The following is a 140,378-nucleotide window of genomic DNA, read 5'->3' as shown; positions in this document are numbered from 1 at the left end:
GGGGGAGGCAACCTAGTGACAGATGATGTGGAAAAAGCTAATGTACTCAATGCTTTTCTTGCCTCTGTCTTCACAGACTAGGGATATGTTTACACTACGAAATTAGGTCGAATTTATAGAAGTCGTTTTTTTAGAAATCGTTTTTATATATTCTAGTGTGTGTGTGTCCCCACAGAAAATGCTCTAAGTGCGTTAACTCGGCGGAGTGCTTCCACCGTACCGAGGCAAGCGTCGACTTCCGGAGTGTTGCACTGTGGGTAGCTATCCCACAGTTCCCGCAGCCTCCACTGCCCATTGGAATTCTGGTTGAGATCCCAATGCCTGATGGGGCTAAAACATTGTCGCGGGTGGTTCTGGGTACATATTGTAAGGCCCCCGTTCCCTCCCTCCCTCCGTGAAAGCAGCAGCCTTTTTGCGCCTTTGCGTTTTGCGCCTTTTTTCTTGAGTTATCCATGCAGATGCCATACCACGGCAAGCATGGAGCCCGCTCAGCTAACCGTCACCGTATGTCTCCTGGGTGCTGGCAGACGTGGTACTGCATTGCTACACAGCAGCAGCAACCCCTTGCCTTATGGCAGCAGACGGTACAGTAGGACTGGTAGCCGTCATCGTCATGTCCGAGGTGCTCCTGGCCACGTCGGCCACGAGCGCCTGGGCAGACATGGGCGCAGGGACTAAATTTGGAGTGACTTGACCAGGTCATTCTCTTTAGTCCTGCAGTCAGTCCTATTGAACCGTCTTATGGTGAGCAGGCAGGTGATATGATTGCTAGCAGTCCTATTGTACCATCTTCTGCCTGGCAGGCAAGAGATGTGGATGGCTAGCAGTCCTTCTGCACCGTCTGCTGCCAGCCAAAGATGTAAAAGATAGATGGAGGATCAAAACAAGAAATAGGCCAGATTTGTTTTGTACTCATTTGCTTCCCCCCCATCTAGAGGACTCATTCCTCTAGGTCACACTGCAGTCACTCACAGAGAAGGTGCAGCAAAGTAAATCTAGCCATGTATCAATCAGAGGCCAGACCAACCTGCTTGTTCCAATAAGAACAATTACTTAGGTGCACCATTTCTTATTGGAACCCTCCATGAAGTCCTGCCTGAAATACTCCTTGATATAAAGCCACCCCCTTTGTTGATTTTAATTCCCTGTAAGCCAGCCCTGTAAGCCATGTCATCAGTCGCCCCTCCCTCCGTCAGAGCAACGGCAGACAATCGTTCCGCGCCTTTTTTCTGTGCAGACGCCATACCAAGGCAAGCACGGAGGCTGCTCAGCTCACTTTGGCAATTAGGAGCACATTCAACACCACACGCATTATCCAGCAGTATATGCAGCACCAGAACCTGGCAAAGCGATACCGGGCGAGGAGGCGACGTCAGCACGGTCCCGTGAGTGATCAGGACATGGACACAGCATGGGCCCTGCCAATGCATGCATCATGGTGCTAATGGGGCAGGTTCATGCTGTGGAACGCCGATTCTGGGCTCGGGAAACAAGCACAGACTGGTGGGACCACATAGTGTTGCAGGTCTGGGACAATTCCCAGTGGCTGCGAAACTTTCGCATGCGTAAGGGCACTTTCATGGAACTTTGTGACTTGCTTTCCCCTGCCCTGAAGCGCATGAATACCAAGATGAGAGCAGCCCTCACAGTTGAGAAGCGAGTGGTGATAGCCCTGTGGAAGCTTGCAACGCCAGACAGCTACCGGTCAGTTGGGAATCAATTTGGAGTGGGCAAATCTACTGTGGGGGCTGCTGTGATGCAAGTAGCTCACGCAATCAAAGATCTGCTGATATCAAGGGTCGTGACCCTGGGAAATGTGCAGGTCATAGTGGATGGCTTTGCTGCAATGGGATTCCCTAACTGTGGTGGGGCCATAGACGGAACCCATATCCCTATCTTGGCACCAGAGCACCAAGCCGGCGAGTACATAAACCGCAAGGGGTACTTTTCGATAGTGCTGCAAGCTCTGGTGGATCACAAGGGACGTTTCACCAACATCAACGTGGGATGGCCGGGAAAGGTGCATGACACTCGCATCTTCAGGAACTCTGGTCTGTTTCAAAAGCTGCAGGAAGGGACTTTCTTCCCAGACCAGAAAATAACTGTTGTGGATGTTGAAATGCCTGTATGTATCCTTGGGGACCCAGCCTACCCCTTAATGCCATGGCTCATGAAGCCGTACACAGGCAGCCTGGACAGTGGTCAGGAGCTGTTCAACTACAGGCTGAGCAAGTGCAGAATGGTGGTAGAATGTGCATTTGGACGTTTAAAGGCGCGCTGGCGCAGTTTACTGACTCGGTTAGACCTCAGCGAAACCAATATTACCACTGTTATTACTGCTTGCTGTGTACTCCACAATATCTGTGAGAGTAAGGGGGAGACATTTATGGTGGGGTGGGAGGTTGAGGCAAATCGCCTGGCTGCTGGTTACACGCAGCAAGACACCAGGGCGGTTAGAAGAGCACAGGAGGGCGTGGTGCGCATCAGAGAAGCTTTGAAAACCAGTTTCATGACTGGCCAGGCTACGGTGTGAAAGTTCTGTTTGTTTCTCCTTGATGAAACCCCCCACCCCTTGGTTTACTCTACTTTCCTGTAAGCCAACCTCCCTCCCCTCCCCCCTTCGATCACCGCTTGCAGAGGTAATAAAGTCATTCTTGCTTCACATTCATGCATTCTTTATTCATTCATCCACAAATAGGGGGATGACTACCAAGGTAGCCCAGGAGGGGTGGTGGAGGAGGGAAGGAAAATGCCACACAGCACTTTAAAAGTTTACAACTTTAAAATTTATTGAATGCCAGCCTTCTGTTTTTTGGGCAATCCTCTGTGGTGGAGTGGCTGGTTGGCCGGAGGCCCGCCCACCACGTTCTTGGGCGTCTGGGTGAGGAGGCTATGGAACTTGGGGAGGAGGGTGGTTGGTCACACAGGGGTTGTAGTGGTGGTCTGTGCTCCAGCTGCCTTTGCTGCAGCTCAACCATACGCTGGAGCATATTGGTTTGATCCTCCAGCAGCCTAAGCATTGAATCCTGCCTCCTCTCATCACACTGCCGCCACATTTGAGCTTCAGCCCTGTCTTCAGCCCGCCACTTACTCTCTTCAGCCCGCCACCTCTCCTCCTGGTCATTTTGTGCTTTCCTGCACTCTGACATTATTTGCCTCCACGCATTCGTCTGTGCTCTGTCAGTGGGGGAGGACAGCATGAGCTCAGAGAACATTTCATCACGAGTGCGTTTTTTTTTTCTTTCTAATCTTCACTAGCCTCTGGGAAGGAGAAGATCCTCTGATCATTGAAACACATGCAGCTGGTGGAGAAAAAAAAAAGGACAGCGGTATTTAAAAAGACACATTTTATAGAACAATGGGTACACTCTTTCACAGTAAACCTTGCTGTTAACATTACATACATAGCATATGTGCTTTCGTTACAAGGTCGCATTTTGCCTCCCCCCCCACCGCGTGGCTACCCCCTCAACTCTCCCCCCTCCCCGTGGCTAACAGCGGGGAACATTTCTGTTCAGCCACAGGCAAACAGCCCAGCAGGAATGGGCACCTCTGAGTGTCCCCTGAAGAAAAGCACCCTATTTCAACCAGGTGACCATGAATGATATCTCACTCTCCTGAGGATAACACAGAGAGATAAAGAACGGATGTTGTTTGAACGCCAGCAAACATACACTGCAATGCTTTGTTCTACAATGATTCCCGAGTACGTGCTACTGGCCTGGAGTGGTAAAGTGTCCTACCATGGAGGACGCAATAAGGCTGCCCTCCCCAGAAACCTTTTGCAAAGGCTTTGGGAGGACATCCAGGAGAGCCGCGAATGCCAGGGCAAATGAATCCTTTCACATGCTTGCTTTTAAACCATGTATAGTATTTTAAAAGGTACACTCACCGCCTGCTGGGTCCAGGAGGGTGGGTTCGGGGGGTACTGGCTCCAGGTCTAGGGTGAGAAACAGTTCCTGGCTGTCGGGAAAACCAGTTTCTCCGCTTGCTTGCTGTGAGCTATCTACAACCTCATCATCATCATCATCATCATCTTCTTCGTCCCCAACACCTGCTTCTGTGTTGCCTCCATCTCCATTGAAGGAGTCAAACAACACGGCTGGGGTAGTGGCGGCTGAAACCCCTAAAACGGCGTGCAGCTTATCATAGAAGCGGCATGTTTGGGGCTCTGACCCAGAGCGACCATTCGCCTCTCTGGTTTTCTGGTAGCCTTGCCTCAGCTCCTTAAGTTTCACGCGGCACTGCTTTGGGTCCCTGTTATGGCCTCTGTCCTTCATGCGCTGGGAGATTTTGACAAATGTTTTGACATTTCGAAAACGGGTACGGAGTTCTGATAGCATGGATTCCTCTCCCCAAACAGTGATCAGATCCCGTACCTCCTGTTCGGTCCATGCTGGAGCTCTTTTGCGATTCTGGGACTCCATCATGGTCACCTCTGCTGATGAGCTCTGCATGGTCACCTGCAGCTTGCCACGCTGGCCAAACAGGAAATGAGATTCAAAAGTTTGCGGTTCTTTTCCTGTCTACCTGGCCAGTGCATTTGAGTTGAGAGTGCTGTCCAGAGCAGTCACAGTGGAGCACTCTGGGATAGCTCCCGGAGGCCAATACCATCGAATTGTGACCACAGTACCCCAAATTTGACCCAGTAAGGCCAATTTAAGCGCTAATCCACTTGTCAGGGGTGGAGTAAGGAAATCGATTTTAAGATCCCTTTAAGTCGAAAAAAAGGGCTTCATCATGTGGACGGGTGCAGGTTTACATCGATTTAATGCTGCTAAATTCGACCTAAAGTCCTAGTGTAGACCAGGGCTAGGTCAGCTCCCAGACTGCTGCACTGGGCAGCACAGCATGGGGAGGAGGTGAGCAGCCCTCAGTGGTGAAAGAACAGGTTAAGGACTATTTAGAAAAGCTGGACATGCACAAGTCCATGGGTCCAGATCTAATGCATCCGAGGGGGCTGAGGGAGTTGGCTGATGTGATTGCAGGGCCATTGGTTATTATCTTTGAAAATTCGTGGTGATTGGGAGAGGTCCCGGACAATTGGAAAAAGGCAAATATAGTGCCCGTATTTCAAAGAGGGAAGAAAGAGAACCCAGGGAACAACAGACCGGTCAGCCTAACCTCAGTCCACAGCAAAATCATGGAGCAGGTCCTCAAAGAATCCATTTTGAAGCACTTGGAGGAGAGGAAGGTGATCAGGAACAGTCAGCATGGATTCACCAAGGGCAAGTCATGCCTTACTAATCTAATTGCCTTCTATGACGAGATAACCAGCTCTGTGGATATGGGGAAAGTGGTGGACGTGATATATCTTGACTTTAGCAAAGCTTTTGGTAGGGTCTCCCACAGTATTCTTGCCAGCAAGTTAAAAAAGTATGGATTGGATGAATGGACTGTAAGGTGGAAAGAAAGCTGGCTTGATTGTCAGGCTCAATGGGTAGTGATCAATGGCTCGATATCTAGTTGGCAGCTGGTATCAAGTGGAGTGCTCCAGGGGTTGGTCCTGGGGCCGGTTTTGTTCAACGTCTTTATTAATGATCTGGATGATGGGATGGATTGCACCCTCAGCAAGTTTGCAGATGACACTAAGCTGGGGGGAGAGGTAGATATGCTGGAGGGTAGGGATAGGGTCTAGAGTGTCCTAGACAAATTGGAGGATTGGGCCAAAAGAAATCTGATGAGGTTCCACAAGGACAAGTGCAGAGTCCTGCACTTAGGATGGAAAAATCCCATGCACTGCTACAGGCTGGGGACTGACTGGCTAAGCAGCAGTTCTGTAGAAAAGGACCTAGGGGTGACAGTGGACAAGAAGCTGGATATGAGTCAGCAGTGTGCCCTTGTTGCCAGGAAGGCTAATGGGATATTGGGCTGTATTAGTAGGAGCATTGCCAGCAGATCGAGGGAAGTGATTATTCCCCTCTATTCGAGACTGGTGAGGCACATGTGGAGTATTGTGTCCAGTTTTGGGGCCCCCACTACAGAAGGGATGTGGACAAATTGGAGAGAATCCAGCGGAGGGCAATGAAAATGATTAGGGGGCTGGAGCACATGACTTTCGAGGAGAGGCTGAGGGAACTGGGGTTATTTAGTCTGCAGAAGAGAAGAATGAGGGGGGATTTGATTCATAGATATTTATTTAGGTCAGGAGGGACCATTATGATCATCTAGTCTCACCTCCTGCACAACGCAGGCCACAGAATTTCACCCACCACTCCTGCAAAAAATCTCACACCTATATCTGTGCTATTGAAGTCCTCAAATCGTAGTTTAAAGACTTCAAGGAGAAGAGAATCCTCCAGCAAGTGACCCGTGCCCCATGCTACAGAGGAAGGAGAAAAACCTCCAGGGCCTCTTCCAATCTGCCCTGAAGGAAAATTCCTTCCCGACCCCAAATATGGCAATCAGCTAAACCCTGAGCATATGGGCAAGATTCATCAGCCAAATACTACAGAAAATTCTTTCCTGGGTAACTCAGATCCCACTCCATCTAATATCCCATCACAGGCCATTGGGCCTATTTACCATGAATAGGTCAGCTCCCAGACTGCTGCGCTGGGCATCACAAAATGCGGAAGAGATGGCCAGCCCTCTGTGGAGATAGAGGCGGTTAGGGACTATTTAGAAAAGCTGGACGTGCACAAGTCCATGGGGCCGGACGAGTTGCATCCGAGAGTGCTGAAGGAATTGGTGGCTGTGATTGCAGAGCCATTGGCCATTATCTTTGAAAACTCGTGGCGAACCGGGGAAGTCCCGGATGACTGGAAAAAGGCTAATGTAGTGCCAATCTTTAAAAAAGGGAAGAAGGAAGATCCTGGGAACTACAGGCCAGTCAGCCTCACCTCAGTCCCTGGAAAAATCATGGAGCAGGTCCTCAAAGAATCAATCCTGAAGCACTTGCATGAGAGGAAAGTGATCAGGAACAGCCAGCATGGATTCACCAAGGGAAGGTCATGCCTGACTAATCTAATCGCCTTTTATGATGAGATTACTGGTTCTGTGGATGAAGGGAAAGCAGTGGATGTATTGTTTCTTGACTTTAGCAAAGCTTTTGACACGGTCTCCCATAGTATTCTTGTCAGCAAGTTAAGGAAGTATGGGCTGGATGAATGCACTATAAGGTGGGTAGAAAGCTGGCTAAATTGTCGGGCTCAACGGGTAGTGATCAATGGCTCCATGTCTAGTTGGCAGCCGGTATCCAGTGGAGTGCCCCAAGGGTCGGTCCTGGGGCTGGTTTTGTTCAATATCTTCATAAATGATCTGGAGGATGGTGTGGATTGCACTCTCAGCAAATTTGCGGATGATACTAAACTGGGAGGAGTGGTAGATACGCTGGAGGGGAGGGATAGGATACAGAAGGACCTAGACCAATTGGAAGATTGGGCCAAAAGGAATCTGATGAGGTTCAATAAGGATAAGTGCAGGGTCCTGCACTTAGGACGGAAGAACCCAATGCACAGCTACAGACTAGGGACCGAATGGCTAGGCAGCAGTTCTGCAGAAAAGGACCTAGGGGTGACAGTGGACGAGAAGCTGGATATGAGTCAGCAGTGTGCCCTTGTTGCCAAGAAGGCCAATGGCATTTTGGGATGTATAAGTAGGGGCATAGCGAGCAGATCGAGGGACGTGATCGTCCCCCTCTATTCGACATTGGTGAGGCCTCATCTGGAGCACTGTGTCCAGTTTTGGGCCCCAAACTTCAAGAAGGATGTGGATAAATTGGAGAGAGTCCAGCGAAGGGCAACAAAAATGATTAGGGGACTGGAACACATGAGTTATGAGGAGAGGCTGAGGGAGCTGGGATTGTTTAGCCTGCAGAAGAGAAGAATGAGGGGGGATTTGATAGCTGCTTTCAACTACCTGAAAGGGGGTTCCAAAGAGGATGGCTCTAGACTGTTCTCAATGGTAGCAGATGACAGAACGAGGAGTAATGGTCTCAAGTTGCAGTGGGGGAGGTTTAGATTGGATATTAGGAAAAACTTTTTCACTAAGAGGGTGGTGAAACACTGGAATGCGTTACCTAGGGAGGTGGTAGAATCTCCTTCCTTAGAGGTTTTTAAGGTCAGGCTTGACAAAGCCCTGGCTGGGATGATTTAACTGGGAATTGGTCCTGCTTTGAGCAGGGGGTTGGACTAGATGACCTTCTGGGGTCCCTTCCAACCCTGATATTCTATGATTCTATGATTCTATGATTCTAATATTTAATTACCAAAACCATGTTATCCCATCATACCATCTCCTCCATAGCAGACTTCAACTACCTGAAGGGGGTTCCAAAGAGGATGGAGCTCGGCTGTTCTCAGTGGTGGCAGATGACAGAACAAGGAGCAATGGTCTCAAGTTGCAGTGGGGAAGGTCTAGGTTGGATATTAGGAAACACTATTTCACTAGGAGGGTGGTGAAACAGTGGAATGCATTACCTAGGGAGGTGGTGGAATCTCCATCGCTGGAGGTTTTTAAGGCCTGGCTTGACAAAACCCTGGCTGGGATGATTTAGTTGGGGATTGGTCCTGCTTTGAGCAGGGCGTTGGACGAGATGACCTCCTGAGGTCTCTTCCAACCCTAATCTTCCATGATTCTATGATTACACGTTGACACCTATTATTGGACCAGCTGCTGTTGGTAAGAGAGACAGGCTTTCAAGCCACACAGCGCTCTTCTTCAGGTCTAGAAAAAAGTGTTTCCAGCCTCACAGCTAAATGGAAGGTGGAGCAGATTGTTTAGCATAAGTAGTTAGCACGTGTGGTAAGGGACCATTCGAGGTAGTGGCCCATTAACACCTCTGCAATCATAGGACAAAAAGAGGGGGCTAGGGGTTACAGATTGTTATAATAAGCCATAAATCCAGTGCTGAATGTCAGATTGTTATTGGTGAGGATGAAATGGAGAAGTTTGGCGATGTAAAAGGAAGCAAAACTTAACAGCGACATCTACTTCCTGAGCAAATGCAAGAAACAAAACATCCTGCTCAGAGGTTTCACCATCTGTAACTCTCTGACCACTACCTACAACTCCAGATATGCCGAACAGCTTGGCAGACGGACTTCAGAGAAACTGAGGAACCACTCACTGCACCTCACACCCTCCCAAAGGGACCACCTCAAACAAGAAATTATCTCATGCTTCCACACACTGGAGGAAAAAAACCAGGAAAGTTACCTGGAAATCATACAAGAAATCCCAAAGAACTATCAAAAAAAAAAAAAAGAAAAAAAAAATGATGACAGCCATACAACAACAATAAAAAAAGTGGAACCCACGACAACTACTCCACAACCCACAGAACATCACCTCTGGGAGAAACCATGGCGCCACACGGACACTACATGACGCCCGAACATCATCAGTTTATCAAGATTACCCCTCATGGGAGCTGAATTATTTGTACTCTCCCAGGGACTGACCTTCTGCGCCATCACAGAACCTGATGCCATACTAAAATGTGGGGAACTAGAAGAATTCTTCCTCTGTGTCTCAGCCGCAAAGAATCCTTTCACAACAATGGTGACACCACCCACAACTACCACACCCCTGCTGGCAATCGTAAGAAAAAAGAACCCTCTGACTGGAGACCACAGAGTGCACAAAATTATACTTTTGATCATCACCTTGACTGCAAAATCCTTAACAAACATCACATCCTCCGTAATCTCTCCCCCGCCGAGAGGACAGCCATACAGTCCCTGAAATCTAAGGACCAGATAGTGATCAAAGCAGCAGACAAAGGGGGCACCACAGTAGCCCTCAAGCAAGATGACTTTGTTAACAAGGCCAATCCACAACTCTCCAACACCATCTACTATAAAAAACTCAGAGAAGACCCCACACCACAATTTACCCAGGAACTTAAGGCTATCACTAACTCCTTCCCCAAACAACTGCAAGAGAAACTCTACAAGCTCATCCCCCAGGAACACACACCAGAGACCTTCGACATGCTTCCCAAGATACGCACAGGGGAACCCAGGCAGACCCATCGTATCTGGCCCCAGGAATCTGACTGACGGAGTATTGGGACTCATAGAAACCAACCTCAAACCACTTGCCACACAAAGACAGAACTGACTTCCTCTATAAACACCATGAACAACTTCCCTCAGAACAACACCCTCGCCACCATGGATGTCAGCTCCCTATACACCAACATCCTTCATAATGGCGGCATAGCTGCCTGCCTCAAATATTTACCAGACACTGGAGAACCCTCACACGTCACTCCAGACACATCACCAAACTCATCCATTTCATCCCAGCTCATAACCACTTTACATTAAACAGCAAACACTGTGACCAAACCACGGGAGCATCCAGGGGTACTAGGATGGCTCCCCAACAGGAAGAAGAATTTCTGGACAAATGCACCATGAAACCAATGATATACCTGAGAGAAATCAATGATATATCCGTCCTCTGGACAGATAGCTTAAACTCCCTCATAGATTTCCACCACCACATCAACAACCAACACCCATCAGGTGAACTCTCTTTTGGACACTCCCACACTAGCATCAATGTCTTGGACACCATGATCAGCTTCAACAATGGAACTCTACGGACAACTATGTACAAGAAACCCCCAGACCCCCAAACACACCAAAAAATCTGTTATCTACAGCCAGGCACTCATACCACAGCATATGGTCCAAGAAGAAAGTCCAGGATATACACTTTCACATGATCAAAACTGCCTTCACCAAACAAGGACACTCCCCCAGAGAAGTAGATCACCGTCACGGGGTCCCCGGGCCATGCTCTGCAACTGCTCCCTACAAAGCCAGGCAGGACTCTGGGGGAGCCTCCTCTCTCTGACCAGACTGTCTCCAGGGCAAGAAGCTCACACGGCTTCCACCTTCCTGGATCTGACCTTGGAGCATTCAGCATCCTCTGCCCCTCCGTGCGCTTCCCACAGCGAGTCCACCCAGGCGGGGCTCCTGGGGAAGCCAGAGGGTCCTGCCCCCCAACTCCGCACTCAGACGTGACTCTCAGCCAGCCAGTAAAACAGAGGTTTATTCATAGAAGCATAGAATCATAGAATATCGGGGTTGGAAGGGACCTCAGGAGGTCATCTAGTCCAACCCCCTGCTCAAAGCAGGACCGATCCCCAATTAAATCATCGCAGCCAGGGCTTTGTCAAGCCTGACCTTAAAAACTTCTAAGGAAGGAGATTCCACCACCTCCCTAGGTAACGCATTCCAGTGTTTCACCACACTCCTAGTGAAAAAGTTTTTCCTAATATCCAACCTAAATCTCCCCCACTGCAACTTGAGACCATTACTCCTTGTTCTGTCATCTGCTACCACTGAGAACAGTCTACATCCATCCTCTTTGGAACCCCCTTTCAGGGAGTTGAAAGCAGCTATCAAATCCCCCCTCATTCTTCTCTTCCGTAGACTAAACATCCCCAGTTCCCTCAGCCTCTCTTCATAACTCATGTGTTCCAGTCCCCTAATCATTTTTCTTGCCCTCAGCTGGACTCTTTCCAATTTTTCCACATCCTTCTTGTAGTGTGGGGCCCAAAGCTGGACACAGTACTCCAGATGAGGTCTCACCAGTGTCGAATAGAGGGGAACGATCATGTCCCTCGATCTGCTGGCAATGCCCCTACTTATACATCCCAAAATGCCATTGGCTTCTTGGCAACAAGGGCACACTGCTGACTCATATCCAGCTTCTCGTCCACTGTAACCCCTAGGTCCTTTTCTGCAGAACTGCTGCCGACCCATTCGGTCCCTAGTCTGTAGCGGGGCATTGGATTCTTCCGTCCTAAGTGCAGGACTCTGCACTTGTCCTTGTTGAACCTCATCAGATTTCTTTTGGCCCAATCCTCCAATTTGTCTAGGTCCCGCTGTGACCTATCCCTCCCCTCCAGCGTATCTACCACTCCTCCCAGTTTAGTGTCATCTGCAAACTTGCTGAGGGTGCAATCCACACCATCCTCCAGATCATTTATGAAGATATTGAACAAAACCGGCCCCAGGACCGACCCTTGGGGCACTCCACTTGATACCGACTGCCAACTAGACATGGAGCCATTGATCACTACCCGTTGAGCCCGACAATCTAGCCAACTTTCTACCCACCTTATAGTGCATTCATCCAGCCCATACTTCTTTAACTTGCTGACAAGAATACTGTGGGAGACCGTGTCCAAAGCTTTGTTAAAGTCAAGGAACAACACGTCCACTGCTTTCCCCTCATCCACAGAACCAGTTATCTCATCATAGAAGGCAATTAGATTAGTCAGGCATGACTTGCCCTTGGTGAATCCATGCTGACTGTTCCTGATCACTTTCCTCTCCTCTAAGTGCTTCAGAATTGATTCCTTGAGGACCTGCTCCATGATTTTTCCAGGGGCTGAGGTGAGGCTGACTGGCCTGTAGTCAGGATCTTTCTTCTTCCCTTTTTTAAAGATGGGCACTACATTATCCTTTTTCCAGTCTTCCGGGACCTCCCCTGATCACCATGAGTTTTCAAAGATAATGGCCAATGGCTCTGCAATCACATCCACCAACAACTTGAGCACCCTCGGATGCAACGCATCCGGCCCCATGGACTTGTGCATGTCCAGCTTTTCTAAATAGTCCCGAACCACTTCTTTCTCCACAGAGGGCTGGTCACCTCCTCCCCATGCTGTGCTGCCCAGTGCAGTAGTTTGGGAGCTGACCTTGTTCGTGAAGACAGAGGCAAAAAAAGCATTGAGTACATTAGCTTTTTCCACATCCTCTGTCACTAGGTTGCCTCCCTCGTTCAGTAAGGGGCCCACACTTTCCTTGACTTTCTTCTTGTTGCTAACATACCTGAAGAAACCCTTCTTGTTACTCTTAACATCTCTTGCTAGCTGCAACTCCAGGTGTGATTTGGCCTTCCTAATTTCACTCCTGCATCCCCGAGCAATATTTTTATACTCTTCCCTGGTCATTTGTCCAATCTTCCACTTCTTGTAAGCTGCTTTTTTGTATTTAAGATCAGCAAAGATTTCACTGTTAAGCCAAGCTGGTCGCCTGCCATATTTACTATTCTTTCTACACATCGGGATGGTTTGTCCCTGTAACCTCAATAAGGATTCTTTAAAATACAGCCAGCTCTCCTGGACTCCTTTCTCCGTCATGTTATTCTCCCAGGGGATCCTGCCCATCAGTTCCCTGAGGGAGTCAAAGTCTGCTTTTCTGAAGTCCAGGGTCCGTATTCTGCTGCTCTCCTTTCTTCCTTGTGTCAGGATCCTGAACTCGACCATCTCATGGTCACTGCCTCCCAGGTTCCCATCCACTTTTGCTTCCCCTACTAATTCTTCCTGGTTTGTGAGCAGCAGGTCAAGAAGAGCTCTGCCCCTAGTTGGTTCCTCCAGCACTTGCACCAGGAAATTGTCCCCTACATTTTCCAAAAACTTCCTGGATTGTCTGTGCACCGCTGTATTGCTCTCCCAGCAGATATCAGGGTGATTGAAGTCTCCCATGAGAACCAGGGCTTGTGATCTAGTAACTTCTGTGAGTTGCCGGAAGAAAGCCTCATCCACCTCATCCCCCTGGTCCGGTGGTCTATAGCAGACTCCCACCACAACATCACCCTTGTTGCTCACACTTCTAAACTTAATCCAGAGACTCTCAGGTTTTTCTGCAGTTTCATACCAGAGCTCTGAGCAGTCATACTGCTCTCTTACATACAGTGCAACTCCCCCACTTTTTCTGCCCTGCCTGTCCTTCCTGAACAACTTATATCCATCCATGACAGTACTCCAGTCCTGTGAGTTATCCCACCAAGTCTCTGTTATTCCAATCACATCATAATTCCTTGACTTTGCCAGGACTTCCAGTTCTCCCTGCTTGTTTCCCAGGCTTCGTGCATTTGTATATAGGCACTTGAGGTAACCTGCTGATCGCCCCTCTTTCTCAGTATGAGGCAGGAGCCCTCCCCTCTCACACGCTCCTGCTCGTGCTTCCTTCCAGTATCCCACTTCCCCACTTACCTGAGGGCTTTGATCTCCTTCCCCCGGTGAACCTAGTTTAAAGCCCTTCTCACTAGGTTAGCCAGCCTGCTTGTGAAGATGCTCTTCCTTCTCTTTGTTAGGTGGAGCCCGTCTCTGCTTAGCACTCCTCCTTCTTGGAACACCATCCCATGGTCAAAGAATCCAAAGCCTTCTCTCCGACACCACCTGCATAGCAATTCGTTGACTTCCACGATTTGACGGTCCCTACCCAGGCCATTTCCTTCCACGGGGAGGATGGACGAGAAGACCACTTGCGCCTCAAACTCCTTTATCCTTCTTCCCAGAGCCACGTAGTCCGCAGTGATCCGCTCAAGGTCATTCTTGGCAGTATCATTGGTGCCCACGTGGAGAAGCAGGAAGGGGTAGCGATCCGAGGGCTTGATGAGTCTCGGCAGTCTCTCCGTCACATCGCGAATCCTAGCTCCTGGCAAGCAGCAGACTTCTCAGTTTTCCCGGTCAGGGCGGTAGATAGATGACTCAGTCCCTCTGAAGAGAGAGTCCCCAACCACCACCACCCGCCTCCTTCTCTTGGGAGCGGTGGTCGTGGACCCCCATCCCTGGGACAGTGCATCTCATGCCTTCCAATCGGCGGAGTCTCCTTCTGCTCCCTTCCCTCAGATGTATCATCTGGTCCACTCTCCGCATTAGTACCTGTGGAGAGAACATGAAAACGGTTACTTACCTGTATCTGCCCTGCTGGTACATGGACACTCCCCTTTCTTCTTCTGGAGGTCACATGCTGCCAAATTTCTTCACCATCCTCCTGTCTGCGCAGTGCGGCCTGCTCTGAATCTTCAGAAACTTGTGCCCGTAGAAGCCTATCCTGACATCCGTCCAGGAAATCTTCAGTTTCTCTTATTGTTAGCCGACGGCCAAGGATGTTTGGTGAGGTGCCAGCTATGCCCGTTTATACCATCCGTGACTTTAACCGCTAGGACGCACTGTCCCTTCGCGGCGGGCAGCCCGGGCTAGGCTGACGGATGCCCCAAGGTCCTAACCACCCGTGACTTTAACTGCTAGAGCTCAGAGCTCCTTCGCAGCGGGCAGTCAATACTGACTGACAGGTGCCCCAATGGCAGCACTAAGAGCCTCTCCACACCCGTGACTTTAACTGCTAGAGCTCAGAGCTCCTTCGCAGCGGGCAGCCAGGATTGACTGACAGGTGCCCCAAGAGTTTGCCCCGTGGAGGCGGCACAACTCAACGCTAGGCTCTTAGTACTCTCACCTAATGGCCAGGCTTTAGAGCCAAAACGGCTGAGGTTCTTTAATTGTGTTGGCTGCTTTACAGTAAACCAGAGAAAACAAGTCAGGCTTATGCATAAATGGTTACCAAAATTTATTAAGCTAGATTCTAATCATGTGGTTACAAAATTGCTAGTGCCTACTTATTTAAATGTAGAGATGTTACACACACAAACAAGTTACAAAACTGAAGCCACAATCCCAAAGAAAGAAAACAAAGTATAGAGCTCTATTTCAAAATATGTGTACACTAAAGATAGGAGATCAGGTGTGGGTGCTTCTTACCCTCCTTGCATCTCTCGATTCCAGCGGTGCCAAGCCAGGATCGGTCACTCAATTCCGCGGAAAGACGAATAAGGGACAAGGCGTAGGGACCCTCTTAGCTGCAGAAGCCTTGGGAGGCTGTCACTTATCTGACCAGCAGATAGATAGTGAAAAGCACTCAAAAATCATGGTGCTGTAGGTCCCCTACTTATACCTCTGTACTCCTTTATTCTCTTTCTCCTTTCTTATGCCAAATTGAGGCTGGTCTGTCGGGGTGACGCCAGCTTTCGCAAGAGTAGTTTACACTTGCAAAGGAGAGAAACAATAAGTGTCGACTACTGGACATTTCTTTTATCAGGGTAAATATTTTCCCAACTAGGATGTTGGTGTGTGTGCATCACGCTATTTAGTTGGGGCTAAGAGCCATGTCTGTCACAGGGCCTCTGCCTGCTGTGAGCTTAATCCTTGTATCTGTTCCCAGAGGCACATTGTAGCAGCACACCTGTGCTTTCACAGCTTCAAAGGCTGTGCTGGAATATATGTTAAGTGCCCTGTTCCTGCTTCCTCCTGTGTTTCCAGCAATGCTGGTCTGAGGGGGGGGGGGGGGCTGACTGTCTGGCTACATTCCACCCCCTGATGCACCACACTACATCCCAGATTGCAAGGTGGCGGTGATGCCAGCACCTCTTGCCTTCCTTGGGGAAATCTAGAAATACCCAACAACCAAATTAGAGGATGAGGGTTCGCGGAATTGGGTAGGATCCCTTTTTAGCTCTAGGTATCTGATTTGTGTGGAGGAAAGAGCAGTTTGAATCAAACGCTTCATAATACATAAAGTTACACAAAAAACAATTACAATAATTAAAATGGTTAAAACAGTATTCACAACCGAATGTAAAAACGGGGAGAGGGAGAATCCCAAGTGTTGAGCTAACCATTGCATCCATGAGGTTTGTCCATTCTCAGCCACTGCATGTAAAATTTTAACTGCACCTTTAATAGCAACCACATCTTGCTCTATTTGCCCTGAATGATTTACATAAAAACAACAAGATTGGTTGATGACAGCACACACTCCTCCTTGCTGGGCCAGGGTAGCGTCTAGTGCTATTCTGTTCTGCAGAGCATATCGGGCCACAGACTGAAGTTGTTCATTTAAAAGCCCTAATGCATCAGCAGTATGATTCAGAGCAATTTCCAATTGTCCAGAAACGTTTGCTATTGCCATCTCGAGCTCAGTTATACCTAACCAAGGTATAAGTGCACGTGTAAATCGGTGAAAACCAGAGGGCCGTTCAATCAGGGGGTTGTAGGTGAACTTTCATTTGGACCGGTGTATAAAACTTCCCAGATTTGTTATTCTGGGGGCATTAACATGAGGGTGTACTGTTAGTCCCTCGGGTACTGCATGTCCCAGTGAACACCTTCCAGTCCAACCTACAGGTAGATATTTATATGCCTTGTCCCCACAAATAAAGAACAAGCCAGGTTCTTTACTAAGAATAGGTGAATACGGTCCTCTGTGCCACCTGCCCCCCTCAGGTTTAGGTATGGGTTGGTGATATGGAACACAATATCCCATCTTAATGTTAGTACAGAGCAAAACTATTAACAAATCTTCTAAAATTTGATCTGAGCGAAAAAGTCCATTTTCATTACACTGATCTAATAAGGAGTTAATAGATTTGATTAGCAAGGGGTTATAAATGTGTCCGGAACTGGGAATAAAGAACAGTGATTGGTCATACCAATCTCTGCTTTCAGGGTATCTACTCATATTCAGGGGAACAATTGTGGCATTATATATGCTAAAAAGGGGTCTATGTTCAAGTGTGCCATTGATGGGACCTTTCCAACATTTTAAAGTCCTTTTGTCGCTCATGGGTGGGTAGGTAGTCCAACCCCCACTTTTCTGATCAAATACAATTGTATGGGCACATTGCTGCTTATCTAGACTACCCATTTGTATGTCACCCTGAGTTTCAAAACAAATAGGGTATACTTCTTTAGATGATCCCGTTACATATTCCACAGGCTGTCCCCAAACAGTGCGATGCCATTGTCCCACCTCCCCCGAGTCATTGCGAGGGTCGTTGGTGTACCATGCTGGTCCCCACGGAAAGATGTCGCTTTTGTTCCACCAATCATTTAGGCTGAGTGGTACAAATTCAATTCCCAGTCCATTGGTTGAATCCAGCAAGGTGCACATCCAGCAATTTGTAGCACCAGCAGCTGAGGCGATGGTTTGGATTGCTCCCCGAAGAGGATGTTCTGGTATTGCCAAGGTGACTGGAGCCAACAGAAGGATCATGAGGGCTTGCAGGAACATATCTCTGGTGGGTCGTGTTCTAGCTAAAAAACTTATTTTAAAACCAAAAGCAAAAATTACACCTGCTATTATAAGTAATGGCAAATATATCAACAGTCCATAGTATTCTCTAGTGATCAAACAGGTCTGCTGCATGATCCATTTTGCTGACAGGTTAGCTGGCAGGTTGCTCGGAACCATGGGACCATTCCTGCAATAAATCACATGGTCAGCCGGTCTTGGATGCGATCCAAGCCTCTGTAATGGTTATTAGCCTTTTATTAGCATTTAAGGCACTCCATACACCTTTCTCTTTATAGGCGTGCAAAACGCAGGTAAAGGTTCCCAGGGCTGGGTGTTTAATCACAACAGTATCTCCGGGGGCATACTTGGAACTGTGCAGTGGTGTTCTGGCAGGGGAGATAGCTTTCCCTGTAGGGAAGAATCCCCTGCTGATTGGACTTCCTGTAGGAGTCTGTCTGTTGTTTAATCTCTGCACCACTTCGTCCAGTCTGTCTCCCCATGTGCCATCAGTAGGCTTCAAGTGATTCTTTAGCAACCCATTCCAGCGCTCGACCATGCCATTAGATTGAGGTCGATATGGAAGGTGGAAGGTCCATTGGACTCCATGGTTAAGGGTCCATTCCCTTACAAGTTTATTCTTAAAATGCGAACCATTATCTGATTGGATTTCTTGAGGCATTGGGACAATTGCTGTTAAGCGGTTTAGTCCCATAACTGTGGACAACCCTGTTGCCAATCGGGTTGGATATGCAAAACCAATCCCTGAAACAATTTCTACTCCAGTCAAGATGTATTTCCACCTCTGCCTTGTAGTGGGCAGTGGTCCGACATAGTCGACCTGCCAGGTTGCCCATAGTGTTTTTCCATCTCTTAGCCTGGCAAACCTTTGTCCTTCTGCTATATGTTTTCTAGTCTCAGCACAAATAGTGCAGGCTTGCACCAGGTCTCTAGCCTGTCTGTGTGTGATAGGCCACGCCCTGATATGTGCTTGCCGCACTAACTCATCACTTCCTGTGTGTCCTAAATTATCATGTAACCATGAATATAAGCGTTCCCATTCTACTTGTGTGGTAAAGAGCTGGGCAGCTGCATCGGCTAAATTGTTTAACTGTGCAGCTGGGGTATTATTCCTCTGATGAGCTGAGACATGTCCTATAGACAGGGGTTGTTGCAGGCCATGCTGATATAACCACTTCCAGTATTCCAGTCCCCAGACTGGTTTACCTCCTATTTCCCAGTGGTTATTTTTCCAGTTAGTGATCCACTGAGTGGCACCTGCCCATACCGCATAGGAGTCCGTATATACTGCGGTGGCTCCTGCTTCACAGGCCAGTTTAATTGCAGCCAATTCTGCAAGTTGTGCTGACCCATCAATTTCAGCAGTTAGGGCTGCTGCAGAGGTGTCTGCAGGCACTGCTGCAGCTTTTCCCTTCCATTTTCCTTTTACCAGCCTGGCACTGCCATCAGTGAACCATACTCCCTCAGGCTTAGAAGGATCAAATGGGGCAGCATCCTTAATGGGAGACTGCTGTGGAGGTAGGCGGTATTCATCAGGCATTCCTACTTTCCATAGGGATTCCTGAATCATAGTGGGGTTTTGTGCAGTGTCTGCACTCCCTACCCTGTGGTGTATGTAAAGTGCCCATCTTTGGATAGTCATCTTTTGTGCTACACCAGGTGGTAACTCTTTCCCTTCCAATATAGGTTTAATGATTGGAAGAGGAGTGTGAATTGTGATGTCCTTATCCTGAGTTAATTCCTCAGTTTCTCTCAAGGCTGTGTAAGCTGCCAAAAGCACCTTCTCATAAGGCGTGTAGTTAGCCTGTGACCCTTGCCATGACTTGGAACCAAACTGAATTGGTCGTCTGGGAGCAGTGTCACTGTCTTGCCAGAGAGCATAAGACATTCCAGTGGCTCCCACAGTTAGGTACAAATGGAATGGGGCTTCAGGATGTATGGGACCCAGAGCCTGATAGGTGTGTATCTCCCCTATCAGTTGCCTGAGGGCTTCCTCATGGGCAGGAGCCCATTCCCAGGCAGCACTTTTCTTTAACAAATTGTACAATGGTCTGGCTATAATGGCAAAGCCAGGTACATGTTTTCTCCAAAACCCCAGGGTTCCCAAAATCTGTCTCAATTGATCTTTACTTTCAGGGGAGGGTGCCTGATTTAGCTCTTGCACAGTGTCATTAGGCACAGACCTCCTACCTCCCATCCATACAGTACCTAAGAATTTTATCTCTTGGGAGGGACCTTGGCATTTCTCAGCTGGTAACTCTAAATTAAGGGCTTCTAGTGCTCCTTTGATTTGATTCATAGCCTCCTGTACCTCTTCTGAGGTTTTCCCACCTATTAAGATGTCATCAATGTATTGCACAGTTTGTACATTGGGTGGCAGGATAAGGTCATCTAGCACCTTTGCCAGTGCCCCATGGCAAATAGTGGGTGAGTGTTTAAACCCTTGTGGCATTCGGGTAAAAGTGTATTGTACACCTTTCCAAGTAAAAGCAAATCTTTCCTGGTCAGCTGGTTGCAAAGGGACCATGAAGAACATGTCCTTTACATCTAATACTGCTAGCCAGGGTTTATCCCAGGTTTGTATGGTGTTTACAATATCTGTTATGCTAGGGACTGCTGCAGTTAATGGTCCAGTGTTACTGTTTAGCTTCCTATAGTCTATAGTGAGTCTCCATTTGCCATTTGGTTTCTTGATGGGCCACACAGGAGAATTAAAGCGAGAGTGGGTACGAATTAAAATTCCTCGCTGTTCCAAATCTTTGATCAGGTCAGTAACAGGGCTTATGGCCTCAGCTGGGACATTATACTGCTTTGTGTTTGTTACTGTTGCGGGCGGGAGAGCAGGCGCGCTGCTAAGTAAGTTTACAGAATAGTGGGGAGGGCTTTCCTCTTCCAGGTGGGTGGCATGAGGAACAGAACTGACTCCAAAAGCCCATCTTTCCCCATTAATCCTTCCCTTCTTTCCTCTTAAAACGTCCATGCCCAGTATGTTGGCATTGCCCAAAATCACCTCATATTTTCAGGGCTGATGGTGGGGTTGCAAGGGGATATCCAGTTTTATCTTAACTAATGGGTAAGTTATGGTACTGCCATTTACCCCTGTAACAAGTACCTGCTTTCCGCCAGTAGGTGGCGAGCCCTGAAAACTTTCTCGCTTAATCATGGACCTTTGAGCCCCTGTGTCCATTAAGAAAGGAATAATGTGTTTGTCATTTACAGTTACATGTATCCGGGGGTCTTTTGCTGTTGTTTTCTCCTCTTTGGATTTAAGCTGGTTTATTAGGAGAGGAGATTGACCCCCGCAAGCTAGTTTCCCTGCTCTGGTAACTCTTGCAGTTGCTGCAGCAATGGAGTATACCGGGTGTCTGCAGGTGGGGAAAGAGGAGAGAGCTGCAGAGGTGCACTGGGAGTAGCATGAGTTGTCTCCCAGTCAGCTCTTTTAAAGGTGGTGAATAATTTTAGCCGCTCTGTGGGCAGTCCATTTATCACATCTCTGGGATAACCTAAAGCCAGACATTGTCTCCACAACTTGGCTCTAAGCTCCTTTTCCTCCTGGGTTGGCTCTCGCTTGTTTTTATGTCCTTTAGATGGTGCCCCCTTGTTTCCCTGAAGGGAACGCATCTTAGCTTTGCCTGTCAGTGCTCTGATGTCTCCGAATTCTCTAAAGTATGACACCAGAAGGTTTAGCACTGCCCGAAAGGTACTGTTATGTGCTGCAGCTTCTGATCTAAGGGACAGTGCCATAGCCCTGTGGTTACTCGGAACTCCCTTAAGCAGGGGTCTGAGATCATCTACATCTACCTGACCCTCCCATGGGCTTTCATAGGCTAACTCTTGAGGGTTTTGACCAAGCATGCTAATGACAGCCACAGTTAATAGATTTCAGAGGAACAGCCGTGTTAGTCTGTATTCGCAAAAAGAAAAGGAGTACTTGTGGCACCTTAGAGACTAACCAATTTATTTGAGCATGAGCTTTCGTGAGCTACAGCTGTTTTTACCTCATCTATGTTGGTCCAGTGCATTACTGTGGGTTCATCTCGGTCTGCTGGGTAAATTCCTCTTGCCCATCGACAAGCCAGAGACCAAAGTGTTTTAGGGGTGTTCCCCTCTGAGTGTTCCAGGAATATTCCTGCATCTAAGTTAAGGCGCTCAGTTTCTTGGGCTGTCAGGCGTATATATCCACCCCCAGTGTCCCAGAGGCGGACCAGCCACTCTATTATACCTTCCTCAGGCTTTTTAGCAAAATCTCCCTGGATTGTTTTTAACTCCATGGGAGTATATTGGCGGGTGGTAATTTTGGTAAAGTGTGTTGGAGCTTTACTCCCTTTTCCCTTTTTACCTCCCTTCTTTGTTTTTGAAGAGGTGGATGGATAATTGTCATCCCCTTCTTCATCCAGCTCTGCCCCACTCAAATTTTCCTCATGTTCTTCTGATTTGTGATGTGTGATAGCTGGTCTTAATTTTACAGAGGGACCTTCCTCCTCAGAGGAGGGGGACTCATTTGCTGAATCCCAAATGTCTCCATCCCATTCCTCAGGGTCTAGCCAGAGAGCAGTCTCAACTTTAGCCCGGTTGATACTGCGTGTTTTAGTCTCCAGTTTTTCCCTTCGTTCTATCCCTTCTTTCTCAATTAAGGGAAGTAATCTTTTCTGAAGATGTTTCATATCCCTATTCAGTGTTCTTACTCTGGTATCTAAATTCTGGCATTCCTGGCGCAGTGTGTCCCTTTCCTGTTGCAGCCTATTAAATTCTATTGCCAGACCATGATAATCCTTACAGGCAGCTTGCCAAACATTAGTAAGCAGCCATATACAAGCACCTTTTCCTTTCCCTTTCTTCATCTTGCAGGCAGTTCTCCAGTTACAGAAATGCTGCCAGATCTCTGCTGGTTTTCCCCAATATTTCTCCAGCAGTTCTTTGCTACACAGAGGATTTCCCCATCCCTCTTGGGTCAAACTTTTCTCTAGCTCAGGGAATTCTGTGGTGTTTATCATGACTGGTTTCATTGTGTTACTGTAGTGCAGCCTATATCACAATCCTGTTCGTGACGCCAATTTCTGTTAGCCGACGGCCAAGGATGTTTGGTGAGGTGCCAGCTATGCCCGTTTATACCATCCGTGACTTTAACCGCTAGGACGCACTGTCCCTTCGCGGCGGGCAGCCCGGGCTAGGCTGACGGATGCCCCAAGGTCCTAACCACCTGTGACTTTAACTGCTAGAGCTCAGAGCTCCTTCGCAGTGGGCAGTCAATACTGACTGACAGGTGCCCCAATGGCAGCACTAAGAGCCTCTCCACACCCGTGACTTTAACTGCTAGAGCTCAGAGCTCCTTCGCAGCGGGCAGCCAGGATTGACTGACAGGTGCCCCAAGAGTTTGCCCCGTGGAGGCGGCACAACTCAACGCTAGGCTCTTAGTACTCTCACCTAATGGCCAGGCTTTAGAGCCAAAACGGCTGAGGTTCTTTAATTGTGTTGGCTGCTTTACAGTAAACCAGAGAAAACAAGTCAGGCTTATGCATAAATGGTTACCAAAATTTATTAAGCTAGATTCTAATCATGTGGTTACAAAATTGCTAGTGCCTACTTATTTAAATGTAGAGATGTTACACACACAAACAAGTTACAAAACTGAAGCCACAATCCCAAAGAAAGAAAACAAAGTATAGAGCTCTATTTCAAAATATGTGTACACTAAAGATAGGAGATCAGGTGTGGGTGCTTCTTACCCTCCTTGCATCTCTCGATTCCAGCGGTGCCAAGCCAGGATCGGTCACTCAATTCCGCGGAAAGACGAATAAGGGACAAGGCGTAGGGACCCTCTTAGCTGCAGAAGCCTTGGGAGGCTGTCACTTATCTGACCAGCAGATAGATAGTGAAAAGCACTCAAAAATCATGGTGCTGTAGGTCCCCTACTTATACCTCTGTACTCCTTTATTCTCTTTCTCCTTTCTTATGCCAAATTGAGGCTGGTCTGTCGGGGTGACGCCAGCTTTCGCAAGAGTAGTTTACACTTGCAAAGGAGAGAAACAATAAGTGTCGACTACTGGACATTTCTTTTATCAGGGTAAATATTTTCCCACCTAGGATGTTGGTGTGTGTGCATCACGCTATTTAGTTGGGGCTAAGAGCCATGTCTGTCACAGGGCCTCTGCCTGCTGTGAGCTTAATCCTTGTATCTGTTCCCAGAGGCACATTGTAGCAGCACACCTGTGCTTTCACAGCTTCAAAGGCTGTGCTGGAATATATGTTAAGTGCCCTGTTCCTGCTTCCTCCTGTGTTTCCAGCAATGCTGGTCTGAGGGGGGGGGGGGGGGGGCTGACTGTCTGGCTACACTTATGCAACGCACGGTCGATATCTGTTGTTCCAGACCTTGAACCTTCTCTTCCAGTATGGAGACCAGCTTGCACTTTGTACAGACAAAGTCGCACCTGTCCTGTGGAAGAAAGACAAACATGGCACATCCAGTGCAGGTCACAACAGCTGAACACCCCCCGTCCATATTACCTTCCTTCTACGAGCTTCCTCTGGAGTTGTAGTAACTACTGAGAGAAGCCGGCAAGATGTAAGCCTCAGTGGGCTCTCCCCAGGCGAACTCCCAGGCAAACTCCTTCTGTTCACTGCTCAGCTGTTCGCAGCTGACTGGCTTTTTATACAGTCAGGCCCACTCAAGGCTCACCTGGAACAAAGCGCTCCTAGTTCCCGCCCTTTTCAAACAACCCATCAAGCACACAGGACGACAGGAATGTGGTCTAAAACAGAGTTTGTAGGTACAGAGAACAGGACCCCTCAGTCAGGTCCATCTTGGGGGTAGGTAGCCCAGACCTCAGTTCTGGGTCTCCCTCCATTTCCCCAGCCAGCTCTAAACTGAAACTCTCCAGCCCCTCCTCTGGCCTTTGTCTCTTTCCCAGGCCAGGAGGTCACCTGATCTCTTTGTTCTCCAACACCTTCAGTTGGCACCTTTGCAGGGGAGGGGCCCAGGCCATCAGTTGCCAGGAGACAGGGTGTTGGCCATTCTCCGTGCAGACATCATCACACTGACCCTCTAAGGCTCTGCAATAATCACACACCCTTATCCCCCCACCTAGATACTTAAGAACTGCGTAGGGGAAACTGAGGCACCCCCACAATATTCAGAGGAAACAGTCCTCTGAACAGTCCCACTTCATCACATCTCTCCCCCCTTCGAGACCGAACTGAACGGGGTCACTTTAGCCAGTGACCTGGGGAAGTTCAAAGCCACCAACATTAGCGTGGATGACCCAGCATCTCTCCCATTCCTTGGTGGGAGTTACACCAGGCCCTTCCAGTTTTACGTCCTTCCAGTTTCATGCCCTCCCTTAGGTCGGCGGTGCTCGATGGCACTTGCAGGCCGCATGTGGGAAGGTTTATGCGGTCCGTGCCCTTTTGCCACCCCAAAACCCCCAGGGGTCAAACTGGGATCTGGTCTTCTCCCAGCGCTCTAGTCTGGAGGGCTGCAATTTGGGCTGTCTTGGTTAAGAGCCCCCATCTTGACCTGGGCCACCCTCTGGCCAGGTGTCTCTATCACCCGCCGCTCGGCATCAGCCCCTTTCATTGGATGCAACCACGTCGGGGCAGAAGGGTCAGGTATACCGCAAAGCGCTGCCCCATAGATCCGGCTGCAGCTTCTTAAGGGCCTGCCCCACGGCCAGGCATTTCTTCTCTATGGCCGCATAGTTCTGCTCCCGGGGCAGCAGCTTCTTGCTCACCTACCCAAAGGGGTATCTCCCCCCCTTAGCATCAGGTTGCATTAGCACCGTGCCCAGCTCTGCGTCTGAGGGCTCGGTGAACACAATGAAAAGGGCTTGGCACCGTCCGGGTTTACCAGATTTACCAGGCCCTGGATTAGAGCCTCCCTCAGTGCACAGAGAGCCCTCTGGCACGGCTCGGTCCAGACCAGCTCGTCTGGCTTCTCCTTCTTACATAGCTCAGTGATGGGGGCTGCTAGGGAGCTAAAGTTGGGTACAAACCTCCGGTAGCACCCCGTGTGACGAAGTGGGGGGAGTTTCTTGTTTTTCATTGTTTCCTATGGGGGATTTTCTTGGTTTTCCTATGGTTTGCATGCAGAGGGGGTGGGACTCAGTTTCCCTAGGTGCTACGGGTTTAATGAAGGGATGGGAGAGGGAGTTTGTTGTTACAGAGGACCAGAGAGGGAACTTGGGACCCCAACCACTGGTGTGGAGAATGGAAACCCAAGCGACTGGTGACCTGGGGACCCGGAGGCCCAGATCGGGAGTCCCAGCAGGGTCTGGCCAGTGGGAGGACAACGGGCTGTGAAGAGAGGAGAGGGGGCCCAGGCGACCCTGTATACGCCCTGTTTACCTGGAGAGAAGACAATGGACAGAGGCGGGGCCTGGGGCCGGTGATATCAGATGCCCAGCTGGGAAGCAGGGGGGCTCGGGGCTGGAGGGAGGGAGCAGGCAGAGCCCCCCTGGATACAGGGGAGACTTGGATATGCTGGGCTGAGGGAGGCCAGGCCTGAAGCCCTGAGAGTTTCCTGTGCTGGGTTCAATGCTTAATAGACCCTCCTGTGTTACACTGGCTGAGAGTCGCTCCGGCCTAGAGATCAGGGTGGCATCATCCCCTTCGGGCGGTGGAGGCCCCAGGGGTCCAGAGTGAGGGGACTCCCTGAGGGGGCCCACGGCGAGAAACAGGTGTGCTAAGGCTCAGAGAGGTGCGGCTCCAGGAGGTGGAGGGGCTTAACCCCAAGAGAGAGTGGACCCCTGGGAGAAGGGCACCCCCCACGGACCGCATGGGGCCAAGAGTGGGCACGATCTGTGAGTCCGTGACACCCCACCATCCCAATAAAGGCCTGGAACTGTTTCTTGGTCTGGGGAATGGGCCAATCTCTGATCATCTCCACCTTGGCCAACTCTGGGCTTGGGCATCCGCTCTCCACCTTGTGGGCCAGGTACGACACCTCTGCCATCCCCACTGTTGCCGGCACCCAGTGCCAAGAGGCTGAACAACAGCTTGAGTTGGTTCGTTACCCCGTGTGCTACACCCAATAATCACAACGGGGTGGAGAAGCAGAAAAGTTTATTTGCAGCTGCAAAAAGGTACAGGGAGAATAAAATCGCAAATCCTGCACACAGAGCAGGAAGTTACACAGGCTTTTATACATCCTTTTTCCCAGCATACTTATCCAATAGCAAGCTGCTCCAAGTATCCATATAGCCAGCCAATCCAGTTCCCAGCTAGTTCCCTGATTCTCTGTATCATTTGTTAAACTATACATAAAGCTGCTTTATTCAGCATTGTTCTTCCATATCTGCCCTGTTTGGCCTTGCTTAGTTTCAGGCAGTCTGACTCTGCAACATACTGTTGCAGATTCTCAGCATAACTGCTGTGTGTGCCTCCAGGCGGGGGGGCCAAGGACACTTGGGCCTAGCACACAGAGCTGCTGCGAGTGCCTCCAGGCAGGAGGGGGGGCCAAGGACACCTGGGCCTAGTGCGAGGGGGCTTCATCGACACTCGTGGTCTTCCATCCCCTCGAGTTACCTAGTGACCATGCCCCAGTGTCCCCAACAACTCCCCCCTTTGAGAACACTCAACAGCCTTGGCTCTGAGTTTTCTCACTTGGGCTACTTATTTCTTTACAACAGGACTTTGCATAAGCACTTTGTGATAGCCCTGAAGAGAGTGACTTATTAACTTTTGCAAAATAAGCCCTAACTCATGAGACTGCACAGCATAATACCAGTAATACAAGCAATACAGGAAAGAGAATTTTCAATAGCAGGCTAAATAAACGACCAAGCCAAGACGACAAACCCCAGCCTGAAAACAAGGTTTGCAACCAATCGTTCTCTGGGGCAGTACAGGCAACCTGTGCTCCGGCTCGGGCATGGGCCTCAGCCTGTACCACCCTTTCATAGATCTCACAACTGCTATCATTTACATACACACAATATCGGGGCCCGACGAGGGCACAAACCCCTCCTTGAGATGCCAAGAGATAGTCCAAAGCCAGCCTGTTTTGGAGGGAAAACGTCCTGAGCTGCTGAACCTCTTTATTTAATGTTTTTACTGCTGACCCTAAATCGCTAACCGAGTCCTCTAACTCTAAGGCCACCTTCTCAAGTACCATCTGCAGCCTCACAGTATAGCGGCCTATGCATGCCATGGCTGGCCCGGTAAACAGTGGCGCTATTCCCAGTACAGAGCACCCTACCAGCTTCTCGGTTGTGAGGGGATTCTTCATATTGCCCTCCTATGCCGTAGTCAGTCGCCGCAGGGTCTTTTCTCGTGACTCAACAGAGGTGTCTCGGGCATTTCTAATCTTTCCTTTGGGCAGTGTGGCAGTTATGGAAAGATGAGGAACTCCACGAGCTATATAACAGCTACCTGTCCAGTTGGCTGGCAGCACCTTGTAAGCCTTTCGGCCACATACAAAATAGTGACCCTGTAGGGCCCAGTAAGGACTGTTTCTTAAGGGGATTCCTGGGATATCTGAAGCTGTTTTTCCAAACTGTTCATATGCCCCTAGGGGGGCATCCCATCCTCCTGATTGGGTACAAGTGGGGGCATTTCTAATTGTGCCGTTTAAATTACACTCGCCATAGGGACCACTACAAACCCACCATTGGCTTGCTACGTTGGAGATATTAACTGGACGGCAAGTTACATTTCCAAACCCCTTTCTTGTGGTAAGATTATTTGTAAGAGTTTCTCTAAAAGGGGAGGAACCATTACACCCACATTGCTGGCCTCGCCTTTTGGTCTTTATCCAATACCCCTCAGCCCACTGTGTAATAACAGAGGAGCTGTTTCCCACAGGACACCCATAGGGATCAGATTGGCTTCGGGTAAAACATAACACTCCCTCAGTGAGTACTGCAACTGAATACTCCTGGTCCTGATAGGTGGCCTGCTGTAAAGAGGTCTTGTTCCAGAACGGCGAGTCCGTTCTTTCCTGCTCTTTGGTGGTGGCTAATTCTGCTAGGGTCAAGGGCAGCATGTCAAGGGGCATTCCCGTTTTGGGGGACAGTGGAGCCGGAGCACATACCCAGCAATCAGTCTGGTTTGTTAAATTATCAACATGGTGCGCAAGCAAAACAAAGGAGTTATGCTCCCGATATGCACAGTTTGGAAATACCAATACAGAGAATAACAATGTTACCCAATTAATTATCACCAGAGTCTTCCCAACCCAGGGTCTCCAGGACCTGGGTGGGCCCATTTTAGCATTAAGGTGCCCGCTATTTGTGTCTTTTAAACAGTAGCTTTAGCCCGAGATCGTCACTAGATGAGGAGTCAGCAGGTTGGACGGTCCACTGTTCTGCTGACGAGGGGGCGGGTACTGCCTTCAGATGAGAGTGATGGATCCAGTTCTTGTGTCCCTCGATCTTTGCCACTGTATGGGAGACCAGCAGGACGGTATAGGGTCCTTTCCACTTTTCCTGGAGAGGCTCGTCTTTCCAGGTACGAACAAGCACGGAGTCGCCGGACTGTAAGGAGTGAACGGGAGAGTCCAAGGGGAGAGGCTGGGAATCCTTGGTATACCTGTGAAGAGACAAGAGAACAGCAGACAGGGAACACATATTCTGTGACAAAAAAACATTACCCAACTCCCATTCCCCTGACAGAACCGGGGTGCCATTCATGGGCCATGCCCTTCCAAACATAATTTCAAAGGGACTAAGCCCTAATCTACCCTTTGGGAGAACGCGGACACGGAGCAGGACGAGGGGCAAAGCATCAGGCCATCGCAGTGAGGCTTTTTGGCCCACTTTTGAGAGATGCCGTTTAAGGGTCTGATTGGTACGCTCCGCTAAACCACTGGCTTGCGGTCTCCAGGGCGTATGGAGTTTCCAGGGGATCTGTAAGGCATGTGAGATGCTTTGGATGATTTTTGACGTGAAGTGTGTCCCGTTGTCAGATTCCATCCACAGGGGAAGTCCAAAGCGAGGAATGATCTCCTTAACAAACTTGAGGGCCACTGTCCTGGCAGTGCAGTTACGGCATGGGAAGGCTTCTGGCCATCCGCTGAACCGATCCACTATGACAAGGAGATATTTGAACCCTTGGGTCCGGGGAAACTCAGTAAAGTCTATTTGCTACACTTGTCCGGGGCCCGGAGTGGGTTCTAGGGCAGCTGATGGCACAGGATGTCCCGGTCGGGGGTTATTCTTTTGGCAGACTAAGCAGTCCGCTTGTACCTGGGCAGCCAGGGGTCGGAGTCCGGAAGTGATAAAGTATTTTCCCATTAGCTGGATAAGTGCTTCCCTGCCGGCATGAGTGGTTTGATGTAGTTTCTGAAGCACTGGCCGGATTAGGCCCTTTGGTAAGAGGACCTTCCCTTCTGGGGAATGGAGCCATCCCTCCTCTTCCCGGAGACGAGTTTGTCGGTTAGCTGTCTCTCCTCCCCAGAGTACTGAGGGGTTGGAAGCTCCCCTACTGATGGGATAAGGGCATGCATATGGGCGTTCTCAGCCTGAGGGGATGGCAGGGTGGCAGCATGCTTAGCCTCTCTATCTGCCCGGGCGTTACCTCTGGCCACATCTTGATCTTCCCTTTGATGGGCTTTACAGGGTACCACCGCCACTTCCGAGGGAAGTTGTACGGCTTCTAGGAGCCGGAGGATTTGGGGCCCGTACTTGACTGGGGAGCCTTGGGCTGTCAGCGTTCCCCTTTGCTTCCATAGGCCAGCATGAGCATGGAGCACATCGAAAGCATACTTTGAATCAGTAAAAATGTTGACCCGCTTTCCTTTTGACAGTTCAAGTGCACGGGTCAGGGCTATTAGTTCGGCAAGCTGGGCAGAGGTCCCAGCAGGCAAACCTTCAGCTTCCACAGTGTCATGGAGGGTCACAACAGCATAACCCGCCCTCCTTTGCCCATCTATTACAGTACTGCTACCATCAGTGTACCACTCATAATCTGCATTTGGGAGGGGTGCATCCTTTAAATCCGGACGGCTGGAGTACTGGACATCTATGATCTCTAAACAGTCATGTTTCTGTTCCTCTGTTTCTGGCAAGAGGGTGGCTGGGTTAAGGGAGGGGCAAGGCTGTAGGGTGACTTCAGAGTTCTCTAACAGCTTAGCCTGGTACCGAGCAATCCGAGCCTGGGTGAGCCAAAGCCCTCCCTTTGCAGCCAATAAGGCTCGGACCATATGGGGAGTATAGATTTGCATAACCCCTCCCAATGTTAGCTTCTCGGCTTCCTCAAGCACTAGGGCAGTAGCTGCGACCGCCCGTAAACATGCCGGCCAACCCTTTGCAACCTGATCCAATTGCTTAGAAAAATAAGCCACAGGACGCTTCCATGCTCCTAACAGCTGTGTGAGCACTCCTAGGGCCACCCCCCTTCGTTCATGTACATACAACTGAAACGGCTTAGAGAGATCCGGCAGGCCCAGAGCCGGGGCTTCCATCAATTTTCTTTTCAGGATTTTAAATGCCCTGTCAGCCTCTGGGGTCCAATAGAAGGGGTCATGATCTGCTCCTTTTACACAGTCGTACAGGGGTTTAGCCCACAGTCCAAACTCTGGGATCCATATCCTGCAAAAGCCTGCCATACCCAGAAATGCCCTGAGCCGCTTACGGTTACTTGGGGTAGGAACTTGACAGACAGCTTCCTTTCTTTCGCTTGAAAGCTGACTCTCCCCTTGCCGTATGTGAAACCCGAGGTACCGTACTTCTGGGAGGGCAATCTGAGCCTTACTCCGTGCTACCCGATATCCCCGGAGTCCAATAAAATTCAGGAGGCTCACGGTGGCTTTAAGGCAGGGTGTTTGGCCCACAGTGGCAATTAACAAATCATCTACATACTGCAGAAGGAGGGCCTCCTCATTATCCCACTCCTGTAGGTCCCTGGCCAGAGCCTGGACAAAGAGGGTGGGGGAGTTTTTAAATCCCTGGGCCAACACTGTCCAGCAAAGTTGCTTTTTAACCCTTTTTCGGACCTCCCACTCGAAGGAGAAGATCTCCTGTGACGGGGTGGCAACTGGGATGGTAAAGAAAGCATCTTTCAGATCAAGGACTGAAAAATGGGTATACTGTCCCCCTATAGAAGCCAATAAGGTGTACGGGTTAGGGACAAGAGGGTGCAGAGTCTTAACCCGTTCATTGACTGCCCTTAGGTCCTGTACCAGCCGATACGTGCCATCAGGCTTCTGTACAGGTAGAATGGGAGTGTTCCAGGCTGACTGACATTCCCGGAGAATACCATACATTAGGAATCGATCTATAGTTTCCTGTAAACCTTCTCTGGCTTCCCTCTTGATTGGATACTGTTTTACTTGCACTGGGCCTTTCCCTGGTATGAGCTGAATAGTAATGGGGGTCTGGTGAGTGGCCTTTCCTGGAATCCCTGATGCCCACACGAGGGGGTACACCTGGTCTTCCCACGGGCTCCATTCTGGGGCTTGCATGGCTGAGGGCTCAACTGCAAGGGTCATGATCCAGGCATTCTCAGGGGGTAAGGTAAGGGTTATTTCGTCCTCAGTAAAATGCAGGGTGGCACCGAGGCGACAAAGTAGATCCCGTCCCAGCAGAGGCGTTGGACACTCAGGGAGGTATACCAGCTTGTGGGATATAGTCCTGTCTCCCAAAGCGCATTCCGCTGGGGCATACACTGGGCACTTGGTGTCCCTGCCTGTGGCTCCCCCCACCGTAAGGAAATCTGCTACTGGCAACTGAAGAGGCTGATTTACGGCAGTTCGGGCCGCTCCAGCATCCACTAAAAAATCTATTTCTGAGCTTCCCACCCGCATCTTTACTCGGGGTTCCGGGGGTAGGGTAGTCCGTCTCCCCTGACACCCCTATTCCTGCTCCACCATCGCCATCATAGGGGCACCCCCCTTTTCTTTCCTCTTTGGGCACTCATTTTTCCAGTGTCCCTCCTGTTGACACAGGGCACACTGGTTGCAACCCAGTCATCTCTCCTGCAGGCCCGGACGGTCGCGTCCACAGCCCCTTCCTCCCCGGCCACTTCTCTTAGTACCGGCCTGTACTGCTGTTACCATCAATCTCACTTGCTTTCTCTCCTTCTCTGTCTCTCTCAGACTATAAGCTTGGTTTGCAGTCTCTAAGATTTGTGCCATGGTCATACCCATTAAATCCTCCTTTTTTTGTAACTTTCTCTTAATATCAGGGGCTGCTCTGCTCGTAAAAATTCCCTTAATAATTGACTCAGTTGCCTGATCATCGGGGTCTGCATTAGTGTTCTGTCGAATGGTGTCCCGAATACGCTGTAGAAAGGCCCCTGGGCTTTCTTTTAAATCCTGCATTACTTCATATGGCTTTGCCCAATTGTTATGTCAGACAGTCGAGTGATGGAGTCCATGTAAAAGCAACTCCTTATAGGAGGTAAGGCGGGTCATATCCCCAGGATCATTTGGATCCCACCTGGGGTCTGCTCGGGGGACTTGTGCATCCGGGTCAGGGACATTAATACGATCCCGGTCGTACCGTCTCTGCACCTCCTCCCTTGCCTTGGACACAACCTGTTGTCTTTCAACCTCAGACAATAGGGTTCGCAGGAGGACGTTACAATCATAGAATCATAGAATCATAGAATATCAGGGTTGGAAGGGACCCCAGAAGGTCATCTAGTCCAACCCCCTGCTCAAAGCAGGACCAATTCCCAGTTAAATCATCCCAGTCCGGCTTGTGACTACTGAGGCACCCCTCGAAGACTGATATAAACCTGCTTGGGTTGGTGGAAAACTCTCCTGCCTGTGCTTTGAAAGCAGCCAAATCCACAGGATTAAAGGGCACATGAGTATAAACCTGCATAGTCGTGGCCGGACGCCTGTCTGATCCAGACCGGGCGACTTTAGTTTCGGTGATAAAGGGGTATAGGCCAACCATTGGGGACTTACAAGGTGTGGGTGTAGGGGCCGAAGGGGACACCGGCTCTGCCATTACAGTGGGGGTGGGGGTCTGGGGACTAACATTAGCTGCTACCGAACCAGTCGGAGTCAGATTACAGTGCTGTAAAATATCTGGTCGAGTACATAAAGTCAGAAACAAATGCGCATACATATGTTCATTCCATTTCCTTGTTCTCTGACAGAACAGGAGTAACTGGAGGATCGTGTTGTAATGAATTGACCCTCCTGGTGGCCACCACTCCTGGTCCTCTAGTTGATATTGAGGCCAGTCAACTGTACAGAATCGTTTTAATTGGCTCTTAGTCATCGGATCCGCACCAAATACCTTCCAGTTTGCTAGAATGCACTCTAGGGGCGTACACCGTGCCCTAACCTCTGAGCTCTGTCCCTGTCCCATACCTACAGGGTAACTCTGGGCGTCCCCAGGTTTCAACAGAGCATATAATCCGGATTTTAAAAGGTTCCTACCTTATCCAAGGGACCGGTTCTTCACCGCCGTCCACAACAGCTTCTCCACTATATGAGTGCGTTGCACCGTTGTGCCCTCTGGGGTCGATCAAATCGCGTCTCCTCCGAGGCCCCCGATGAACTCACCGGTGAGCGCTGGGCGTCGGTTCTCGCCGCAATCCTCGACCTCCAGGAAGGGTCCGGGCAAGGCTAAATTGCAGCCTCGTCGCCCACCTAGGGACGCCAAAAGCTGTTGCCGGCAGCCAGTGCCGAGAGGCTGAACAACAGCTTGAGTTGGTTCGTTACCTGGTGTGCTGCACCCAATAATCACAACAGGATGGAGAAGCAGAAAAGTTTTATTTGCAGCTGCAAAAAGGTACAGGGAGAATAAAATCTCAAATCCTGCACACAGAGCAGGAAGTTACACAGGCTTTTATACATCCTTTTTCCCAGCATACTTATCCATAGCAAGCTGCCCCAAGTATCCATATAGCCAGCCAATCCAGTTCCCAGCTAGTTCCCTGATTCTCTGTATCATTTGTTAAACTATACATAAAGCTGCTTTATTCAGCATTGTTCTTCCATATCTGCCCTGTTTGGCCTTGCTTAGTTTCAGGCAGTCTGACTCTGCAACATACTGTTGCAGATTCTCAGCATAACTGCTGTGTGTGCCTCCAGGCGGGGGGGCCAAGGACACTTGGGCCTAGTACGCAGAGCTGCTGCGAGTGCCTCCAGGCGGGAGTGGGGGCCAAGGACACCTGAGCCTAGTGCGAGGGGGCTTCATCGACACTCGTGGTCTTCCATCCCTTCGAGTTACCTAGTGGCCATGCCCCAGTGTCCCCAACACCACCTTACACTTTTCAGCTTTTACCATCAGTCCTTCCTCCTTGAGGCAGCCCAGCACCTTCTTCACCTGGGATACATGCTCCTCCCAAGTCTGGCTAAAGACACAGATGTCATCAATGGACGCCAGGGCCAAGTTCTCCATCCCCCTCAGTAGCCTATCCACCCTGCGCTGGGAGGTGGCCAATGGCCCTTTGAGGTCGAAAGGCAGGATCAGGAACTCAAAGAGCCCCAAAGGGGTGGTGAAGGCGGATTTCAACCTGGCATCTGGGTTCAAAGGCATCTGCCAGTCTCCCTTGGTGAGATCCATAGTAGAGTGGTAATGACCGCCCCCCCCCCCCAGCCTGTCTAGAATCTCACCAGGCCTAGGCCTGGGGTAGGCATCGGACACGGTGATGGCATTAAGCTTCTGATAGTCCCCACAGAATCGAATCGACCCGTCTTTCTTGGGGACCAGCCCCACGGGTGAGGCCCATGGGCTGTTGAATGGCTGGATCACCTCTAAAGCCAGCATGTCCTTAACCTCTCTCTCCAGGTTCTGGGCTGTTCTCCCAGTGATTCTGAATGGGGGACACCTGATGGGAGGATTGGCTCCCATCTCAGGGAAGAGATCCACCAGGGGGTCTTCCCCCTTCTCCTCCCAATCGTCCCTTTCCAGGTCCAGGGGTCCCCCCACTCTCCTCCCATACAGTAGCTCGAAAGGGAAGAACCCGGTGGATTCCTGGGGCACCTCCCTGTACCGCAGGTGGGGCAGGTCCTTGTCCCCGTCCTGCAGATGCTGAGTCATAAAAGTCCTCAGCATCAACCCCAGGGCCCCATAGACTCTCTCCACCAACCGTTGGGACAGAGGGTCACCTGCAGAGGCCCAGGTGGGCCAGACCCCACCTTTCTCCCACCAGCCCCGGAGCCGGGCTGACAGGACATTGGACCCCTGGTCTGTAAGGGCCTCGCTGGGGACCCCCCTCTGCTGAAGATGGTCAGCAGCGCGTCTGCCCTGGTGTCTGCCTCGGTGGAGGACAGAGCCCCCTCCCCTGGGTAGCAAGTGGCGAAATCCATCATCCCCAGGACGTATTTCTTCCCTGACCAGGTCGCCTTGCTGAGGGGCCCAACTATGTCCAGAGCCCCCTTCTGGAAAGGTTCTTCTATGATGGGCAGGGGTCTCAAGGGGGCATCACCCTTATCCTAGCCTTCCCCCCACCTTGGCCGGGGTTGCAGGACCTGCCGTGCTCCCGGGCTGTGTCCCAGACTCCGGGCCAGTCACGGTTCTGCAGCAGCCGCTGCCTGGGCCCTGGATCCCCTGGTGTCCCGAGAGAGGGACATCGTGGGCCAGGTACAACAGCCAGCGGTGATACTTCTGGGGCACCCCCAGCTGCCTCCTGATCCCCAACAGTTCTACTTCCCCTGGGGGAGCCCCTTCCCGGCACAGGAATCCCTTCTCCCACAGGAATCTGTCCCTGCAGCCTTCCCCATGGGGGTTTGCAGCTTGTGGCCAGCAAGTCCCCCCAGCTTCTCCAAGGAGGGATCCTTCTGCCGCTCGGTCTGGAATTCAGCTGCTGGGGGAGGGAGCAGGACCTGTTCCCTCTCGCGGGCTGGGCCTGGGGTCACAGCCCCACTGAGCCCTGTCCCTGGTCGCTCCCTCCCTGCCGTGGGATCACTTCCCAGCAGCGCCGAACCTGGTTGGCAGCTGACCTGCCCTGCCTGTGGGTCCCCCCACTCAGCTGGGGTCTCAGCTCCCATTGTGCTCAGCGCTGCCCTTGCTGTCCCAGTGGGGTTAGGCAGCGAGCTCCCTGCTTTCCTCACTGCATCAGAGCCAGCGGGAGCCCCCTCTCTGGTGTACAGGGTGTGACGCAGCAGGGTGGGGGGAGTGTTGACCTGGGAATGTGGCAGGGGGGTTTCACTGGGGATGGGAGACCTAAGAGCCTGTCACCTGAGCCAGGAGGGGGTGGGGGAGGTAACACCTCTGCCCGGAAACTGGACAAAGGCTGCAGGAGAGAGCCTCCTGGGGGGGGGGGGTTAGTTTCAGTTTGGGGCTGGATGGAGGAACGCAGGAAACCCCAGGTCTGGGGTCTAAACTCCCTGCTCCCCCAGAAGGACTTGACTGAGGGGTCCTGGTTGTACCCACAAGCTCTGTTTTAGACAGGTTTCAGAGTAGCAGCCGTGTTAGTCTGTATCCGCAAAAAGAAAAGGAGGACGTGTGGCACCTTAGAGACTAACCCATTTATTTGAGCATGAGCTTTCGTGAGCTACAGCTCGCTTCATCAGATTCATTCGGTGGAAAATACAGTGGGAGTAGATGGGTCATTACACAAAGTAAAACTATTTCCCCTTGTTTATTCCCCCCCCCCCGCCCACTGTTTCTCAGATGTTCTTGTCAACTGCTGGAAATGGCCCACCTTGATCATCACTACAAAAGGTTCCAGCCCCCCGCCCTGCTCTCCTGCTGGTAATAGCTCACCTTACCTGATCACTCTGGTTACAGTGTGCGTGGTCACACCCCTTGTTTCATGTTCTCTGTGTATATAAATCTCCCCACTGTATTTTCCACTAAATGCATTCGATGAAGTGAGCTGCAGCTCACGAAAGCTCGTGCTCAAATAAATTGGTTAGTCTCTAAGGTGCCACAGGTACTCCTTTTCTTTTTGCGAATACAGACTAACACGGCTGCTACTCTGAAACCGTTCATTTTGTAGCATTCTAGTTTCTTAATACGTGATGTGGTATCAAGTCAAATGCCCTACAGAAATCTAAGTACATTACATCACCACTGGTACCTATCGCTACCGAATAATCTCATCAAAAAGAGATCACGTTAGGTTCACAGGATCTATCCTCTACCACCCTCTGTGGCTTGGCATTAATTCCATTACCCTCTTTGTATGTTTATGAATCGAATCCCAGATCAGCCATCCCAGTACTTTGCTGGGATCGCTGTCAGGCTGTGTGACGTTATTGGCAGAATCTGTATCCGTATAGATCACTGTTGCAACCACTGTTCTATATTTGCAGCAAATATTGTACCAAGGTTGTCGTGTGAGGTGTCTATGGGAGGGTTATGGTTCGCTGGTTAGGATGATGCTATCTGGGTGCAGGTATCATTTAAAGATATTAGTATTGGCTCTACACTGTCTGTATTTCAAACTTGTGCTGTGCTTCTGGGGGACACCCCAGACACGTTGGTGTCAGCTCTGCCTAGCCTGCTGGATGGGACATTAAGGACCATCAGCTACACACCTGACCCGTTGAGAGAAGGCAGATACGCCTTGGGACTCAGCAAGGCATGCAGGGACCTGCCTATGGATCCAACTCTGAGGTGTTTCCAGGCCACGGGATGGGCAGCTCGTCCTTGGGACAAAGAGAGAAAGACCACACGGCAAGAGACTGTAAAGAGCTGCTGCAGCTCTGCCATCTTGTCTTCAGTCCTGCTTCTGACCTCTGGAGGGACTTTGCTACAAACAGAAGCTCTGAACAAAGGACTGAATGACCCATCCCAGCTGGGGATGTTCTCCAGAGACTAGATTTGAACCTGCCGTTTATTCCGTCACTGCTGCAAGCCTGAACCAAGAACTTTGCCATTATTGTCTGTCATTGATTCCATTGAACCCATTCTAGCTCTCATCTCTCTCTTTTTCCTTTTATGAATAAACCTTTAGATTTTAGATTCTAAGGGGCTGGCAACAGTGTGATTTGTGGGTAAGATCTGATTTGTACATTGACCTGGGTCTGGGGCTTGGTCCTTTGGGATCGAGGGAACCTTTTTTCTTTTACTGGGGTGTTGGTTTTCATAACCATTTGTCCCCACAACGAGTGGCGCTGGTGGAGATACTGGGAAACTGGAGTGTCTGAGGGAATTGCTTGGGTGACTTGTGATTAGCCGATGGGGTAAAACCAAAGTCTGGGATGCAGTGGGGTAAAATTGGACCAGCCTCCTCCTGGCAAACCACCTAATGAGTTTTATGTAAGCTTCTGCCTGGGGTTTATGTGAGGTGCTGGCCTGTGATAGCAGGGGCTGGACTCGATGACCCAGCAGGGTCCCTTCCAGTCTTGTGCCCTATGCAGAGATCCCTGCACATGGAACATCCTCCAGCTCCTCAGGGGGATGCAGCAGTCACAGGCAGGTGGCCCAAGAAAATGGAGCAAGGCCAGCTCTCTGTGCAGAGCAGCTGCTCCCTTTTGCCCAGGTAAGAGGGCAGGGCAGCAGCTGGGGGAATGAAAGGTCCAGGAGAGCCAGTGAGGGAGAGTCCAGGGGTGATCAGGAGGTTAGAGGAGCTCTGGGGAAAGCTGTTCGGAACCACTAGGAAAGCGATAAATAACAAGACAAAAAATCATAGAATCATAGAATATCAGGGTTGGAAGGGACCTCAGGAGGTCATCTAGTCCAACCCCCTGCTCAAAGCAGGACCAATCCCCAATTAAATCATCCCAGCCAGGGCTTTGTCAAGCCTGACCTTAAAAACTTCTAAGGAAGGAGATTCTACGACCTCCCTAGGTAACGCATTCCAGTGTTTCACCACCCTCATAGTCAAAAAGTTTTTCCTAATATCCAACCTAAACCTCCCCCACTGCAACTTGAGACCATTACTCCTCGTTCTGTCATCTGCTACCATTGAGAACAGTCTAGAGCCATCCTCTTTGGAACCCCCTTTCAGGTAGTTGAAAGCAGCTATCAAATCCCCCCTCATTCTTCTCTTCTGCAGGCTAAACAATCCCAGCTCCCTCAGCCTCTCCTCATAACTCATGTGTTCCAGACCCCTAATCATTTTTGTTGCCCTTCGCTGGACTCTCTCCAATTTATCCACATCCTTCTTGTAGTGTGGGGCCCAAAACTGGACACAGTACTCCAGATGAGGCCTCACCAATGTCGAATAGAGGGGGACGATCACATCCTTCGATCTGCTGGCAATGCCCCTACTTATACATCCCAAAATGCCATTGGCCTTCTTGGCAACAAGGGCACACTGCTGACTCATATCCAGCTTCTCGTCCACTGTCACCCCTAGGTCCTTTTCCGCAGAACTGCTGCCTAGCCATTTGGTCCCTAGTCTGTAGCTGTGCATTGGGTTCTTCCGTCCTAAGTGCAGGACCCTGCACTTATCCTTATTGAACCTCATCAGATTTCTTTTGGCCCAATCCTCCAATTTGTCTAGGTCCCTCTGTATCCTATCCCTACCCTCCAGCATATCTACCACTCCTCCCAGTTTAGTATCATCCGCAAATTTGCTGAGAGTGCAATCCACACCATCCTCCAGATCATTTATGAAGATATTGAACAAAACCGGCCCCAGGACCGACCCCTGGGGCACTCCACTTGAGACCGGCTGCCAACTAGACATGGAGCCATTGATCACTACCCGTTGAGCCCGACAATCTAGCCAACTTTCTACCCACCTTGTAGTGCATTCATCCAGCCCATACTTCCTTAACTTGCTGACAAGAATATTGTGGGAGACCGTGTCAAAAGCATTGCTAAAGTCAAGAAACAATACATCCACTGCTTTCCCTTCATCCACAGAACCAGTGATCTCATCACAGAAGGCGATTAGATTAGTCAGGCATGACCTTCCCTTGGTGAATCCATGCTGACTGTTCCTGATCACTTTCCTCTCATGCAAGTGCATCAGGATTGATTCTTTGAGGACCTGCTCCATGATTTTTCCGGGGACTGAGGTGAGGCTGACTGGCCTGTAGTTCCCAGGATCCTCCTTCTTCCCTTTTTTAAAGATGGGCACTACATTAGCCTTTTTCCAGTCATCCGGGACTTCCCCCGTTCGCCACGAGTTTTCAAAGATAAGGGCCAATGGCTCTGCAATCACAGCCGCCAGTTCCTTTAGCACTCTTGGATGCAACTCGTCCGGCCCCATGGACTTGTGCACGTCCAGCTTTTCTAAATAGTCCCTAACAACCTCTTTCTCCACAGAGGGCTGGCCATCTCTTCCCCATGTTGTGATGCCCAGCACAGCATTCTGGGAGCTGACCTTGTTAGTGAAGACAGAGGCAAAAAAAGCATTGAGTACATTAGCTTTTTCCACATCCTCTGTCACTAGGTTGCCTCCCTCATTCAGTAAGGGGCCCACACTTTCCTTGGCTTTCTTCTTATTGCCAACATACCTGAAGAAACCCTTCTTTTTACTCTTGACATCTCTTGCTAGCTGCAGCTCCAGGTGCGATTTGGCCCTCTTGATTCTATTCCTACATGCCCGAGCAATATTTTTATACTCTTCCCTGGTCATATGTCCAACCTTCCACTTCTTGTAAGCTTCTTTTTTATGTTTAAGATCCGCTAGGATTTCACCGTTAAGCCAAGCTGGTCGCCTGCCATATTTACTATTCTTTCGACACATTGGGATGGTTTGTCCCTGTAACCTCAACAGGGATTCCTTGAAATACAGCCAGCTCTCCTGGACTCCTTTCCCTTTCATGTTAGTCCCCCAGGGGATCCTACCCATCCGTTCCCTGAGGGAGTCGAAGTCTGCTTTCCTGAAGTCCAGGGTCCGTATCCTGCTGCTTACCTTTCTTCCCTGTGTCAGGATCCTGAACTCAACCAACTCATGGTCACTGCCTCCCAGGTTCCCATCCACTTTTGCTTCCCCTACTAATTCTTCCCGGTTTGTGAGCAGCAGGTCAAGAAAAGCTCCCTCCCTAGTTGGCTCCTCTAGCACTTGCACCAGGAAATTATCCCCTACGCTTTCCGAAAACTTCCTGGATTGTCTGTGCACCGCTGTATTGCTCTCCCAGCAGATATCAGGAAAATTAAAGTCACCCATGAGAACAAGGGCGTGCGATCTAGTAGCTTCTGCGAGCTGCCCTGCCGGAAGAAAGCCTCATCCACCTCAACCCCCTGATCTGGTGGTCTATAGCAGACTCCCACCACTACATCACTCCTGTTGCTCACATTGCCTATATCTAAATCCATGGTACAGCCACAGCTTGAATACTTCTTGTGGATCTGGCTGTGACGAAGCAGGACTGTTCTTAATGTTTCCTCTGAATAGTGTGGGGGTGCCTCAGTTTCCCCTAGGCAGTTCTTAAGTATCTAGGGGGTGGGATAAGGGTGTATGATCATTGCAGAGCCCTAGAGGGCAGGTATGTGCAGGGGTCTGGACACAGAGAATGGCCGACACCCTGTTTCCTGGCAACTGATGGCCTGGGCCCTTCCCCCCTGCAAGGTGAGAGCTAAAGGGTTGGAGAACGAAGGAATCAGATGACCTCCTGGCCCAGGAAAGGGACAAAGCCCTGAGGAGGAGGGGCTGGAGGGAGCTTCAGTTTGGGGCTGACTGGGGCATGGAGTGAAGGGCAGACGTGGTTGTCTGGCTCACTGCCCCCCAAAATGGACCCGGCTGAGGGGTCCTGTTCTCTGCACCTACAAGCTCTGTGTTAGACCATGTTCCTGTCGTCTAATAAACCTTCTGTTGTACTGGCTGGCTGAGAGTCCCGTCTGACTGCAGAGTTGGGGGGCAGGACCCTCTGGCTTCCCCAGGAGCCTGCTTTGGTGGACTCGCTGTGGGAAGCGCAAGGAGGGGCAGAGGATGCTGAATGCTCCGAGGTCAGACCCAGGAAGGTGGAAGCCATGTGAGCTGTGTGTCCTGCAGACAGGCTGCTCACAGAAAGGAGACTTCCCCAGAGTCCTGCCTGGCTTCATGGGGAGCAGCTCCAGAGCATTGCCCAGGGACTCTGTGACAACTGGCATCTCAAAAAAGATCTATTGGAAGTGGAAAAGGTACAGAGAAGAGCAACAAAAAATGATTTGGGGTATGGAACAGCTGCTGTACGAGGAGAGATTAATAAACCTGGGCCTTTTCAGCTTGGAAAAGAGACGGCGAAGGCGGGATGTGATCGAGGTCTATACGATTGTGACGGGTGTGGAGCATGTGAATAAGGACGTGTTATTTACGCCTTCATGTAACACAGAAACCAGGGGGTCACCCAATGAAATGAACAGGCAGCAGGTTTAAAACAAACAACAGGAAATATTTCTTCACACAATGCACAGTCAACCTGTGGAACTCCTTGCCAGAGGATGTTGTGAAGGCCAAGATTATAACAGGGTTCAAAAAAGAACTAGGTAAGTTCATGGAGGATAGGTTATTCTATGACTATTAGCCAGGATGGGCAGGGCTGGTGTCCCTAGCCTCTGTTTGCCGGAAGCTGGGAATGAGCAGATAGGGGATGGATCACTTGATGATTCCCTGTTTTGCTCGGCCTCCCCCACTGCTCTGCGCATGCAGGAGCCAGGGCTCCCTGAGAGGGTCTCGCTTGGCCCCATCTGCTGCGGTGCTCCCCTCCTCTTCCTCCTCCTGCCTGCCTCTGAGCCTCTGAACCCCGACAGGCCCCGCCTGGCATGTCCTCCTCAGCGGGGTCGCCCCCTGACCCCGAGAGTGGAGGTGGCTTGGGGAGCTCCACAGCTTGTTATTGCCACGGGGCCCCGGGCACCTCCCCTGTCCCTTCCCAGGGGCGACACCGGTCCCTGGTGGGTGAACCTTTCCGGTAGGCTGCCCGGGAGCCGGTGGGGGCCAGGCCAGCTGTGAAGGGGTGTGGGCAGGGTGGCACGGTCATAGCATGTCATCTCCTCATTGCCCACCAGGTGTCTCTCCGGATCCACAGGCCACGTCCCCTCCCCGGGCGGCTGCTTCCTGCCCCGGGCTATGCAGGGAGCAAAGGTGGCCAGGCCGGGGGCTGCTGCTGGCACCCACTGGGCTCTGGCCAAGCACTGGGCACCAGCAGCCGTGGCATCTATTCCACAGACCCACCAACCCCCTGTCACGGAGTCCCCGGGCGATGCTCTGGAACTGCTCCCCATGAAGCCAGGCAGGACTCTGGGGCAGTCTCCTCTCGGGGAGCAGCCTGTCTGCAGGACACACAGCTCACACGGCTTCCACCTTCCTGGGTCTGACCTCGGAGCATTCAGCCTCCTCTGCCCCTCCATGCGCTTCCCACAGCGAGTCCGCCCAGGCGGGGTCCTGGGGAAGCCAGAGGGTCCTGCCCCCAACTCCGCAGTCAGACGGGACTCTCAGCCAGCCAGTAAAACAGAGGTTTATTAGACGACAGGAACATGGTCTAACACAGAGCTTGTAGGTGCAGAGAACAGGATCCCTCAGCCGGGTCCATTTTGGGGGGCAGTGAGCCAGACAACCACGTCTGCACTTCACTCCATGTCCCAGCCAGCCCCAAACTGAAACTCCCTCCAGCCCCTCCTCCTCTCGGCTTTGTCCCTTTCCCAGGCCAGGAGGTCACCTGATTCCTTTGTTCTCCAACCCTTTAGCTCTCACCTTGCAGGGGGGAAGGGCCCAGGCCATCAGTTGCCAGGAAACAGGGTGTCGGCCATTCTCTGTGTCCAGACCCCTGCACATACCTGCCCTCTAGGGCTCTGCAAGGATCATACACCCTTACCCCACCCTCTAGATACTTAAGAACTGCATGGGGAAACTGAGGCACACCCACACTATTCAGAGGAACCATTAAGAACAGTCCCACTTCATCATAGAATCATAGAATCATAGAATATCAGGGTTGGAAGGGACCCCTGAAGGTCATCTAGTCCAACCCCCTGCTCGAAGCAGGACCAATTCCCAGTTAAATCATCCCAGCCAGGGCTTTGTCAAGCCTGACCTTAAAAACCGCTAAGGAAGGAGATTCTACCACCTCCCTAGGTAACGCATTCCAGTGTTTCACCACCCTCATAGTCAAAAAGTTTTTCCTAATATCCAATCTAAACCTCCCCCACTGCAACTTGAGACCATTACTCCTCGTTCTGTCATCTGCTACCATTGAGAACAGTCTAGAGCCATCCTCTTTGGAACCCCCTTTCAGGTAGTTGAAAGCAGCTATCAAATCCCCCCTCATTCTTCTCTTCTGCAGGCTAAACAATCCCAGCTCCCTCAGCCTCTCCTCATAACTCATGTGTTCCAGACCCCTAATCATTTTTGTTGCCCTTCGCTGGACTCTCTCCAATTTATCCACATCCTTCTTGAAGTGTGGGGCCCAAAACTGCACACAGTACTCCAGATGAGGCCTCACCAATGTCGAATAGAGGGGAACGATCACGTCCCTCGATCTGCTCGCTATGCCCCTACTTATACATCCCAAAATGCCATTGGCCTTCTTGGCAACAAGGGCACACTGCTGACTCATATCCAGCTTCTCGTCCACTGTCACCCCTAGGTCCTTTTCTGCAGAACTGCTGCCTAGCCATTCGGTCCCTAGTCTGTAGCTGTGCATTGGGTTCTTCCGTCCTAAGTGCAGGACCCTGCACTTATCCTTATTGAACCTCATCAGATTCCTTTTGGCCCAATCTTCCAATTGGTCTAGGTCCTTCTGTAGCCTATCCCTCCCCTCCAGCGTATCTACCACTCCTCCCAGTTTAGTATCATCCGCAAATTTGCTGAGAGTGCAATCCACACCATCCTCCAGATCATTTATGAAGATATTGAACAAAACTGGCCCCAGGACCGACCCTTGGGGCACTCCACTTGATACCGGCTGCCAACTAGACATGGAGCCATTGATCACTACCCGTTGAGCCCGACAATTTAGCCAGCTTTCTACCCACCTTATAGTGCATTCATCCAGCCCATACTTCCTTAACTTGCTGACAAGAATACTATGGGAGACCGTGTCAAAAGCTTTGCTAAAGTCAAGAAACAATACATCCACTGCTTTCCCTTCATCCACAGAACCAGTAATCTCATCATAAAAGGCGATTAGATTAGTCAGGCATGACCTTCCCTTGGTGAATCCATGCTGGCTGTTCCTGATCACTTTCCTCTCATGCAAGTGCTTCAGGATTGATTCTTTGAGGACCTGCTCCATGATTTTTCCAGGGACTGAGGTCAGGCTGACTGGCCTGTAGTTCCCAGGATCTTCCTTCTTCCCTTTTTTAAAGATTGGCACTACATTAGCCTTTTTCCAGTCATCCGGGACTTCCCCCGTTCGCCACGAGTTTTCAAAGACAATGGCCAATGGCTCTGCAATCACAGCCGCCAATTCCTTCAGCAGTCTCAGATGCAACTCGACCGGCCCCATGTACTTGTGCACGTCCAGCTTTTCTAAATAGTCCCTAACCGCCTCTTTCTCCACAGAGGGCTGGCCATCTCTTCCCCATGTTGTGATGCCCAGCGCAGCAGTCTGGGAGCTGACCTTGTTAGTGAAAACAGAGGCAAAAAAAGCATTGAGTACATTAGCTTTTTCCACATCCTCTGTCACTAGGTTGCCTCCCTCATTCAGTAAGGGGCCCACACTTTCCTTGGCTTTCTTCTTGTTGCCAACATACCTGAAGAAACCCTTCTTGTTACTCTTGACATCTCTTGCTAGCTGCAGCTCCAGGTGCGATTTGGCCCTCCTGATGTCATTCCTACATGCCCGAGCAATATTTTTATACTCTTCCCTGGTCATATGTCCAACCTTCCACTTCTTGTAAGCTTCTTTTTTATGTTTAAGATCCGCTAGGATTTCACCATTAAGCCAAGCTGGTCGCCTGCCATATTTACTATTCTTTCGACTCATCGGGATGGTTTGTCCCTGTAACCTCAACAGGGATTCCTTGAAATACAGCCAGCTCTCCTGGACTCCTTTCCCCTTCAAGTTAGTCCCCCAGGGGATCCTGGCCATCCGTTCCCTGAGGGAGTCGAAGTCTGCTTTCCTGAAGTCCAGGGTCCGTATCCTGCTGCTTACCTTTCTTCCCTGCGTCAGGATCCTGAACTCAACCAACTCGTGACGCTGCGTCCCACGGGGGACAAGGACACCCTTCCCGGTGCTTGGCGGTGCCGTGTTATGTCTGGAGAGCCGGCGTCTCCGTCCCAGGGCTCTGGGGCCGGGGTCACCCAGGGGAATGTACGTGCTCCATGTTCTGAACATCTTGAATTTTACTCTTGAAAAGGCTCGTGGCCGATCTCTCGCTGGCTGCGGGGGCCCGGCTGGAGAGCCAGACACGCTGCTGAACCCACTGCTGGGGCTGAGCCGCGAAGCTGGTTTTAGCTGTGCCCCCCCTTTGCTTGTGCCCCCCTTGCGCGGGGTTGTTTTATGTCCGGCCTGGCGCAAGGACAGACCCTGTCCTGGGGACGGGAGGGCAGCTGGTTATTCGGAGCACGCTCCTGCTTCGCACGGCTGCAGCCCTCGGCCACCCTGGGCACCGCCCCCCCAGGGGCCCACCCTACGTCCCCTTGTGCTGAAGCCCTACCCCACCCTGGCTGCACCTCCCACCCCTTGCAGCGGAGCCCCCAGCACACACACTCTCGCCAGCCCATGCGGGGAGATATTTTTATTGCACAAGATTTAACTGAAATCGGTTGTAACAAAACCAAGAGTGAGAAAGGGGAAGTTCCCAGCCCGGGCTGGGGGCTGGGGACGCAGGGGGACGCTCGCCCCAGGCTGGGTTTGGGGAAGCTGGGGCTGCAGGATGGGGTTTCTGACTGGCCTGTGAGCAGTTCCCACGCTTCTTCCCAGAGCAGGCTGCTGCACATCGCACCCGCTCTCGGACACGTGACCCCAGCTGGACCCAGCGGGGTGGAGCTGTGAGATCTGGGGCGGCTTCCCAGCCCAGCACGGCCCAGCCTGGCCAGGCGCAGGGGGCTCCTGGCTGGGCCGAGGGCTCCCCGCTGTGACCAGTTTGGCACAGCACCGATTCCCTCCCGTTTGGCGTCTGGCTTGGGGCCCAGCTGCAGACACAGCCTGTGCTATGGACGGGCCCCTGCCCGCGACACGGCGGGCACAAGAGTCTCTCCTTCCCTGCCCAGCAGGAACCCCAGCACTGCCGGCCTCTGCGGGGCTGGGGGGCAAATGGGTTTTCTGACCCCTGGGCAGCCGGAACTGACTGCCCCACCCCCTCGTCTGGCTTGCCAGGTCTAACACTGGGCGTGGCCCTGGCCTGGCCCAGCTCTTGCTTCGCCCTCCCTCCCACCCCCGTGGGCCAGGGAGAACAGAGCTCTGAGGCCTGGGAACACCCCCGCACACACCCAAATCCTCCTGCTGACCATAGAGTTGCCAAGCCTCCAGGATTGTCCTGGAGTCTCCAGGAATTAAAGATTAATCTTGAATTAAAGACTATGTCATGTGATGAAACCTCCAGGAATATGTCCAACCAAAACTGGCAACCCTAGCCTGGCCAGCACCACGTCCTGGGGCCTGCAGCGGGTCTGACAGCTTCGGGGTGGGGGCAGTGTGGATGTGACGTACACGTCCCAACTCCCCAGCATCTGGGGGACAGGGTCTGGAGTGGGGGCAGCTGCTTGTCCAGCTCCCACACCCTGGGCTAGTGACCGTCAGGGCAGATCTCTGCCCGCTGCCTGGGGACGGGAGCCCTGCGTCTTGCTCTGGTTCACTCTCTGGCTCCATCTCTCCCCACATCCGGCTGACCCCCACTGCCATGGATGCCTACGCCACGTTTCGCACTGACCGGTGCCCAGGAGTGCCCCCAATTCATGGGGTGTGTAGTCACTCCAGACCCTGGCGATAAGGGGGGAAGGCTCCGGAGGCTCCCCCCTTTGGCGTGAGCTCTGGCCGTTGGCCTGGAATAGCCCGAGTCTCCTGCCCCTCCTGCCCCACTGGGAGCAGTGGGTGCCAGAGGGTGCTGGCTCAAGGGGGGGGGGCGGGGATGGGTGCTGGATCTGTGCCAGATGGTGGGCCTGGGGGTCATTGCTGCTGCCCTCTTCTCTATGGATGGAAGGTTGGGTATCGATTATCCCGAGCAGGGGGGTTGGCAGGGTGGTGCCCGCCTAAGTTCCCTCTAAGCTGCGTGGCCGTGCATCAGGCTATCAAGGGCGTGCAGGCTCAGAGCCACAGGGGCCTGGACTGGAGCAGCGCCTCTCCCCCGGCACCAGGCTGCTGCAGAGCGCAAGGGCTGCGGGGAGTCATCTCTCCCTGCCGCAGCCCCAGGGCAGCCTGCACCCCAAATCCTCCATCCCCGCTCCCTCCCGAGCCCACACCCTTAGCTGGAGCCCTCTCCTGCACCCTGAACCCCCCATTTCTGGCCCCACCCGCAGCCTGCACCCCCAGGCCAGAGCCTATACCCCACTGCACCCCTGCCCCAGCCCAGAGCCCTCTCCTGCACCCCAAACCCCTCATCCCCAACCTCACCCCAGAGCCCATACCCCCAGCCCAGAGCCTATACCTCACTGCACCCCAACTCCCTGCCGTAGCCTGGATCCCCCTACTGCACCCCAAACCCTTCATCCCAGGCTCCATTCCAGAGCCTGCCCCCTCAGCTGGAGCCCTCACCCCCATCCTGCACCCCAACCCCCTGCCCCAGCCCTGAGCCCCCTCCCACACTCCGACCCCCTTGGCCCCAGCCCCGCCACACATCCCCTCCATATTGGTGCACATAACAAAATTCATTCCGCACATGGATGTAAAATATTAGAGGGAACACTGCCCTCCATCACGCCTTGTGGTGGCAGGTTCTACACACAGAAGGGGGAGGCCCTTGGCCCAGAGGATACAACAGCTGCCTTTTGTGGGCTCCTAAATCTCACCAAATATCACCATTGCCATGGAAATGCCTGCAAGGGGTCCGCTCCCCCCAGCCCCCGATGGGCCTGGTGCAAGGGGGCTGCTCCTGCCACCCCTCGACAGACCCGGGCATGAGGGGTCCACTCCTCCCACATCCCCTGATAGGTCTTGGCATGAGGGATCCCTTCCCCCCTACCCCCGACAGGCCCTGGTGAGAGGGGGTCAGTCCCCACACACACCCCAGGCCAGGCCCTGGGGGAGGAGCTCTCCTGCCCCCCGTGTTCTCAGAAATGCCCTGTACCTAGTTCTGCTGCTGCCCCAGAACCCCGGGCTCCAGATGCGCTCACGGCACCGGAGACACATCTCCAACCTGCTCTCCCAGCCCAGCTGTGTCCCCTCCCCAATGGGGACTGCCCTCCCCATCGCCCCCCTGCCCGATACCCCCTTCCTCTACGTGCCAGCTCTGCCCCCCAGGGTGAGCAGCAGGCTCTGCCCTGGACTCCCTGGGTGAAGCTGCCTCCGGTCGCCCCCTGCACAGATGGCACCCTATGTTAGGGCTCCGGCCCCCAGTGCTCTGCCCCATAGTCCCCGCCCTTGCCCCCAGTGCTGTCCCCAGACGCCGGTAGTGGCCAGCCCCAGGCAGGGCGAGAGTTCAGAGCAGCCCCAGGGGCTTGGCTGGTGCTGGGGTCCCAGGTTGGACCCCCGTTTCCTGTACAGGGCCGGAGTTCTGGTACCCAGGGCCCGGCGTTTCCCCTTTTCGCGTCTCAGCCTGGCCAAGCTCCCAGTGATGAACAGGTGCCCAGAAGCCACCCAGGGTAAGTGGGAACAGGGCAGTGCCCAAAATACCGTGTGCCCAGAAGGGTCCGGATGGAATAGGGAAGGAAAAGCCAAGCAGCTGCTTCCCAAGCGGGCTGGGACCAGGGGTCGGACAGACAGCAGCGGAGCTGGGGCGCTCGGGGCTGCTCCACCCTCCTTCTCAGCACCCTCCAGACAGGTCTGTCCTCCCCCTGCCCCGGCCGGGTTGGAGCAATGACCCCCCTCGCTCATGCAGGGGTCTCTGGGACTGGCCCTGTGCCTGGCCAGAGAATTCCAGGCACCTCTGCTCGGCCCAGGCCTCCAGGCGGGAGCAGGAGCACTCGGGGCATTACAGGCCCTCGGGCGCTTGTCGTCAAAGCCAGGGCGTGAACCCAGGCATCCGGGCCAAAAGCCAGCTGTTAATCACCAGTGGCCATGGGGTGCTGCTGCCCTACAGCGCAGCCCCACGGTGCCCTGCGCTGCTCACACAGCCGGGCCTTGGTGCACGTGGCAAGCCCGGGGGCAGGATGGCAAAGGGGGGAGAAATCAGGCCTCTGGCACTGCGTTGATGTCAAGGGCCCTGCCTGCTGGCAGCCACCCCTCCCTGGGCCATGTAGCAACAGCTCCAGTCTGACCCACGGCCCCCTGAGTGTCGGAGAGGGGGAGGGTTGCCAACTTTCTAATCATACAAAACTGAACAAGCTACCCCTGCTGTGACGTTCAGAGTGTAATATAATATCTCATTGAAAGGTGACAGGGCCAGAAAGAGTTAATTACCTCCCAGACTGACCTGACCCAGGGCCGGACTTTAGGGTCTGGTTAGGAAGAGATGGAAATGGAGAGAGCTGTGAAATGCAGCCGGCATTGTGAGAGAGAGAAGGGGAGCTGTGTGCTCAGGGCTTGTGATGTCCGCAAACAAGTCCCTGTAGCTTTGATTCAAAGATCAACAAAAGGAATATTAACATTTAGGAAGACACTTGAGTGAAATGTATCAGGGGGTCGCCGTGTTAGTCTGTATCCCCAAAAACAACAAGGAGTCCGGTGGCACCTTAAAGACTCTCACGAAAGCTTATGCTCAAATAAATCTGTTAGTCTTTAAGGTGCCACCGGACTCCTTGTTGTACTTGAGTGCAATAGTGTTATTGTCTATGTCTCTTTGAAGGTTGTGGTAACCTGTGTCTGAAATGTTAATGGATAAGTTACCCTGTGCTAATGGCCAGGATGTTTGGAAGAAGGAAAGTTAAGCCTATTGTTTTCTCAGGCCAAAAGGCTGCAGGAAATGTATAAAAACCTTGGGACATGATCCTTCTTCATCTCAGATCTGCTCTGGGTTTCAAGAGGGGGAAACCTTAAGCCATAAGGACTGAGATCCCCAGTCACTGACTGGAGTCACCCTGAACATGAAGATTGGACTATAACCCATGGACTATTTCTAAAAGGACTTTTGGCAACTACAAGCTCATCTCTGCTGTATAGCTGAACCTGAAGAATTGAATTCAAGTCTGTCTGTGTATTGATCTTTTAACCAACTCTCCACCTCTTTTTTTCTTTTTTTTAATACATTTTAGTTTAGTTAACAAAAATTGACTATAGCATGTATTTTGGGTAAGATCTAAGTTATTATTTGACCTGGGAATGGGGCTTGGTCCTTTGGGGTCAGGAGAACCTTTTCTTTTATATGATTGTGACGAAGTAGGACTGTTTTTAATGTTTCCTCTGAATACTGTAGGGGTGCCTCAGTTTCCCCTATCATAGAATCATAGAATCTCAGGGTTGGAAGGGACCCCAGAAGGTCATCTAGTCCAACCCCCTGCTCAAAGCAGGACCAATTCCCAGTTAAATCATCCCAGCCAGGGCTTTGTCAAGCCTGACCTTAAAAACCTCTAAGGAAGGAGATTCTACCACCTCCCTAGCTAACGCATTCCAGTGTTTCACCACCCTCCTAGTGAAAAAGTTTTTCCTAATATCCAATCTAAACCTCCCCCACTGCAACTTGAGACCATTACTCCTCGTTCTGTCATCTGCTACCATTGAGAACAGCCTAGAGCCATCCTCTTTGGAACCCCCTTTCAGGTAGTTGAAAGCAGCTATCAAATCCCCCCTCATTCTTCTCTTCTGCAGGCTAAACAATCCCAGCTCCCTCAGCCTCTCCTCATAACTCATGTGTTCCAGTCCCCTAATAATTTTTGTTGCCCTTCGCTGGACTCTCTCCAATTTATCCACATCCTTCTTGAAGTGTGGGGCCCAAAACTGGACACAGTACTCCAGATGAGGCCTCACCAATGTCGAATAGAGGGGAACAATCACGTCCCTCGATCTGCTCGCTATGCCCCTACTTATACATCCCAAAATGCCATTGGCCTTCTTGGCAACAAGGGCACACTGCTGACTCATATCCAGCTTCTCGTCCACTGTCACCCCTAGGTCCTTTTCTGCAGAACTGCTGCCTAGCCATTCGGTCCCTAGTCTGTAGCTGTGCATTGGGTTCTTCCGTCCTAAGTGCAGGACCCTGCACTTATCCTTATTGAACCTCATCAGATTCCTTTTGGCCCAATCTTCCAATTGGTCTAGGTCCTTCTGTATCCTATCCCTCCCCTCCAGCGTATCTACCACTCCTCCCAGTTTAGTATCATCCGCAAATTTGCTGAGAGTGCAATCCACACCATCCTCCAGATCATTTATGAAGATATTGAATAAAAATGCATTTCTTAAGTCTCTAGGTGGTGGGATAAGGGGGTGTAATTGTTGCAGAGCAAAGGGCCAGGTTACATAAATGGCCGACACTCTGTTTCCTGGCAAATGATGGCCTGGGCCCTTTCCCCCTGCAAGGTGAGAGCTAAAGGGTTGGAGAACAAAGGAATCAGGTGCCCTCCTGGCCCGGGAAAGGGACAAAGCCCAGAGGAGGAGGATGGGCTGGAGGGAGTTTCAGTTTGGGGCTGGCTGGGACATGGAGTGAAGGGCAGATGGGGTTGTCTGGCTCACTGCCCCCCAAAATGGACCCAGCTGAGGGGTCCTGTTCTCTGCACCTACAAGCTCTGTGTTAGACCATGTTCCTGTCGTCTAATAAACCTCTGTTTTACTGGCTGGCTGAGAGTCCCGTCTGACTGCGGAGTTGGGGGGCAGGACCCTCTGGCTTCCCCAGGAGCCTGCCTTGGCAGACTCGCTGTGGGAAGCGCACGGAGGGGCAGAGGAGGCTGAATGCTCCGAGGTCAGACCCAGGAAGGGGGAAGCCGGGTGAGCTGTGTGTCCTGCAGACAGGCTGCTCCCAGAGAGGAGACTGCCCCAGAGTCCTGACTGGCTTCGTGGGGAGCAGTTCCAGAGCATCGCCCGGGGACTCCGTGACAATGATGAAATAAGATTTTCAGAGTTTATCCTCCTCTGTTTGACGTGTGTGTCTGGATGGAGGCCGGAGGCTGGTACTTTAAGGGAACTGCGTTGTGTGGACGTCTGAGCACCCAGGGAGGGGCTAGAGAAGCTGGTTTGGGCTGGCTGGGTAAATCCCAGTACTGGAATATCCCCCAGCGTTTGGGGTTTGTCTGATCCGCTCTGTTTGCGGATCACCCTGACTGAGTGACCTCAGCTGGCTCCCACGGGCAGCACCATCACACCCCACCTGTCCCCGAGGCCCCGCCCCACTCAGTCCATCCCCCTCCCTCAGTGGCTCGCTCTCCCCCACCCTCACTCACTTTCACTGGGCTGGGGTTGGGGCTTGGGATGCTGGAGGGGGTGAGGGCTCCGGCTGGGGGTGCTGGCTCTGGGGTGGGGCTGGGAATGAGGGGTTTGAGGTGCAGAGGGGGACTCCAGGCTGGGAGGTGGGGCTGAGGGATTCAGAGTGTGGGAGGGGCCAGTGGGTTGAGGCAGGGGGTTGGGGTGTGGGAGGGGGTGCAGGCTCTGGGCTGGGGCTGGGGGTGAGGGTTTTGGGGTGCAGGGGAGGACTCCAGGTTTGGGGGGGCTCAGGGCAGGGGCACGGGGTTGGGGCTCAGGGTTGGGGCGTGGGCTTACCTTGGCCCGCTCCCGGTCAGTGACACCGCAGGGGGGCTGATGCAGGCTGCCTGCTTGTCCTGACACCCTGTTGCGTGTGCCCCAGAAGTGGCCAGCAGGTCCGGCACTAGTAGGCGGGTGGGCAGGAGGAGCTACATGATGCTCTTGCCTGCAGGCACCGCCCCCCAGCTCCTACTGGCCGGTACCCAGCCAATGGGAGTGCGGAGCCGGTGCTCGGGGTGGGGGCAGCACGCGAAGCCCTGTGGCCCCCTGCCTAGGAGCTGGACCTGCTGCCGGGGCGCAGCGCGGAGCCAGGACAGGTCGGGACTAGCCTGCCTTAGCACCACAGCACGGCCGAGCAGACCTTTAACGGCACGGTCGGTGGTACTGACCGGAGCCGCCAGGGTCCCTTTTTGACGGGGTGTTCCGGTCAACAACGGGACACCGGGTCACCCTAGCAGAGGGGAGGCTGCCGGCAGGGCCCTGCCGTGCGGGCCCTTCAACTGTGGGCTTCACCCCACGCCCGCCTTGGCCGAGTCTGCAGGAGCGTGGCCCTGCAGAGCATGCTGGGAGGAGCCTGCGGGAAGGGGCTGGGGCCAGGCAGTTGCTTGTTCTGCCCTGCTCCAGGGGCAGGGCCGGGGGGAGGTTGGCAGTAGCGTAACCAGATCGAAAGTGTGAGAAATCGGGACGGGGTGGGGAGTAATCGGCGCTTATTACCCCAAAATATCAGGACTGTCCCGATAAAATTGGGACATCTGGTCACCCTGGCTGGCAGGGGTGCTGGTTTGGTGTCTCTGGAGGAGCCGGCTGGGAGGAAGTAAACAAAGGCCAGTGACCCTCGGAGCTCAGCACGAAGGGCAGGGGCCTGGACGGCCTGGACCCGGGGCTCGGGCTTGTCCCGGGAGAGGTCAAAGTCAGCCACCTCCTGCCGGCTGCAGCCACGCGCCTTCAGCCTCTTTGACGACACTGGACTGGGGCTTAGGCCTGAGCGGTGGGTCCAGAAGGCCAGGGAGGCTGAGCCGCCCCAACCCAGGCTGTGGCCCTGCCCATGCTCTGCCCCAAGGCCCTGACCTCGCTTCCCCTCTCCCCTGAAGACGGCGGGGGCTCAGCTCCAGCCAGTGGCCGGCTGGGGGGCGCTTGAGACTCCTCCGGCTGCGGGGGGGGGGGGGGGGGGGGGGGGCGCTTGGGGCTCTGGTGGGCAGGGGTTGGGGCCTCGGGCAGAAGGGGTGGGGGCAGGGCCTCTCGCTCAGCAGCCATTGAACCCGCAGCCCGAACAGACACGGGGTGTGACCGGGAGTCACGGCCATGGCAGCCACGCAGGGCATCCTGCAGGACATGTGCCCCCCGACCCCTTCACTGGAGGACATGGCTGGCTGAGCTTCAGGGGCCTCAGGGGTCCCTCTGGGGTGAGCTGGTCATTTCAGCTCCTGGCTGGGCTAGCCTGGCTCACACAGAAGCCCTTGCCCGGGGGTCCCCATCAGGCCAGCCCAACCTCTGTTCTGCCAACAGGGGCCCCTTAGGGCTCCCCTTGCTGGGTGGAGGACAGAGCCATGCTGGCTGGCCAAGCAAAGACCCACACCTGCTGGCTGAGGGAAGGCACAGGTGGAAGTCCTTGGGGCATCTAGAGCCCTGTTCCCACTCCCCAGAGGCACTTGCCTTCCTCCCACCTTCCCTTGCACTTCCACCTGCTGGGAACAGTTGGCATCACTCTGTCGGGAAAGGGAGTGTGGGACCAATTCATCTGCAGGACGCTCCATGGGCAGGGTGTGACAAAGTGGGAACAGTTTGTAATATTTTTATGAGGCCTGTTTGTGCCTCAGTTTCCCCATATGCTGCATTGTTACCTGGTGGGTGGAAGGGGACTGCTTGTTCTCAGGGCAGGCTGACACACATAGGTGTGGGTGTCCCCAGCTGTCTGGGCCTGAGAAGAGAGAGCAACTCCAATCAACAGGACACTGGCGCCTAGCAACCAGTGATCCAGGGGATATGGACTGTCCCGCCTCTCCTTAGGGAAACTGAATAATCCCCAGCTTGAGATCAAAGGACTGGGGAGCAACAAGGTGGAGGATCAAAGCTGGCAGCTGGGAGGAGTCAGGCTCTCACCTGGAGTCTGATCTATGAGATCAGACAGAGCTTGACCCAAGGGGTTCCCAACAGCTTGGCTGGGCTCTGGGCTGACCAGACTGGACGATGCTCCAACCATCAGTTCTCTGGGCTACTGTGATGTTATTGACATCATCTGGGACTGTATAGATCATTGTTGCAACCAAGGTCATGCACTGGCACCAAATCTTGTATAAAGGGGGTTAAATGAGGTGTCTAAGACACGGTTATGGTTTGCTGATTATGATTATGCTATCTGGGTGCATGTATCATTTTTGTAGTTAAAGTTATAAGTATTGGCTCTAGACTGTCTGTTTTTCAAACTTGTGCTGTGCTTCTGGGGGACACCCCAGACACGTTGGTGTCAGCTCTGCCTAGCCTGCTGGACGGCCCATTAAGGACCATCAGCTACACACCTGGCCCGTTGAGAGAAGGCAGATACACCTTGGGTCTCAGCAAGGTGTGCAGGGACCTGCCTATGGAGAGAACTCTGAGGTGTTTCCAGGCCAGGTGATGGGCAGCTTGTCCTTGGGACAAAGAAAGCAGAGACCACATGGCAAGAGACTATAAAAAGCTGCTGCAGCTCCTCCATCTTGTCTTCAGTCCTGCTTCTGACCTCTGGAGGGACTTGGCTACAAACAGAAGCTCTGAACCAAGGACTGAATGACCCATCCCAGCTGGGGATGTTCTCCAGAGACTAGATTTGAACCTGCCGTTTATTCCGTCACTGCTACAAGCCTGAACCAAGAACTTTGCCATTCCTAAAAAGAAAAGGAGTACTTGTGGCACCTTAGAGACTAACCAATTTATTTGAGCATGAGCTTTCGTGAGCTACAGCAAGTGAGCTGTAGCTCACGAAAGCTCATGCTCAAATAAATTGGTTAGTCTCTAAGGTGCCACAAGTACTCCTTTTCTTTTTGCGAATACAGACTAACACGGCTGTTCCTCTGAAATTTGCCATTCCTGTATGTCATTGATTCCATTGAACCCATTCTAGCTCTCGTCTCTCTCTTTTTCTTTTTATGAATAAACCTTTAGATTTCAGATTCTAAAGGATGGGCAACAGCGTGATTTGTGGGTAAGATCTGATTTGTATTTTGACCTAGGTCTGGGGCTTGGTCCTTTGGGATTGAGGGAACCTTTTTTCTTTTACGGGGGTATTGGTTTTCATAACCATCTGTCCTCATAACGAGTGGCACTGGTGGAGATACTCTGAAACCTGTCCAGTTTCCCAGTAACAGCCATGTTAGTCTGTATTCGCAAAAAGAAAAGGAGGACTTGTGGCACCTTAGAGACTAACCAATTTATTTGAGCATGAGCTTTCGTGAGCTACAGCTCACTTCATCGGAGTGTCTAAGGGAATTGCTTGTGTGACGTGTGGTTAGCCAGTGGGGTAAAACCAAAGTCCTCTCTGTCTGTCTGGTTTGGTTTGCCTTGGTGTGCACAGAAACCCCAGCCTGGGGCTGTGACTGCCCTGCTTGAAGCCATTTGTTCTGAATTGGCACTCTCCGTGGGGTCCCGCCAGAACCAGCCTCGTTACTGCTACCCTGAGGGCTCCCTGTGCTGTGTCCAGGTGCCTGATCGACCCGACGGCTCTGGCAGCGCTGTGTGAGTGTCACTCCAGATGCTGGGCGAGCTGCATTAATCCCTGCGGAGTGGACAGGTCTCCACTGGGCTCTGTCTCAGTGGGACTCACTGAGCGGAGCTCATGGGGTGGAGCAGGGGGGCTGCAGGAGGCGGTGAAACTGCGTGGCTCACCCTGGAGGAAGAAGAGCAAGACCCCGAGGGGTCTGGCACTCTGGCAGGTTCCTCTTACAGACCATTGCAAAGCTGGGACCTAGCACCGACCCTGTGGGTCCTGGACACCTCTGTGCCAAGGCACCCAGTACAGCAGAGCCTGGTCCTGCTCAGGGCCTGGGGGTGCTGCTGAAAGGCAAAGAGGTAACAATCCTGCCCTGCCAGGGGCCCCAGCGCCCCTTTGCCTGGGTATCTGTCACGGGCCGCTCCCCTGCCCTGCAGCCAGTGCTGACGCACTTGGCTCACCGTGAGCACTGGCTTGCACACACACTTGTAAAAGCCCCTGGCCTGGAGGATGTTAATTTCCTCTGGGAGCCAGTCGGAGACCTGTTTGTCCAGAGCCAGCGGAACCTGCCCAGGCAGGGATCAGCAGGGTGGGGTAACTGACATCCTGAAATAGGACAGGAGAGAAACTAGGCCAGGGCTAGTCTGGGTATTTATTCATGTCATGGAGGTCCCTGGAGCCCCAGCGGGGAGCAGGGCCCTGTTGCACCGGGCGCTCTGCCAGCTGCTGCACAGACGCAGTGGGAGACAGGCCCCACTATCGGGCAGGGAGAGCGCTGGCCTCCTGTCTACACTAGCGGCCCCCCTGCACTAGCCCAGACACAGATACTGGGGGCTCCGGCCATGGGTGGCACCAGGCTGTTCTCTCACCCAGTGCCCCACACAGCCCACACCTTCCTGGGGAGCTGGGACCACGGGTGCTGTTTGAACCCTTTTCCTTCCCCATTTGTAGCCTGCCTGGGGAGTGCAGCGAGCGGCTCTCTGGCCTCAGAGTGTCAGAGAGACCGTCCTGCAGAGGATCTCCGTCTGCCCAGGCTGTGCGAGCCTGGCACATCTGGCCAGGTGGAGGGGCGAGGGATGTTCCTAGCAGCCAGCCTGGGGCTCGGCCACTGCAGCAGCTGCGGGAGGCAGGTTTTCCCCGGGCCGGCTGGTTCTGATCCATGCTCGGCTCACGCCGGGGGCTGCCTCAGCGTGGAGCAGCAGAAGAGGATGAGAAATGTTAGCGAGCCGCGTGGTTGCTTATTAAGCTCTAAATGGGATTTGCCAGGCCGGGAGAGGCAATAAAGGGCAGAGCCTGCATTGGCTCTGAGCAGCAGCAGAGTCCCCGGCCAGCCCGCCCCCCTCGTCCCATCGCCCACTCAGCTCTGCGGCATCGGAGCGGGATGGGCCCTTCTGGGCTCTGTGATGGTCAGTGGGGCGCTCTCGGGGAGCTGGAGGGCCGAGCCCAGCAGCTCTCCCCGGGGCTCTCTGCCCCCTTCCTGGCACAGGAAGCAGCCGCTGTGGGCAGCGTGGGGGCTGGGTGCCTTACGCTAACGCTTTCTCCGTTTGTGGTGGTTCCTTAGCAACATCCCCAAAAATGCCCTGCCCACATGATGCCCCCTCTGGCCCACGGGAGGGGGTGAGGCACCAGCCTCAGGCCGGGCGGTGCTGGGTTAACACCCTCAGCCAGGGAGGGGATGGAGCGAGGAGTAAGGAGGTGAAATGCACCATATCCTAGGAGCTTTCTTCTGGGCCGGGGAGAGGGTCCAAGAAGCTGGCAGCTTGTGGGGGCTCAGCACGGACCCATGAAAGAATCGCCCCACAGCCAGGCTGCCCAGCTCCTGCCCTTGTCTGAGCCTGGGGCTGCCTGGCTAGTGAAGGGCAAACAGAGGTGAGATCGGCTTCCTCTTCTGCTGTGACTTCCTGTCCCTGAGCCTGTGCCTCACCTTCTAGCCCCTCATCCTCAGCCCTGCCCTACTCTCGGCTTCTACTGTCAGTACCACTCACCTTCACTCTGCCCCCTGAGCCCAGCTGGCCCCAACCTCACTGTCACGGGGTCCCCGGGCGATGCTCTGGAACTGCTCCCCATGAAGCCAGGCAGGACTCTGGGGCAGTCGCCTTTCTGTGAGCAGCCTGTCTTCAGGACACACAGCTCACCAGGCTTCCACCTTCCTGGGTCTGACCTTGGAGCATTCAGCCTCCTCTGCTCCTCCGTGCGCTTCCCACAGCCAGTCCGCCCAGGCGGAGCTCCTGGGGAAGCCAGAGGGTCCTGCCCCCCAACTCCGCAGTCAGACGTGACTCTCAGCCAGCCAGTAAAACAGAGGTTTATTAGACGACAGGAACATGGTCTAACACAGAGCTTGTAGGTGCAGAGAACAGGACCCCTCCGCCGGGTCCATTTTGGGGGCAGTGAGCCAGACAACCACGTCTGCCCTTCACTCCATGTCCCCAGCCAGCCCCAAACTGACTCACCCTCCAGCCCCTCCTCCTCTGGGCTTTGTCCCTTTCCCGGGCCAGGAGGTTACTTGATTCCTTTGTTCTCCAACGCTTTAGCTCTCACCTTGCAGGGGGGAAGGGCCCAGGCCATCAGTGGCCAGGAGACAGAGTGTCGGCCATTTATGTACCCTGGCCCTTTGCTCTGCAACAATTGCACCCCCTTATCCCACCACCTAGAGACTTAAGAAATGCATAGGGGAAACTGAGGCACCCCTACAGTATTCAGAGGAAATATTAAGAACAGTCCCACATCGTCACACCCACGGGGCTCCTATGCCCAGAGCAGCCCCCTCTGCATGCCTGGCACCTTGTCTCACCCCAGAGCTTGGTCCTTGGGCCTCCTCCCATCTGGGCTGCTCCTGGGCTCACACCTGGGTACCCGCCATGCAGACAGGCCCTGGCTGCAGACAGGCCCTGGCTGGTGCATCACATCTGCTATCGGGTCACAGGCGGCCGGGGGGGGGGGGGGGTCTGCCCAGAGCTCAGAACTAGGTGTTTCCCAGTCACTGATGGATCCTAGCATAGCGAACATCGGCAGGACTCTGGGACCTGGTGAATGCGGGAGGAGGTGAGACCTGTCATCTGGCTCAGTGAGAACAGCTGAGATCCCTGACCTAGCCCCGCTCTGTGTTTATGGCCGGGGGAGATGCAGGCTGAGTGCTGATCCAACCAAAGGGCTGCTACCAGAAGAGAAGGAAGAGGGCACAAAGATTACCCGTTAGGGAAGTGACACTCTGCCGGCAGGGGTGGCTCATAAAAGGCGGATCCCAGCTCTCAGGAGGGGACAAGTGCCATGTGGATTGACTGGCGGGGCGGGGGAAGCTCCTTGTTAGACCGGGCAGGACTGCGTGAAGAGGTGCGGGCTCTACATTGCACAGTATGTTTTTCTGTTCTCTGCAGACAGATCTTTTCAAACCCTTTTGTTTGAATTTCTGTCTCAGGCTCTGGTAAATAAACATCAGTTGGGATTGACTATGAACCGGTCTAGGTGCCTGGTGCTTAGGAGAGCTGAGCTGAGGTGAGACGGGGCCCAGGGGACACTGCTTCCCTGAGGGCAGTGGGTCGGTGGGCATGGCGGTGGCCAGAACATAGGGGACAGGGCACTTGAGTGTAGCAAAGCAGGGTGTGTAAGCTGCAAGCCTGCGGAGGGAAAGGGCAGGGCCTGCGGCAGCCCGGAGTGGGGTGCGTGTGTAGCCGGCAGCCGGTAGCTTTGGGGGAACCTCCTCTGGTGGGCTCAGACAAGACGCCTTCGCGCTGCGAGCAGGTGGTAGCGATTCACCTTGACCCCCCGGCTCCCCCGAGTGATGGCACAGGACCACGGTGGGGGGATGTAAGATGTAGGTGGCTCAACACCGAGGTGAGATAATACCGAGCGTGTGAGAGGACAAACTCTCCCGGCTCCCCCGGCTCGGTCCCTCGGCCCCACCGCTGGGACGCTCCTTGGGGCACAGGCCTGGCTTACCCCATCGCCAAAGCCCAGGGCAGGTCCCGGAGAGGTAACACCTCCAGCAGCAGCCTCTCGATGGCGGAGTCTGCGCCCGGGTTCCCATCCCACGCCATGCAGCAGGGCTCGCAGGGGCGTGGGAGCTGGAGACGGTTCTGCTGGGGGCCCTGGTAGGGAGCAGAGGGACAAGAGCCGCATGAGACCCTGAGGCAGAGGAGGGGAACGGCCAGGGGGCAGCGCCGGGGAGATGCGCTGGAAGCCAGGGGCCAGCAGGGAAGATGGCTGCGCCCTAGGGAGCACAGCCAGGCCTCGCAAGCGACAGCAAGTGTAGCAGGAGCCGGGGAGCAGGCGGGCGAGGCTGGGGCCGCAGGGAATCATAGAATCATAGAATCATAGAATATCAGGGTTGGAAGGGACCCCAGAAGGTCATCTAGTCCAACCCCCTGCTCGAAGCAGGACCAATTCCCAGTTAAATCATCCCAGCCAGGGCTTTGTCAAGCCTGACCTTAAAAACCTCTAAGGAAGGAGATTCTACCACCTCCCTAGGTAACGCATTCCAGTGTTTCACCACCCTCCTAGTGAAAAAGTTTTTCCTAATATCCAATCTAAACCTCCCCCACTGCAACTTGAGACCATTACTCCTCGTTCTGTCATCTGCTACCATTGAGAACAGTCTAGAGCCATCCTCTTTGGAACCCCCCTTCAGGTAGTTGAAAGCAGCTATCAAATCCCCCCTCATTCTTCTCTTCTGCAGGCTAAACAATCCCAGCTCCCTCAGCCTCTCCTCATAAGTCATGTGTTCCAGTCCCCTAATCATTTTTGTTGCCCTTCGCTGGACTCTCTCCAATTTATCCACATCCTTCTTGTAGTGTGGGGCCCAAAACTGGACACAGTACTCCAGATGAGGCCTCACCAATGTCAAATAGAGGGGAACGATCACGTCCCTCAATCTGCTCGCTATGCCCCTACTTATACATCCCAAAATGCCATTGGCCTTCTTGGCAACAAGGGCACACTGCTGACTCATATCCAGCTTCTCGTCCACTGTCACCCCTAGGTCCTTTTCCGCAGAACTGCTGCCTAGCCATTCGGTCCCTAGTCTGTAGCTGTGCATTGGGTTCTTCCGTCCTAAGTGCAGGACCCAGCACTTATCCTTATTGAACCTCATCAGATTTCTTTTGGCCCAATCCTCCAATTTGTCTAGGTCCTTCTGTATCCTATCCCTCCCCTCCAGCGTATCTACCACTCCTCCCAGTTTAGTATCATCCGCAAATTTGCTGAGAGTGCAATCCACACCATCCTCCAGATCATTTATGAAGATATTGAACAAAACCGGCCCCAGGACCGACCCTTGGGGCACTCCACTTGATACCGGCTGCCAACTAGACATGGAGCCATTGATCACTACCCGTTGAGCCCGACAATCTAGCCAGCTTTCTACCCACCTTGTAGTGCATTCATCCAGCCCATACTTCCTTAACTTGCTGACAAGAATACTGTGGGAGACCGTGTCAAAAGCTTTGCTAAAGTCAAGAAACAATACATCCACTGCTTTCCCTTCATCCACAGAACCAGTAATCTCATCATAAAAGGCGATTAGATTAGTCAGGCATGACCTTCCCTTGGTGAATCCATGCTGGCTGTTCCTGATCTCTTTCCTCTCATGCAAGTGCTTCAGGATTGATTCCTTGAGGACCTGCTCCATGATTTTTCCAGGGACTGAGGTGAGGCTGACTGGCCTGTAGTTCCCAGGATCCTCCTTCTTCCCTTTTTTAAAGATGGGCACTACATTAGCCTTTTTCCAGTCATCCGGGACTTCCCCGGTTCGCCACGAGTTTTCCAAGATAATGGCCAATGGCTCTGCAATCACAGCCGCCAATTCCTTCAGCACTCTCGGATGCAACTCGTCCGGCCCCATGGACTTGTGCACGTCCAGCTTTTCTAAATAGTCCCTAACCACCTCTATCTCCACAGAGGGCTGGCCATCTATTCCCCATGTTGTGATGCCCAGCGCAGCAGTCTGGGAGCTGACCTTGTTCGTGAAAACAGAGGCAAAAAAAGCATTGAGTACATTAGCTTTTTCCACATCCTCTGTCACTAGGTTGCTTCCCTCATTCAGTAAGGGGCCCACACTGTCCTTGGCTTTCTTCTTGTTACCAACATACCTGAAAAAACCCTTCTTGTTACTCTTAACATCTCTGGGAGAAGGACTGTGTCAAGTGTCCCAGGCCCACAGGATCGGGGCTGAGCCCCAACTTAGAAACGGGCTCTCGGAGGATCCCTTCAGTAGGTCAGGACCATCCCCCCGGGGCCGCTCTTCCTTCCAGCACCCGCTGGCCTCCGAGACTGAGGGCAGACACTGCAAGCCGGGGGGGGAGCACTCCCTGTGGGCGTGGTGAACCCCTCTCCCCGAGGGGCGGGAGAAGCCATAGCGCGGCCTGTACGGGGCCAAGGGCGGTGTGACTGCATGTGGGTTACCCCGAGCGACGGAGCTACACCGAAGTAATTCTGCAGTGTGGACCGGGGCTGAGCCTCCTGCCACCCCCGGACCCCTGCCCACTGAGCCAGACCCTGGTACTGACGCGCCCAGCTCGGCCCTGCAGGGACACCCGGCAGCCTGGCCCAGCCGGAGCAGGTGTGTTAGTCTGTAGCCAGGGGGCTGCAGGATCCATTCCCTGGCTCTGCCTGTCTGTCAGTCAGTCCCAGCGAGAGCTCAGCTCTTAACACAGACACCTCCTGGCATCTCAGGCCACTGGCCCCCGGAGCCCCAGGCTGGGTCACGGGCTCCGCCTGCAGGGGATTCGTTCTGTCACTGAGGTTCCCCTTGTGCTCTGGGATCCTCCATCCGTCTGGCTGGCTCCAGCCAGACTGTTAACACCCCATGCACCCCCACCCTGATGGTCACATGACCCACCCCACCCCTGTCTCCCGCTCTGCCCACTGGGGAGCAATCCCCTATCCAGCCAGGCACTGCCAGGCTCAGGGGTCACCCCGACATCACAGGCAGGCCCCACGTGGGCACACAAGGGAGGGTTTCTCACTTATCCCCAGGGCAGGGCCCCCCAGCGGAGTGGAGTTGGAGGGCAGGGGGAGGGTTGGTCTCAGCTGTTTTCTCTCACCTGTCTCAGAAGAAAACAACCTGAAATTCACCAGAATGTGAGCAGCACCCAGGCCCACCCCAAGTGAGCTCACCCCCCCAGCAGCCCCCAGATCCCACCCCACCCCAGGGACCCCTATGTCCCCAGCAGTCCCCAGATTCCACCCCAGGGAGCCCTATGTCCCTGGCAGTCCCCAGATCCCACCCCACCCCAGGGACCCCTATGTCCCCAGCAGCCCCCTGGGCCCCCTCCCAACTTCCCCTTTGCATCCCCCACATTGTGGTGCCCAGTCTCCTGCTGTATTTGGAGCTTTGTCCTTGGCACATTTCTTCCCGTCTGAGCATCTCTGCTGCTGTACGTGCCAGGCAAGGGACCAGGAGCCAGACCAGCGTGAGGGGCCCTGGCCTAGGGAGAAGGTCCCAGCTTCACTGGCTAAACTCCAGGTAGCACGGGGCCCCAAGGCTGCTCTGGGATGGGGGACCCATGGAGACCAGGGGCCCTGGCATGCAAAGCATCAGCCAGCTCTGAGCAGCTTGGCCCCGCTGCATGCTGGGATCTGCAGTCTCCCCCCACGTCTAGCCATGAGCTTCTGCAATCCGCTTCCAGCAGCGAGCTTTGGGTCAGGGCTCAGCCTCGCCCCGTGCCAGCGAGTGACTCCCACCAGCGTGCCAGCTGCCAGGCCGGGCAGACGGGGTCACTCTGCTGGGGGAGTGGCTGGGAGCTCCAGGGCGTTTGTTATCAGCCCGGGGTTTGTTATCAGTCACTCGGGCATGAACCTGCAGTGCCATCTGGTTAATGAGCCTCCTGCAGATTGAGCCGCTCTTATCTCCTGCTGTCGCATGCGATGCCAGTCCCTGCACCCCATGGGCAGGGCTGCCTCTGGGCTCCGAGCTGCACCAGGAGCAGCCAGGGACCCACGTGGTTCCAGGCAGATTCGGCGCGATTGCCCCCTGTACATCCTCTGCTCCAGCGAGCGACGGGACCGCAGTGCTCTGCATGCAACGGGCACCACGAGAACCCACACTGGCCCTAACCCTGAGCCCCGATGAGCAGGCCTGGCCCAGCAGCCCCTCAGGCTCTCGGGACAGGCCTTGGTCTGAGCTGTGTCTATGCAGCCAGCCCAGCCTGCCAAGGCGGCGCTGAGAAAGCCAGGACCAGCTGGCCCCGGCTACGGCCACCCCTCCTCCATAGTTCACTGATCAGAGTTGCTGAAGTCGGGGGGGACAGCCCGTCAGGCGATCTAGCCCATCCTTAGCCCGGCTGGGTAAACAGGGCCCATGGCAGCCCCTTCCCCTGGCACCTGCCATCCTTAGCCCATCTAGCCCATCCTCCGAGCCACAAGCCACAGGACGGAGCTGCTGTTATTTGCCCATGAGGGGGCCACGCAGCATGCAGCCCCTGTGGGATGGGCATGGGCAGACCTGCCAGGCACATATACAGTTTGCCCAGTTCACAGTTTCCCTGGCAAATAACAAGAGTTCGCCCTTCCCTACACCTCACCCACTCCCTAGGAGAGGCGCTGTGACTAGAAGGGGAAACTGAGGTTCAGAGAAGGGACGTGGCCTGCCTAAGATCACATACTGCGTGAATGGCAGAGCTGGGAAGAGAACCCAGGAGTCCTGGCTCCCAGGTCCCTGCTCTAACCACTTGATCCCACTCCCCTGCCAGAGCTGGGGATAGAACCCAGGAGTCCTGCCCCCATCCCCGCTCTATCTAGTGTCATGGATCCACAAGATGTGTGCTATGCCCCAGGTTGTGAACAGTCCTTTGGAGAATCCCTTCAGAGGGCCAGACTCCCACAGGGCCCTGCTCTGGGAAGGGGTGATTCCCTGTTCTGTTCATTCCCTCTGGGGCACCTGGCCTTGGCCACTGTCGGGAGACAGGATACTGGGCTAGATGGACCTTTGGTCTGGCCATTCTTCCTTCCCCCAGCCCCGCAGCCCCATCGCCTCTGAATCTGAACCCCTGGGCCCCAGCCTCCTGCTCCACCCCCAGAGCCCTGCCCAGCGAGTCCCAGCCAGACCCTGGGCAAGACATGTCTCCTCCGCAGGGACCGATGCCCCCTGCCAGGGTCTGCAGTGCTGCCCGGCAGCCTGTTCCAGCCAGAGCAGCGTTTGTCAGGCACCTGGAGCCCCCATGGGCAGCCCTTAGCTCAGCCCAGAGATCTGCAGGCTGAAGCATCGTCCACCTGGCCGAGCAGAGCAGCTCCCCAGCCGGGCTGGCCTGGCCCCAGGTCAGGCCCTGGCCCTCTCTCGCTCCCTCGGCTGGTCAGTCCCAGGTGCGAGCAGCCAGTTCCCTCCAGTAGCCTGCTCTGTACCCCCTGCCTGGCCTGTCTCAGCCCTTTGTCCTCCAGCAGGGATCTCTGCCCAGCTTCCCTGCTGAGAGCTGGGGGGACCTCCTGCCCCTTGCCTGTGGGTCCCTGGGTGTCCAGGTGCTGGGCACTGGGGTCCCATGGCCTGGCTGGGATCCAGCATCACCATGGGGTGCGGCCAGCTCCTTAACAACCTTCTGCACTGCGGCCCAGACGGCCCCGGGACACCCACTTCCTTTTCTGCGCTGACCCTGGAGCAGACTTACCCCCCCATGGGTAACAACGCAAAGTGCGGCAGGAAACCGAGGCATGCCTAGGAGTCATCCAGACATTACAGACCATCCCCCTTCTTTGGCGATGGGTTTCGGGGCCCCGTCCCCCAGCCCACGGGGCCTCCCCAGAGCAAGTTGCCAGAGCGGCGCTGGGAGAATCTCTGCCCTCAACACCATGGCCCTGGCAGGAGCACGCGGTCTTGCGGGCTGTGCCAGCTCGGCCAGGGGGTTGCTGGGCTGCCGTTCCCAAAGACATGGAGTCCAGTTGCCCTCCTGGCGCAGGGTGTGCTCAGCCCACTCGGGGCCATCTGTAAATGGCTGGGGCTGGGCACAGCAGGCCGGGGAGGCCGGCGGGGAAGTGGAGCCCAGAGTCCTGGGTGACGGAGCAAGGCTGACAGGACATGGCGGGGGCTGGCGGCCGGTTCGGCGGGGGCTGGGACCTGAGGGCAGGTCTAAGACCCGTCCAGGCCTGTAGTGGAGACACCCCCACACCGAGGGGCCATTTCTGTCACCCTCCTCTGAACCTTTCCCATTCGAATGTCCCGGCTGGGGCTGGGGCGACCAGGCCTGCCCGCCGCGTTCACGGGGTGAGGACGGGGGATTTCTACAGGGGCTTCATGGCATTTTCCCTCTTAATAACTAAACATTAAGCACGGGGGACCCTGCCCAGGCAGGCGCTAGGTGCCCTTGGGGGCAGGGCCCCACATGCCCTGGGGAGCCCGTCCCGGCCAGGCTCTGGGATGTGGGGCCCCTTGCAGGGCCTGCGGCTTGTCAGGTCAGAGGCTGAACCGGAGCAGAGGCTGGGGCCGGTGGCCGGGGCAGGGGGCCGGGGAGCGGGGCAGGGGGACGGGACAGGAGCCGGGGGACGGGGCAGGGGCAGAGGCCGGGAGGGAGCCGGGGAGCGGGGCAGGGGCCGGGAGGGAGCCGGGGAGCGGGGCAGGGGCCGGGAGGGAGCCGGGGAGCGGGGCAGGGGCAGGGGCCGGGGCCGGGAGGGAGCCGGGGAGCGGGGCAGGGGGACGGGACAGGAGCCGGGGGACGGGGCAGGGGCAGAGGCCGGGAGGGAGCCGGGGAGCGGGGCAGGGGCCGGGAGGGAGCCGGGGAGCGGGGCAGGGGGACGGGACAGGAGCCGGGGGCCGGGGAGCGGGGCAGGGGCCGGGAGGGAGCCGGGGAGCGGGGCAGGGGGACGGGACAGGAGCCGGGGGCCGGGGAGCGGGGCAGGGGCCGGGAGGGAGCCGGGGAGCGGGGCAGGGGCAGAGGCCGGGAGGGGGCCGGGGAGCGGGGCTGGGGCTGGGACGGAGCCGGGGAGCGGGGCTGGGGCAGGGGCCGGGGGACGGGAGGGAGCCGGGGAGCGGGGCAGGGGGACGGGACAGGAGCCGGGGGCCGGGGAGCGGGGCAGGGGCCGGGAGGGGGCCGGGGAGCGGGGCAGGGGCCGGGAGGGAGCCGGGGAGCGGGGCTGGGGCAGGGGCCGGGAGGGAGCCGGGGAGCGGGGCAGGGGGACGGGACAGGAGCCGGGGGCCGGGGAGCGGGGCAGGGGCCGGGAGGGAGCCGGGGAGCGGGGCAGGGGCTGGGGCCGGGGCCGGGAGGGAGCCGGGGAGCGCGGCAGCAGCGGACTGGGAGGCTGGTACCCAAGGAGTTAAGGGCTCGCCCCGCCCCGGCTCCGCCTCTCCGGTCCCCTCCGCTCTCAGGGCCGCGCTCGGAGCCGCAGAGAAGCGGAGACACGGAGCGGCGGAACCGAGCCCGGCCGGGCCCCTGGCGAGCCCGAGCTCCGCTGCGCCCCGGGGCTGCCCCCCGCCGGAGCGCCCTGCTCCCGATCCCCTGCCCCGGCTCCACCCGGGGCCCCCGCCCCCACTCCGGCCATTGCCCCGGGCCTGCTGCAGCCCCCCGGCCCCACCCCAGGGCATGACCCCCCCATCCCCACCCCTCCCCAGGGGCTGCCCCCTCCCCTGCCCCTGGTGCCCAACTCCCCTGGATCCCCTCTGGTCCTGGGGCCCCTGAAGGCCCCCAGGCCCTGCGCCTGTCTGTGCCCCCGCCCGGGCAGGACACTGGGCTCCCAGCTGGGGGCGAGGGGAGCTGTGCCCAGGCAGGGGGCCGAGCCGAGCACTATGTGAATGGCTCTGGGGGTGCTCAGCGCGCCCGACATGGACTGGGAGAAGCTGAGCCGGCGGCCCGGGCTCTCCCTGCGGGTGGACCGGCTGGACGAGGGTGACGGGGAGCCTCTGGCCGCCTGGCAGGGCTGTGGGCGCCTCCGGCCCTCCTCGTACCGGGCCCTGCGCAGCGCTGTCTCCACCCTGGCCCGCATCGACGACTTCTACTGCGAGAAGATCGGAGCCGGCTTCTTCTCCGAGGTCTTCAAGGTACGGGGACGGGCACCTGGGGACGGGCAGTGCGGGACGGAGACGGGCACCTGGGGACGGGCAGGGCAGGACGGGGACGGGCACCTGGGGACGGGCAGTGCGGGACGGGGACGGGCACCTGGGGACGGGCAGTGCGGGATGGAGACGGGCACCTGGGGACGGGCAGTGCGGGACGGAGACGGACACCTGGGGACGGGCAGGGCGGGACGGAGACGGGCACCTGGGGACGGGCAGTGCGGGACGGGGACGGGCACCTGGGGACGGGCAGTGCGGGACGGGGACGGGCCCCTGGGGATGGGCAGGGCAGGATGGACATGTGAGGATGGGCAGCATGGGATGGGATGGGCACTTCAGGGACAGGGCAGGTGCATGGGTTGGGCACCTCAGAGGGGTAAGGGTTGGGTGCCATGGGGATGGTCGTTTGCGCAGGGTTCTGAGGAGACTGGCGCTTCAAAGGGGTGGGGCAGGTGCATGGGGATGGGAGGGCTCCATGGGGATGGTGCCTTGGAGGGGTGGGAAACTGGGCAGTGTGGGGACCGCACAAGGGACAGGGACCATGGTTGCCTTGTGGCAGTTGCCTCTTCCTTGTCCTATGCCCCGGCTCAAGGCCTCTGGCTGGGGGTGGAGAGGGCCGGCTCAGCAACCTGTCAGAGCCGTTCCTCCAGTTCCTCTGGGCCATGGGCGCGTGGGCTGGGCTGTGGGCCAGGGGCTAGAAGATAGGAGGGTGGGTACCAGTGGGCACCAGCCATGGGGGCTGGGTGCCAGGGAGCGCCGGCCATTGGGCTATTGTGGGGACACCCCACTCCCTCTCCCAGGTCCCTGGCACAGCTTCCCCCAGGCTCCTGCTGGCCTCTGGTCTTCAGGCCTTGGCCCTGGCATTTGGCCAGGTATGGAGTTCAGCAAGGCTGGTCGGCGTGGCCGGGGAACCCTGAACCCCGCACCTCGTCTCCAGGACAGTGGCTTTCCCCTCCCCCACCCAAACCTGGGAGCCCAGGGTCCCTGGCGCGGGGACCTGGGTCAGGCGGCTCTGCTGTGGGCAGTGCTTCCCCTCTGCAAACCCAGAGCAACCTCACCTCGGGGCTCTGGGACGCGCCAGACACCACACGCTCTTTGCTGGGCCCTGGGCTCTTAGGCACCACAGGGCCTGGGCACGAGGAGGGGGCTTTGTTAGCTGGGGTGTCCCGTCCCCTTGGGTCTCGGGTGCTTCAGAACCCCTCCCTTGCTGAGCTCCTGAGTGTGTGTGGGGGTGTCGGGACTCCCAGGGCAGAGGAGCAGTGTGTGTCCGTGGCTGTGTGGGGGTGTCGGGACTCCCAGGGCAGAGGGGCAGTGTGTGTGTCTGCCCAGCCGCAGGGGAGGGGGCTGCAGTGGCTGAGCTGTGGGGGCCCCTGCCCTGGGCTCCCAGGGCAGAGGGCTGGCAGCTGGGGCCGGAGCACAGGATTGTGTGTTGCAGGGTGTGGGGCGTGTCCAGGCTGTTTACAGCTGTAGGGACAGTGGGAAGCCAAGCCAGGAAGCTCTGGGTGTGAGCGGAGCCAATGGGGCCGAGTGGGGGACAGGGGGTCCCTTGTAATTCTGTGGGGCAGGTCAGGGAAGAGCGACGTCTTTGCACCTCAGTACGGCAGCTTAGCGGGGTGCAGCTGTGGGCCCAGGTGGCGTTGGGCAGAATGGGATGGGGGTGCTGGGCCCATCGATGACCTGGGTCCCACCCACTGTTGAGCGCGGTGGCGGGGCCAGTCGCGGGCAGGGCGCTCTGCCTGCCGGGGGTACAGGGGAAGGCTAGTGCCCAGGGTGCCGGGGGGCAGCTGGCATCGCCGTCCCGCGTGATGGCTGGGGCTTGGGGAAGCAGTTTGATTATCGAATCGCAGCCCAGCAGAGGGGCCCTGATGCTGGCTGTGGTGGTGTGTCTGTGCCGTGGGCTGCAGGGAGTCGGGCCCTGCCCCTGTGGTTCTAGAGCTCATCAGGCCAGGGCCCGTGGGGCCGGGGTCGTGCCCGCCGCGGGGGTCGTGGCCCGTGGGGCCGGGGTCGTGCCCGCCGCGGGGTTCGTGGGCCGCAGGGGCGGCCCATCTCGCCAGGGGCCATGGGGCCAGGGTCGTGCCCGCCGCAGGGTTTCTGGAGGGGGGAGCGGCAGGGTCTGGCCTGGGCTCTCCGCACAGCCTGTCTCACGGCCACAGGGCCCTGCTCGTTTTCACAGCAGCTGTCCTGGTGCGGGGTGGGGAGGGGCCGCTGGGGGCGGGAGGCTCCTTCTCTGCCCCTCCCTCCGCAGAGGAGCCTGCGAGTGTGAGCCTGCCCGGCTGCCCGAGACGGTTTGGCAGCGTATGGCACGAGGTGTTCGAGGCGCCCACGGGTCGTAACACCCTCCCCCCCATGCCTGGCCCCATGCGGCTTCATCCCTGGGGTCCTTTCAGGGGGGAGCAGAGCTGAGAGGGGCTCCCCAGGGTGCTTGTGGGTGCTGCCCAGCATGACAGCGTGAGCTCCAGCCCCCGTTTGCAGCTCTCCGGTGGGGCGCGGGGTCAGCCTGGGTCCCAGGGAGCTCGCTAGCTCCATGCCTGGAAGAGCCCCCTGAAGGTCCCCCTGCCCCGGCCTCCTGCTGTGGCCTTGGCACCTGGGGCCGGTTGGCAGGGATCTGGGTCTGGCGTCCTTTCCCCGCCCCAGGGCCCCGCAGGAGGGCTGGCTGCCGTGGGGAGCAGCTGCTGCCTTGGTGACGCTGGCCGTCCCCGCGAGAGGCTGGCCCAGGCAGGCTAAGGGTGGCATTCAACACAGCCAGGCGGGCGGTTGGCTGCTCAGGGAATACGGCTCCATCTAATAACGACTCTCCTGCCAGCCGGCGGGATCCGCGCCCCCAGCTGGTGGGATACACGTGCCCTGCGCCCCCTGCCGGGGGTTCGGGTGGCAGCGGCGGGGGAAGGGCGCAGTTGGGAGTGGGCAGCAGCGGGGGAAGGGCCGGGGGTTCGGGTGGCAGCGGCGGGGGAGGGGCAGGGGTTAGGGTGTCAGCGGCGGGGGAAGGGCAGGGGGTTAGGGTGGCAGCGGCGGGGGAAGGGATGGGGGTTCAGGTGGCGGGGGAAGGGCCGGTGGTTAGGGTGACAGCGGTGGGGGAGGGGCAGGGGGTTAGGGTGGCAGCGGCGGGAGATGGGCAGGGGGTTAGGGTGGCTGTGGCGGGGGAGGGGCAGGTGGGGGTGGGCAGCGGCGGGGGAAGGGCCAGGGGTTTTGGTGGCAGCGGCGGGGGAAGGGATGGGGGTTCAGGTGGCAGCGGCGGGGGAGGGGCAGGGGGTTAGGGTGGCAGCGGCGGGGGAGGGGCAGGGGGTTAGGGTGTCAGCGGCGGGGAAAGGGACAAGGGTTAGGGTGTCAGTGAGGGGGAGGGGCAGGGGGTTCGGGTGACAGCGTTGGGGGAAGGGACAGGGGGTTAGGGTGGCAGCGGCGGGGGAAGGGCAGGGGGTTCGGGTGGCAGCGTTGGGGGAAGGGCCGGGGGTTCGGGTGGCAGCGGCGGGGGAGGGGCAGGGGGTTCGGGTGGCAGCGGCGGGGGAAGGGATGTGGGTTCGGGTGGCAGCGTTGGGGGAAGGGACAGGGGGTTAGGGTGACAGCGGCGGGGGATGGGCAGGGGGTTAGGGTGGGCAGCGGCGGGGGAGGGGCAGGTGGGGGTGGGCAGCGGCGGGGGAAGGGCCAGGGGTTCGGGTGGCAGCGGCCTGGGAAGGGATGGGGGTTCAGGTGGCAGCGGCGGGGGAGGGTCAGGGGGTTAGGGTGTCAGCGTTGGGGGAGGGGCAGGGGTTCGGGTGGCAGCGGCAGGGGAAGGGCCGGGGGTTCGGGTGGCAGCGTTGGGGGGAGGGCAGGGGGTTAGGGTGTCAGCAGCGGGGGAGGGGCAGGGGTTCGGGTGGCAGCGGCGGGGGAAGGGCCGGGGGTTCGGGTGGCAGCGTTGGGGGAAGGGCAGGGGGTTAGGGTGGCAGCGGCGGGGGAAGGGCCGGGGGTTCGGGTGTCAGCGGCGGGGGAAGGGTGGCCGGTCGGCGTTGAGTGTGTGGTGGGGAGGTGTCGTTCCATACCACGGGGGTCCTGGCTTAGTACAGCTGGGGAATCTCACCTGTTACCCCTGTGCTGAGCCCAGTCCCTGGTTGGACCAAAGCCCCCTCCAGAAGGGCTCCGGCGTGGATCGGCAACCCGAGCCGGGGAGTCCCTGGCCGTCTGTGCCAGCGGGAACCACCTCCCTGGCACGCATTTGGGTCTTGTTTCTAATGTGCATTTCTTTGGCCTCAGCTTCCAGCCCTTTGTCTCTCACTCGTCGTTTTCACGAGTGCTGGAATAATTTGTAACAGCAGCGAGGAGTCCTTGTGGTACCTTAGAGACTAACCAATTTGTCTGAGCACAAGCTTTCATGAGCTACAGCTCACTTCATCGGCTGCATGCAGTGGAAAATAATTTGTGTGTCTCTTCTCTGCACCTCTCCAAGTGTTCAACGTCTTTTTAATACTATGGCCGCCAGAGCTGGACGCAGGATCCAGCATCCGTCTCAGCAGCGCTGTGTACGGAGGTAAAATCCCCCCGCTCCTGCTCATACCCTTAGCCCTTTGCAGCAGAGCATCGCGCTGGAAGCGTTTGTTCTCTTCCTCGTCCACTGTGGGCCCCGGATCCTTTTTCGAGTCGCTGTTTGCGTTTGGCTGTTTTGAACCCCATGTTGTTTGAATGGGCCCAGCTTAGCGAGTGTCACCCTGTCCTCATTACTTGCTGCCCCTCCCGTCTGGCTGCTCTCCACAGATCTCCCCAGATTGCTGATGACAGTAATAATCCCTGGCCTTTTCCTCAGTAGCTCTGCACAAAGGAGGGCAGGATCAGTCTCCAGTTTTACAGGTGGAGAAATCGAGGCACTGGGCAGGGAAGCGACTTGTCCCAGGTCACACAGCAGGCCAGTGGCCAAGCTCAGGCTAGAACCCAGCTCTTCTGAGACCCAGCCCAGTGCACTATTCCAGTATTCTAGCCACTTGGCCAGGCCACCTCTTACAGTGACTAGTGTCAGGCATAGTACCAATCCCAGCAGAACCCCACTAGAAACACCCCCGTTCAGTGATTCCACATCAGTGACCGCTTCTTGAGATCCGTCAGTTAGCCAGTCCTTAAGCTATTTAGCATGTGCCTTATTGATAGTGTACACTGCTCGTTTTTAACCAGAATGTCACACACCTTCCAACAGTCTGTTCCATCCTTCGTTAACTTGGAATCTCATCAAAGGATGAAATCAGATATGGTTGACAAGACCTGTTTTCCATAAAACCTGTTTTCCTGTCTTTCCATTCTTTGTCACTTGAATCCCATATCAGTTTTTCCATTATTTTGTCTGGGATTTATGTCAGGCTAACCAGCCTATTGTTACCCGGGTCATCCTGCTTGAGCTTTTTGAATATTGATGCAACATTAGCACTTCTCCAGTGTTCCGAATTTTCCCCAGTATTCTGGGATTTATTAAACATTTATCATCAGCAGGCCAACTCTTTTAGGACTCTTGGGTGCAAGTTACCAAGACCGCTGATTTAAAAATGTTTATCCCTAGTAGATGTTGTCTAACATCATCCTCAGTTCCTACTGGACTGGGTAGTACTTCATTCTTGTGTGATATGAGTACATCATCCTGCTTCTTTCCAAATACAGAACAGAGATATTTTTGAATGCTTCTTCATTTTCTGTGTCATTGTGAAAAACTTTGCCATCTCCATCTAATAATGGGCCTCTGCCATTGCTAGGGTTTCTTTTATTCCTGACATACCTTAAAAAAACCCTCCTTTTTATTGTCCTTGGCCCAGCCAGCCATGGATATTTTCCCTGATGTCTTCAGCTTCCCTTATCAATTTTCCATTCTGCATAACTTCTCATTTATATCAGTTGCAATCTGCTTGCTCCCATTCCCGTTCTGTTCCTCTTAGTTCCATTTGTTAGATATTGCCTTTTTATTTCTAATTGCTGCCTTCGCATCGTGTCTGAACCTGGATGGGTTTTAGCCCATGTTGGGAACATGCCTAGAGCCTGAGGGGCAGACTGGCCCCCATGCCTAAGCACATAAGGATCCCTGGCCGTTAGGGTCAGGAATGCATGCTGGGGCGTGTGTCCATATTGCAGCTAACAGCTACCTGCCATGTTGCAGAACCCCATGGCTCATGCTCTGGGACCCAGTGAGGGCCGGGGGGCACAGCGCAGCTGCAGTTCCCCAGAGCCTGGCCGTGCCCAGAGGAGGTGCTGAATGCCAGAGCCCAGAGAGGCTAACCTGGAGCATGGCAAGCGGCTGGTAACCATGGGGATGGGAGGGCAAGGTGCCCGCAGCACCGAAGGGAACTGGGGAACACCCCAGCTGCAGTTCCCCAGAGCCTGGCCGTGCCCAGAGGAGGTGCTGAATGCCAGAGCCCAGAGAGGCTAACCTGGAGCATGGCAAGCGGCTGGTAACCATGGGGATGGGAGGGCAAGGTGCCCGCAGCACCGAAGGGCCCAAGGCAGTGCTGAGCCCAGGCATGGAGACTTGTGAGCAAAGAAGGCTGGCAGGGGAGCCACAGGCTGCTGACGGGGATCCCACACTCGGGCTCCATCCTAGCAGGCCGGATCCGCCTGGCCCGTGGGTGCGACACTTGAATCATAGAATCATAGAATAATCAGGGTTGGAAGGGACCCCAGAAGGTCATCTAGTCCAACCCCCTGCTCGAAGCAGGACTTGGACCCGGGCGACTCCGGTGCGCCTCCCAGCTGGGGCGTAGAGCCAGGCCCCCAGAGACCTGCCACCCTGTGCCCGAGTGCGCTCTGTGTCCATCCATGGCGAGTGGGCAGGTTCCCTGGAATCTGCCTGCTGTCCAGTCACCGGCTGTTGGAGCAGGTCTCCCCGCGCCCCCGGGGGCAGGACTGTCCCGTCTTGCAGGAGGAGGGGGTTGAGGCAGGGACAGGCCCCGGGTGCAGAGGGGGAGGTAGAGCATGGCCCCCAGGCTTGTGCCTAGGCAGTTAAGCCCTGCTGGGATGGCACCTTGCTGGGCTCTGCTGGGGAGAAGGGGACTGATCCCTGGGGAAGGGGGGGCCAGGCTGCGGCTCATGGGCCGTCTGCTCGCTCTCATTAACGTTCTCGTTAATCATTTCTAATGTCTGCTGCTAGGGCAGCTCAGCTCCCTGCTGCCCGGGTGGCGTGGCAGGGGATGGATCTTGGAGCTAGCGTGTGCCGGGGGCCCGGTGCTGGCGTCCAAGTGCTGGATGAACTAGAGCGGGCAGCCAGTGCTGTGGGGGTGGGGGGAGTCGCGGGGTGCCAGGCCGGGGGCACTGGGTGCCAGGCGGGTGTCACGTAGGGAGGAGCAGAAGGGCCCATCCAGCCCTGTGGGTGGTGGGCAGGACCAGGCTGCCTGCCCGTCACCCAGAGCAGGGCCGCATGTGCTTGCCGGCAGAGCTCAGCTCTGGGGAATGTGCTGGGATTCCAGGGCATGGTGCCACCGCATGGGGAGGCGAGGGCGGGTGGCGTAGCTTATCTCTGCCCCCCCGTCCCCTCCCCGCCACCCGCGCTGTGGGCTGCAAGGGATCAGGCAGCCTGCCTACAAGGGCTCTGCCCGCGGCTCCCATCTCGCGGGGCTGCCCCTGCTGAAGGCTGTCCCGGGGCTGACGGTGCATTAGACCCTGGTCGTGCCTGGCCGGGGCTGCCTGTTCCCTGATGTTGCCCACTGGGGAGTGAGCATGCAGCTGGGGGAGCCTTGTCTCTGCACACGGCCACAGCACCTCCCAGTGGGGAAGTGTGGGGAGGGAGCTGGAGTTGCAGGACCAGCGATGGCCCTGGGGTTTCCTCTCTCTGGGGGCCATGCTGAGGTGGGCCCTGACGGGTGAGGTGCCCCCATGGTCCTGGGTAGCAGGGGTTTGGGGGCCTAGCGGGTGTGGGGCCCAGCTGGAGCTGTAACTGAGCTGGGGTGCCAGACAGAGGAGGTGCCCCGATGCCAGTGGGCAGGTGCAGGGAATGGGGGTCAGGCAGCCCCGCTAGGGGCACCCGATCCCTGGCCGCTCCCTGGAGCTGAGCCTGGGCTGGGGGGTGCTGCGGCCACGCCCCACGCTCCCGGCACAGCCGAGCAGGGCGCCAGCCACTGACTGCCGTGTGTGGGAGGCTGGCTGCACGTACACCGCTTAACCCCTTCACCACTGGCCCAGGGTGCCCGCGGGCTGGGGGGGTCATGCTGGGGGTGCTGGGGCAGGGAACAGTAGTGATGTGCTAGGCGTGCGGGAGCTGCATGGAGAGGGGTTTCTGGGGGGCCCGGCTGGTCGCTGGGTACCGGGGGGGGAGCAGGATGTGGGGGGGAGCTGGTCTCCCCAAGGTAGGGTTTGGCAGCCTCTCAGGCAGCCAGCTGGGAAGAGGCGCTCGACATGGGGTCCTGGGGGGGTCTCCCACGTTTTAGTGAGGGAGGGGGAGGGGCAGGAGCTGCCTCTGCTCAGTGTGTTCACAGGGTGCCTGGGGAGCCTTCTCCTGGGGGTTGCCATGGTGGAGGTCCTAGCAGAGGGAGGGGCCAGGGAACAATGCCCTGGGGGGGCGCGTCGTATGGGGGCCAAGCTGGTACCTCTCCATGCTGGGGGAGCTGTCGCAGGGGGTCTGCGGGGAGCCCAGCGGGCCCTGCTTCCTGGGGCTGGGCAGGGCACGGGCCGTCGCTGTCCCATTTTGGTACCTTCTATGCCCAAGGCAGTTTTACTTCCTAATTGCATGGTTTGTTTCTCTCGCAGCTGAGAGGTGCTGGTTAGCCACCGCCAGAGGGGTCTTATGTGGCTTTTAGGGGTTTAGGCCTCTTTGTACCAAATTCCTAGTAGTATTTGCCTGCTTGCGAATGAGACTAGTTTGCAGGTGTGACAAGAAACGTAACTTGTTTTAGTTACCGTTAGGGTTACAGTATTTGTAATTTTTGCTTTAAATTTAACTTTCTTTGCTGTGGCGTTTACTACATTTTGTCTTGCTCGGCCATTGGGGTGTGGATGTGTTTTTATTTGGGTTCCAATTTAGACATGTTTAGCTGAGTTTAATGTATACCAATTTTTATGTTTATTAATAGTGGATTTAACAAGACTTTTACTGGATCACTTTGAGTTACAAACAACTCTGGTGTGTCTATGTTAATTGGGGTGCCTTTTTTGAACGTATAGTTTTTGGTTTAGGTTTTGGTGCATGTGTTTGGGAACCATAGGGTCAGTTTACTACGGGGTATTGGGCAGGATCCCACAAGAACTGTTCATATTGTTCCTGTTTTAACTGGCTGATTTTATTGATAGGGTCACTGTGGGTAGCTGGAGTGTCGGGTGGTATTTTCATAGGGACTCCTTATTTTAACCCCTGTTCCCCAGTGGTTTGGTATTTCTGTGGTGTTTATAAGTTGAACTTTAATTCCCACCTCCCCTTCCCAGGCGCTCATACTGGTATTTTTAAGGGGTTTAAGATTCGGCCGGTGTTCCATGAGGATCACCAGATCACGGGGGGGATTTATGATCAGTTGGCAGGCAGTGAATTATTTCTTAAATATTGGCTTATAAGGAGGGCTGCATTGGGGTGTGCTCTGCAGGGAGACGGTTGGGGAGAGGGCCCAGGAGGCAGGGTGAACCTGCTCTCAGCCAGCTGGGGGTGCCTTGGCTCTGGGGTGCTGGGTTTGCCCAGCCCTCTGGTAGCGGAGTGGGGTGTGGGGTGCAGGCTCTGTCTGTCCCATGGCAGCCCCCTGCCCAATCAGTGGGAATTCGGGCGCTCTCCTGCCTGCCTGTGCTACCCAGGCTGGCTCCTGGCCAGCAGAGCATGGCAGCCGTGTGCCCTGCCCCCCCCCCTCCGCACTGTGGGATCCTGTTACGGGATCCAGTGACATGGGAGGAGTGGCAGGGGGGCACAGAGCTGGGATCTCTCGGTGCCTGTTCCCCAGGGTGTGGAGGGGAGTGTTTGGGAAGGTTTAGGGGGGGTGCAGTGGGGGGGGTGCAGTGTCCTTGGCAGGAGATGGGGCAGGACTGGGCCGGTCCATGGGAAGAAATTGGGCCAGGGAGGGGTCTGTGCCCAGCTAGCTGACCCCTTGGAGATAGCCCCACACGCCTGCTCTAGGGTGACCAGACAGCAAGTGTGAAAAATCCTGATGGGGGTGGGGGGTAATAGGAGCCTATATCAGAAAAAGACCCCAAAATCGGGACTGTCCCTATAAAATCGGGACATCTGGTCACCCTACCCTGCTCTGTCCTGCTGCCTTGGGTGGGCAGGGCCCAGAGATATGCAGGGATCCCGGAGGACCTGCCCGCAGTGCAAGGGGAGTGTCTTGTCTGCCCCCCGCCTTTTCAGACAGCTCCTCCTGGGGGGCCCTGCCATGTGCTGGCCCTCACCTTCCCCCAGTCCTGCAGCACTTGGGAGCCTCCCTTCCCCCTCCCTGCCCCTGTACAAGGGGATAAGGCCGCATTAGTCTCCATCTGTCCTGGCAAATTACCATGGGAGGAGGCTTATTAGAGGGAATGAGGACGGGGGGCTTCCCCGGCCAGCAGAGCCGAAGGAGCTCACCCCTCCCCCATGGCAGGAGGCTGCCCACTTGTCCCTGGGCCCTTCCCGACCCATGTGGGGTCCTGCTCCCTGCCCCGGCTGCTGGGGTCCCCTGGGCATCGGGGCGCCTGGGCCCGTCTGCACAGCCCCCGCTCCCCTGCTGGGACCTGGGCTGGCTGCGCACGACGGGGGCCTTGCTGCTCCTGGCGGGGTGCAGGGGGGCTGGGACATCCCCTGCTTGGGAGCTGGGCTCTCGCAGGCCTGGCACCTGGGCGTGCATCCCAGTCCCCTGCCCGATGGGGAGGGGCCCGCACTCCCCCAGAGCGCACTGCTGTGAACAGCAGGCCAGGGCGCGGGCGTGCGTGTGCACACAGGTTTGTGCGAGCGTGTGTACATACGTGTTTGTGCGAGCGAGTGCGTGCAGCTCCTAGCACAATGGGGCCCGGTGCTGACTGGGCCTGGGAGAGCTGCCGCGCCCTGTGCGCCCTCTGCTGGGGGGTAGCAGCAGAACCTGCTCCTGCCTCTCGCGCCAATGGGCTTAGCTGGCGCTTGTGTGCCGGGGCAGCTGTGCTCGTGCCCTCCCTGCGGGAGCCCCGGGAGCCCCCTCTGCGGGGAGTGCTGGGTGGGGAGAGAGCGCCCGCTGCTTGACGGGTGCTTCCGGCAGGGGAGCCGGGGTGCGCGGGGGCGAGATGGGGTGGTCAGGGATCACGATTGCCCCGGGTACTCTGGCTGGGGAGGGGGGTATCAGGAATCAGGGTGCCCCAGGGTGCCCCTGGGAGTGGCCAGGCCTGGGTCTCTGTCTGGTCGCTGCTCTTGGGCCAGGTGGCTCCGGAGGAGAGTGGGTGCTAAGCAGGGAGCTGCCCTTAGCGCCCGGGCCCCTCGGTGGCACAGGTGCGGGGAGCTGGCTGGGAAGGCAACGCCGGTGAAACGCGAGCGCCCAGGCCGAGGGGCTGCTGAATAATGCAGGGCCCGGGGGAGGGCCGAATGGAGAGGCAGGCGCAGGCGAGGCCATTGGGGGCCCAGGGGAGACACCCGGCCTTGGGACACGGGGCGCCAGCCTGGGGGGTGCTCTGGCTGTAGCCTGAATCTGCCCCCCCCCAGCCCCCCAAAGCCGTGGGAACGAGCACAGGGTACCATGGGGAGGGTGCGTCTACCCTAGGCCCTGTGCACCACGAGCATGGCCACGGACATCTGTAGGGAAGGGGCACTTAGTCTGGCTGGGCCCAGCGCCTCCTGGGCAAGGCACGGCAACGCCCGGGCACAGTGCCCCCGGGCCGAGCATGGCGCCTCCTGGCTACGTCTCCTGTGTGCTGTGTGTGCGGGGGAGCGCCCGGTGGGGGCAGGGGGCTCTGTGTGACCCCTCACTCTCCAGCCCAGAGAAGGGGCTGGGTTTGAGGCAGGCTCCCCCCAGAACCCCCTGGCCCCCGCTCCCCAACCTTGGCTGGCCTGCCAGCTGCAGTATCCGGTACCCGCATGGCTCTCGCCCCGTGGTGGAGGCTGTGCCGGGATCACCACGTGCCCCGCTCTGCACTGGGGGGCAGGAGGGGGGCACAGGCATCTGCGCAGGTCCCTGTGGGATGGGGCACCCCCCACAGGATGACGCCCTCGGGTCCTGTGCTGAGGGAGGGGGCAGGCAGCAGAAGGAGGCAGGTTCACAGTGTAACTATCATTTCCTTGGCCCCATTCAGCCAAAGTGCTGCACACACGGTATGTGGGGCACCCCTGCCCAGCACTGGCATGCAGCCACCTCTGGGGCAGGCTTGGCAGCTCTCTTAACAGTGCACAGCAACACTGCCCAACTGCTCAGGACAGCAAGGGAGGCGGACGGCCTTGTGCTGCGAGGGGCCTGCTCCCCTCCTGCCTCTGCCCTGGGAACTGCTCAGGGCCTGTCTACATCTGCCCCCCAGACAGCTCCCGCGCCCTGCCGGTACTGACTGGGGGAGGCAGACTCTGCCTAGAGCCCAGCAGAGCCCCTCGCGGGGGGGGCAGGCCTGGCTGGGGGCGGGCCGGGGCCTGGCACAGCCACAGGGACTCAGAGCTGCATTGACTAAAAAGGGCAAACGTGGGGAGCTGACAGCAGCCCTGAGGAATGCCTGAGCCTGCTGCGGCTCCCTGGGGGCTGGGGCTCCTCCCTCAGCGGCTGGGCCCCACCGCAGGGCCCCGCCCGGTGGGCAGCTGGGCTGGGGGGTGCTCTGCACTGCTCTCTGGAAATGGGGCGAGGCCCCCGGTTCTTCCCAGCACCCCCAGAGCCCAGGGACCCCCCTAGGGAATTGGAACCCCCGGGGAAGACTCTGAGCCTGTGGGGGCTCCGTGTGCGTGCGTGTGTCAGCCGTGTGTGTGTGTGGCGGGGGGTTCTGTGTGCGTGTGCGTGTCAGCCGTGTGTGCGTGTGGCAGGGGCTCCGTGTGCGTGTGGCGGGGGCTCCGTGTGCGTGCGTGTGTCAGCTGTGTGTGTGTGATGGGGTCTGTGTGCATGTGGCGGGGGCTCCATGTCCGTGCGTGTCAGCCGTGTGTGCGTGTGGCAGGGCTTCGTGTGCGTGCGCGTGTCAGCCGTGTGTGTGCGTGTGGCGGGGTCTGTGTCCGTGCGCGTGTCAGCCGTGTGTGCGTGTCAGCCGTGTGTGCGTGTGGCGGGGGCTCCGTGTCCGTGTGCGTGTCAGCCGTGTGTGCGTGTGGCGGGGGCTCCATGTCCATGCGTGCCAGCCGTGTGTGCGTGTGGCGGGGTCTGTGTGCGAGAGACGGGGGCTCCGTGTGCGTGTCAGCCGTGTGTGCGTGTGGCGGGGTCTGTGTCCGTGCGCCTGTCAGCCGTGTGTGCGTGTGGCGGGGCTTCGTGTGCGTGCGCGTGTCAGCCGTGTGTGCGTGTGGCGGGGTCTGTGTCCGTGCGCGTGTCAGCCGTGTGTGCGTGTCAGCCGTGTGTGCGTGTGGCAGGGGCTCCGTGTGTGTGCGTGTCAGCCGTGTGTGCGTGTGGCGGGGGCTCCATGTCCATGCGTGCCAGCCGTGTGTGCGTGTGGCGGGGTCTGTGTGCGAGAGATGGGGGCTCCGTGTGCGTGTCAGCCGTGTGTGCGTGCGTGTCAGCCGTGTGTGCGTGTGGCGGGGGCTCCGTGTGCGTGTCTGCCGTGTGTGCGTGTGGCGGGGTCTGTGTGCGAGAGACGGGGGCTCCGTGTGTGCTGGGAGGACGGACCCCGGCAGCCACCGCCCCTCTGGGATTCCCTGGAGCAGCCCCAGTAACGCGGATCACGTGGTGGCCTCCGCTCAGAGCAGGCTAAATATAGCGCCCTGCTACAGCTGCCAGGGCTGGGCGCCGAGCCCCCGCTCCCTACGGCCAGCTGCTCACCCAGGCAGGGCTCCCGGGTCCGCCAGGGCCTGGTGCTGAGCCTGCAGGCTCGGGGCCGACGCTGCGCTTTGGGAAAGTGGTTCTGGTCAGTTGCAGAGTGCTGAGCTCCCGGCTCCTCCCCTCGCCCCCGAGAGCCTTGCCGGGCTCCAGGGGCTGTTCAGTCCTCTGCTAAGGGGCCTTGTTAATACAACGGCGCTGACGTGCCCAGAGCCAGCCATCCGCAGTGTTTCTGCAGACCTTCCTCTCCACTTCACATGGGGAAACTGAGGCTCCTGGCAGGGTGGGACCCAGCAGGTCCATCTCAGCACTCGGCATCCTGGCTTCCAGTCCTGTGCTCTGCCCGCTAGGCCATGCTATGTCCCACCCCTAGAATTATAGAAGATCAGGGTTGGAAGAGAGCTCAGGAGGTCATTTAGTCCAATCCCCTGCTTAAAGCAGGACCAATCCCCAATTAAATCGTCCCAGCCAGGGCTTTGTCAAGCCTGACCTTAAAAACCTCTAAGGATGGAGATTCCACCACCTCCCTAGGGAACCCATTCCAGTGCTTCACCACCCTCCCAGTGAAATAGTGTTTCCTAATATCCAACCTAGACCTCCCCCACTGCAACTTGAGACCATTACTCCTCGTTCTCCGCTCCCCCCAGGTACGGCACCGCCAGTCCGGCCAGATCATGGTGCTGAAGATGAACAAGCTGATGAGCAACCGGGGGAACATGCTGCGGGAGGTGCAGCTCATGAACCGCCTCTCGCACCCCAACATCCTCAGGTGAGGGGCCCGCAGTGACCCCCCCGTCGCCCCCTGCCACCCGGGCGGCCCTTGCCCTGCTCTGCGGAGAGGAGCAGCTGGCTTCTGCGAGCCCTGCTCCCAGCCGAGCGTGGCCCCTCCTGGCCCGGCCTGGCTGCTGAGCCTGGCTCTGTGGCCCTCGTGGAGGCCCTGGCTCTGCCCGTGTGCGTCCGCCCAGGGCAAGGGGAAGCCAGCTCGGGCTGGGGGGTGAGGTCCCTGCCCCGGATTGGCATGTGCTGGGCGGAGGGAGCCGGTCCCTTCTCCGCCTCGTGGATTCTCTCTCTTCTCTACGAGCGGCTCTGGCCCGTCCAGGGGGCAGGTCCCTGGCGCTGCTGGTCTAACCCGCCCCCCTCTGTGTCTCAGGTTCATGGGGGTCTGTGTGCACCAGGGGCAGCTGCACGCGCTCACGGAGGTAAGAGGGGGTCGCCCAGGGGGTCCTAGGGATGCTGCACAGGGGCCCATGAAGCTGTGCCTGCCCTGGCAGGGGCACATGGGCTGGGGCTGGTGGGCACTGAGCTGGCAGGGAGGCAGGCAGGGCAAGGCAAGATGGAGGGTGGGACGGGCCCCATGGAGGAGGTGGGCAGGGCAGGGTGGCAGGGGGAGGCGGTGGAGAGGCAAGCAAGGCAAGATGGGAGGTGGGACGGGCCCCATGGAGGAGGTGGGCAGGGCAGGGTGGCTGGGGGGATGGGCCCCATGGGGGAGGCGGGCAGGGCAGGGCAGGAGGATCGGATTTAATTGGGGATTGGTCCTGCTTTGAGCAGAGGCTTGGACTAGATACTTCCTGAGGTCCCTTCCAACCCTGATAGTCTATGATTCTGTGATCGGGGGCCGGGCCCCATGGGGGAGGCGGGCAGGGCAGGAGGACGGGGGGACGGGCCCCATGGGGGAGGCGGGCAGGGCAGGGCAGGAGGACGAGGGGGATGGGCCCCATGGGGGAGGCGGGCAGGGCAGGGTGGCTGGGGGAGGCGGTGGGGAGGTGGACAGGGCAGGGCAGGAGGACGGGGAGACGGACCCCATGGAGGAGGCGGGCAGGGCAGGGCAGGAGGACGAGGGGGATGGGCCCCATGGGGGAGGCGGGCAGGGCAGGGTGGCTGGGGGAGGCGGTGGGGAGGTGGACAGGGCAGGGCAGGAGCACGGGGGGACGGGCCCCATGGGGGAGGCGGGCAGGGCAGGGTGGCTGGGGGAGGCGGTGGGGAGGCGGGCAGGGCAGGGCAGGAGGACGGGTGACGGGCCCCATGGAGGAGGCGGGCAGGGCAGGGCAGGAGGACGGGTGACGGGCCCCATGGAGGAGGCGGAGAGGGCAGGGTGGCTGGGGGAGGCGGTGGGGAGGTGGGCAGGGCAGGAGGACGGGGGGACGGGCCCCATGGGGGAGGCGGGCAGGGCAGGGTGGCTGGGGGAGGTGGTGGGGAGGCGGGCAGGGCAGGGCAGGAGGACGAGGGGGATGGGCCTGTCACGGAGTGTGGGGGAGTCCAGGCCCTGCACCCCTCTTCCTGGGATCCACTGAGACTCTCAGCCAGCCAGTAAAACAGAAGGTTTATTGGACAACAGGAACACAGTCCAAAAACAGAGCTTGTGGGTACAACCAGGACCCCTCAATCACGTCCTTCTGGGGGAGCAGGGAGCTTAGACCCCAGCCCTGGGGTTCCCTGTGTTCCTCCACCCAGCCCCAAACTGAAAACTAAACCCACCCAGCCGGTTCCCTGCTGCAGTCTCCGTCCACATTCCTGGGCAGAGGTGTCATCTCCCCCTCCGGGCTCAGGTGACAGGCTCTCAGGTCTCCCCTCCCCAGGGCACATTCCCAGGTCAACACTCCCCCCTCCCTGCTGAGTCACATCGTCACATCTCTCCCCCCTTTGAGACTGAACTGAGCGGGGTCACGCTGACCAGTGACCTGGGGAAGTTCGGGGCCCCCTCTCCGGGACAGCGCATCCGCTATCAGGTTGGCACTTCCCTTCACGTGGACCACGTCCATGTCGTAATCCTGCAGGAGCAGGCTCCATCTCAGGAGTTTGGCGTTGGTTCCTTTCATCTGGTGCAGCCAGGTCAGGGGAGAGTGGTCGGTGTAGACGGTGAAGTGCCGCCCGAAGAGATAGGGTTCTAGTTTCTTGAGGGCCCACACCATGGCCAGGCACTCCTTCTCGATGGCCGCGTAGTGTTGCTCCCGGGGTAGCAACTTCTTGCTCAGGTACACGATGGGGTGTCTCTCCCCCTTTTCATCCTCCTGCATTAACACCGCCCCCAGTCCCGTGTCGGAGGCGTCGGTGAACACCACAAAGGGCTTGTCAAAGTCTGGGTTTGCCAGAACTGGGCCACTGACCAGAGCCTTCTTCAGCGCCCGGAAAGCCACCTGGCACTGCTCGGTCCAGACCACCTTGTCTGGCTTCCCCTTCTTGCATAGCTCTGTGATGGGGGTGGCGATGGCGCTAAAGTGGGGCACAAATCTTCGGTAGTATCCTGCCATCCCAATAAAGGCTTGGACCTGCTTTTTGGTGTGGGGAGCGGGCCAGTCTCTGATCACCTCCACCTTGGCTGGTTCCGGCTTTAGGCGGCTGCTCCCCACCCGATGGCCCAGGTAAGATACTTCCGCCATCCCCACCTTGCACTTCTCCGCTTTTACAGTCAGCCCAGCCCCCTGGAGTCGGTCCAGCACTTGTCTAACCTGGGACACGTGGTCCTCCCAGGTCTGGCTAAAGACACAGATGTCATCAATATACGCCACGGCAAAACTCTCCATCCCCCTCAGGAGCTGGTCCACCAGGCGCTGGAAGGTGGCCGGCGCTCCCTTGAGGCCGAAAGGCAGGGTCAGGAACTCATAGAGCCCCAGAGGGGTGATAAAGGCCGATTTCAGTCGGGCATCTGCATCCAGCGGCACTTGCCAGTAGCCCTTTGTAAGGTCCATGGTGGTAAGGTACCGAGCTCCTCCCAGCTTGTCTAGGAGCTCGTCCGGCCTGGGCATGGGGTAGGCATCAGATACAGTGATGGCATTGAGCTTCCGATAGTCCACACAGAACCGGACCGACCCGTCCTTTTTGGGGACCAGCACCACCGGCGAGGCCCAAGGGCTGGCAGATGGCTGGATCACCCCCAAAGCCAGCATGTCCCGGACCTCTCTTTCCAGGTCCTGAGCAGTTTTCCCTGTGACTCGGAAGGGGGAGCATCTTATCGGCGGGTGCGACCCTGTCTGCACCCGGTGGACAGTCAGATTAGTGCGTCCAGGCTGGTTGGAAAACAGCTGTCGGTACGGATGCAGCACCTCCCTGACCTCAGCTTGCTGGGCAGGGGTTAGCTGATCTGAGAGGGGAATTGTTTGCAGGGGGGAACCAGCTCTGGTCCCAGGGAATAGATCTACTAAAGGGTCGTCTCCCTGCTCCTCCCACTGTCCACACACGGCCAACACCACATTCCCCCTGGCATAATATGGCTTCATCATATTCACATGGTACACCCGGCGGTGGTGCGCCCGGTTCGACAGCTCCACCACATAGTTTACCTCATTGAGCTGCTTGACGACCTTGAAAGGGCCCTCCCAGGCGGCCTGTAGTTTGTTCTTTCTCACGGGGATGAGAACCATCACCGGATCCCCGGTGGCGTAGGCACGGGCCCGCGCCGTGCGGTCATACCAGACCTTCTGCTTCCTCTGGGCTCTGGCCAGATTCTCCCTGGCCAGGCCCATGAGTTCAGCCAGTCTCTCTCGGAAGATCAGGACATACTCCACCACTGTCTCTCCATCGGGAGTGGCCTTCCCCTCCCACTCGTCTCTCATCAGGTCCAGGGGGCCCCTCACCCTCCTTCCATATAACAGTTCGAAAGGCGAAAATCCGGTCGACTCCTGGGGCACCTCCCTGTATGCGAACAGCAGGTGAGGCAAGTACTTGTCCCAATCCTGCGGGTGCTGGTTCATAAAGGTTTTCAGCATCATCTTTAGCGTCCCGTTAAACCTCTCCACCAGCCCATTGGACTGGGGGTGATACGCTGAGGCCCAGTCGTGCCGGACCCCACATTTCTCCCACAAGCACCGGAGCAGGGCCGACATGAAGTTGGAGCCTTGGTCTGTCAAGACTTCCTTGGGGAACCCCACTCGGCTGAAAATGGTCAGGAGCGCATCGGCCACGGTGTCTGCTTCAATGGAAGCTAAGGGCACTGCCTCGGGGTAGCGGGTGGCAAAATCTACCACCACCAGAATGTATTTCTTCCCCGACCGGGTCGTCTTGCTGAGAGGCCCCACGATGTCCATGGCCACCTTCTGGAAAGGCTCCTCTATGATGGGCAAAGGTCTCAAAGCCGCTTTCCCCTTGTCCTGGGCCTTCCCCACCCTCTGACAGGGGTCGCAGGATCGGCAATACTGCCGGACCGTGGTAAAGACCCCGGGCCAGTAAAAGTTCTGTAGCAACCTCTGCCGGGTGCGCCGGATTCCCTGGTGCCCTGCGAGGGGGATGTCATGGGCCAGGTACAGGAGCCTGCGGCGATACTTCTGGGGGACCCCCAGCTGCCTCCTGATCCCACAGGACTCTACTTCCCCTGAGGGAGCCCATTCTCGGTACAGGAACCCCTTCTCCCACAGGAACCTCTCCTGGCAGCCTCTCCTCATGGTCCGTACCACACTGAGGTTGGCCAGGTCCCTGAGCTTCCGCAAGGAGGGATCTTTCCTCAACTCGGCCTGGAACTCAGCGGCTGGGGAAGGGATGGGGCCCGGTTCCCTCTCGCTGGCCAGGTCCGAGGTCTCCGCCTCTCTGAGCCGTGCCCCTCGGCCCTCCCTCCCCACCAGGGTAGGGTCCGGCGCCTCTGGTGTGATACCCTCCCCGAGGTCAGGGCGCAGTGCCCCTCGCCGGCTCTGGCTACGCGTCACAACCAGGGCGGTCTGGGGCTTGCTTGGCCAGTCCTCTAGGTCTCCCCCCATCAAAACTTCAGTGGGCAAATGGTGGTGTACCCCCACATCCTTGGGGCCCTCCTTGGCCCCCCATTTCAGGTGTACCCTTGCCACGGGCACCTTAAATGGGGTCCCGCCCACCCCTGTCAGGGTCAGATAGGTGTTGGGCACCACCCGATCTGGGGCCACCACCTCGGGCCGGGCCAGCGTCACCTCCGCGCCCGTATCCCAGTATCCATTGACCTTCCTCCCATCCACCTCCAGGGGAACAAGGCACTCTCTCCGGAGGGACAGCCCCGCGCCCACCCTGTAAACTGAGCACCCTGAGTCCAGAGCCTCCAGCCCTTCTCCGGTACATCTCGGGGGTCAGCCCAAACTCACGGAGCAGGGCCTGCTTGAACAGTTCATAGTCCCCTGCCTCCGCCCCTGTCATTCGGCTGTACACCTCCACGGCTTTGGGGTCCAGTAAGGGGGTGAGGAACTGGAGCCTGTCTGCAGGGTCAACCCTGTGCATCTCACAGGCCTTCTCAAAGGCCGTCAGGAAGCTATCTATGTCCTCCCCCTCCTTCCGCTGGGCCAGGAAGCACTTATCAAAGTTCCTTGCCGTCCTGGGTCCCCCCGCACTCACCGCAGCCGCAGCCGGGGCCCCACTGCTCCTCAGCCTGGCCAGCTCCAGTTCATGCTGTCTTTGTTTCTCCTTCTCCTGACGCTCATGTTGACGTTGTTTCTCCTTCTCCTCCTGCTCATGTTGACGTTGTTTTTCATGATCCTCCAGCTCCCTCATTTTCATCTCCCTCTCCCATTCCAGCCGCCTCCGCTCCAGGGATGGGGAGCTCCGCCGGGAGGATCCCCTGCTGGGTGCCGGGGTCAGGGTGCCCTCGGTATTCGCTGGGCTTCCCCCAACCCCTCCCCCGGACATAGGTAGGAAGGGTCTCGGGATGTCCTCAGCAGCAGTCTGACCCCTCCCAGCCCGGTCAGGCCCCAGGGCCCACGCTGCGTCCCCCAGGCAGCTTCCCTCAGGGACAGGGATCGGGTCATCCAAGCGATCCCTCTCCTCCAGCTGGGCAATCAGCTGTTCCTTGGTGGACCTCCCGATGCGCAGCCCCCTCTGCCTGCACAGCTCCACCAGGTCGCTCTTCAGGCGTTTAGCGTACATCTCCCTGCTGGCCCCTCGCAGGCCGGGCAGCTTCCCACGGTTTCCAGGAAAAGCCCCTCGTGTGCCAGTCCTTCTCGAGGTCACCACCTCTTTGCCAGGGTCGAGCTGCAGATTCCTCCGCCCCTGGGACCGCTCGCTGCAATCCCCCGGGGGACCCTGTTACTGCAAAAGTCTTTCTCTCTGGTCACACATTCCCAGGGGTTAACCGCCCCCCGAAACCGTCTCTCTCTGAATCTTCAGCACGCCTGGTCCCCGTCAATTCCCCTTCGTTTTACTGCTCCCCAGTCACTTACTGCAGGAAGCGCCGTTCACGGGGTGCAGTAGATCCCACCGCTGCCACCAGTTGTCACGGAGTGTGGGGGAGTCCAGGCCCTGCACCCCTCTTCCTGGGATCCACTGAGACTCTCAGCCAGCCAGTAAAACAGAAGGTTTATTGGACAACAGGAACACAGTCCAAAAACAGAGCTTGTGGGTACAACCAGGACCCCTCAATCACGTCCTTCTGGGGGAGCAGGGAGCTTAGACCCCAGCCCTGGGGTTCCCTGTGTTCCTCCACCCAGCCCCAAACTGAAACTAAACTCCCCCAGCAAGTTCCCTGCTGCAGCCCCTGTTCACATTCCTGGGCAGAGGTGTCAGCTCCCCGTCCCCATCCTGGCTCAGGGGACAGGCTCTCAGGTCTCCCATCCCCAGGGCACATTCCCAGGTCAACACTCCCCCCTCCCTGCTGAGTCACATCGTCACAGGGCCCCATGGGGGAGGCGGGCAGGGCAGGGTGGCTGGGGGAGGTGGTGGGGAGGCGGGCAGGGCAGGGCAGGAGGACGGGGAGACGGGCCCCATGGAGGAGGCGGGCAGGGCAGGGCAGGAGGACGAGGGGGATGGGCCCCATGGGGGAGGCGGGCAGGGCAGGGTGGCTGGGGGAGGCGGTGGGGAGGTGGACAGGGCAGGGCAGGAGGACGGGGGGACGGGCCCCATGGGGGAGGCGGGCAGGGCAGGGCAGGAGGACGGGTGACGGGCCCCATGGAGGAGGCGGAGAGGGCAGGGTGGCTGGGGGAGGCGGTGGGGAGGTGGGCAGGGCAGGAGGACGGGGGGACGGGCCCCATGGGGGAGGCGGGCAGGGCAGGGTGGCTGGGGGAGGTGGTGGGGAGGCGGGCAGGGCAGGGCAGGACGGGGAGACGGGCCCCATGGAGGAGGCGGAGAGGGCAGGGTGGCTGGGGGAGGCGGTGGGGAGGTGGGCAGGGCAGGAGGACGGGTGACGGGCCCCATGGGGGAGGTGGGCAGGGCAGGGTGGCTGGGGGAGGCGACAGGGCAGGGCAAGGCAGGGGAACGGGCCCCGTGGGGGTGCGGGGGGCTGACGGCACGCTGCCCGTCCCCTCTCCCTGGCAGTACATCAACGGCGGGAACCTGGAGCAGCTGCTGGACAGCCCGGTGCCGCTCTCCTGGGCCGTGCGCATCCGGCTGGCCCTGGACATCGCCTGCGGCCTGCGCTACCTGCACTCCAAGGGCATCTTCCACCGCGACCTCACCTCCAAGGTGGGCAGTGCCCTCCCCCGCGCTCCCCCCCAGCTGCCAGCCCCTCCCCTGCACTCCCCGGCCCCCCGGAGCCCTCGCTCGCTCACCCACGGCGCAGGGTCCCGGAGGAAACAGCCCCTCCATTGCCCGGCCCCGTGGAAGCCGCGGGGGCCCCGGGACGAGCCGGGGCTGGCAGGGTGCTGAGCCCAAGCCTCGCTCTGCCGCCTGGGGGCTTCCCTGACGGGACGGTGTGAAGGGCACGTTGTCCTGGCCCCGTACAGTCCCTGGGGGGACCCCCTCAGTGCGACTGCTCTTCGCGGGGGTCCGCTTGCTCTCGGGGGTCCAGCCCCTCTGCCTCCTGGAGCCGCACCACTCTGAGCCTTAGCCCGCCTGTCTCTGCCATGGGCCCCCTCGGGGAGTCGCCTCGCTCTGGGCCCCCGGGGCCTCCACGGCCAGAGGGAATAATCCCCCTGATCTCTAGACCAGAGCGACTCTCAGCCAGCATAACACAGGAGGGTTTATTGAAAGTCTGAACCCAGCACAGGAAACTCTCCGGCCTCAGGCCTGGCTTCCCTCAGCCCAGCACATCTAGGGCCGTCCCACATCCAGGTGGGCTCTGGCTGCTGTCCCCTCCCAGCCCAGAGACGCCCCCCCTCCAGCTGGGCATCTGATATCACCCGTCCCCAACAGCTCCTCCCCTGTCCTTTGTCTTCAGTCCCAGGTAAACAGGCTGCCTGGTCTCCTCTGCTCTCATCTATCCTTTGTTCCCTTCTGGCTGGACCAGCTGGTCAGGTCTCCTGGGTCCTCTCTCCGCAGCCCGGTGTCTTCCCACTGGCCAGAACCGGCTGACTGCCGAGCGGGGGTGGGCCTCTTAGTCACCAGGGCAGCAGTTGTTGGGGTTCCCCATCTCCAGGCCGTTGTCTGGGGGTCCCAGCTGCTTGGAGAGGTCACACCTGGTCCTTTACAACAACAACCCCTTTCCCGCCACATTCTTAAACATGCAGCACACAGGGAAACTGAGGCGCGCACACGCTATTCGTGTAGAACGCTACAAACATCCCCAACTTCATCACACACGCAGAGAGGGCCGAGCTGGACCCCCTGCGCTCCCTCGGATTCTCGCTGCCCTCCCCCGGGACAGCAGGGTGGGAATGCCCCTGCCCGCGACCCTCTCGATTGCCTGTAGGGGGCAGTGTGTCATGGGGCAGGTGCCAGGCGGGGCAGGCGGCGTGACGTCTCCTCTCCTCTGGCTCTCAGAACTGCCTGGTGAAGAGCGAGGACAACGGCTACACGGCCGTGGTGGGCGACTTCGGCCTGGCAGAGAAGATTCCCACCTACAGGTGCGTGGGGAGCTCCCCCACCCTGGAGCGGGGCAGGCCTAGGCAGAGGGGCCAGCAGTCCCCTCTGGACCCTTCCCACCCCCAAGGCAGGGCGGCACCCACCCCCTCCTGGGGATCAGAGCCAGCTGGGGGAGGGAAATCGGGGGGTCGTTTGGGTGGTGTGGGTTGCCCCTGGCTGGAGGGGGGATGGGGAGGGCTCGGGGAAGGGATTTGAAGCGCTGCAAGCTGACCCTGGCTTGGGGCGGGGACCCAGGGGGACCGGGAGTTGCCTGGCTTGGGGAGGGGACCTGGGTGCTGGGGGCTGCCCCGGCTGTGAGCAGGGACCCCGGGGAGGAGACCCGGGGGCGGGGGGGCTGCGGGCAGCGACCCGGTGGGGCTGGGGCTTGCCCGGCTGGGGGAGGAGACCCGGGGGGAGAACTGGGGGTTGCCCCAGCTGGGCAGGGGACGCAGGGGAGCTGGGCTTTCCCTGGGTCGGGGAGGAGACCGTGGGGGCTCGGGGTTGCCCGGCAGGGCCGGGGCCCGGGGCTAACCCCGCGGCTCTGCCCCACCAGCGAGGACGCTCAGAAGGAGCCGCTGGCCGTGGTGGGCTCGCCGTACTGGATGGCCCCGGAGGTGCTGCGTGGGGAGCTGTACAACGAGAAGGTAACTCGCTGCCTGCGCCTGGGGCCTTCCCCTCGCTGCGCTGGGCACCGGGCATGGCCAGGCTGGCGGGACCAGGGGCTGCTTGCCTTTGCCACGCCTGGGCTCGGCCATTTCCAGGGGCAGTGCCGGCCTGGCAGCCAGCAGGGCCACAGTGGAGCGGGGGGATGTGTGTGTGATGGTGGCTCCTGGGGGTCAGCGGGGGGGAAGGTGCTGGGAGGCAGCAGGGCATGGGGGGGCTGACAGGGTGCGGGGGGCATGGGAGGTGCTGGGGGCGGCAGGGCATGGGGAGGGTGAGGGGGCCAGCAGGGTAGGGGGGAAATGTGGGGGCAAGGTGCAGAGGGCATGGGGGGTGGTGGGACATGGAGGGTGCCGGGGGATGGCAGGGCGAGGGGGCTGTGTGGGTGTCACAGATTCCCTGGGCGATGCTCTGGAACTGCTCCCCACGAAGCCAGGCAGGACTCTGGGGCAGTCGCCTTTCTGTGAGCAGCCTGTCTGCAGGACACACAGCTCACACAGCTTCCACCTTCCTGGGTCTGACCTGGAGCATTCAGCCTCCTCTGTCCCTCCGTGCGCTTCCCACAGTGAGTCCGCCCAGGCGGGGTCCTGGGGAAGCCAGAGGGTCCTGCCCCCCAACTCCGCAGTCAGACGGGACTCTCAGCCAGCCAGTAAAACAGAAGGTTTATTAGACGACAGGAACATGGTCTAACACAGAGCTTGTAGGTGCAGAGAACAGGACCCCTCAGCCGGGTCCATTTTGGGGGGTCAGTGAGCCAGACAATCACATCTGCCCTTCACTCCATGTCCCGGCCAGCCCCAAACTGAAACTCCCTCCAGCCCCTCCTCCTCTGGGCTTTGTTCCTTTCCTGGGCCAGGAGGTCACCGGATTCCTTTGTTCTCCAACCCTTTAGCTCTCACCTTGCAGGGGGGACGGGCCCAGGCTATCAGTGGCCAGGAGACAGAGTGTCGGCCATTTATGTACCCTGGCCCTTTGCTCTGCAACAATTACATCCCCTTATCCCACCCCCTAGATACTTAAGAACTGCCTAGGGGAAACTGAGGCACCCCCACACTATTCAGAAGAAACATTAAGAACAGTCCCGCTTCATCACAGTGGTCACTGACACTGTCCTTCCAGCGTTTCCTGGAGGGCATCCTGAACCTGTCACTCCCCTGGCCAACCCACCACACCTCCGACACACACCCTGCTGGGAGAGGCCAGGCTGGAGTAGCCGGGAGCCCCCCACAGCCAGCACCCCCTCCCCCCGCCGCACTGGGAGAGGCCGGGGCTGCGGAAGCCGTGATGTGCCGTGCTGTACGGCGGGGCCGTGGCCCCAGCGGGCACCGTGAGGATGTCCTGGCTCATGCGTGCCCAGCGGAAGGGCAGTCGGGTTCCCCTCAGCGCCTCTGCCAAACCCTCCACCTCCCGCTCCTCTCCGCAGGCTGACGTCTTTGCCTACGGCATCATCCTGTGTGAGACCATCGCGCGGGTCCCCGCGGATCCGGACTACCTGCCCCGCACCGAGGTAACGCTCGGCTGGGCCACCTGGTGCCGGGAGGGACGAGGGCCTGCCCTGGGGTTGGGTGCGAGCCGGGGGGCCGAGGCGGAGCGTGGCGGGGGGGCACATGGCAGGGGTGCAGAGGCCTGCATGCGGCCTGGCTCCCGCTACAACCCTGCAGCCTGACTCTGCCCCATGTGCCAGCAGCACAGGTGCCAGGCTCCCTGGGGCACCCGGCCCATGGGGCACCCAGCCCATGGGGCCGCCTAGCTGTGAGCCAGCGCAAGGGGATCGTGTGACCTGGACCTGTACGGGGAGCAGCCCCTGGGGGCCAGGCTCTTGTGTTCTCTGCGGGCAGCCAGGACCCCCTCAGACAACGCCAACAGGGCAGAGGCACCGTGGCCGGCACCCCCTGGCGTTTCCCGTCTCGAGAGACTGACCTGCTCCCCGAGACGCCCTCTCCCCTGGCTGGCCAGGGCTGCGTGGGGAGCCCCCTCCTGTCCCCTCGCGGGGCCAGCCGGGCTGTGCACGCTGAGCGTCTCTGGGCTGTGAGCATGGCCTGAGGGGAGGCCCCTGCAGCTGGCCCACACTGGTCAGTGATCCCGCCAGTCACGCTGCGCTGCGGCAGGGAGTTCCGCAGGCTCCCAGCTCACTCAGCGCCAGCACGCGGCGTGCGTCTCCTCCCTATGGGCCACGCCCCAGCTCAGATACCAGGGTGATGGGCGTCAAGCCCCAAGAGAGCGCTTCCACATGCCGCGAGAGCTGTGCAGACCCCACCGCCCAGCTGGGTCATGCTGCAAAGCCGGCAAGCTGTGGGTGACTGAGGCAGGGGCTGAGTGGGGATGCTTGGGCAGCCCTCATGCTAGGGTCGCTGTCTCTCTAGCTGGGGTGTCCTGCCCCAAGGACCCTGGGGGTGCCAGCCCATTGCCCGGGCTGTGGCTGTGTTGCCCAGGGGTGGAGATGCTGCTCCCCTCTGCGTTGCCCCTGGTGTACGTGTGGGGTGACAGGGGGACGTGCTGCTCCGTGCTAATAACTGGACCCAGCATTTAGAGCACGGACCAGCCTGCCCATTGTCCCTGTCCGGGGAGCCGGGGACGAGCTGGAGCCGCCTCCAGCTACAGCGGGAGGCAAGGCCGAGGCCAAGCAATTCCTGGGCCCGGGTCCCCGGTGCTGGGAGGGAGGCCGAGCCCAGGAGACACTGGCTGCCCCCGACCCTTCCTCGTGGCAGGGGAGTTGTACTCCTGGTCCTGGTTTGACCCTGCGCCCCGAGGCCCCGATCCCCCTGGGCACCTCTACGCTGCAAGAGAAACCCGCGGCGCTGCCCCAGAGCCGGCTCAGCTGGCTCGGGCTGCAGGGCTAGACAGCAGCGTGGGCGTTGGGACCCTCCCCGTCGCCCCGCAGCCCCTGTCGGCTGAGCTGGGCCAGCTGCGTCTGTGCCACGGCTCCTTTAGTGCAGTGTAGACGCACCGCAGGAGGCCACGCACTCCCCCGGAGACACGGGCCCTGCTCCCCGGGTCCAGGGACGGCTCCTGTGCGGGGCAGGGCTTTGGGGCACTTCCTGACCTGTGGCTGGGATCCCCCTGGGGCGCCGTCTGGGGCAGGAGCTCAATGCAGAGGGGCGCTGGGGAGGGGGGCAGGCCTCCTGCCCTGGACCCCGTGATTCGGGCTCAGTTGCTGACCTCCCCTCGTCTCCCCGGGCAGGATTTTGGGCTGGACGTTGCCGCTTTCTGCAACATGGTGGGGGACGACTGCCCTGCGGCCTTCCTCCAGCTGGCCTTCCACTGCTGCAGGGTACGTGTCCCTCTCTTCCCTTCCCTCCCCCTGGGCAGGGTCCCTGGGCCTGCCCCCGTCTCCCGGACACCGAGACGAGGCAGCCGGGTGATTGCCTCAAACAGGGACCCTCATCTGAAATTCAGATTCCTGGTGCCAAGGCCTGCCCCCCGGCCAGCCTGTCCCCGAATGGGACTGGGATCCTGGCACCAGAGCCACTGGGATCTGTGCCTGCTCTCCCCTCCCTCGCCCCCAGCGTGCAGGACGGGGCAGCACAAGCAAGCTGTCCCCTGCTCTGGGGGGAAGCTGCCCCCGTCTCCTGCCCAGCAATCCCTCCCAAGTCCCACGGGGGCGGGGCCCCGGTGAAGCCGGGCAGGCGGGTGGGAGAGTTGGTGCCCGTGGCCGTCGGTGATGTGGCGACTCCCGCACCCAGATGGAGCCGACGGCCCGACCCGCCTTCGTGGAGATCACGCAGCGCCTGGAGGGTATCCTGCAGCACCAGCTGGGAGCGGGGGGCACTGGCCCCGACCCACAGAGCGATGGGGAGAGCGTGCCCTCGCCCGGGACCCCGGCCACGCCGAACGGTACCGTGACTGCCCCTCCCCCGGGCCTGTCCGTCCTGCTGACCCCCCCCCCGGGCACCCCCAGCAGCCCTTGGCACTGGGCTGGGCACTACGGGTGCTGAAGGGACCTTAGGGCATGTGCTGCCCCCCTGTGGCCAGAGCTGGGCACTGCGGACGCTGAGCCTGTCCCCGGGCGCTTGCTGGAGAGGGCTGCAGCAAAGGGGTCCGCGGGCGGCTTGCTGGCTGTCCCCCCCGTGGGGACCCGTCTCTCACCCCACTGAACTAATGGGGAGGCCCCACAGCCCTGGGGTGGGATCAGGCGGAAATGCCAGCCCCGCTCTGCGGGGCGGGAGGGCAGGGGGCTGGCGTGACCCAGGCCTGCTGTGGCGGGGCAGACGGCCGGGCAGCAGGGTGCCCAGGGGGTTCTCCCGCCCGGTGCCCAGAGCCCCTGGCTGCGCACGGAGCCAGGCGCTCTCCAAACGGGCGGGAGGGGCTGGAGGCCGCGGGCCCGGCCCAGCCTGGGGGGCTGCTAACCCGCTGTCCGTGTTGTGCCAGGCGAGGCAGCGAGCGAGCCCGCGCTCCCCAAGCAGCCAGCGCCGCGGGATCTGAGCTGGCCGCACCTCCAGCCCGACCCCCGCCTCGCCCGCAGCCGCTCGGACATGTTCCCCCCCAGGTCCCCGGCCCTGCTGCCGCCCCAGGAGCCCGACGCGGGCGCCCGCCCCAAGGAGATGCCGCTGCGCCTCAACCCCTTCTCCCGGCGCGAGGACCTGAAGGGCGGGAAGATCAAGCTCTTCGACACGCCCAGCAAGTCGGTCATCTCGCTGTCCTTCGCCCTGCCGCCGCCCGCCCCCTACCAGCTGGGCACGCCCGTCACGCCCGAGCCCGTGGTGGAGGCGCAGTGCGACTTCTCCGCCCCCCTGGTGCTGACAGGCAAGAGCCGCTCGCTGCCCACGTCCCCCGAGCCGGCCCGCCGGGGGAGCCTGGCTCTGTGGGGGGAGCTGGCCCGCGCCTGCCGGCGGCAGGAGTCCCCGGCGTGTGGGGAGGGCCCCCAGCCTCACAGCCCCTTCCCCGCTCAGAGCTGGGGGGCGACGGGGGAGGTGGCAGGGCGCTCGCCCCTTCCCAGCCCCCCCGCGGTGGAGCAGATGGACTGCAGCCCCGACAGCCCCGAGCCCGAGCCGGCGCCCGCCCCGCCGCTCGCCAACGGCACCTTCATCAGCACCTCGGCGTCGGGCGCCCAGCCCTGGCCGCCGGGGCCCCCCAACGGCCTGCCCCTCAACAACAACAGCGTGGTGGTGAGCACCCCGCACGGCTGGGGCCGCGGCCTGGAGCGCGGCTGCTCGGAGCTCAGCATCCCCCGCACGGCGGCCTTGGAGCGGACGGAGCACTCGAGCACGCTGCCCCGGCATGCCTCCAGCGCCGGGCTGGAGCAGGACGAGGTGCTGGCCTGCCCCGGCTGCTGCCTGGGCCCCTTCAGCTTCAGCTTCGCCTCCGTCTGCCCTCGGCCCGCGCCCAGCCCGCCCCGCTACCAGCACCTCACCTGCGAGGCCAAGAGCCTCCTCTGCCAGGACCGGGGCCACCACCCCAAGCGCCCGCCCGAGCCCAGCCTCAAGCTGCCGGAGGCGCAGTCCTAGTGGGGGGCAGATGGGCGATGGACAGATGGGCGAGCCCCCCCCGCCTCGGCTCCAGCTCCCCCCATGGCCTGCGCTGAGCAGGGCCCGGAGCAAGGAGCCCAGGAATCCCCGGACCTGGCCTGCCGGCCGGGACCCCACTTCTCCCCTAGGGCCGCCTCAGGGCCGCTCGCCGTGTTGGTGAGACCGTCAGCCATTGCCAAGGCCACGCACAACCTGGGCTCGGGTCCTGGCTGGCCAAGTGTGAGCGGGGAGGAGGGGGACCTCGTGCAGGGAGCGAGAGGCTGGGCACAGTCCCAGCAGCCGGCTCTGTGCGGGGCTGGCTCCCTGCAGGGGCACGGGGGGTGGGCGAGTCGTGCTGGGCTGATGTGCAATAACATGGCGGCCTCGTGCGCACGACCCCGTCGGGGCCAGCGCTTCCCCTAGGAGGGGGGAGCGGTGCCGGTTCATGTCCCACCATGGGGACGTGGCTGGGCAGAGGGGCTCTGCACCCCCACTCAAAGCTGGGGGCTCTGGTGACCAGACACAGGTGTGGCGCTGATGGACCAGCGGGGCGCGATGCCACCCAGGAGTCTCTGGGAAGGCTCGCTGGGGGAGGTGGGCTGGGCCGGCCCTCCATGCCGCCCCTCCCTGCCCGCGGCTGTGGGGAGAGGAGCAGGGGTGTCCCCTGAGCAGGTGCAGTCAGGGGGTCACTCCAGGGCCTGGGGCTCCTCCTTGGTCGCTTGTCCCTGCACGTCCGCTCCCCAGCCCCCGTGCTCAGAGGCGATGAGAGCACAAGCCTGGGGGGCAGCAGTGTGCACTGGGGGCTCCCCTCTGTCCATCACACACAGGGGTAAGGGGGCTGGGTAACGGGTGAGCCGGGCGCTGAGCAGGGGAGACAGCGCGATGCCCTCCCCCATGGAACCTGCCTGTCTGGGGGGGGGGGGGCAGGGCCTGCGGCCCGCCGGGCACAAAGCAGGCTGGATGCCAGTCCCTGGCAAGTGGGGATAAATACACCCCCCCACCCCACCCCCATCACTTCCTGGTTCAGGCCCTGCCCCCTCCATGGCGGCTGTGGAGTGGCCAACGGGGCAGGTCTGTTTGCAATATGGTGGCTGGGGCTTGCCCCCCCCAGCTGCGTCCCCAAGCTGCCCAGTCCCTGCCTGGGGTGGCCCCCGGGCTCCCCGCAGCCGACGTGTACGATGCCCTGGTGCGTGCAGACTCTTGTTTTTTATTATGATTGATAATTGCTAGTAATATATACGGCTTATTTAAGGTGTTCCAATAAAAGTGACTGTCCCAGCACCCACTGTGTGTGTGCCGTGCGGTGGGGGCGGCGCTGGTCTTGCTGGTCGCAGGACAGGGACACAGCCAGGCCTGGGAGTGTGAGTCAGGAAAACCCACCTCAAGTGAGGCCCCTCAGTGCTGTGCCTCGGTTTCCCCATCTGTGTCCTTGGGATTGCACAGCCCTGGGGGTGGGGAGCGTGTCAGCAGCACTGAAGGCTGTTCCTGTGGGTTTCAGCCCCAGGAGGCCCCTGGTTGCAGCGCAGGGAGGAGGGGATGGTGGGGGGCGGGCAGTGGGGCAGGTAGGCTCAGCAGCTGCTGGTGAAAAGGAAGGTGTCGCTGGGGAGGGGGCTCGTCCTTGCTGCCTTCTGGCCGGGGCCCAGGGGGATACACCGGTGGGAGGGATGGAGCCAATCCTGTGCTGGGAGCACGGCAGCTGGGGCCACCCTGGCTCCATCCCTGCACCATGTTGCTGGGGGCAGCTGTCACGGGGTCCCCGGGCGATGCTCTGGAACTGCTCCCCATGAAGCCAGTCAGGACTCCGGAGAAGTCTCCTTTCTGTGAGCAGCCTGTCTGCAGGACACACAGCTCACACAGCTTCCACCTTCCTGGGTCTGACCTCGGAGCATTCAGCATCCTCTGCCCCTCCATGTGCTTCCCCCAGCGAGTCCGCTCAGGCGGGGTCTTGGGGAAGCCAGAGGGTCCTGCCCCCCAACTCCGCAGTCAGACGGGACTCTCAGCCAGCCAGTAAAACAGAGGTTTATTAAATGACAGGAACATGGTCTAACACAGAGCTTGTAGGTGCAGAGAACCGGATCCCTCAGCTGGGTCCATTTTTGGGTGCAGGGAGCCAGACAACCCCATCTGCCCTTCACTCCTCATCCCCAGCCAGCCCCAAACTGACTCCCCCTCCAGCCCCTCCTCCCCTGGGCTTTGTCCCTTTCCGGGCCAGGAGGTCACTGGATTCCTTTGTTCTCCAACCCTTTAGCTCTCACCTTGCAGGGGGGAAGGGCCCAGGCCATCAGGTGCCAGGAGACAGAGTGTCGGCCATTTATGTACCCTGGCCCTTTGCTCTGCAACAATTACACCCCCTTATCCCACCACCTAGAGACTTAAGAAATGCCTAGGGGAAACTGAGGCACCCCTACAGTATTCAGAGGAAACATTAAGAACAGTCCCACTTCGTCACAGCAGCATCTCGGGGTGGGGCATGGGCATTGCCCTGTCTCTGCACCTTGGCCCTGTGCTACCCCCCCGCTCAGCCCAGCCCCGCTGCAGCATGGCTCCCCACTCCAGCCTGGCCCCCTTCTCACCGGCACGAGGCCGGCTCCCACCCCCCTGGGCTCGCCACTCAGTGACCGTCCTTGGTCATAAATCTTCACATGCTGGTGCCAGCCAAACTTCTGGGCCTGCTCTGCCCCCCTGCCTGCAGCACCGGCCTCCTCCCACGCCCTCTGCTTGCCCCCAGCCTCCGGCCGCTCTCGGCCCCCTGCACTGCCCAGCTCCAGGGATGGCTGCTGGGCTGCACTTTGACAGGCCCCTGCAAGCCCAGCGCGGGGGGGGGAAGGGGGTGTGCCGTGTTGTGTCTCTGAAGCCTGGGGGAGGATGGGGGGCTTAAGGAAATCGAGGCTCGGGTGATCTTCAGTGGGATTCTGCCTGTTCCTAGAGAAGGGCAACAAAGGTGTGACAAGATTATGACTATCCACAGCTGGGTTAGGCAGCGGCGCTGTCAGGAGGGCTTTGGGATGTGTGGCCACTGGGAGGCATTCATGGACAGAGGACAGTTCTCTCCGGATGGACTTCATCTGAGTAGGGAGGGAAATAGACTTCTAGGATGGAGGCTGGCACAACTGATTAAGAGAACTTTAAACTAGGAATCTGGGGGAGATGGATGGTCGGTTGGGACATGTCCAGGTAATCTCCACGCCGGATTTTAGCCTTGAGAGGGAAGAAAACGAAGTAAGAAAGGAGACAGCCGTGGGTAGGAGAATGGACATGAGGAGGAAGGGCAGTGTGGGTACCCGTCCAATAGGTGATACGGGCTGTAGAATGACCGTGCCTCATAGGGTACAGAACGTGAGCGAGGCCAAACAGCAAAAATGAAGCTGTTTGTGCACCAACGCGAGGAGCCCGGGTAACAAAATGGAGGAACTAGCACTACCGGAGCAGGAAGTGAACCCGGGTATTCTAGGGAATCATAGAATCATAGAATATCAGGGTTGGAAGGGACCCCAGTAGGTCATCTAGTCCAATCCCCTGCTCGAAGCAGGACCAATTCCCAGTTAAATCATCCCAGCCAGGGCTTTGTCAAGCCTGACCTTAAAAACCTCTAAGGAAGGAGATTCTACCACCTCCCTAGGTAACGCATTCCAGTGTTTCACCACCCTCTTAGTGAAAAAGTTTTTCCTAATATCCAATCTAAACCTCCCCCACTGCAACTTGACACCATTACTCCTCGTTCTGTCATCTGCTACCATTGAGAACAGTCTAGAGCCATCCTCTTTGGAACCCCCTTTCAGGTAGTTGACAGCAGCTATCAAATCCCTCCTCATTCTTCTCTTCTGCAGACTAAACAATCCCAGTTCCCTCAGCCACTCCTCATAAGTCATGTGTTCCAGTCCCCTCATCATTTTTGTTGCCCTTCGCTGGACTCTCTCCAATTTATCCACATCCTTCTTCAAGTGTGGGGCCCAAAACTGGACACAGTACTCCAGATGAGGCCTCACCAATGTCGAATAGAGGGGAACGATCACGTCCCTCGATCTGCTCGCTATGCCCCTACTTATACATCCCAAAATGCCATTGGCCTTCTTGGCAACAAGGGCACACTGCTAACTCATATCCAGCTTCTCATCCACTGTCACCCCTAGGTCCTTTTCCGCAGAACTGCTGCCTAGCCATTCGGTCCCTAGTCTGTAGCGGTGCATTGGGTTCTTCCGTCCTAAGTGCAGGACCCTGCACTTATCCTTATTGAACCTCATCAGATTTCTTTTGGCCCAATCCTCCAATTTGTCTAGGTCCCTCTGTATCCTATCCCTCCCCTCCAGCGTATCTACCACTCCTCCCAGTTTAGTATCATCCGCAAATTTGCTGAGAGTGCAATCCACACCATCCTCCAGATCATTTATGAAGATATTGAACAAAACCGGCCCCAGGACCGACCCTTGGGGCACTCCACTTGACACCGGCTGCCAATTAGACATGGAGCCATTGATCACTACCCGTTGAGCCCGACAATCTAGCCAGCTTTCTACCCACCTTGTAGTGCATTCATCCAGCCCATACTTCCTTAACTTGCTGACAAGAATACTGTGGGAGACCGTGTCAAAAGCTTTGCTAAAGTCAAGAAACAATACATCCACTGCTTTCCCTTCATCCACAGAACCAGTAATCTCATCATAAAAGGCGATTAGATTAGTCAGGCATGACCTTCCCTTGGTGAATCCATGCTGGCTGTTCCTGATCACTTTCCTCTCATGCAAGTGCTTCAGGATTGATTCCTTGAGGACCTGCTCCATGATTTTTCCAGGGACTGAGGTGAGGCTGACTGGCCTGTAGTTCCCAGGATCCTCCTTCTTCCCTTTTTTAAAGATTGGCACTACATTAGCCTTTTTCCAGTCATCCGGGGCTTCCCCGGTTCGCCACGAGTTTTCAAAGATAATGGCCAATGGCTCTGCAATCACAGCCGCCAATTCCTTCAGCACTCTCAGATGCAACTCGTCCGGCCCCATGGACTTGTGCACGTCCAGCTTTTCTAAATAGTCCCTAACCGCCTCTATCTCCACAGAGGGCTGGCCATCTCTTCCCCATGTTGTGATGCCCAGCGCAGCAGTCTGGGAGCTGACCTTGTTCGTGAAAACAGAGGCAAAAAAAGCATTGAGTACATTAGCTTTTTCCACACCCTCTGTCACTAGGTTGCCTCCCTCATTCAGTAGGGGGCCCACACATTCCTTGGCTTTCTTCTTGTTGCCAACATACCTGAAGAAACCCTTCTTGTTACTCTTGACATCTCTGGCTAGCTGCAGCTCCAGGTGCGATTTGGCCCTCCTGATAACATTCCTACATGCCCGAGCAATATTTTTATACTCTTCCCTGGTCATATGTCCAACCTTCCACTTCTTGTAAGCTTCTTTTTTATGCTTAAGATCTGCTACGATTTCACCGTTAAGCCAAGCTGGTCGCCTGCCATACTTACTATTCTTTCGACACATCGGGATGGTTTGTCCCTGTAACCTCAACAGGGATTCCTTGAAATACAGCCAGCTCTCCTGGACTCCTTTCCCCTTCAAGTTAGTCCCCCAGGGGATCCTGGCCATCCGTTCCCTGAGGGAGTCGAAGTCTGCTTTCCTGAAGTCCAGGGTCCGTATCCTGCTGCTTACCTTTCTTCCCTGCATCAGGATCCTGAACTCAACCAACTCATGGTCACTGCCTCCCAGATTCCCATCCACCAGAGCCTCCAGGAGACCAGAAACAGGGTGGAATAGTCGTCACGACTGGAGTACGGATATGGAAGGGGATGTGCTGTTTAGGAAAGACCGAAATAAAGGCAAAGGGGGTGGAGTAGCATTGTCTATCACTGAGGAGGTAGAATGTAAAGAAATCAGCGATGGAATGGACAAGACAGAGTCTGTCTGGGCAAAAATCACATTGGGGAAGAAAGCTACTAGATCCTGCCCTGGGATAGTGCTTGGGGTGTGCTAGAGACCGCCAGGATCCGATCTGGATATGGATAGAGCCCTCTTTCATGTTTTTAAAGAAGTAAATACTAATGGGAATTGTGTGATCATGGGAGACTTTAACTTGGAGGACGAGTGCTAGTCATAATAATCGGGCTCAGATGTTCCTAGATGCGATAGCTGATGGATTCCTTCACCAAGTAGTTGCTGAACCAACAAGAGGGGATGCCATTCTAGATTTGGTTTTGGTGAGTAGTGAGGACCTCATAGAAGTAATGGCTGTAGGGGACAACCTTGGTTCGAGTGATCATGAGCTAATTCAGTTCAAACTAAATGGAAGGATAAACAAAAATAGATCTGCAACTAGGGTTTTCGATTTCAAAAGGGCTGACTTTAAAAAATTAAGGAAATTAGTTAGGGAAGTGGATTGGACTGAAAAACTTGTGGCTCTAAAGGCAGAGGAGGCCTGGAATTACTTCAAGTCAAGGTTGCAGAAACTACCAGAAGCCTGCATCCCAAGAAAGGGGGAAAACTCATAGGCAGGAGGTGTAGACCAAGCTGGATGAGCAAGCATCTCAGAGAGGTGATTAAGAAAAAGCAGAAAGTCTACAAGGAGTGGAAGATGGGAGGGATCAGCAAGGAAAGCTACCTTATTGATGTCAGAACATGTAGGGATAAAGTGAGAAAGGCCAAAAGGAGTTGGACCTTGCAAAGGGAATTAAAACCAATAGTACAAGGTTCTATAGCCATATAAATAAGAAGAAAACAAAGAAAGAAATTGCAAGTCCGTTAGCAAGAATTTTTAATGAATCTGTAAACTCAGGGGTTGTACCATATGACTGGAGAATTGCTAACATAGTTCATATTTTTAAGAAAGGAAAAAAAAGTGATCCAGGTGTGACGAAGTGGGACTGTTCTTAATGTTTCCTCTGAATATTGTGGGGGAGCCTCAGTTTCCCCAATGCAGTTCTTAAGTATCTAGGGGGTGCGGTAAGGGTGTAGGATCATTGCAGAGCCCTAGAGGGCAGGTGTGTGCAGGAGTCTGGACACAGACAATGACCGACACCCTGTTTCCTGGCAACTGATGGCCTGGGCCCTTCCACCCCCTCCCCGCCCCCCAGAAGAGAGCTAAAGGGTTGGAGAACAAAGGAATCCGGTGACCTCCTGGCCCGGGAAAGGGACGAAGCCGAGGGGAGGAGGGGCTGGAGAGAGTCAGTTTGGGGCTGGCTGGGGACATGGAGTGAAGTGCAGACGTGGTTGTCTGGCTCACTGCCCCCAAAATGGACCCACCTGAGGGGTCCGGTTCTCTGCACCGACAAGCTCTGTTTTAGACCATGTTCCTGTCGTCTAATAAACCTCTGTTTTACTGGCTGGCTGAGAGTCCCGTCTGACTGCGGAGTTGGGGGGCAGGACCCTCTGGCTTCCCCAGGAGCCCCGCCTGAGCGGACTCGCTGTGGGAAGCGCAGGGAGGGGCAGAGGAGGCTGAATGCTCTAAGGTCAGACCCAGGAAGGTGGAAGCTGTGTGAGCTGTGTGTCCTGCAGACAGACTGCTCCCAGAGAGGAGACTTCCCCAGAGTCCTGACTGGCTTCGTAGGGAGCAGTTCCAGAGCATCGCCCAGGGACTCTGTGACACCAGGTAACTACACGTCTTTTAGTTTGACATCTGTAGTATGCAAGGTCTTGGAAAAAATTTTGAAGGAGAAAGTAGTTAAGGACATTGAGGTCAATGGTAACTGGGACAAAATATGGCTTTACAAAAGGTAGATCGTGCCAAACCAACTTGATCTCCTTCTTTGAGAAGGTAACAGATTTTTTTAGACAAAGGAAATGCAGTGGATCTAATTTACCTCGATTTCACTAAGGCATTTGATATGGTTCCACATGGGGAATTACTAGCTAAATTGGAAAAGCTGGGGATCAATTTGAAAGGTGGATAAAGAACTGGTTAAAGGGGAGACTACAGTGGGTCACAATGAAAGGTGAACTGTCAGCCTGGAGGGAGGTTACCAGTGGAGTTCCTCAGGGATCGGTTTTGGGACCAATCTTATTTAATCTTTTTATTACTGACCTTGGCACAAAACGTGGGAATGTGCTAATAAAATTTGCGGATGATACAAAGCTGGGAGGTATTGCCAATACAGAGAAGGACCGGGACGTCATACAGGAAGATCTGAAGGACCTTGTAAACTGGAGTAATAGTAAAAGGATGAAATTTAATAGGCAAAAGTGCAAGGTCATGCATTTAGGGATTAATAACAAGAATTTCTGTTATAAACTGGGGACGCATCACTTGGAAGTAATAGAGAAGGAGAAGGACCTTGGAGTATTGGTTTATCACAGAATGACTATGAGCCGCCCAATGTGACATGGCCATGAAAAAAGCTAATGCGGTCTGAGGATGCATCAGGCGAGGTATTTCCAGTAGAGATCAGGAGGCGTTAGTACCGATATACAAGGCACTGGGGAGACCTCCCCTGGAATACTGTGTGCTGTTCTGGTCTCCCATGTTTAAGAAAGATGAATTCAAACTGGAAGAGGTGCAGAGAAGGGCTACTAGGATGATCCGAGGAATGGAAAACCTGTCTTATGAAGGGAGACTCAAAGAGCTTCGCTTGTTTAGCCTAACCAAAAGAAGGTTGAGGGGAGATAGGATTGCTCTCTATAAATATATCAGAGAGATAAATACCGGAGAGGGAGAGGAATTATTTAAGCTCAGTACCAATGTGGACACAAGAACAAATGCATATAAACTGGCCATCGGAAAGTTTAGACTTGAAATTAGACGAAGGTTTCTAACCATCAGAAAAGTGAAGTTCTGGAACAGCCTTCCAAGGGGAGCAGTGGGGGCAAAAGACATATCTGGCTTCAAGACTAAGCTTGATAAGTTTATGGAGGGGATGGTATGATGGGATAGCCTAATTTTGGCAATTAATTGATCTTCAACTATTAGCGGTAGATATGCCCAATGGCCTGTGATGGGATGTTAGATGGGGTGGGATCTAAGTTACTACAAAGAATTCTTTCCTGGGTGTCTGGCTGGTGAGTCTTGCCCACATGCTCTGGGTTTAGCTGATCGCCATATTTGGGGTCAGGAAGGAATTTTCCTCCAGGGCAGATTGGCAGAAACCCTGCGGGTTTTTCACCGTCCTCTGCAGCGTGGGGCACAGGTCACTTGCTGGAGGATTCTCTGCACCTTGAAGTCTTTAAACCATGAATTGAGGGCTTCAATAGCTCAGACATAGGTCAGGAGCGGGTGGGTGAGATTCTGTGGCCTGCGTTGTGCAGGAGGTCAGACTAGACGATCATAATGGTCCCTTCTGACCTTAAAGTCTATGAGTCTGTGAATCTATGTTGTGTCTCTGAAGCCCAGGGGAGCAGGAGCGGGGGCGTGTTGTGTCTCTGAAGGCCGGAGGGGTGTGGGGGGGGCGTGTTGTGTCTCTGAAGGCCGGAGGGGTGTGGGGGGGGGCGTGTTGTGTCTCTGAAGGCCAGGGGTGTGTGGGGGGGGCGTGTTGTGTCTCTGAAGGCCGGAGGGGTGGAGGGGTCGTGTTGTGTCTCTGAAGGCCGGGGGCAGGACCGGGGGGGCCGTGTTGGGCTCACCCAGCCCTTGCCCCGCTGACCCATCAAAGGCTGGGTGCGGAAGGCGGGGCGGCGAGGGCTGTGCCCCAGGCCCAGCGGTGACACCCCCGGGCACAGCTGGGCCTGGGACCAGCCCTGGGTGCTCTGGGTCACTGCTCTGCTGCCCCAGCGGCCGGGCAGCACCCCAATCCCAGCCACGCCGGGCTGTGGGCTACAGAAATCACCCCGCACGAGCGACCCGGCCTGCGTGGGAGCCCGCCACCGTTAGAAAGGGGCAGGCTGCTTGCCCTGCATGGGCCCATGCCCACAGCCAGGGGGCTGCAGGAGGATCTGTGGGGCAGAGCGCAGCTCCCTACTCCCGCCCTGCTGGCAGGTGTCGGCAGCCGTGGGGAGCGCTCTGGGCGCCCCTCCCCGGAGCCTGCCCCACTGGGGCATTTAGTGGCCACTCGCCCGCATGGAACCCAGCCCCATGTGCGGGAAGGGGGCTGGCTGTGTGCTGATGGCCGGCAGCTCTTTTCCTGGGCATGACGCCCCAGCCCTTTGCTGCGAGCACCCTGCCCTGCCCAGTGCGCGAGCTGGCACCTGCCGGGGGCGAGGCCGGGCTCCAGGCCGGAGCAGGGGCCCTGCCCCCCAGGCAGGGGGCAAGGCTGAGTGCGGAGCAGGCGATGCTGGTGGGGCCGGCCCTCGGGCGCTGTGCCCTCGGCACTGGGAGCAGGGCAGGAAGACGACACAGGAGCCGAGCCTGGCGCAGCGGGAGCTGTAAGGGAACAGCCAGGGTGAGCTGGGGCGGGGGTCAGTCCCCCGCCCCCGGCTGGGGCAGGCCTGAGACCCCGACGGATGCAATGGCAGTGCCAGCTAGGCCTGGCCTCTGCCCCTCGTACAGCCGGGGTGGGGGGCCTGGTTCTGTGGCTCTGCACGGCCTGGGGAACGGGGTGAGTTTGGGCTCAGGGGCGGCTGATTTGGGGCATGCCCAGGGCGACGCGAATCGACCCGACTGGTGCCCGGAGCCCGCAGGGGAGCCTGGCTGGTGCTTTAGTTCAGAAACATCCTCGGTTATACTGAGCCCTGGATCTGCACCACAGGGAGGAGGGGGACAGGCACGCTCGCTGGGCCCCCCCGTTACCCCAGCACAACCCACTGAACCCACAGCTAATCTGTGTGCCCTGCCCCCCAGCACCACCCTGAAAACCCCCCACGTCCCTGTCCCCCGTGTGCCCTGCCCCGCAGCACCGCCCTGCAAACACCCCACTCCCCTGCCCCCAGTGTGCCCTGCCCCCCAGCACCACCCTGAAAACCCACCGCTCCCCTGCCCCCCGAGTGCCCTGCCCCCCAGCACCACCCTGCAACCCCCCGCGTCCCTGTCCCCCGTGTGCCCTGCCCCCCCAGCACCGCCCTGCAAAGCCACCGCTCCCCTGCCCCCCGAGTGCCCTGCCCCCCAGCACCACCCTGCAAAGCCACCGCTCCCCTGCCCCCCGAGTGCCCTGCCCCCCAGCACCACCCTGCAAAGCCACCGCTCCCCTGCCCCCATGTGCCCTACCCCCCAGCACCACCCTGAAAACCCCCCACGTCCCTGTCCCCCGTGTGCCCTGCCCCGCAGCACCGCCCTGCAAACACCCCACTCCCCTGCCCCCAGTGTGCCCTGCCCCCCAGCACCACCCTGAAAACCCACCGCTCCCCTGCCCCCCGAGTGCCCTGCCCCCCAGCACCACCCTGCAACCCCCCCGCGTCCCTGTCCCCCATGTGCCCTGCCCCCCCAGCACCGCCCTGCAAACACCCCGCTCCCCTGCCCCAGTGTGCCCTGCCCCCCAGCACCGCCCTGCAAACACCCCAATCCCCTGCCCCCAGTGTGCCCTGCCCCCCAGCACCGCCCTGCAACCCCCCGCGTCCCTGTCCCCCGTGTGCCCTGCCCCCCCAGCACCACCCTGCAAACCCCCCGCGTCCCTGTCCCCCGTGTGCCCTGCCCCCCAGCCCCGCCCTGCAAACACCCCTGCCCCCAGTGTGCCCTGCCCCCCAGCACCACCCTGCAAAGCCACCGCTCCCCTGCCTCCCATGTGCCCTACCCCCCAGCACCACCCTGAAAACCCCCCGTGCCCCTGTCCCCCGTGTGCCCTGCCCCCCCAGCACCGCCCTGCAAACCCACCACGCCCCTGCCCTCCGAGTGCCCTGCCCCCCAGCCCCGCTCTGCAAACTCACCGCTTCCCCGCCCCCCCCGGTGTGCCCTGCCCCCCAGCCCTGCCCTGCAAACCCACCACTCCCCTGCCCCCCGTGTGCCCTGCCCCCCAGCCCGCCCTGCAGACGCGGACCTTGCCCGAGATGTCCCCAATACGGGGATGGTGCTGCAGACTCACAGGACTGTCCGGTAGGGCTCTCACTGATTGTCCCTCCAGGGACTCGAAGGAAACCAGTGTCTGTCTGGGCTGGGCTGGGTGGGTGCCTTCTCACAGATCCATGGCTTTCGATTGTAGCACGAGTCCCTGTTTATGACGCCATTTCTTATTGCTCCACACGACATATAACCCGTGTAACTCGAGTAGCTCCAGTCTCTGGAAAGAGAAGGGGCATTGCTGAGACGGCCCGGCCCGCCCTACGCTGGCTGTCAGCTCTGCCACCTGGCGCACTAAGGCCAGGTCACCATCGATTTCAAGGCCAGAGTCGCTTCACCCAGCGACAGCCGCAGCCCAGCCAGGAGCCCCTCCTTCAGCGAAAGCGACACCCACTCGTCACGGAAACCCGGGAGATGGAGACTCCGCCGCGTGCCTGGGTGAGTTGTTCCACTGGTTAATTCCCCGCCCGGTTTTCTGCCTTATTTCCTGTCTGATTTTTGTCTCTCTTCGTCTTCCAGCCACTGGGGCTTGCTCTGCTCTCGTCTGCAGCTAGATTGAGGAGCCGCCTGCCACCAGAAATCTGCTCTGTATGTAGGTGCCCTGGGCCCAGATCCACAAAGACACGCAAGTCCCAGGCCTCGGCACCCTGCGCTGCAGAAAATCCCCCCTCGGCTGCCGCTGAGCCCTGGAGGAGCCTAAAGTCACTCAGCACCTAACCTTTGGCTGTCAAGGTTTCCTGGCCCTGGCTGCTGTGGTCACAGCTGAGCTTCTGCCTTGGAATCCTGTCCCCCCTGGGCATTCACACCTCCCCTGCTTGCTGCTGCTTCTGCCGGCTCCCTTCAGCCTCTCCTGCCCCTCTGCCCCTCTCGGTGGGCTTGGCACAAGGCTCGTCTCCCTGTCCACCCTGGTCCAGTCGTGCTGCTTCTGCCCCCAGCTCTGCGGTGACTCAGCTCTGCCTCTCCATACTCAGCTTCATGGATTCCCGGGCCAGCAGGGACCACCGTGCAAATCTAGTCTGACCCCCTGCACAGCACAGGCCCTAGGACCAGCCTGACCCCCTGCACAGCACGGGCCCTAGGACCGGCCCGACCCCCTGCACAGCACGGGCCCTAGGACCGGCCTGACCCCCTGCACAGCGCGGGCCCTTGGACCGGCCCGACCCCCTGCACAGCACGGGCCCTAGGACCGGCCCGACCCCCTGCACAGCACGGGCCCTAGGACCGGCCCGACCCCCTGCACAGCACGGGCCCTAGGACCGGCCTGACCCCCTGCACAGCGCGGGCCCTTGGACCGGCCCGACCCCCTGCACAGCACGGGCCCTAGGACCGGCCCGACCCCCTGCACAGCACGGGCCCTAGGACCGGCCTGACCTCCTGCACAGCACGGGCCCTTGGACCGGCCCGACCCCCTGCACGGCACGGGCCCTAGGACCGGCCCGACCCCCTGCACAGCACGGGCCCTAGGACCGGCCTGACCCCCTGCACAGCGCGGGCCCTTGGACCGGCCCGACCCCCTGCACAGCACGGGCCCTAGGACCGGCCCGACCCCCTGCACAGCACGGGCCCTAGGACCGGCCTGACCTCCTGCACAGCACGGGCCCTTGGACCGGCCCGACCCCCTGCACGGCACGGGCCCTTGGACCGGCCCGACCCCCTGCACAGCGCGGGCCCTTGGACCGGCCCGACCCCCTGCACAGCACGGGCCCTAGGACCGGCCCGACCCCCTGCACAGCACGGGCCCTAGGACCGGCCTGACCTCCTGCACAGCACGGGCCCTTGGACCGGCCCGACCCCCTGCACGGCACGGGCCCTAGGACCGGCCTGACCCCCTGCACAGCGCGGGCCCTTGGACCGGCCCGACCCCCTGCACAGCACGGGCCCTAGGACCGGCCCGACCCCCTGCACAGCACGGGCCCTAGGACCGGCCTGACCTCCTGCACAGCACGGGCCCTTGGACCGGCCTGACCCCCTGCACAGCACGGGCCCTAGGACCGGCCTGACCCCCTGCACAGCGCGGGCCCTTGGACCGGCCCGACCCCCTGCACAGCACGGGCCCTTGGACCGGCCCGACCCCCTGCACAGCACGGGCCCTAGGACCGGCCTGACCCCCTGCACAGCGCGGGCCCTTGGACCGGCCCGACCCCCTGCACAGCACGGGCCCTAGGACCGGCCCGACCCCCTGCACAGCACGGGCCCTAGGACCGGCCTGACCCCCTGCACAGCACGGGCCCTAGGACCGGCCCGACCCCCTGCACAGCGCGGGCCCTTGGACCGGCCCGACCCCCTGCACGGCGCGGGCCCTAGGACCGGCCTGACCCCCTGCACAGCACGGGCCCTAGGACCGGCCTGACCCCCTGCACAGCGCGGGCCCTTGGACTGGCCCGACCCCCTGCACGGTGCGGGCCCTAGGACCGGCCTGACCCCCTGCATGGCGCGGGCCCTAGGACCGGCCTGACCCCCTGCACGGCGCGGGCCCTTGGACCGGCCTGACCCCCTGCACGGCGCGGGCCCTTAGACCGGCCTGACGCCCTGCACAGCGCGGGCCCTAGGACCGGCCCGACGCCCTGCACAGCGCGGGCCCTAGGACCGGCCCGACCCCCTGCATGGCGCGGGCCCTAGGACCGGCCCGACCCCCTGCACAGCGTGGGCCCTTGGACCGGCCTGACGCCCTGCACAGCGCAGGCCCTTGGACCGGCCTGACCCCCTGCACAGCACAGGCTAGAGACCTGCCCTGAAATAATTCCCAGGGCAGATCTTTTAGAAAAAGATCCCATCTTGAGTCAAACATGGCCCATCTTGAGTTAAACAATGGAGAATCCACCATGGCCATTGGTAACTTGCTCCAATGGTTAATTACTCTCACTATCAAAAATGTACTCCTTATTTCCAATCTGAATGTGTCTAGCTTCAACTTCCGCCCAATGGATCATGTTAGATCTTCCTCTGAAGAATCCAGTATTAAATACGTGTTCCCCATGCAGGTACTGATAGACTAATCAAGTCACCCTGTACCTTCTCCTTGTTAAGTTAACTAGATGGCGCTCTTTGCATCTCTCACTATAAGGCAGGTTTTCCAAACGCTTACTCATTGTCATGGCTCTTCTCTGAACCCTCTCCAATTATCAACGTCCTTCTTGACCGGTGAACAGCTGAACTGGACACACTGTTCCAGCAACATTGGCTTCCTTCTGGCAGTTCCCCAGTGTTCCAAGAGTTACTGAAACTCAACACTCACTGTCCAGTTAAAGGGCCAGTTTCCCAAAGCTTAAAGCAATTGTTGGCATGGCTGACTGGTCACACGTGTTGACAGTTGGGTATCTGTGATGGGATGGACTTGCCCCACAACAAGCAGCATCACTTGCCCCACAAAATCAGCCATGCAGAACGCAATGCCATCCACAGCCTCAGAAACAACTCTAACATCATAATCAAAAAGGCTGGCAAAGGAGGTGCTGTTGTCATCATGAATAGGTCGGAATATGAACAAGAGGCTACTCGGCAGCTCTCCAACACGAGTTTCTACAAGCCATTACCCTATGATCCCACTGAGAGTTACCAAAAGAAACTACAGCATCTGCTCAAGAAACTCCCTGGAAAAGCACAAGAACAAATCTGCACAGACACACCCCTGGAACCCCGACCTGGGATATTCTATCTACTACCCAAGATCCATAAACCTGGAAATCCTGGGCGCTCCATCATCTCAGGCATTGGCACCCTGACAGCAGGATTGTCTGGCTATGTAGACTCCCTCCTCAGGCCCTACGCTACCAGCACTCCCAGCTACCTTCGAGACACCACTGACTTCCTGAGGAAACTACAATCCATTGGTGATCTTCCTGATAACACCATCCTGGCCGCTATGGATGTAGAAGCCCTCTACACCAACATTCCACACAAAGATGGACTACAAGCCGTCAGGAACACTATCCCCGATAATGTCACGGCTAACCTGGTGGCTGAACTTTGTGACTTTGTCCTTACCCATAACTATTTTACATTTGGGGACAATGTATACCTTCAAATCAGCGGCATTGCTATGGGTACCCGCATGGCCCCACAGGATGCCAACATTTTTATGGCTGATTTAGAACAACGCTTCCTCAGCTCTCGTCCCCTAAAGCCCCTACTCTACTTGTGCTATATTGATGACATCTTCATCATCTGGACCCATGGAAAAGAAGCCCTTGAGGAATTCCACCATGATTTCAACAACTTCCATCCCACCATCAACCTCAGCCTGGTCCAGTCCACACAAGAGATCCACTTCCTGGACACTACAGTGCTAATAAACAATGGTCACATAAACACCACCCTATACCGGAAACCTACTGACCGCTATTCCTACCTACATGCCTCCAGCTTTCACCCTGACCGCACCACACGATCCATTGTCTACAGCCAAGCTCTGCGATACAACCGCATTTGCTCCAAACCCTCAGACAGAGACAAACACCTACAAGATCTCTGTCAAGCTTTCTTACAACTACAATACCCACCTGCGGAAGTAAAGAAACAGATTGATAGAGCCAGAAGAGTTCCCAGAAGTTACCTACTACAGGACAGGCCTAACAAAGAAAATAACAGAACGCCACTAGCCCCCAACTAAAATCCCTCCAACGCATTATTAAGGATCTACAACCTATCCTAAAGGATGACCCAACACTCTCATAAATCTTGGGAGACAGGCCAGTCCTTGCCTACAGACAGCCCCGCAACCTGAAGCAAATACTCACCAACAACCACACACCACACAACAGAACCACTAACCCAGGAACTTATCCTTGCAACAAAGCCCGTTGCCAATTGTGCCCACATATCTATTCAGGGGACACCATCACAGGGCCTAATAACATCAGCCACACTATCAGAGGCTCGTTCACCTGCACATCCACCAATGTGATCTATGCCATCATGTGCCAGCAATGCCCCTCTGCCATGTACATTGGTCAAACTGGACAGTCTCTACGTAAAAGAATAAATGGACACAAATCAGATGTCAAGAATTATAACATTCATAAACCAGTCGGAGAACACTTCAATCTCTCTGGTCACGCAATCACAGACATGAAGGTCGCTATCTTAAAACAAAAAAACTTCAAATCCAGACTCCAGCGAGAAACTGCTGAATTGGAATTCATTTGCAAATTGGATACTATTAATTTAGGCTTAAATAGAGACTGGGAGTGGCTAAGTCATTATGCAAGGTAGCCTATTTCCCCTTGTTTTTTCCTACCCCCCCCAGATGTTCTGGTTTAACTTGGATTTAAACTTGGAGAGTGGTCAGTTTGGATGAGCTATTACCAGCAGGAGAGTGAGTTTGTGTGTGTATGGGGGTGGGGGTGAGAGAACCTGGATTTGTGCAGGAAATGGCCCAACTTGATTATCATGCACATTGTGTAAAGAGTTGTCACTTTGAATGGGCTATCACCAGCAGGAGAGTGAATTTGTGTGGGGGGGTGGAGGGTGAGAAAACCTGGATTTGTGCTGGAAATGGCCCAACTTGATGATCACTTTAGATAAGCTATTACCAGCAGGACAGTGGGGTGGGAGGAGGTATTGTTTCATATTCTCTGTGTATATATAAAGTCTGCTGCAGTTTCCACGATATGCATCTGATGAAGTGAGCTGTAGCTCACGAAAGCTTATGCTCTAATAAATGGGTTAGTCTCTAAGGTGCCACAAGTACTCCTTTTCTTTTTGCGAATACAGACTAACACGGCTGTTACTCTGAAACCTGTTAACAATAACTGGAATTGTTCAAGGCCATCCCACCGGATGTCCCAAATGCCACAATTTCACAAACATGAAGTTACTCTGGTCAAAAAGCATCCTGCTTAAATGGAGCTGTGACAGCAGCCACAAAACATTTAAAAAAAAAACAATGGAAGACGGAGGACGTGTGATGAGGTGCCTACCCCACAGGTGCTGAAAAGGCTGATGTGGGCCAGAGAGGCGAGTAACCCACCTGGGTACACCGGGAGGATGGGCCATGGCCAGGTGTGGAAGTGGGACTGTTCTTAATGTTTCCTCTGAATAGTGTGGGGGTGCCTCAGTTTCCCCTAGGCAGTTCTTAAGTATCTAGGGGGTGGAGTAAGGTGTATGATCATTGCAGAGCCCTAGAGGGCAGGTGTGTGCGGGGGTCTGGACACAGAGAATGGCCGACACCCTGTTTCCTGGCAACTGATGGCCTGGGCCCTTCCCCACTGCAAGGTGAGAGCTAAAGGGTTGGAGAACAAAGGAATCAGGTGACCTCCTGGCCCGGGAAAGGGACAAAGCCCAGAGGAGGAGGAGCTGGAGGGAGAGTCAGTTTGGGGCTAGCTGGGACATGGAGTGAAGGGAAGACGTGGTTGTCTGGCTCACTGCCCCCCAAAAATGGACCCAGCTGAGGGGTCCTGTTCTCTGCACCTACAAGCTCTGTTTTAGACCATGTTCCTGTCGTCTAATAAACCTTCTGTTTTACTGGCTGGCTGAGAGTCCCGTCTGACTGCGAAGTTGGGGTGCAGGACCCTCTGGCTTCCCCAGGAGCCCTGCCTGAGCGGACTCGCTGTGGGAAGCGCAGGGAGGGGCAGAGGATGCTGAATGCTCCGAGGTCAGACCCAGGAAGGTGGAAGCCGTGTGAGCTGTGTGTCCTGAAGACAGGCTGCTCACAGAAAGGAGACTTCCCCAGAGTCCTGACTGGCTTCATGGGGAGCAGTTCCAGAGCATCGCCCGGGGACTCCGTGACAGAGCTCTCTGAACCACTAAGGCTAATTTTTAACAAGTCTTGGAAATTCCAAAGGATTGCAGGCCTCCCGGTGTAGCTCCAATATTTAAAAGGGGTAAATGCGACGCCCCAGGGAACTATAGCCAGTTTGCCTGGTGTCGATCCTGGGCAGAATAATGGAATGGTTCAGTTGGAAGGCACCTCAGGAGGTGTCTAGTCCAACCCCCTGCTCAAAGCAGGACCAACTGCAACTAAATCATCCCAGCCAGGGCTTTGTCAAGCCGGGTCTTATAAACCTCAGTCGGCATGTTTTCATGGAAGGTCAGGCTTGACAAGCCTTTTTCACAGGGTTACAGGTCTGGCTGATAAAGGTACAGGGTGATAAAAGTAGCTGTGTTCATACAGGTACAGCGTGATCAAGGTACAGTGACTTGGATTTCTCCAAGGCAGTTGACTTAGTACCACATGATATTTTCATTTAAAAACTTGCAATATAGGTGTAAGCAGGGTCTGAAAGAGCTCTCCCCTGACAGCTAGCTGGGGAGGGGAAAAGATTTCAGGACCAGACTGTATTTACATGAACACACTCACTTGGCGTCGGTATCCAGCATTCAGCGCGGTGCTGCCCAAAGTGACCAACGCTGGCTGGTGTTGGGATACAAATCACTTCACTCCTGACTGCAGGGGGGAGTGAAATGGTGTTATCCATGTTTCCTTTATTGTATGACTAAAGGGCAGCCGAACCATGCTGAGCCTGTCCTGATTGAGGGGGTCACCCTCAACTGAAAGGAGCTTGCTAAGCCAGGGGCTCAAATGCCAGAGCCCTCCCCTGTGAAAGTAAGAGGGGTGGGGACAGGTGTCCCCGTTAGGATGTGTGGCTGATACTTAAGGGTCCCAGGTACAGTTTGGCCTGCCCCTCCCCACTGTTCACAGATACAGCTGAGTGCAGCGTCTTTTGTTACGTGCTCACTAGCACTGACATCACTTGTGGGGGGCAGCGTTTCTGCCCAGCCTGCTTCAGCAAGGCAGTTCTCCCCCCCCCAAGAGCTCACAGTCCCTGAGAGCTGGGGGAGCCTCAAGGGATGGACCTGCCGAGGTCACAGCAGAGAGGCAGGAGGCAGTGGAAGATGACAGGGTGCAGCAGAGCAGTGAGTGGCTGGCAGAGCAGCAAGCGGGTTGGCCAGAGGAACCGCGGCTGGCAGGGCAGCCAGACAGAGCAAGTGCTCAGAGGCCGGAGCAAGCCAGGTGCCTTCTCCCCCGGGTGGGAGGGGAACTCACACAGCTGCGCCTCTGAACCCTGGGTCCTCACTGACCCAGGACAACCCCTGTGAATGGGGTGTGGTGAGGGAGCAGAGGGGGGCACAGAAAAGGAACTGTTGGTTGTAGATCTCAAGAACACGAGGCGGAAGCTCTGCCCCACGCACTCTGGGCTGGGCGTCCTGCTCACAGTTTATGTTTATGAATCCTGCTTGTGGCATTTTCCCTAATTAATGTCAGGTGACTTTTTCCTTTCATTAAAAGTTTCTTTCCTACACTCAGCCTCAGAGTTTGTGAGAGGGGAAGTATTGCCTCTCGAGGTGCCCAGGGGTGGGGTGTAATTTTCCCAGGTCACTGGGTGGGGGCTCGACCCGGTTTTGTGTTGGATAGATGGAAAGGAACCCCCAGATATTGAACCCGGCCCTGATTGCTGCTGGCTCCACCTGGCAGAAGGGTTGCAAATGGAACTAATAGGGCACATGTTAGATGGATTAAAAACTGGCTCACTGGGAGGTTGCAAAATGTCTTTGTTCCCAATGAGCAGGGCCATTTCTAGCAGGATCCCAAAGATCGGTTCCTGGTCCAATACTTCAATATTATCAACAATATAGATCATGATATAAAATCTTGGCTGGTAATTATGCAGATGACATAAAGATTGGTGGGGTGGTGAGTAATGAGGAAGACAGGAGACTGTCACAGTCATCTGTATTGGCTGGTTAAATAGTCACAATCCAACAAAACGTGATTTAATACAGCCAAATGCATGGCAGTGCATCTGGGAACCAAGAACACTGGTTATTTCTACAGGACCTGAGACTTTGTCTTGGGAAGCAGCGACTCACAAAAGGACTTTGTGTGGCCTCAACGTGAGCCGTGAGTGCAAGGCTGTGGCAGAAAGGGCTAACGTGCTCCATGGGTGTATAAAAAAGGGACTTTCCAGTAGAAATAAGGAAGTGATCTTAGCCTGACCATGCTGCGTACAGAGGCGATACTAGAATACTGTGTCCAGTCCTGGTGTCCGCACCTCAAGAAGGATGTGGAAATACCAGAGAATGTTCAGAGGAGGGTCACAAAAATGATCCAGAGGATGGAAAACAGGATGTATGATCCGAGGTTTGAGGAGCCCAATCTAATCCGCTTACCAAAGACAAGGTTGAGAGGTGACGCCGTCTCAGTGTCTAGGTTCTGACACATGGAAAAGAGAGCTGACACCAAGGGGCTTTTCAGGCTAGCAGACAAAGCCATAACAAGGCCCAATGGCTGGAAGTTGGAGTTGGACAAATTCAATCTTGAAATAAGATGCTGTTTCCTAGCTGTGAGGGTGATTAACCACTAGAACAGCTCACCATGGGGGGGGGGGGGGTGTCTCCATGGCTTGGAGTCTTTAAATCGAGGTCAGATAGATTTCTAGAAGATACGTTTTAGTGCATCTTTGGGGAGCAGTGCTCTGGCCTGTGTGTGACGGATGTCAGGCTAGATGAACATCGTGGTCCCTTCTGGTCTACAAATAAATTACTGGTTGGGACTGTCCTCTGTGTGCCCACACTGAATGTGATCAGGTCGTGAGACCTCCCACACCTCTCCCAGACTGAAGTCCCTCATAACACAGGTTTTCTTCCCACGTCACAGACAAGAGGTTAGTGAGTATCCCATTCTGTTCTCTGGTTTGATTTGGTGTCTGTAACAGACCCCACCCGTGCACCCGCTGGGCTTTGTTAGCACATTCATCCATAGGCATGATCCTGCACTTCTGAGTTAGCAACACCTCTAAAACAGGTGATGCTGCCTTTCATGCAGAGTGCCCCCCAAAAACCTTCCTAAAGAGGCTGTAACCAGTGAGTTTAACATCCCCGTCCTGTGACTCATCCCGCCAGGCCTCAGTGATGACAATAATACCTCATTTCTTCTCATCAGTGAGAATTTCCAATTCCTCTGGCTTGTTAGCCAGATTCCCAGCATTGGGTCAGAGACAATTAAGAAATGTCTCCTCTTCACGTTCCCTGCCAGCGCTGTTCAGTACGTTCCTGACATCTGGATTTGTGTTTTACACTCATTTGCTCTGTGGTTTTGCCCCTTGCCCTCCCAGGAACCACCTGACTTACGCTTGGGCGCTACCGATAAAGAATTTACTCAGAGGACTTGAAACTGCTTGAAACTCGTTATTTTGCAGCTTTCAAGTACATGGTGTTGCTTTAAATATTCCCCCCTGGCAAAGGGTCCACATGAGGAACTGCAGGCCCATTGGTTCCATTATGGGAAGCCACTTCTAACCCTTCCAGCGCACTTTAGTCAGTGGCTTTAGCTACAGCTACTAAAGTGCATATTTCTTTTGGATGGTGCCACTGGTTAGCACATGGAGCATCTAGCTTAAGAAATAAATATGATACTTACTCTTCAAAGCGTGAGTTATCCACCCACTGCCACTGCCACTGTGATTCCTGATTCCAGACTAGTCCAATCCAGTACTGGACATTAGTATTTTTCAGAAAATTCTAGGAAGAAAAGAGTCACATAATGACACCCCTGCATTCAAGTGACTGCGGTGAAGAAGCAGAGAACTGCAGGGAAGGGATTAGCTGGTGGAGAAAAGGATGTTTCCATGAGCATGATCACATTGCTCCAGAAGTGGGGTTACCCAGCTAGCCAGGTGTGGGGCGGCGAACAGCATCCTCCCAGCGCACCCAGCTACTGGTTATCCATCGTACTGGAGCCCACTCACCCCAGCCCACCAGAAATGAGAGGCCCTAGGTACTTTCCCTGCTGCGATCGGCTGTGCTAACTGGGCCTACGAGTTTCCCCGAAGTGTGAGCTCAGCTGTGAAAAGTGGGCAACGGTTCCTAAGATGTCACAATACCCCTAGGACAAGAAACGTGATGGGAAAAGGTGGAAAAAGGAGACAGACTGAATTAGTCCAAATAAAAAGGCCCCCTGGTGTAACTCAAGGACTGCGTTAAGGCCTTGCCTGATAAACAAGAGACGTGTGGGACAAAAGTCAAGGAGCCAAAATTGGTGTGTCAGAAATTAGGTCTAATTGGTGGACAAAACAAGGAGGGCAGGGGCTGTTCTACCTACTACTCCCTTCGGCATCCTTAAAGAAAGAGACTTTGGGAGACAAATTGCCTGCTGAAGCCAGCTTCACCATCCTGGCTGCCCTTCACCCATCTTCTGGGACCATCATTCGGACCCTGAGAGATGTCCTGTCCTGACCAGACTGGACCAGAGAGAGGGACCCAGATGACACCAGCTCTGGCTGAGTCCTGAACACCATTTGGGATGTGAGACTTCATCTCTCCATCTCCCTTGGGCGTCCCTTTCCTTCCCCACCTTATTTCTTCCCTCCCCTGTCCTTCTCCTTTTGACTTCTGTCTAATAAGAGTCTGGGTAGCCAGCCAAGACTGTACATTTTGCAGCAAGGCTGTGAGCCTGTGACCAGGGAGGCAGAGGAATGCAATGCCCTAACCAGCCCAATGGTGGTACGAGTTTGTCAGGTCTCAGAGTGGCCGATCAGACCTTGTGCTGGGCCTGAGTCTCTCCAGCAGTGAGGCTGCACGTGAGAGTCAGCACCAGAGAGAGAAGCTGCATTTTCTCTCTTTGCTGTTCTCTTCTCTCCCCCTTTGGGTGTTTGTCTCGTTTTGTCTTTTAGGAAACAGGACTGGACTTTAACAGCAGCGCTAGCCCATCTCAGCTAACGTCTTCTCCTCTCCCCAGAAGGACAGTTATCACCATCTTTGATACCATCTGAGACAGTGGTTGTCAGGCAGGGAAACATGTACCCCTGGGGTACACAGAGGTCTTCCAGGGGGTGCATCAATTCAGCTAGATATTTGCCTAGTTTTACAACAGGCAACAGAAAAAGCACCAGCGAAGTGAGGACAAACTAATATTTCAGACAGACACTGACTTGTTTGTACTGCACTGTATGCGATACACCAAAATGTCAGTACAATATTTATATTCCAGTGGATTTATTTTATAATTATATGGTAAAAATGAGAAAGTCGAAATTTGTCAGGACTAGTGAGCTGTGCCATGTCTGTATTTTTATGTCTGATTTTGTATTTAAGTAGTTTTTAAGTGAGGTGCAACTTGGGGGTACGCAAGATAAATCAGACTCCTGAAAGGGGCGCAGAAGTCTGGAAAGGTTGACAGCTGCTCATCTAAGAGACTGTCAAAAGGGAGACAGGTTCTTTTTAAAAACTCTCTCCAGCTGAAAGGAAAGGGAACAAGGGATGTTGTTCAAATGCAAGCCTTACATAATACTTTAATTCCAAAGGCTTTAACTGTTTTTCCCCCTTTTCTGTATCTTTAATGAAAGGTTAAGAGGCTGTTGAATGGGGTGTTTGCCGGGGCACTCAGCAGGCCGAGGTCTCTGTAGACCAAACCCTGAACGTTGTTTAAAACTGTTCAATGCTGGACAGTGACAGGGTCGTGTTAACACCTTTGACTCTTTGGGCTGGTACACTCCCTCTAAATCAATACAACAGACCTGCAGGCCCGGACCAGCCCAGCGCTCCCTGGCTAGAGCGGAGGCTGGGAACTGGCCAGTGGGAGCCACGGGGACGGCGCTTGCGGACGCGGGCAGCGCACGGAGACACACTGTCCCCTTCCCCGCAGGGGCCGCGGAGACGTGCTAGCAGCCGGCCACTTCCGGGAGCGCCGTGGGGCCACAGCAGGCAGCCTGAGCCCAGCTGTGCCGCCAGGCGGGAGCCGCCTGTAGTAAGTACCTCCCGGCTGGAGCCTGCACCTCACACCCCCTCCCGCACCCCAACCCCCTGCCCCAGATCAGAATCCACCCCTGCACCCCAACTCCCTCCCAGACCCCGCACCCCAACCCCCTGCCCCAGATCAGAATCCCCCTCCTGCACCCCAACTCCCTCCCAGACCCCGCACCCCCTCCTGCACCCCAACCCCCTGCCCCAGATCAGAATCCCCCTGCTGCACCTCAACTCCCTCCCAGACCCCGCACCCCAACCCCCTACCCCAGATCAGAATCCCCCTCCTGCACCCCAACTCCCTCCCAGAGCCCGCACCCCAACCCCCTGCCCCAGATCAGAATCCCCCTCCTGCACCCCAACTCCCTCCCAGACCCCGCACCCCCTCCTGCACCCCAACCCCTGCCCCAGATCAGAATCCCCCTGCTGCATCTCAACTCCCTCCCAGACCCCGCACCCCCTTCCGCACCCCAACCCCCTACCCCAGATCAGAATCCCCCTCCTGGACCCCAACTGCTCCCAGAGCCCGCACCCCAACCCCCTGCCTCAGATCAGAATCCCCCTCCTGCACCCCAACTCCCTCCCAGACCCCGCACCCCCTCCTGTACCCCAACCCCTGCCCCAGATCAGAATCCCCCTGCTGCACCTCAACTCCCTCCCAGACCATGCACCCCAACCCCCTGCCCCAGATCAGAATCCCCCTCCTGCACCCGAACCCCCTGCCCCAGATCAGAATCCACCCCTGCACCCCAACTCCCTCCCAGACCCTGCACCCCCTCCCGCACCCCAACCCCCTGCCCCAGATCAGAATCCCCCTCCTGCACCCCAACTCCCTCCCAGACCCTGCACCCCCTCCCACACCCCAACCCCTGCCCCAGATCAGAATCCCCCTCCTACACCCCAACTCCCTCCCAGACCCCGCACCCCAACCCCCTGCCCCAGATCAGAATCCCCCTCCTGCACCCCAACTCCCTCCCAGACCCCGCACACCCTCCTGCACCCCAACCCCCTGCCCCAGATCAGAATCCCCCTCCTGGACCCCAACTCCCTCCCAGACCCCGCACCCCCTCCCGCACCCCAACCCCTGCCCCAGATCAGAATCCCCCTCCTGGACCTCAACTCCCTCCCAGACCCCGCACCCCAACCCCCTGCCCCAGATCAGAATCCCCCTCCTGGACCCCAACTCCCTCCCAGACCCCGCACCCCCTCCCGCACCCCAACCCCTGCCCCAGATCAGAATCCCCCTCCTGGACCTCAACTCCCTCCCAGACCCCGCACCCCAACCCCCTGCCCCAGATCAGAATCCCCCTCCTGCACCCCAACTCCCTCCCAGACCCCGCACCCCCTTCCGCACCCCAACCCCCTGCCCCAGATCAGAATCCCCCTCCTACACCCCAACTCCCTCCCAGACCCCGCACCCCCTCCTGCACCCCAACCCCCTGCCCCAGCCCCTCCTGCACCAAACTCCCTTCCAGAAAGAAGACTTGTTTACAGGGACCCCACAATATCTAATAGCCCCGGGCCCACAGGAGAGTTAATCCGGCCCTGACTAGAAGTCATGGCCTATGAAGAAAATTATGACTCAATTGGCATTAAGGGGACTTAGTGGGACAGCTCCCATGACTCGAGTACCAGCACTGAGGGATAGAGCTTGTTCCAGAAGGACAGATATGGGGACAAAGGAGGAGGTGTTTGCTGTAGGTCAGGAACGTGCACACTTGCCGCGAGGCGAAGTACGTGGCAGAACTATGGAGAGTCTCTGGGTGAGGATAACAAGGGAAAAGAACAGCAGAGATCTTATGGATGGGCGTTGTCTGTTATAGACACCAGATCAGGACGAGGAAGTGGACAAGTCATTCCACAAGCAGGTAACAGGATTAGCTAACACGCATGAGCTCGTATTAATGGGGGATTTTAACTTCCCTGGTATCTGTTGTAAGACTGTTACAACAAGCCATAACATGCAAGTTCTTAGCACGTGTAGGGGACAGTTTTCTGATTCAGGAGGAGTTGAGCAAACAACGAGGGGGTCATCCATGTTGGATCTGGTGTTGACCAACAGGGATGAACCAGTTGCGACCGTGAAGGTGGGCGGGAGCTTGGGAGGAAGTGACCATGATCTGATGGAATTCAAGACCCTAAGGAAAGGAGGACATGAGAACAGCAAAACAAGGACACTGGACTTCAGAAAGGCGGATTTCAGCGGAGTCAGCCAAATCGCAGGCAGGGTCCTGTGGAGGGGAGAGAAGGAGTCGAAGGGGGCTGGCAGTTCCTAAGAGCTGTAACACTCAGGCTATTCGGAGGCAGAGGAGAGAGAAGAGGAGCGGCAGGAGGCCAATGTGGCTACACGAGGAGCTTTCTAGCTCTCTACAAACCCATAGGGACAAATCCAGGGAACGGAGGGCGGGGCACGGCTCCAAGGGAGTGGACGTGGCAATAGTGCAAGCATGTAGGGACAAAATCAGGAAAGCCAAGGCAAGGAACGAGTTACAGCTGGCAAGGAATGTTAGAGACAACAGGAAGGGGGGTTCTTCAAATCTGTCAGACACAAAAGAACAATCCAGGACAGTGCGGGTGCGCTGCTCAGTGGAGAAGGTGAGCTGGTAACGCTCCTCCAGCCCCTGGATCATTGCCATTGCTCTTCTCTGAGCCCCTGCCTATTTGCCAACGCCCCCCCCGCCCAGCCTGGAGACACCCCCTCTTTACGCAGTGTTCCGGCCGCGCTCGCTCCGGCCGTGCATGTACCGTACCGGCATTGCCCTCGAGTCCCAGGATTTGGTGATAAGAAGCCGAGCAGAGTTCCCTTTGCAGTCTTTCTTGCTTTCTTCCCAAGTCTTCTCCTCCTTCGAGACGAACAAGCACTTTCCTCTGTACAACACCCAGTCTGCCGGGCAGCAGCCTGGAGGGAAGAGGGAGTGAGAGGCTCAGAGGCGCTCCTGGCCCTGAGTTCAGCTAACAGGCTCGTGCCCTGGGCCGTACAAAGAAGGCCTGGTCCCTCCCCAGGGGCTCACACTCCCCCAGACTCCAGGCTGCCCCAGGAGCTGCTCCGAGCAGGTGGAGGGCGGGGGGGGAGGGTTCTCGAGGGTTTGGGGCAGGCTGGGAGCTGAGTCCAGGGCTCAGATACAAGTGTAACTGTTCATGGGGTTCAACATTTCCCTGGTGGGGTAAACGAGCGGCATCTCCCTGTCCTTTTGCTCTCCCCCACCCCCGGGGATTCAGCCACCGTGAGGACGTGGACACTGCTCCGTTACAGCTCTGGCCGGAGGGCTGGGCAGTGATGCGCGGACAGACTGAGCCCTTCTAGGGATCGGGCTGTTTCCCTCGTTCTGACAGAGCTCCTTGTTCCGTGTGAGCAGACGGCGACGCGCTGCCCGTGTCACCTGGCAGCCGCCTCCTCCCCGTGCCCCGCTCTGCCCGTTGGCGAGGCCCCAGGCTGTCTGCGATGGCGCGTCGTCCTCAGGGCTGGGATTCTGCCCTTGGCGAGGGTGCAGGGCCCTGGGTGTCTCCACCGCACCAGAGCCCCGGCTGGAGAGTCGCCCAGCTCGCCTGCCTGGGAGCCCGGGCCAGGACTGGCAGGGGCAGCCTCAGGGAAGCTGATCTCATTTTTTATTGCCTGGGATAGTTTCTTTGCCTGGGGTGGTTGAAGCACCAAGCGCGTCATGGGCACAAAATATGACTCAACCTGCCCCGTGTGTGGGCATTTGCTACAAGAAGTCCCAAAGGCGAACGGGCCGTTGTGTGCTGGGCCCCATGGGCTGTTTGTGCGCGTCGCCCACTTCTGAACACATGGGAGAGAGGCCTGGACCTGGATTGTGGGGCTGCAGGTCGGGTCTGAGGAGCGCCAGCAGATCGGGGGGGTGGGGGCAGGGAGAGCAGGGGGGTGCAAGCAGAGCTCAGTGGTGGAGAAGCAGCCCGAATTCAGTTAGTCCAGGTGTTATCTCTTAGCCAGACTGAATCATGGGAGCTCGGCTGACTAATTAGCATGTTCATAGTTTGTATTTGGCCAGCACCCTTTCTCCAAAGATCCTAGCTTGTGTCTACAGATAAACCGTTAGACAGGCTACATGTGGCAGGCATTGCTTCGTGCACCCCTGAGACGCAGCCACCTCTGGGGTGGGATGCAGCGTGTTTAACAGCTGAAACAGCAGGGGGATTTAGGGGAGCTGGTTGGAACTGGGCCAGGACAACGGGTTCACGTCCCAACTCTTATTCCATGGAACCAGCCAGTGCCCACCACCCGGGGTTTTCTGTCTCGTCTCCAGCACTGATTGCCGCCCCCACCCCGCCCTCGCCATCAATACACACACACTCCCCTGCACCATGCAGACCTGGGGGCCAGCACTGCCTGGGGGAAGAGCTGCCCCTCCTGAATGACCAGAGCCACTTGCTGCAGCACGGCCCTGGCCCTGGGTGCTCCCCCGCCCCAGAGCTCAGCTGTCCCTGCTGGGGGGTGGGGTGCCCCAGTGACCCCCACCCCGGGAACCCAGTACCTGTTTGCTCGCAGGGGCGGATGCTGGACAGGGCGCTCTCCGTTTGGTTCAGCTTCTCTTTAATTTCTCTCTTCTCCTCCTGTACCCTCGCCAGCTCCTCCTTCGTTCCCTCTAACGCGGCCTCCCGCTCTCGCAGCTGCTCCTGGGTGCTGTTCTCCTCCTGCCGCATCAGCTCCAGCTCCCGCCTGGCCTGCTCCAGCTCCCTCGCCGTCTGCTCCAGCTCCCTCGCCGTCTGCTCCAGCTCCCTCGCCGTCTGCGCCAGGGTCGCCCCCTTGGTGCTGACTTGCTGGGAGAGGCGGCTGCTCTCGGCCTCGTGCGCTCGGGATGCCTGCTGCAGATGCTGGGAAACCTGCCAGTCTGCAGGGGACAGACAGCGTGAGCCTGGCCGGACGCATAGGCCGACGGGCACGTGCCAGCAAGGCAGGGTGGGGCCGGGAGGGCGACTCAAGAACTGGGCTCACTCATCCACCCCAGCAGGGCCCCAGGGGGACAGGGACCCTCCCGACCGTGGAGAACAGCCCCGTAATGCTGTTGTATCAACCAGGCAAGGTACTAACAAGCTTCAACAGGACTTTATTTTTGAAGTGGAAACCTCTTTACCAAGCTGCTGCTGCACCCTCGGTAGTTTTCTCCCAGCCTCTCAACTCCTCCCCGCTCCTTCCTGATTCCTGTCCTTTCAGACTCCCAACAGCCAGAGCTCCCAATTCTAATAATTACAAGCAACATCTAAACACCACATTCACGCCTCTCTTAAGAAACTCTCCCAATTAAAATAAACATTATTGTTCTAACCACAGGAACAAATATGAAACAAGACACTATACTGTTGGCAGAAATATGACACTGAAAACACTGTAGATACTACATAACCTAGTCTCTAGTCCAGACAGGTGGTCATCTGGGTCTGACAGGCCGTCTCTCAAGCCCCGGTTCCAGGTCAATGTCTTGTTGTGTTGGTACCACGGTGAAGTCATCCCATGCAGACTGGGCGTTGGCATAATCTCCTCTTGGTGCATAGGCAGGTGCAAGATAAGAAGCATTCCATACTCGCCCATCAGAAAGTCAATAGGTGTAAGGTCCCTTCTTTTCTATGATTTTAAGAGGAGCTGTGAATTTATGGTCCCCTTTGCGTAAAGCTCCAGGTTTTTGTATTCTCACGAAGGAACCACACTCAAACTTTGGTTGCTTAGCACCCCGCCGCTTGTCTGTGAAAGCCTTAGACTTTGCTTGGTTCTGTTCAACTGTTTTTCTGACATCATCCTCGGTTGGGGCATCAGGTCGTGCCTTTAACAATCCAACAATGTTCAGTTTAGTATTCATCTGTTTCCCATGCAGTAACTCTGCAGGCGATCTTTGCGTGGTGGCATGTCGTGTAGCCCGGTATGCTTGCAAGAAATCAGTTGTGAAGGGTATCCACAATCGCCCTTCCAGTTTAGCCATTTGCAAACTCTCTTTCAAACTTCTGTTAAATCATTCAATTTCCCTACTGGCTTGAGGGTACTATAGGGATGACCTTCTGTATAAAATGTTCCTCTGTGCTAGAAAAGTTTCAAACTCCAGGGAAGTAAATTGACGACCATTATCTGAAACCAGTTCTTTGGGGTTACCTTCCCTGCTAAAAACTGAAGAGAGGAACTTAATTACTGTAGCAGAAGAGATTTGCGATGTAAACGCTACCTCAGGCCATTTACTGAAATAGTCTATTAAGATGATGGCATAATGGCAGTCAATTGGAGCAGTATCAAAGGGTCCTACAATGTCAATTGCCACTTTTTCCCATGCAGATTCAGGAAGAGGAACAGGCTGTAATGGAGGGGTACATGTCACTGCTCTCTTATCATGCATTTGGCAAGTGACACAGGATTTTATGACTGCTTCAGTTTGAGAGTCCATCCCTGGCCACCAATACAGATCCCGTAGTCGTTGTTTGGTTTGGACAATTCCTGGATGAGTATCGTGTGCCAGGTGTATGAGTTTTGACTGTAATTCTTCTGGCACAAGGAGCCGGTGTGTACCTGGTAGCACACAGCCATCAAACAAAGTTCATCCTGAACTCTAAAATAAGGCAGCAAAACCGGGTCAAGGTTTTTAGGGTGACTGGGCCATCTCTTTGTCAGAAATTCCTGTAGTTTTTGTTGAATTGGACACGCTGAACAAGTAGCTTGAAATCGTTCTCTTGTAACTGCAGTGAGAGCACTTGTAATAAGCGCAACCACGACATCCTCATCCTCCGGTGGACCATCTGGTGAAGGCAAAGGCAGGCGAGAAAGGCAATCGGCGACCACGTTTTGGTTTCCAGGCTTATATTCCAGTTCATAACTGAAAGAGAGTAGTCCTGCAGACCCTCGAGCAATACTATATCCTGCTCTTCCCAGTCCTTTCGTGGTGAGCAACGTCGTCAAAGGGCTGTGGTCTGTGCGCAACTTGAACCTGCGGCCCCACGGGTAAGTTCTCCATCTTTCCATAGCCCAGACACAAGCAAGTGCTTCTTTTTGGACTGTAGAATATTTCCTCTCAGCATTACTTAGTCTCCTTGAACCAAACGCAAGCGTCCTCTCTGTGTTGTCCTCACGCAGTTGTGTGACAACAGCCCCAAGGCCATAATCAGAAGCATCAGTAGTTACAACTGAGGGCAATGCAGGACTGAACAGTGCAAGTACTGGACTATGAACAATCAAGTCTTTCACCGTTTCGAAACTAGCTTGTGCGTCTTCTTGTCCACACTAAGGTTGAACTTCTCCGTAGTAATTCCCGTAACGGTTCAATGACAGAAGCATAACTGGAAATGAGTTTTGCATACCAGGAGGTAAGACCCAAGAATGAATGTAAGGTTTGCAAATCTGTTGGAGGAGGAGCATTTGAAATTGCCAGGATATGATCTGGATCAGGTTTTAGTCCAGCCTGTGAAATTGTATGCCCCAGAAAGGAGAGTTCAGTTTGTCTAAATTTGCATTTGGACCTATTGCGTTTGAGGCCTGCTTTGCTGAGGCAGTTTAGTACAGACTGCAGGTTATTGTCATGCTCCTCAGAAGTATTTCCAAACATGATAATATCATCCAGATAGCACTGAACTCCATGTTGATTCTTCAGAATCAATGACATCATTTTTTGGAAGGCACTTGGGGCAGATGCGAGACCATATGGAACACGTTTAAAACGAAATAGTCCCTTATGTGTAATAAATGCTGTGAGGTCTCTGCTATCTTCATGCAACGTAACCTGGTGGTATGCACTCTGCAAATCAAGAGTAGAAAACATCTTTGCTCCACGGAGTTCTGCAAATGCTTCTTCTATGTGAGGAAGAGGATGGCTGTCAATCACAATAGCTTTATTTGGCTCCCTTAAGTCCACACAAAGGCGAATGCCTCCACCCTTCTTCTGCGTCACTACGACAGGTGAAACCCATTCCGAGGAGTCGATCTCTTCAATAATGTCCTTTTGAACAAGTTTTCTCAGTTCCTCTGAAACAGCTTCCCTGCCTGAAAATGGTAAGCACTGTAACTTCTGTTGCACAGGCATCACATTATTCCGCATTTTACCTTTATGCAGAAACCCATAAGCACAGCCGCATTTCTCCTCAACTTGGTGTTGGGTCCCAGCTGAAACTGGTGTGTGTACCGCAGGAGCGCTTTGCTGAGGAAGATCAATTCGTCCATTAACTACCCTGAGATTTAAAGCAGCCAATAAATCTCTGCCAAGGATAGGAGTGCCTTTGTGGACAATGTAGAACTCTGCAGTTACACAGCAATCACCAAAAGTAACTATTGCTGGCAGGCAGCCATGTACTGGAATATGGTTTTTCAAATAGCACACCAAGTGAAGTCTGGGTTCAGTAAGAGGCACGTCTTTAAAGTAAGGCAGAAAGATGGAATCAGGTAGCATAGATACTGCTGAGCCAGTGTCCAACATTAGCTGAATAGAATCATAGAATCATAGAATCATAGAATATCAGGGTTGGAAGGGACCCCAGAAGGTCATCTAGTCCAACCCCCTGCTCGAAGCAGGACCAATTCCCAGTTAAATCATCCCAGCCAGGGCTTTGTCAAGCCTGACCTTAAAAACCTCTAAGGAAGGAGATTCTACCACCTCCCTAGGTAACGCATTCCAGTGTTTCACCACCCTCTTAGTGAAAAAGTTTTTCCTAATATCCAATCTAAACCTCCCCCACTGCAACTTGAGACCATTACTCCTCGTTCTGTCATCTGCTACCATTGAGAACAGTCTAGAGCCATCCTCTTTGGAACCCCCTTTCAGGTAGTTGAAAGCAGCTATCAAATCCCCCCTCATTCTTCTCTTCTGCAGGCTAAACAATCCCAGCTCCCTCAGCCTCTCCTCATAACTCATGTGTTCCAGACCCCTAATCATTTTTGTTGCCCTTCGCTGGACTCTCTCCAATTTATCCACATCCTTCTTGAAGTGTGGGGCCCAAAACTGCACACAGTACTCCAGATGAGGCCTCACCAATGTCGAATAGAGGGGAACGATCACGTCCCTCGATCTGCTCGCTATGCCCCTACTTATACATCCCAAAATGCCATTGGCCTTCTTGGCAACAAGGGCACACTGCTGACTCATATCCAGCTTCTCGTCCACTGTCACCCCTAGGTCCTTTTCTGCAGAACTGCTGCCTAGCCATTCGGTCCCTAGTCTGTAGCTGTGCATTGGGTTCTTCCGTCCTAAGTGCAGGACCCTGCACTTATCCTTATTGAACCTCATCAGATTCCTTTTGGCCCAATCTTCCAATTGGTCTAGGTCCTTCTGTATCCTATCCCTCCCCTCCAGCGTATCTACCACTCCTCCCAGTTTAGTATCATCCGCAAATTTGCTGAGAGTGCAATCCACACCATCCTCCAGATCATTTATGAAGATATTGAATAAAACCGGCCCCAGGACCGACCCTTGGGGCACTCCACTTGATACCGGCTGCCAACTAGACATGGAGCCATTGATCACTACCCGTTGAGCCCGACAATTTAGCCAGCTTTCTACCCACCTTATAGTGCATTCATCCAGCCCATACTTCCTTAACTTGCTGACAAGAATACTATGGGAGACCGTGTCAAAAGCTTTGCTAAAGTCAAGAAACAATACATCCACTGCTTTCCCTTCATCCACAGAACCAGTAATCTCATCATAAAAGGCGATTAGATTAGTCAGGCATGACCTTCCCTTGGTGAATCCATGCTGGCTGTTCCTGATCACTTTCCTCTCATGCAAGTGCTTCAGGATTGATTCTTTGAGGACCTGCTCCATGATTTTTCCAGGGACTGAGGTGAGGCTGACTGGCCTGTAGTTCCCAGGATCTTCCTTCTTCCCTTTTTTAAAGATTGGCACTACATTAGCCTTTTTCCAGTCATCCGGGACTTCCCCGGTTCGCCACGAGTTTTCAAAGATAATGGCCAGTGGCTCTGCAATCACAGCCGCCAATTCCTTCAGCACTCTCGGATGCAACTCGTCCGGCCCCATGGACTTGTGCACGTCCAGCTTTTCTAAATAGTCCCTAACCGCCTCTATCTCCACAGAGGGCTGGCCATCTCTTCCGCATTTTGTGATGCCCAGCGCAGCAGTCTGGGAGCTGACCTTGTTAGTGAAAACAGAGGCAAAAAAAGCATTGAGTACATTAGCTTTTTCCACATCCTCTGTCACTAGGTTGCCTCCCTCATTCAGTAAGGGGCCCACACATTCCTTGGCTTTCTTCTTGTTGCCAACATACCTGAAGAAACCCTTCTTGTTACTCTTGACATCTCTGGCTAGCTGCAGCTCCAGGTGCGATTTGGCCCTCCTGATAACATTCCTACATGCCCGAGCAATATTTTTATACTCTTCCCTGGTCATATGTCCAACCTTCCACTTCTTGTAAGCTTCTTTTTTATGTTTAAGATCCGCTAGGATTTCACCATTAAGCCAAGTTGGTCGCCTGCCATATTTACTATTCTTTCGACTCATCGGGATGGTTTGTCCCTGTAACCTCAACAGGGATTCCTTGAAATACAGCCAGCTCTCCTGGACTCCTTTCCCCTTCAAGTTAGTCCCCCAGGGGATCCTGGCCATCCGTTCCCTGAGGGAGTCGAAGTCTGCTTTCCTGAAGTCCAGGGTCCGTATCCTGCTGCTTACCTTTGTTCCCTGCGTCAGGATCCTGAACTCAACCAACTCATGGTCACTGCCTCCCAGATTCCCATCCACTTTTGCTTCCCCCACTAATTCTACCCGGTTTGTGAGCAGCAGGTCAAGAAAAGCACCCCCCCTAGTTGGCTCCTCTAGCACTTGCGCCAGGAAATTGTCCCCTACGCTTTCCAAAAACTTCCTGGATTGTCTATGCACCGCTGTATTGCTCTCCCAGCAGATATCAGGAAAATTAAAGTTTTTTTTTAATTTAAAGTTTAAATTAAATAGAGTGTGGTTTGCCTGAGGGTATACCGGAAACGTTTACAGTGCACTTTATTTGTTCTGGAATATGTGCAGTTGTGATTTTGTCCACGCTCAGCACAGTAACATCTGGTATTGTAACTGTATGCACCTGTTTATTGAACTGGCTACTGCGACATACTTGAGCAAAATGTCCAGTCTTTTTGCAATGATTGCACTGAGCTACTTTTGCTGGACATCCTGTGTAGCTTGCAAGGTGTTGTGGGGATCCACAGCAAAAACATGCTTTTCCTGTATTTTTAATTTGCTGATTCGGTGGTTTTAGCAACATCTAAACACCACAAATGCCAGAGCCTCCAGCAGCGGTGACGGAGACTCAGGAACGCTGGGCCGAGGCAGTTCAAACAGCTGGGAGGTGAGTGGGGGCTGCAGCCAGCAGGCAGCCTCCGAACCCACAGCGAGGGGCCCCGGGTGCTGGCCAGCGAGGGGCTGGGCAGAGCGCCCTGCAGGCAGCCAGCCAGGGCCAGCCGAGTGCCCGCCCAGCAGCCTTTCCTGGCCCTGCCAGGGACCCGCCTGTGCCCTACAGCCCTTGGCCAGCGGAGCTGGGGAAGCGTCAGCCCCACCATGCGCTGACTGGCCCCAGCAACATCTGTGCCGGTGGGCGGGTGCCAGGCGGGCAGCGGGTAGAGGGCCCAAGAAACAGGGCCCCGCCCCTCCCCCCATGGGCCCCTCCCCAGAGAGGATTCCCTGACAGGGGCTCCCATGGCTCCCTTGTGACAGGGCCCCCCCAACTGCCCCAGGACAGGGCCCCCCACATTTTCCTGGTAACAGGGCCCCCACCTGCCCTGGGACAGGGCCCCCCACATCTCCTTGGTAAAAGGTCCCCACCTGCTCTGGGACAGGGCCCCCCACATCTCCCTGGTAACAGGACCCTGCCTGCCCCAGGACAGGGCCCCCAAATGCCCCGGACAGGGCCCCCCATGGCTCCTCAGCTGGATCCGTGTTGCTGCTGGGGAGGTTTCCTGAGCTGCAGCCCAAACTCTCCTTTGCTCGGGTTCACCCCTCCCCGCGCCCTGTGTTGCCCTGACCCCCCCCCATGGGGCCCCCTGCCCCCCACATCATCACTCCCCACATGCAGCTCCTTCCCTCTCTCCCCTGGCCGGGCGTTTTGTCCCCACAAGCCCCCCACAGCCCGAGTCCCCTACTCACAGCGAACCCCCAGGCCGATGGTGGTGGCCAGAAGGAAGAGGCAGGTCCCCAGCAAGCCAAGGGGCAGGTACCGTGTGCTCCACCATGGCTCTGCTGGAGAGAACCAGCTGCGTTAACGCAGGGGAACCCTGGGCACCAGGTCCCCCATCTCCTTCCTCCAAGAGGGCAGCGTGCCTGGGAACCCAAACCCACGGCCCAGCTCCCCCCTCCGGCCACCCAGGGAATGGGGCTCAGCCCCCCAGGAAGGCAGTGGGAGCCAGGGGAGAGCTCCCAGTGCCATGGGGCTGCAGGGACACGACCCACCCGGGCTTAGGCTACCAGCTCCGGTTCCCCCACAGTGCGTGGCTGGCAGCGTGGTGGGGTGGGCGCCGAAGCCCTGCCCATGCAGTGGGCCACGCACCCAGGCTTTGCCCTGTGCTCCTGCCCACCCAGCTGGGGCCTCTGCCCTCACCCAGCCACACTCCCCCATCCCCATCCCCACCAGGAACAGGGACACCCTGCCCAGGGGCCGGGACAGGCTCCTGGGGGCATGGCCAGCACCAGCTGCTGGAGTGCTGGGGAGCGCCCCATGGGCAGGTCTGGGCTAACCCCAGGTGCTGGGTCATTCCAACCTGATCCCTGAGCCAGCCGGGCGAGGACCCCGCAGACAGAAGAGCCCCAGCAGCCCCCCAAGCCCGTCCCCGGGGCTGGGCCAGGTATCGCCTGGGGCCTGGCCCAGCCCCCTAGGGAGACAAGGGACAGTTCACTATAGCGCCCGTCCCTGCCCAAGAGGTCTGTTCTCTCGCGTTCAGAGCCTGATGGGGGCCGTGTCGGAGGGGGCTGCGTGGGGGGTCTGAGCTCCTGTGAGTGGGCTCCATGCCCCTTGTGTGGGCTCTCCCCACGTATGCCCCACCAGCCGCTGGATTTCCTCTCTGTGGCCAGGCGGCCTGCTCCAGACACTGGGCCTGGGGCCTCGTGCCTGGCTGGCTACTCTGGGCGCTCACAGCTCCACTCAGAGCTGGGTGAGCGGCAGGGCCCAGGCCCCAGCCCCTCCGAGCGGCAGCGGGAGGCAGCTCCAGCCGGGCACCCGCAAAGGAGGCTCCAGCGAGCATCGGCCGCAGCAGCTCTGTAGGGCTCCACGCCCCAGGGGCTCTGCAGCCAGTGGGGCACAGGACACAGCCCTTGTTATCCTATACGGCAATTCGTTACCATGGCCCGCTTGTGTTGAGGTGTGTGTGGATCTACCTCACGTACCTGTTATATGTGTAACCCTTCTGCCCATCAGCGTTGGCAGCAAGAAGGGCCGGGTTCAGTATCTAGGGGATCCATTCCCAATAACACAGTGCAACCGGCTCGAGCCCCCACCCAGTGACCTGGGACAATTACACACCACCCCCTGGGCACCTCTGAGAGGCAAAACTTCCCCTCTCGCAAGCACGGAGTCTGAGTGCAGCCAAAGTCTTTTGATAAAGGAGGGAAACAATGCAGCATTATGTTGGGGAAACACCCCCAACAGGATTCATAACACCAACCATGAGCAAAAGACCCACCCCCAAGTGAGTTGGGCAGTGTCCTCTTCCTCTCAGGGTCTTAAGTCCAGCAACCCAAAAGTCACCCAATTCTCAGCCCCTGTCCTTAGTCAGTGCAGCCCCAGAGTTCAGAACTTCATCTGCAGAGTTCACCTCCCAGCCCAGGTGGAAGGTACGGAGGCACCTTACACGCTCCGCTGCTCAGGGCCAATTGCCTCACTGCTGTGTGGGGTCCTGCTCTGGTCCTCTCCACCCGCCACTCACCAATGTGCCCTCAGGGCCACCCCCCACTTAACACAGCTCTCAGTGAGTTCAGCTGTTCGCAGAGGAGCCTCACTGCTAGCACACCTGCATAAGCTTCTTGCACCAGAATCACTCGCCCAGAGCAGATCTCACGCTTAAACCCAGGTCTCAACGATTTCAGCTCAACAGCATTTTACAAGACTCTTATCTGAATCAGCTCTATTATTACACAGTGTTTAAAAAACCCCACCCCCCAGAGGACAGCATTTCAAAGCCCAACTACCTCTCCTAAGCCCCAGGTCTTTGGAACCCATGTCCCTTGCCTAGTGAGTGCTTCTCAGCTGAGGGAGAGCCCCTCAGGCATAAAATGCCAAGTACAGTTCTACTGTCCTGGATTCAAATAACCAGGATAAGAACACTTTATTACTCCTGCCCCAATAACAAAGAGACCGGGGATCCCACAGCAGACAACGTGACCTTTGGGCAAGCAGTCCCATCATGCTAGGCGGGGTGGGTATGCCCATGCAAACGAGATCAGCCCCTGAAGGCCTTTTCCACAGCTCAGCACCAGATGTCAGGGGAGAGCTCATTCTGACTCTGCTTACAGAGATGTCGATTCACTGCCACGACACTCTGGTGGTTGGTTGTTCCTGTGGTCAGAAATTCCCCTTAAACCCTCAACTTTCAGCTCCCCAATACTTGGTGTTTCCGTTGGGTCGTTGATCTCTTCAAAGCTCATAGACCTCAAGACGTATGCTAACTGCAGACGCTAATGTCTTACAGGAGACAGGCCTGTCGGCTGACTCTCACTACAGCAGCTAAATATCATGAAGGGAAGGAAGGAAAAGGCAAGCTAGCTCTATGGGCTACGCTCCCAGCCCGGGCAAGGAGACACCCCCGGGGCCAAGCCATACCCTGGGGTCCCTTGGTGGGGATTCCTGCAAACGGTCCCCTCAGCCCCACAGATTGGCTCTCCCTTGTCCTGCACCGCTCCTCCAGCCCTCCGGCAGTGGGGCTGCTGCAGTGGGGTGGGGAGTGGGCAGGCTGTGCAAGCCTGTGCCGGGGGGACTCCAGCGCTTTCCTAGCAGGGATCTGGTGACATAGGCACCGCTGCAGGGTGTGATGGCGAGCGGCTCTCCTCTCCAGAGCTCCTGGGGCCCAGCCCTGCAGAGCTCGGCTGAGGGCTTGGGGGCCATACTAAGGGGGGGGGCCCTCAGGGCACAGCCACCTGGGTAAGGTCCCTTCTGGGGGCCTGAGCCAGCACAGCGGGGGGTCCTAGACTTAGAGCCCAGTCATAGGCTCGCATCCGGCACCGCTGCCGGACAGCGTCTCACTCGCTCCCCGGGGTTTCCTCCCGCTCTCCAGTCATTGCTGCGACGCGTCCGGCCCCCAGCATCCTTCATAGAACACAGCCCCCGGAGCTGGTGCGGGATCCCGGGTCGGCCTCACCAACCCCTGCCCCCCGCCTACTCCCCTCTTTGTGCACCCCAGGGTCGCGTTAGCCCCTTGTGCCACAGCATCGCGCTGGGTGCTCGTCTTCCCTTTGTCCACTGTGACCCCAATTCCCCCTCCGAGTCGCTGCTTCCCAGATACAGCCCCGCTCTGCACGCCAGCTGCGGTCCTGCTCCCCGCGGGGAGGACTCTGCCTCTGTGTGCCTGGGACCAGCTGACCAAGCGATCCCGCTCGCTCTGTGTGCCAGGCCTGGGGACGGGGCAGGGTCCCTGCAAAGGGAGCAGGAGGCCCCTGGGTGCCTGCCTGGCTTGCTCCCCCCGGGACCCCGGGCTAGGGGCAGGGCGAACAGCCACACACTCACCTTTGCTCTGCTCCGCCCCTTGCCCCCGCCTCACCTCCCCAGGCTGGGCCAGCTGGATGTTCGCGTAGGTGAGCTCTGCCTCCTCCTCGTCTGCGGGCGCTGCAGGGAGAGGGCGCTGGTCAGTCTGCAGGCCTGGCTCAGGGCAGGGGGCGGCACCGCGCAGGGGGCAGGTCAGCTCTTACCTGCCTCCCGCGCCCTGGAGCACACGCTGCTCCCCACAGGGGCCTTCACGAACTTCAGGTCGGCATAAACGACGCTCTGGGCCATCTGGGAGCCGGCTGCAGCTCCGGGGCTCGCTGGGGAGGGGCTGGCAGTGCCTGTGCAGTGCTGGGAAGAGAGAACCCGGCTGTGCCCGCAGTGCCGGCTCTGGGGGAACCGGCTGTGCCCGCGGTGCCGGCTGTGGAGGGACCGGCTGTGCCCGCGGTGCCGGCTGTGGAGGGACCGGCTGTGCCCGCGGTGCCGGCTGTGGAGGGACCGGCTGTGCCCGCGGCGCCGGCTGTGGAGGGACCGGCTGTGCCCGCGGTGCCGCCTGTGGAGGGACCGGCTGTGCCCGCGGCGCCGGCTGTGGAGGGACCGGCTGTGTCCGCGGTGCCGGCTGTGGAGGGACCGGCTGTGCCCGCGGCGCCGGCTGTGGAGGGACCGGCTGTGCCCGCGGTGCCGCCTGTGGAGGGACCGGCTGTGCCCGCGGTGCCGGCTGTGGAGGGATCGGCTGTGTCCGCGGCGCCGGCTGTGGAGGGATCGGCTGTGCCCGCGGCGTCGGCTGTGGAGGGATCGGCTGTGCCCGCGGTGCCGGCTGTGGAGGGACCGGCTGTGTCCGCGGCGTCGGCTGTGGAGGGATCGGCTGTGCC

At 57.0% G+C, this 140,378-nt stretch overlaps 2 protein-coding genes across 3 annotated transcripts; one reads left to right on the top strand and one right to left on the bottom strand.

Moving 5' to 3' along the window:
* Positions 1 to 69,066: 69,066 nt before the first annotated feature.
* Positions 69,067 to 100,663, top strand: TESK1 (testis associated actin remodelling kinase 1). 2 transcript variants are annotated; one of them, XM_073343284.1, is made up of 10 exons: positions 69,079 to 69,839; positions 84,274 to 84,395; positions 84,777 to 84,825; positions 91,820 to 91,966; positions 93,203 to 93,285; positions 93,837 to 93,927; positions 95,367 to 95,450; positions 97,125 to 97,214; positions 97,627 to 97,777; positions 98,312 to 100,663. In XM_073343284.1, the coding sequence occupies exons 1-10, from the start codon at positions 69,594 to 69,596 to the stop codon at positions 99,385 to 99,387; spliced, it is 2,139 nt and encodes a 712-aa protein (XP_073199385.1). In that variant the 5' UTR covers positions 69,079 to 69,593; the 3' UTR covers positions 99,388 to 100,663. The 2 variants fall into 2 exon arrangements, with proteins under 2 accessions (XP_073199386.1, XP_073199385.1); XM_073343285.1 differs by lacking the exon at positions 93,837 to 93,927 and having other exon boundaries at positions 69,067 to 69,839; positions 98,430 to 100,663.
* Positions 100,664 to 111,267: 10,604 nt separating this feature from the next.
* LOC140911755 (B-cell differentiation antigen CD72-like) lies at positions 111,268 to 139,797 on the bottom strand. Its single transcript, XM_073345487.1, has 7 exons — positions 139,713 to 139,797; positions 139,531 to 139,629; positions 135,966 to 136,055; positions 128,391 to 128,747; positions 126,651 to 126,799; positions 121,580 to 121,680; positions 111,268 to 111,442 (listed from the first exon to the last, which is right to left on the bottom strand). The coding sequence occupies exons 1-7, from the start codon at positions 139,795 to 139,797 to the stop codon at positions 111,268 to 111,270; spliced, it is 1,056 nt and encodes a 351-aa protein (XP_073201588.1).
* Between the last annotated feature and the right edge of the window lie 581 nt (positions 139,798 to 140,378).

Source organism: Lepidochelys kempii, chromosome 5, assembly GCF_965140265.1.
Source record: "Lepidochelys kempii isolate rLepKem1 chromosome 5, rLepKem1.hap2, whole genome shotgun sequence".
Taxonomy (NCBI): domain Eukaryota; kingdom Metazoa; phylum Chordata; order Testudines; family Cheloniidae; genus Lepidochelys; species Lepidochelys kempii.
The sequence above is the reverse complement of the archived record's forward strand: the minus strand, read 5'-3'. Positions and strand labels throughout refer to the sequence as shown.

What these genes read in the sequence shown, in the direction of transcription:
- TESK1 (XM_073343284.1), top strand. Translation starts at nt 69,594, where the DNA reads ATGGCTCTGGGGGTGCTCAGCGCGCCCGACATGGACTGGGAGAAGCTG. An exon ending in TCTTCTCCGAGGTCTTCAAG is followed by an intron (nt 69,840 to 84,273) that starts GTACGGGGACGG and finishes CGCTCCCCCCAG; the next exon opens with GTACGGCACCGCCAGTCCGG. An exon ending in TGGCCTTCCACTGCTGCAGG is followed by an intron (nt 97,215 to 97,626) that starts GTACGTGTCCCT and finishes TCCCGCACCCAG; the next exon opens with ATGGAGCCGACGGCCCGACC.
- LOC140911755 (XM_073345487.1), bottom strand. Translation starts at nt 139,797, where the DNA reads ATGGCCCAGAGCGTCGTTTATGCCGACCTGAAGTTCGTGAAGGCCCCT. An exon ending in AGGGGCGGAGCAGAGCAAAG is followed by an intron (nt 136,056 to 139,530) that starts GTGAGTGTGTGG and finishes TCTCTCCAGCAG; the next exon opens with AGCCATGGTGGAGCACACGG. An exon ending in CATCGGCCTGGGGGTTCGCT is followed by an intron (nt 128,748 to 135,965) that starts GTGAGTAGGGGA and finishes TGTCCCCTGCAG; the next exon opens with ACTGGCAGGTTTCCCAGCAT.